The sequence below is a fragment of the Salmo trutta genome, chromosome 23, assembly GCF_901001165.1.
Source record: "Salmo trutta chromosome 23, fSalTru1.1, whole genome shotgun sequence".
NCBI lineage: Eukaryota > Metazoa > Chordata > Actinopteri > Salmoniformes > Salmonidae > Salmo > Salmo trutta.
The window spans coordinates 28082905-28211302 of record NC_042979.1 but is presented as its reverse complement, the minus strand read 5'-3'; the positions used below and the strand labels follow the sequence as shown (position 1 = coordinate 28211302).

Genomic DNA, 128398 nt, shown 5'->3' with positions numbered 1-128398 from the left:
GTACAGTATGAGTGATTATACTATACATGTTGATGAGAACTAGAACCCTCACAGTACTGTACAGTATGAGTGATTATACTATACATGTTGATGAGAACTAGAACCCTCACAGTACTGTACAGTATGAGTGATTATACTATACATGTTGATGAAAACTAGAACCCTCACAGTACTGTACAGTATGAGTGATTATACTAGACATGTTGATAATGTTTTGCTGTAATTATTATTGCAGCCCTGGAATTTCAGGAATTTGTTTTTGGTTTCAACTTTTTATTTTTCACAAGTAAATTACTATATGCAAAGATATATAATAAATAAAGGCTATAGAAGCAAATTGCTGCATTTTTATTCATTCTTGTTACATATACTTTAGTACAGTCAATAAAGTGAAAAGGTGTTATTCTTATTCTATGCGGGGGTTTGTGAAAAATCTATCGAACTTTAAAGAGAAGTTCCTCATTTATGTAATGCTTCCTGTTGTTAGTTTTTTTTAGGTCATTGTGTTATGAGTGACTGTATGCTTTCTGAGTGAGATTTGTTGCCAGTGTTATGGTCGAACAAGCTTATTTTGAAGCATGCATCAAGTGTTTTGGTGGTTTGAGTGAGTTTTGGAGGTGAGATTAACTGTTTGGCCAAGATGCATGTTGGTAATGCAGACTGTGTGAAGAGTTTTGAAAAAATGGCTTCAGTATTGACCGATGCTTGTTAGCATTTGAAAAAAAACTGTAATAGCTTCCTGTGTGGAGAGGAATTCACAGAAACACTGAACCATCTCTGTCAACCTCATTCTATAACCCACTGGGCACAGATGTCAATTCAACGTCTATCCCATGTTAGTTCAACGTAATTTAATTTCAACGTCATTCCAAAACACTGATTCAACCAGTGTGTGCCCAGTGGGAACATATTGTCTGTAGCTGTTTGTAATAAAGCAGGGAAGCCAGTGGAAGCCAATTCTTGACAAAGAATCAAGCTAGACCGGATTGCGTCTGCTGTTTATCAACCTCTATCTAATGACATGACATTGAATGAAACGGTATCAGAACAGAACTCTGAACTTTGACACACCTATTCACCACCTGGAATCTGGTTCACAGTGTCAAGTAACTCATACAGATGGCTTGTAATTGGGTTAGGTGGGATCTGCCTTCCAGTTTAACGATTCCCAAATCAGACATTTTCATGGTAACAGCCACGAACTGCCGGGAAAGGTTCATAGGAGACAGTTACAAAGACAAGACGTAAGAAAGATGTGTTTCTTTATGGAAGAGACTGGATAATCTAATTTTCACATAAAGCAGCACCAGAGTCCAGAGAGCTGCACATCCACCATGTGTTATCTGTTCATGTCTTTCCTGTCTAGACAGGCGCATTAAATATGATGCGATTGTATCCAGCCGGCTGTCTGTGTGTGTGTGCTTGTGTGTCTGTGCGTGCATGTGTATGTAGGGAGGTGTCTTTGTATCCTGTGATTGAGTTAACAGAGCTCTGTCCCTGTCTGGCTTTGGTCCCCTCTCTTTCCCGGAGATCACGTGACATTATTCAGCCAGTGCCAGAGCCAGTGAATGAGGTGGGAAGGCCAGTTCAACCAATCCTACATTACTGCTGAAATTACAGTGCTGGACATGCTACTGTCTGTCTACACTGCCTGGCTGCATCAGTAAACTCTCTTCTCATGATAGACAAAGTCAGACAGTCACAAATATTGCTATGTAGAATTTAGTTTGAGAGAGAAGCAATGTGTTCAGGAAAGCATTACTACATTGTACAATTTCACAATTTACAGTATAAAATATAGAAATATTAAAACTGTACAAACTCCTCAAAACACAAATAATACTGCACATGTACTTTGATGTTACAAGTAAATGGTCAGAGCATCCATCACTGTCATCTATTAGATTATGCTGAGCTGGGCTTGGCTGTATGGGGGACTCATCAGGGGCCCTCTGAAGACAGAGGGAAATGTTATTGCCGTGTGGGGACAATTGAGTAGGAGTGTGTGTGTGTGTGTGTGTGTGTGTGTGTGTGTGTGTGTGTGTGTATGTGTGTGTGTATGTGTGGAATTAGTGGGAGTGTTGGAGTGTGTGGGTGTGTGCGTGCATGCATGCGTGTGGAATTAGTGGGAGTGTGTGTGGGTGGGAGGGGAAGCATGACTCAGTGAGAAAAGACAGAACCAGACTCCCTGGGTTCAAACAACAAACTCTCTGTCTCTCGCTCTCTTAACTCAGTCATACTTCACTCATTAGGGAAACATTAGGATTTTCAATGTGATGAAACTGTCCCCAATATGCTTTGATCATTGATAATTTATTATGTAATGTTATGTATTCAGTTCCCATACTCTCCCATACGCAAGTGTGTGTGTGTTTTTAATGTGTATGTTTGTGTTTTAGTGTGTGTGTGTGTGTGTGGGTCTTTTAGCATGCATGTTGTGCTTGCATGTGTGTGTTATATATCACATCATATTCTGTCCTCTCCACTGTAGATGCAGCTGGACTTCAAAACAGCACCCTATGTTTGGGTCACGTTGCTCAGAAAACCACTAGCTGATCCAAAACTAACCTCAGCTCATTCCTGCTTAGGGAGGAGGCAGGATACTGACCATGATAACACAGAGCCCAGGGCTTAACTATGGCATCGGACCAGGGCTGCGTTCCCTACCTTCTGTTCTGTTCTTGCTCACTACCCTCTACAGATGTCAGACACTTGGACAGTAAGTGATATAAACAATGCTGCCACATATCCAGCGTGTTTAGCTCCCTGGCATACTTTAGTTGGCTAGGGATTATTCTAGGAGAGAACTTTCCTGGATTAAGATGCAGCCCAGTTCTAAACAAGTTTATATAACAGGCACAGGATGACCAGCCAGACCACCAGAATGGGCAGTACTGGGAAAACATCCAAATTGACAAATTAAGTGAGGAACATTAATTACACTGTAGCCCCCCATGTCCGTTCACCAACCAAAGTGAGAGTCTGTTACTATAATTGAAATGAAGTTAGAACAGCTTAATCATTTACATCTTGAATTAAGTATATTTCGGCTTTTGTGCCAAAAGGTCAGCGGTGCAAAGTTCATCCTGTAGGCTACACCCCCACAACCACCAGTGGAAACAACCACAGCCTGAACCTCAACCCCAAAACCGCACTGATCTAATCTAAACGCCTACTCACACACAGAGACAGTGCTACAGCCCATGGGACTGTATGAAATCATCAAATCAAATTTTATTTGTCACATGCACCGAATACAACAGGTGTAGACCTTACAGTGAAATGCTTACTTACAATCCCTTAACTAACAGTGCTATAAGAATTTAAGAAAAAAAATAACTTAGGGCTAGGCGTCCCGCTAGCGGGACAACTTCCGGTGAAACTGGAGAGCACGCAATTCAAATAAATAATCATAAAAATTATGGATATTAAAAATGTAGGTACATTATATCGGATGAAAGCTTAAATTCTTGTTAATATAACTGCACTGTCCGATTTACAGTAGCCATTACAGCGTAAGCATGCCATGCCATTATTTGAGGACGGTGCCCCAGATCAAAATATTTTTCCACAGGCACAGGTTTCATAAATTCACAAATAGCGATTAAATATTCACTTACTTTTTGAAAATCTTCCTCTGATTTGTCATTCAAAGGGTCCCAGCTAAAACATGTAGTGTCGTTTTGTTAGACAAAATACTTCTTTATATCCCAAAAAGCCATGTGAAGGGATGGCGTGATTAATGGGGAACCAATTATTTGTCTCCACAATATCTGTGCGCAAGTCACTCCCCTCAGTGAGCTTGTCCAGGAGTGGGGTCAAGAGGGGGTTTACTTGAGATGGGAGTATCTAGAGTTGACAATTGATATATGCTATTGGATGAAATGGTATTTTTGTTCTATGAAGTACCATGGACGAGATTAGAACCTCGTCATTAGGGAACAAACTGAACGATAATTTATAGCGAATGCTATCTGGCTGTGGATACTCCTTTCTAAAGTATAAGGTCCCTTTGTGAACTGTTCCTAAGATCTGTGGTTCGTCATGTATGTTGAAGGGGTGGTCCTTGGGTATAAAATATCTCAGTAGCCATTGTGTTGGCACCCTTTTTCAATGGTTCATTAGAGATAGTGCATTATTGAAGGTCAAAGTGCTTTTGCAAAAGTATCTTAAGTATTAAAGATGTAGTTTAACTCAGACTGGTGTGTTTGTAACTTTTCTCATTTGGTAATGCAGAAATTAGCCACCACACCTTCTACTAAAACTCTTATTTCTTATTTGTTTTAAACATAGACTGCTGACACCCTGTGGAAGCCATAGGAATTGCATCCTGGGAGCTAGAATTCATAATGCCCCTATACTTTCCATTATAAGAGCATGGGCTCTCCAAAAAAAAATTCTGGTTGGTTTTCTTTGGATTTTCTCCTACCATATCTATTGTGTTATAGTCTCCTACATTATTTTAACATTTCCACGTGTTTTCTTTCCAATGGTACCAATTATATGCATATCCTGGCTTCAGGGCCTGAGCAAAAGGCAATTTACTTTGGGCACGTCAGTCAGGCGGAAATTGTAGAAAAAAGGACCCTAGCCCTAACAAGATTTATTAAGTAAAAAATACAAAGTAGAAAATAAAAGTAATTAATTAAAAAACAGAAGTAAAATAGCAAGGGTACAGGCCAGTGCTGATGGAGGATGATAACACCCAGAAACAGTCTACAAAGAGCTATCTGAAAGGTTAATGCTTAAAACCAGAAAATCAAATTGTTTGGTGACAGACTTGGTGGAGACAACCGAGCACTGAATGTGATCCTTGGGTAAGATTGCCACTGCCCCACCATTGGAAGATCTGTCTTGACGAAAAAGGTTATAAACAGAAAGGTTAACATCAGTATTCAAAACATTCTTCCTTAACCACATCCCAGTAATGACCAACACATCTGGATTAGAGCTATGAACCCACACTTTCAATTGATCCATTTTAGGTATGTCATGACGTTGCCCTCTTTGGACACAGCGAGCACCATCCCCCTCTCTCTGTCTCCTACACCCGGGCTGCTGTGGTCAGAGAGGTCGTAAATTCCTAGAGGAGATTCTTCCTCATGGCCAGACGGTATAGAGAGAGAGTGAGTTTCATAGAGAGAACAAAGGAATTTCTTCCACCTCACAGAACTGGAGAACCGAACAATATTTATGTTCTGGAGAATGTATAAAAGATCGGTGAAGTAACGAGCTACAAACTGGTCCGTTTGGTACAATTTTGTGAATCTCATGAGAGACAATACAGCCACATTACCATAACCCTGTTTACACAAGAGTCTCAGTTATGAGGGTTACATCTAATTGTTGTATAAAATGAATGAGTAAAGATGAAACTATTTGTGAAATTATGCAATGTGATTTTAGACTGTTTAATGAAGGAAACTCCAATTCCCTTTGGAGTTTCACTAAATCAGAGGCCCGCCCATGAGCGCAGACATTGAGCTGGCGTCATGGGACCGGCCCTTTCTGCTCCTCCGAATAAAACCCCCACCATGGGAATTTATCTTCAGACCAGCTTACCTTGATAACCACAAGGAGGGCTAAGGTTTGAGGAGAGACCAGCTTACCTCGATAACCACGAGAGGGCTAAGGTTGCAGACCATGCATTTCTCTTGCTGAACTTTTAATCATACCACGTGGTTAAACTCTTAGACTATCAATACCAACAGAATAAGAACATAGCTTTGATACTAATTAATTACTAGTCTGCAGCTAGGAATTCGGTATCATTAAACGCGAAGACTGACAACCGCCGAAACATCTATGCTATAACGACATTGCTGAATGTCACTCTGAACTAACCATTCTAACCATGGCAGACAGAGAGGTTGGACAAACTCTCAAACAGAAATGACCTTTCCAACAGAGATCTCGACGACACACTGAGTGTAAATATATATATTGATTGCAACTATTCCCAAATGAGTGAGCGTTCATGTGCAAAGGATTAGCATTTCAAATGTTATAATTATCAACTTTGTGGTGTCTTATCTCAGTCGACCCCCACTTCCCTTTTGTCCACCAAGCCACGATGCCGGTTTAGCCCACTAGGGCACATTCCCCTATCATTTCCTTGTAACGATATCTACTGTTTGTTTATGCATTTCTGTGATTTATTTAGTTAGTAAATAAATGATTTAAGACAATTGATGTATTGATGACTCATAGTGAAGACTGGGTTCATGGAGATAACCAACAATTTACGACGTTTGGAATGAGACTAACGTGAGGTAAAGAATAATTCATTAATTCGAAGACTAATTGATCAGATATTAAAATATCTGAAAGTTATATTAGGAAAATGATAACTTTGTAATCTGAATATTTTCCTTGGTGCCCCGACTTCCTAGTTAATTACAGTTACATGATTAATTAGTTTAATCGCGTAATAATAATTAGAGTTATTTGTCGTCAACCTTCTTTTCAAAATGGTTGACGAAGTCATCCGCAGAGAGGGAGGAGGAGGATTCAAGAGGGAGGAGGTGGCGGCTGGCAAAGAACTTCCTAGGGTTAGAGGCAGACACTTGGAATTTAGAGTGGTAGAAAGTGGCTTTAGCAGCAGGAAGAAAATGTAGAGAGGAGGGAGTGAAAAGATGCCAGGTCCGCAGGGAGGCTAGTTTTCCTCCATTTCCGCTCGGCTGCCCGGAGCCCTGTTCTGTGAGCTCGCAATGAGTCGTCAAGCCACGGAGCAGGAGGGGAGGACCGAGCCGGCCGGGAGGATAGGGGACATAGAGAGTCAAAGGATGCAGAAAGGAAGGAGAGGAGGGTTGAGGAGGCAGAATCAGGAGATTGATTGGAGAAGGATTGAGCAGAGGGAAGAGATGATAGGATGGAAGAGGAGAGAGTAGCGGGAGAGAGAGAGCGAAGGTTGCGACGGCGCAATACCATCTGAGTAGGGGCAGAGTGAGTAGTGTTGGAGGAGTGCGAGAGGGAAAAGGATACAAGGTAGTGGTCGGAGACTTGGAGGGGAGTTGCAGTGAGATTAGTAGAAGAACAGCATCTAGTAAAGATGAGGTCAAGCGTATTGCCTACCTTGTGAGTAGGGGGGGACGGTGAGAGGGTGAGGTCAAAAGAGGAGAGGAGTAGAAAGATGGCGGCAGAGAGAAATGAGTCAAAGGTAGACTGTAGGGAGGTTAAAGTCACCCAGAACTATGAGGGGTGAGCCATCCTCAGGAAAGGAATTTATCAAGGCGTCAAGCTCATTGATGAACTCTCCAAGGGAACCTGGAGGGCGATAAATGATAAGGATGTTAAGCGTGAATGGGCTAGTGACTGTGACAGCATGGAATTCAAAGGAGGAGATAGACAGATGGGTCAGGGGAGAAAGAGAGAATGTCCACTTGGGAGAGATGAGGATTCCAGTGCCACCACCCCGCTGACCAGATGCTCTCAGGGTATGCGAGAACACGTGGTCAGACGAGGAGAGAGCAGTAGGAGTAGCAGTGTTTTCTGTGGTAATCCATGTTTCCGTCAGCGCCAAGAAGTCGAGGGACTGGAGGGTAGCATAGGCTGAGATGAACTCTGGTTTTGACATTTTGATCTTGTGTGACAGTGGACAATGCTAATGAATTCAGAGATGCTACTGTACTAGGTTGCCTTATAAGGTAACCTCAGCTTATTGATACACACATACATTGACGCAGGTGATCATACCACTAGGGAGTGATCGCACAAGTTCTGCGCCCTTAGGTGGGGTGCAGAACTTACTCTGAAACATACGTTTCCATTGTCAACTTCTGTCTGCAATTGCATTAATAAAGGTTTAATTGATTTACTTAAAGAAGATATTGTCTGATTGCTGATTTCACCAATAAGCCAATGATTGACAAGGAACAAGGAACCTACCCCGACACAGGCCAGGGCAGACGAGGAACAGATCGCCAGGTGGAATCCAAGCAGCAGTGCAGCAGGCAACAGGAGTAGGTGTCACACCTACTTGTAGAAAATGCCAGTGGATGGTCTCTGAACAGAGGGAGGGTGCTTCAAAGGCCTTTGGATTTAGGTGTGGAAGGCTGTGAGAGTCTCCTGCCGTTTGTTGGGCTCAAAGGCTTTGACACACCTCACTTCACACCTCAGTGCTAATTGAAGTTGTATCTGGTCTGTCTCAGTTCCAGGTTGGATGGTGTCCTCTGGTCTCTGCTGTTTGTTAGCTTGGGAAAATGAATCATTGGTAGTAGTAATCCTTCCAGGTAATTTTGTCCAAAAATTAGGTTATAGGTTTGTAGTTTTGAATCTGGATTGAAATGGAGGGTAGCATCCTGTATATGTCCCTGACAAAAAATCCAAGTTAATCTAACTCCAAATCTATCTTTTTGTAAAAAACATATTGAAAAATGTGAGAGCTCACATGCAGCTGTGTCTCTCTCTCTCTCTGAGGTGCCAACTCTCAATGTCTGTAAACATGTGAGAACCATACGTCCCAACTCAGAAATGCACAAACAATATCCCACATGATACACAAGATGAATCAGACTCATTAATAAAGTACTTGTTTGGGGTCCAGTGTACCATTCTCTAGAGCATGGGAAAGTACAGGTTATACATGAACTTATGTTTACATTACATCCTATTAACAGTCCTAAATCTGCAGTCCTACATTAAAAACAGACATCCGTAGATCGGGAGAGGATAGATAGTATCAACTTTATTTTCCCTAGAGGAACATTGTCTTGGACACTTTTTTATGTGCCACTGTATAGACAAACATATGTGACATGCTACTGTCCTTTCTCATACAGTCCCATGGGCTGTAGCACTGTCTCTGTGTGTGAGTAGGCATTTAGATTAGATCAGTGCAGTTTTGGGGTTGAGGTTCAGGCTGTGGTTGTTTCAGCTGGTGGTTGTGGGGGTGTCGCCTACAGGATGAACTTTGCACCGCTGAACTTTTGGCACAAAAGCTAAATATACTTAATTCAAGATGAAAATGATTAAGCTGTTCTAACTTCATTTCAATTATAGTAACAGATTCTCACCTTGGTTGATGAATGGACTGATTCCCTCAAACTGTTGTTGTTTATGCAATGCTTATACATTTTGATACAGCTGTTTATACTTATGTCTTGTAAAAGACTTTTATTTTCATGACAGTAGCTTCATGCCCATAGGGGCACAAAGGCACCTGCCCCCTCAGATTGTCCTGTTGTAAAAATGTCAATGTTAAATTAATTATTAAACCTGTTTTTTGCCCACGTTTATCATAATTATTTATAAAAAACATATCTTTCAGCGGTAGTTTACAGATGGGGCACACTGACTGGACATGGCAAAGAAATAGAAAAGACATACTAGAGTCTGTGTAAAAGAGGAAGTAACTGCACTGCATTGTCATCCTCAGACTGTTTGTGTTCGCCGCTCAGTGCGTGTACCCTCAGAGCGTATGGTCTAACAGTGTACCTAATCTCTGGATGAGTCACCAGTAATGGTGTTAGCGACCACATGACATCACAGATGCGACTCGCTGCTCCTCTATGGACGGACGGCGTGAGTCAAGTCGCTCTGGTTGGGTGGCTCTCTGTGAGGGTTCTCTGGTTTATTTATTTGGATCTCCGTTGGCAGATCAAAACACAAAACATGACAATTAACAAAACACTGATACACTGATAGACAAGGACAGTCAAACAAATTTAAACATACACTGATATACAAACAATACAACTAACAAATAATACAAACAATACAACAAAAAATTATGTGTGTGTTGGAGTGTCTGTGTGTGCGTGTGTGTCCCCTCACAGTCCCGCCATTCCATGAAATCTATTTTAAATCAGTTTTCTTAAGGTCATTTTACTGTTTGCTTGAGTAATTTGTGATCATGGCTCTATATAATACTGTGTGTTGCCGTGAATTAGTTCTGGACATAGTAACTGTGAAGAGAAACCTGATTGCATGTCTTGTCTGTCTGAGCTGAGTGTTATTTGATTATGCAGAGAATCTAGAATGTTCATTACAGTAATACTTCTCAAAAAAAGAGAAGCAGTTCATCTCTCGTTAACCCTCAACCAGGAAAGACTGGCATGCATGTTATTGATTGTAGTACTCTATTTGCAGTTAAAGGTGGTACACCTAGAAGTTCTCCACATTTCTTCTCCTTCTCCCCTAACTTTGTGAATAGGACTTGACCATGATTATTGACCATCCAATGTTATACTTAGGAGATCCTCAACTAGCTTCCTCAACTTGCTCAATGGTCACACCCTTTATACACAACTCCAGTTGAGGTTTAGGTCTTAGAGAATGTTTTGAACCAAATACAATGTTTTTAGTGAGAGGGATCCACATAGATGTTTAGATGAGACTCATCTCTCTGTTGTGTCCCAGCATCACGTGCGTCAGAGACACAGGAAGAACAAGATAGGCCACAGGGTCACACCTGGTAGCTGCTGGGGCCTGATGGGAACTCACAGTGAGATGATAAAAATACTGAAGACAAAAATAAATACAATGTTTTAGATAGAATTGATAAAACAAATGGGAGTTGAGGTTATCCGTTTTGTTTGGACATGAGGGGGAAGCTTGGGGGTAAAAAACGGCTTACATGCCATAGTTGTTGTTCTTTTGGACATGTAGCATTTATTATTTACCAGTAAATGAGGGACACAGCAGGCATAGTGTGTCTTTTTGAGCAGATGTTGTTTGTTTTCAGACATAAAGTATTTGATCCCCTGCTGATTTTGTATGTTTGCCCACTAACAAAGAAATTATCTGTCTATAATTTTAATGGTAGGTTTATTTGAACAGTGAGAGACAGAATAACAACAAAAAAATCCAGAAAAACGCATGTCAAAAATGTTATAAAATGATTTGCATTTTAATGAGGGAAATAAGTATTTGACATCTCTACAAAACATGACTTAGTACTTGGTGGCAAAACCTTTGTTGGCAATCACAGAGGTCAGACGTTTCTTGTAGTTGGCCACCAGGTTTACACACATCTCAGGAGGGATTTTGTCCCACTCCTCTTTGTAGATCTTCTCCAAGTCATTAAGGTTTTGAGGCTGACGTTTGGCAACTCGAACCTTCAGCTCCCTCTACAGATTTTCTATGGGATTAAGGTCTGGAGACTGGCTAGGCCACTCCAGGACCTTAATGTGCTTCTTCTTGAGCCACTCCTTTGTTGCCTTGGCCGTGTGTTTTGGGTCATTGTCATGCTGGAATACCCATCCACAACCTATTTTCAATGCCCTGGCTGAGGGAAGGAGGTTCTCACCCAAGATTTGACGGTACATGGCCCTGTCCATCATCCCTTTGATGCGGTGAAGTTGTCCTATCCCCTTAGCAGAAAAACACCCTCAAAGCATAATGTTTCCACCTCCATGTTTGACGGTGGGGATGGTGTTCTTGGGGTCATAGGCAGCATTCCTCCTCCTCCAAACACGGCGAGTTGAGTTGATGCCAAAGAGCTCCATTTTGGTCTCATCTGACCACAACACTTTCACCAGTTGTCCTCTGAATCATTCAGATGTTCATTGGCAAACTTCAGACGGGTTTGCGGGATTTCAGTCCTTCACGGCGTAGTGTGTTACCAATTGTTTTCTTGGTGACTATGGTCCCAGCTGCCTTGAGATCATTGACAAGATCCTCCCGTGTAGTTCTGGGCTGATTCCTCACCGTTCTCATGATCATTGCAACTCCACGAGGTGAGATCTTGCATGGAGCCCCAGGCCGAGGGAGATTGACAGTTCTTTTGGGTTTCTTCCATTTGCGAATAATCACACCAACTGTTATCACCTTCTCACCAAGCTGCTTGGCGATGGTCTTGTAGCCCATTCCAGCCTAGTGTAGGTCTACAATCTAGTCCCTGACATCCTTGGAGAGCTCTTTGGTCTTGGCCATGGTGGACAGTTTGGAATCTGATTGATTGATTGCTTCTGTGGACAGGTGTCTCTTTTACAGGTAACAAGCTGCGGTTAGGAGCACTCCCTTTAAGAGTGTGCTCCTAATCTCAGCCCGTTACCTGTATAAAAGATACCTGGGAGCCAGAAATCTTTCTGATTGAGAGGGGGCCAAATACTTATTTCCCTCATTAAAATGCAAATCAATTGATAACATTTTTGACATGCGTTTTTCTGGATTTTGTTGTTGTTATTCTGTGTCTCACTGTTCAAATCAACCTACCATTAAAATTATAGACTGATAATTTCTTTGTCAGTGGGCAAACGTACAAAATCAGCAGGGGATCAAATACTTTTTTCCCTCACTGTAAGTGGGGAGATTTCTTGTAAACCCGTGTTTGAGCTACAGGAAAGATGATGTGACTAGTGTTTTTATGAGAGAGTGCATCTGCACCATCGCCCACTTACACGATACATAGACGGAAAGACAGCGTTTTTATTTATAAATATGATTCATCTGTTGAACAGCTGACTCATTATAGACTTTTATTTGTGTGATCGGTAAAAACAGAATTATTTGTGCCAGTTTCCTCAGAAGATACAGTACCAGTCAAAAGTTTGGACACACCGACTCATTCAAGGGGATTTCTTTATTTTTACTAATGTGCTAATTTTGACGGCAGCCATTATTTTAAGAACCAGGAAGATAAGGCTGTCAAGGTCACACTCCCACACGTGATATCATTGAAAAGCCCATACTGTCCTCTCAAAGGGACAACAGGACTTAATACAGTGTGTTGTATGGCCTCAGAGATAAAGACCCAGAACTGATATCCACTAGAGAGGACAAAAATGAATTGCTGAGTCTCAGGAGGACTGATGATTCCGTGATAGGAAGTTTACTAGAGTTGTACCCTCTATTTGACTAAATAACCCAAGTGACTTGATCAGTAAACCAATACAGTAGTTCTCTTAACCCATAAAAAAAAATCTGATCTCTATTCAAAAAGAGTGGGGGTTCAATTCAGAGCCATAGTCCTCGTCCTTTAGCAGCTGTAAAATAAAACTTATCTGAGAGGTTGATGGAACTCCAGGCAAAGCAATATCTACAGTAATCACACAGTATTCAGACCCCTTCACTTTTCCCACATTTTGTTACATTACAGCCTTATTCTAAAATGGATAAAAAAGATTTACACACAATACCTTTTACATAAGTATTCAGACCTTTTACTCAGTACTTTGTTGAAGCACATTTGGCAGATACTGTGATAATGTGGTTGTCCCACCTAGCTACAGTATCTAAGATGAATGCACTAACTGTAAGTCACTCTGTATAAGACAGTCTGCTAAATTACTCAAATGTAAACATACATTTTGAGAAAGTAGTTACTCAGCAGCACAAAATTATGCTGGCAACACCAACTTGAAAACATTCCTTCAAAATAAGAGTACCAATAGAAAAGCTTTAATAATGTATCTCTTTGAAGCGTTCTACTGCAACAAATGTGTGTTAGAGATGCAATGTCTTCAAAAATGGCTCTTTTGTTTTGAAGGTTTAAACCGGAAGTGTGTTTTCTATTACTGCCTATTGCTCTGCCTTCCTCTCTGGTTTAACTCACTGAGAAAAACTTGACGGAACAAGAACAGACAGACTTTTTGACAGAGATGTGACCTCGCTGGACGTCTATAGAGATCTTCCTATATAGTTAATAGCTAGAGTTTATTATTTCATAGGACTGTTCAGATAAACTGTGGCAATGGGGAAACTGGTGTTTTTTTTACTTGTTTCATCTCTTTTGCTGGATGTGACCTTTCAATCCAAAGGTAAAGACAACTCCTTATTATTGATGACTGTTTATCAATAAGTAATAATTATTGAAATACTTCTAAACTGAAATTATTAAAAATGACCATTTAGTGATGGTTTCTAATAATATTTTATTTTGCCAACTGTGAGATTTATCCAGTTTGATCTATTGCAAGCTTTTTTGGGGGACTATAATAACATTTAACACAAAAAATATATATTAAAATGTCAATATGTTTTTTGCAATAACTTACCTATATTTATACAGTAGATATGTGAATCACTGAACCAAAGCCTTATATATGATTTGACTAATCGACAGGGCACAGATAGACCTCTCTCTCTTCTGATTCAGTCACTGGTCCTATGTTCCAGCATGTTACAGTGAAAGCCACGTGTTTGACTAACACCTGAGTCCTTTCCTTGTCAGCAGCTCTACTCATTACCATAGATAGGAAACTGAGTCATGCCATGTCAAATGACCTTACTTTACTTAATGTACTGTATGCTTTATTTTATTGGAAAACCAAATGCATATTGTCATTTTTACTTTTACTTCTTAATTGTCACTGCGCATGTCATACAGTGAGCTCCAAAAGTATTGGGATATTTTCAGTTGTTTTGGTTCAGTTCTCCATTATTTTGTGCCCAATAGAAATGAATGGTAAATAATATATTGTGTCATTTTGGAGTCACTTTATTGTAAATTAGAATAGAATATGTTTCGAAACATTCATGTGGATGCTACCATGACTACAGATAGTCCTGAATGAACCGTGAATAATGATGAGTGAGAAAGTTACAGATGCACAAATATCATTCCCCCATGAAAATGCTAACCTCCCCTGTTATTGTAATGGTGAGAGGTTAGCAGATCTTGGAGGTATGATATTTGTACATCTGTAACTGTGTCTCACTCATCATTATTCACAATTCATGAATCATGGTAGCATACAGAAACATATTCTATCTTATTTAGAATAAAAGTGTCTCCAAAATTACACTATACATTATTTACCATTAATTTCTACTGGGCAAAAAATTATCAAAACAAACAGCAAATGCATCCAACAAGTTTATAGAGTCACAAGATTGATGTAATCACTGCGTGCTAGGAATATGGGACCAAACACTAAACTTTTGACTACTTTAATAAACATAAGTATTTCTACCAGCACGTCGCATGTGCAACCAGAGGGGAAATTTTTTTTACTCTACACAAAGAGACACATACAAACCTTTCCCTCGCCATCCATTTGGCAAATCTGACCATCATTCTATTCTCCTGATTCCTGCTTACAAGCAAAAACTAAAGCAGGAAGTACCAGTGACTCGCTCTATATGGAACTGGTCAGATGATGCGGATGCTACGCTACAGGACTGTTTTGCTAGCACAGACTGGAATATGTTCCTGGATTCATCCAATGGCATTGAGGAGTATACCACGATGACGACATCATCCCCACAGTGACAGTATGTACATATCCCAACCAGAAGCCATGGATTACAAGCAACAACCGCACTGAGCTAAAGGCTAGAAGCTGCCGCTTTCAAGGAGCGGGACACTAACCCGGATGCTTATAAGAAATCCCGCTATGCCCTCAGACAAACCATCAAACAGGCAAAGCATCAATACAGGACTAAGATTGAATCCTACTACAACAACTCTGATGCTCGTCGGATGTGGCAGGGCTTGCAAACTAGTACGCACTACAAAGGGAAACCCAGCCGCGAGCTGCCAAGTGACGCAAGCTTAACAGATGGGCTAAAATACATTTATGCTCGCTTCGAGGCAAGCAACATTGAAGCATGCATGAGAGCACCAGCTGTTCTGGATGACTGTGTGATCATGCTCTCTGTAGCCAATATGAGCAAGACCTTTAAACAGGTCAACATTCACAAGAAGATTACCAGGACGCGTACTCAAAGCATGCGCAGACCAACTGGCAAGTGTCTTCACTGACATTTTCAACCTCTCCCTGACTGAGTCTGTAATACCTACATGTTTCAAGCAGACCACCATAGTCCCTGTGCCCAAGAACGCTAAGCTAACCTGCCTAAATGACTACCGCACCATAGCACTCACGTCAGTAGCCATGAAGTGCTTTGAAAGGCTGGGCATGGCTCACAACCCCATCATCCCGGTAACCCTAGACCCACTTCAATTCGCATACCGCCCCAACAGATCCACAGATGACCCAATCTCAATCTCACTCCACATTGCTCTTTCCCACCTGGACAAAAGGAGCACATATGTGAGAATGCTGTTCATTGACTACAGTTTAGCGTTCAACACCATAGTGCTGATGATGATGAGACGGCCTATAGGGAGGAGGTCAGAGATGTGATGCCAGGACAACAACCTCAACGTGAGCAAGACAAAGGAGCTGATCGTGGACTACAGGAAAAGGAGGGCCGAACACTGCCCCATTCACATCGACGGGGCTGTAGTGGAGCGGGTCGAGAGTTTCAAGTTCCTTGGTGTCCACATCACCAACAAACTATCAGGGTCCAAACGCACCAAGAAAGTTGTGAAGAGGGCACGACAATGCCTTTACCCCCTCAGTAGACTGAAAAGATTTGGCATGGGTCCCAATATCCTCAAAAAGTTCCACAGCTGCACCATCAACAGCATCCTGACAGATTGCATCACCGCCTGTTATGGCAACTGCTCGGCGTCCGACCATAAGGCGCTAAAGAAGGTAGTGTGTGCAGCCCAGTACATCACTGGGGCCAAGCTTCCTGCCATCTAGGACCTATATACTAGGCGGTGTCAGACGAAGGCCCCAAAAATTGTCAAAGACTCCAGTCACCCAAGTCATAGACGGTTCTCTCTGCTACGTCACGGCAAGCGGTACCGAAGTGCCAAGTCTAGGTCCAAAAGGGTCCTTAACAGATTCTTCCCCCAAGCCATAAGACTGCTGAACAATTAATCAAATGGCCACTTGGACTATTTACATTGACCCCCCCCCCCTCCCCCTCCCCCTTTTGTTTTTACGCTGCTGCTACTCACTGTTTCTTATCTATTCATAGTCACTTTATCCCTACCTACAAATTACCTCGACTAACCTGTACCCCCACACATTGTCGGTACCAGTACCCCCTGTATATAGCCTCGTTATTGTTATTTTATTGTGTTACTTTTTATTAAATGTTTTACTATAGTTTATTTTGTAAATATTTTCTCAACTCTATTTCTTGAACTGCATTGTTGGTTAAGGGCTTGCAAGTAAGCATTTCACAGTAAGGTCTACACCTGTTGTATTTGGCGCATGTGACAAATAATAATTTATTTGATTTGATAAGTGAATTTGTCCAAATACTTTTGGTCCCCTAAAATGGGGGAACTATGTACAAAAAGTGCTGTCATTTCTAAATGGTTCACCTGATATGGATGAAAATACCCTCAAATTAAAGCTGACAGTCTGCACTATCATTTCAAATCTAAAGTGCTAGAGCACAGAGCTAAAACAACATCTCACTGTCCCAATTCTTTTGGAGCTCACTGTATATTCCTATGTAAATAAAAATTGCTAACCAAATGAATGATGAATACACATGAAAAACAAAGACAAAAGCTGTTTTGAATAGCCTTCAGTGTACTTTCATTATGAGTTATAGTACCAAACCCTAATGTCTCCCTCCCTTCATGTCCTCTTCCAGGAAAAAAAGCCAGGAAATCCAAGAGGAACATCACTGAAGTGGTAAATCCCAGAACATTTAGAGGAGAAATCATCCAGTCAAAGTCTGTCTCTCTCCCTAATGCCACCCAACAGACACAGACACAACAAGCACCCCATTCTACTCCCCTCCTCAGCCCCTCTGCCCTTACCCCTCCGGCGCTGCGGTTGCGAAGCAATGACACAGCGGCGTATCTTGCCGGCCCGCTGAGCACACGGGTCATACCCTGCGTTTACGTACTGGCCGTTGTCGTGGGAATCCCAGCCAACGTTGCCATCTTGTCTGCCGTGGCCACTAAAGTCAGGACAGTGTCGTCAACCATCCTCTACTGCAGCCTGGCCGTCTCCGACCTCTTCCTCCTCCTCTCCCTCGTCTTCAAGGCCCACTACCATCTCCACGGCAACCACTGGATGTTCGGCGAGGCTGCCTGCCGCATTGTCACGGCCTGTTTCTACGGCAACCTCTACTGCTCGGCCCACACGCTAGCCTGCCTTAGCATCAAGCGCTACCTGGCTGTGGTGCACCCCTTCCTCTACAAGAGCCTTCCCAAGAGGGCGTGCACCGTTTGGGCCAGTCTGGCTGTGTGGGGGGTGTTTGGGGCTGCCGTTGTACCTAAACTCCTGGTCCGTCAGAGCTACCACCTACCCCAGCTCGGCCTCACCACCTGCCATGATGTACTCCCCCGGGACTACAGCTCCCATGCTCCTCTGCTCTACTACAATCTGGGCCTGACAATCCTGGGTCTATTAGTCCCCCTGGTGGTCACGGCTGTGTGTTACACATGGATCATCCGAGAACTCAACCGCTCGCACCACGACTGGACACTGTATGTCAAGGCCAGCTCACTGGTGTTTGTGATCTTTGTGGCATGTTTCGGCCCCGCCGCGACCCTCCACTTCCTGCATTACGTACACCTGTTGGAGGGCGGAGAGGAGAGCTTCTATGGCTACTTCAAAGTAGCGGTGTGTCTGTGCTGCCTGCATGCCTGCCTGGACCCGTTCCTCTTCCTCCTCATGTCAAAATCAGCCGGATCCAAACTCTACTTCATGACCCTCAAGGGGAAGACACTGAACATCTCCACCTGAATCTTAATCTGGATTAGAATCTGGATTAAAAGTGTCCCCAGATGATCAGAATAATCAGAATAAATCCCTGAGCATCCCCAACTGAATTTTACATAATCTGGATTAGAACCTGGATCACAGGCCTAAATTTGTGTCAGAGATCTCAATCTGTAGCTAAACTGTGAATGTACATGTATGTGACTGACTATCAGAGCATCCTCTCTATGACTGAGTATTCTATCCACTTATTCTGAATTAAGATTTGGATCTTAAACAGGCCACAAACAGGATCAGGGTTGGGACAGTTATGGATCTCAGTGTAAATGGGACAACATCTGGTTTAGGATCTAGTTCCATATGTGATATCTTTTTGGATTTGTATGTGACTCTTTGCTGTTTTTTTTATGTTTGAGCTGGAAACCAAACGGCAGAAACAGGACCTTTCTGACAACAAACAGATAGTAATGTCAACTACTGTATCAATAATTGTACACTGTATTCCGAGTAGACTGGACTGGAATTATATTGTGTGTGTGTGTGCGTGGATGGGCTTGTATAGGTGTATTATTATTTTCATACAAAACAAGCTTTGTTGATCAATGCTTGGCTCTTTCAGTGCATGTTATTAAAGAGAATGTTTTAAATGTACCATGTAGTTACACTAAGTGTACAAGAACATTAGGAACACCTGCTCTTTCCACAACAGACTGACCAGATGAATCCAGGTGAAAGCTATTATCCCTTATTGATGTCACTTGTTAAATCCACTTCAGTCAGTGTAGATGAAGGGGAGGAGACAGGTTAAAGAAGGATTTTTAAGCCTTGAGACATGGATTGTGTACAGTTGAAGTCGGAAGTTTAAATACACCTTAGCCAAATACATTTAAACTCAGTTTTTCACAATTCCTGACATTTAATCCAAGTAAAAATTCCCTGTTTTAGGTCAGTTAGGATCACCACTTTATTTTAAGAATGTGAAATGTCAGAATAATAGTAGAGAGTGAATTATTTCAGCTTTTATTTCATTCCCAGTGGGTCAGAAGTTTACATACACTCAATTAGTATTTGGTAGCATTGCCTTTAAATTGTTTAACTTGGGTCAAACGTTTCAGGAAGCCTTCCACAAGCTTCCCACTATAAGTTGGGTGAATTTTGGCCCATTCCTCCTGACAGAGCTGGTATAACTGAGTCAGGTTATACTATATACATAGTCTTATAAAGCTATTACTTTGAACAAAATAAAAAAAATCTGCATTTTTTTTGCCTTGATGATAGTAATATATGACATTTTGAGTAAATGTGTGTGTGTTTGTGTAGCGTGGTTCGTTCTGCGTTGTGTACTTTTAATCAGGACACTGCCACAACTGGAATTATGATGGTTGAATCATGTTTATTGGTCCTGCACACGAAGAGACAACACACAATAGGTTAGCCCTCGGTGCAGTCACAGCTCTCGGGCACCTTGCTAGCTGAAGGTCCGGCAAAAGAGCGGGAACTGCATACATACATTTAGTGCCCATCAGCACACTATACAATACAGTTAAAATTATATACAACATATTCGGAACAAAATAAAAGACATACCTGCACACGAAGAGACAACACACAATAGGTTAGCCCTCGGTGCAGTCACAGCTCTCGGGCACCTGCGTGACCACATAGCAACTCACTCAAACACGGTCCCAAATACTCCCGAGTTACAATAGGTACCCTAATTAGCGAGCTTGGTGAAAGTTAACATAAATCTTTATAATTGTTCACATTGTAACAAACCCTATAATTGCGTAACAGCACTTTATGTAACTTTACCACAGTTTTATATTGCCAAATTACGGCGCCAAGGACAACATACCTTGCTAGCTGAAGGTCCGGCAAAAGAGAACGATAACAGGGTCCGTAAGTACGGATAACCCGCGATGGACCAAACCAAAATATACAAACTTTTACAATTAGGTGTATTTACAATATAGATATCAAAAAATGTTTGTACACTGAAAAATAACATTAACTATGCTGCTGTAATTAAATAAAGAAAACACATTGAATTATTATTATTGTTATTAACTTATTAACATCCCCTCTTGACCTGGCCTACTTGAACTGTCCTTGCGTGCAACTTGGTGCATAATCTAGGGGAACAACATCACTCTACTACATTCACCCCCACTGTTTTACACTAGATTATAAACACAAAACAAAACACATTACCTCGAAGGTAACAAAGCAAAGAAAGAAAGAAGAAAAAAAAATTCACACCCACAGAGCGACGGAGTAACCCAGTGTAGTCCCTTAAGTCTAGACCCACAAATGGTCGATCAGCTGGAAAGCTATCCCGCGAAGGATTAGGAAAAATAAGAGGTAGCTAATCCCTTATTCAACCGTATACAAAAAATGCCAAATACATTTTATGCTGATGAACTACACACAAAGTTACATGAATTGTCAAAAATATTAGACCAACCCACCAATCACTCTAAGACCCAGTTAGATTACCATATACACACAAAAAAAATGAAAAGGTAGGCAATATCCTACCGTCACTGAGAAACCAAGAACGGTTTCATTTCCTGTGTAGACATAGTTTGGATTAACCTATCCACTGGCTTAATAAATCTACCTAGTCTAGTCCGAACACCCTCACCCAAAAACCTAGCAGGAATGTCACGGACAGCCCTAACCGTGCTCAGAGGCCTAACCTCAGGTTTGGGAATACTACAACTCGGCCTATCCGGAGCCAGCACACTTTCAGTTACAGACTCAACACTAGTAGTGTCAGACGACTGATCAGAATCCTGGTAGATTGCCACAGACCACACTGACAAAGCATCTTCAACCAAGTTAACAACATCTGTCACAGCACCATCCCCACTGAATGGAGTTTCGCCATCAGAACTCTTGTATGCTTTGGGGATCTCTCTCTGGTCCACTTCTACTGAGCACACCTCACTCAAGGGGACGTCATATGGCCGTTCCACTTCACTTCCATCAACTGGGACTACACCATCTTCTTGGAATATCCTCCCAGAAGACTCAGGAAGGCTTGCTACCCAGTGGACAGTCCTTGCGTCACTCCCATCCATTTTGCTGGACGCTGCAGACATCTCAGAGAACACGTCACCACTCGATAGATATCCGTGACTCTCAGGTTCCTCCCATGAAGGCAAAGGCAGAAAGTTGACTGGCATAATCAGGTTCCTATGCACCGTCTTGATGCGTCCAGTGGTAGGGTGCTGTATACGATATGTGTTCAGTGAGCTGTTCTTCGCAACAACTATGTACACCGCACTGTCCCAGCGATCAGCCAGTTTCTTCTTGCCCCTCTCTCCCTTGTTAGCAAGTAGAACTCTGTCTCCCTTCTCTACCGAATGACCCTTCGACCGTCTGTTGTAGACCTCGGCTTGTCTCTTTTGTTGCTTACTTGCATGCTGCTGAGCCAATGTCATGGCTTCTCTCAGATCCTCACCCAAAGACTGGACATACTTATCCACATCGACCGTGTCCCCATCCAACAGCACACTTTCAAACATAACATCTACTGGCAACCTAGGGGTGCGTCCAAACATCAAGAAGAAGGGCGGAAACCCAGTAGTCTCGTGAACAGTGCAGTTATAGGAGAATGTCAATGTGTTCAACATCTGAGGCCATTTAGCCTTGGACCTAGCTGGCAGAGCTCTAATCATCCCCCCCAGCGTGCGATTAACTCTACTTAACTCACTCCCAGGAGCCATAGACGTTCCACAGCCAGCCTCGGGCTGTTCACAGGAGAGGCGGAACATGTCTTGAACATCATCCACTCGAAGACCTCTGGCTTCCTCCAGCAGGACATCATATGGAATTCTTGTCAGTCGGTGCAGAACTGTGGAGCGGACAAATGGCTCTCTGCTCAAAACATCAGCAACGACATTCTTGGGACCTGGTATGTACTGGATATCAAAGTCAAAGGGTGCCAGCTTTGCAACCCATCTCTGCTCGCATGCATCAAGTCTCGGCTTTGTAAGAATATATTTGAGTGGATTGTTGTCGGTCCACACAGTAAACTTATGCCCTCGCAGCCAATGGCTGAATTTATCATGAATGGCCCATTTCATGGCTAGAAATTCCAGCCGGTGAGCAGGATACTTGGATTGTGCATGATTAAGAGATTTACTAGCAAAAGCTATTGGCCTGGCTATTGCCGTTCCATCTTGCACTTGGGATAGTACAGCTCCCAAACCACTAGTAGATGCATCCACAGAAAGTAAAAATGGCTGAGAAAAATCTGGATGAGCCAGCAGGGCCTGATCAACTAGTGCTGATTTCAAAGCTTCAAAAGCGAGTTGACATTCGGCAGTCCAGTCTGCAGCAGTGAGCCTGCGAGAGGGACCAGGCCTTCTCCTACCCTTGCCTCCCCTAGACTTCTTCTGACCTGTAGTTAGCTGAAACAATGGCCTAGCAACCATGGAACAATTCTCAATGTAGTGCTGATAGTATACTACCATACCAAGAAAAGAACGGATTTTGCTAGGAGACGGAGTGACACCATCAGCCTCCATCATCTCGCTTTCAGTCACGTTCAAAATAGTTTGAACTTTAGCAGGGTCAGTGGCTACGCCCTCCTGAGAAATGATGTGACCCAAAAACTTAACAGACCTCCTCAAAAACTTGCACTTAGACGGAGACAGTTTAAGATTGTGCTCCTGCAACCGCTGAAAAACCATCTCAAGTCTCTGCAGACTCTCTTCCTCAGTCTTAGCAAAAACCATCAGAACATCCAAATAAAAAAGGAGACTTAGAAAGTTTTGGTCACCAAAAATGGTCAGCATCATTCTCATAAATGTAGCCGGGCTGTTGCAGAGGCCCTGAGGCAACCGATTGTACTCGTGCAGGCCTAAAGGAGAGGAAAAGGCCGTGTATTTCTTATCCTCTTCATGCAGTGGCACGTTATAATACCCTGACGTCAAGTCCATTGTGCTGAAGAAGGCATTACCTCCCAGCGCGGCCAGTACATCAGCCTGATGAGGCAGGGGATGAGCGTCCTTTACAGTGCGGGCATTTAACCACCTAAAGTCAGTACATAGGCGCAAGTCCCCATTCTTTTTCCATACCAGCACCAATGGTGAGGCATACTCACTGCTTGATTTTCTGACGATTTCCTTTTCCTCCATATCATCCAGTGTTTCCCTGAGTTTTTGGTAATGAGCTGGAGAAAGCCTACGATAAGGTAATCGAAATGGGCGGTCATCAGTCAGCCGTATGCGATGGCAGAACCCCTTTGCCTCACCACAATCTAGGCTATGTCTAGAGAACACTGTGTCATACTTCCCAATTAAATTGACAAGTTTATCCTTCCAGAACTGTGAAACTGGACACTCCTCAACAGACAGGCCTTGAAGTCCAAGATTGCTCAGTGTACTGTTGCCATGAACTACACTGCCACCAACTGAACTCTTAGCTGTCAGACTGCCGTGTGAGCTGTCACATTGAACTTTAGCCACGTTCTGGTAAGCTGCTTGCTGCTTGACATCATCAAAATCCTCCAATGCAATGCAAGGATACACATCCGCCACTTTAGCATTTCGTCTCAGGGTAACTGGTGATGTTGTTGGATTCACTATCTTCACAGGTAGCCATCCATCCCCCCACAGAGGCGTAACTACTCTCCCCACTAGTATGTGTCGATTCACACAACGAGACGTGCTGGGCTCGACAACAACAGTACTGACCACAGAGAGTTTTGTCTTTGGGGGTAGGCGGCCCCACACTAGATGCTCACTCATGGGTTGGAGTGTTACTGCTCTCTTCAACTTAATGGTGCTTACTTTATCTGGGATAGAGTCTCCTCTCCATCTCTCCAGATTTGACAGGAGACGCAGGAAGTGGCTGTCATCGCACTGGCTAGAGGAACCTGGTGTACCCACCACCCGCCAGTAGCTGTCATTTGATTTGAACTGTCTAATCAAAGACTTCAACACATTAGTGCCCACAATGAGTTCATCAACCTGCCCATCTACAATAAGCACTGGGACTACATAGCTGAAACCATAAAGCTGAATTTTTAAATCACACATGCCCACTGGGCTAGTTTGCTTCCCACCACAACCCACCAGGATAATATCTGAAGGAGCTAGAAAGTTCCCCTCTACCACTCCTGCCTCCCTCAACCGAGGTACAATATCTGCGGTCAGAGTAGTAGCCATGGAGCCACTATCTAACATCCCCTTCAACTCAACTTTATCCTGTACTAGCACGGAGGTGTAAAACAAACTGTCATTCTGCGAAATTCTCATTGTGTTCTGAAAAATTACTGTGTTGTTCTTGGGTACTGACTCACAAATGTAAGAATAAACAGATTGGATATCATCATCAGTGGAGGAAAAATAAGACTGCCCCACATTGCCCTCCTCAGAATGGAGGCATTCTAGTTTTCCTGAGACCTGCCAGTCTGTCCACATCCAGGGCTCTGTCGCTGCCCAGCCTCACTACAGTCAAAGCTAATGTGGCCCGGAGAGAAGCACTTGAAGCACAGCTGGTGCATCTGACAGTGAGCTTTGGTCCAGTGATTAGTGCTTCCACAGACGGCGCACTCACGCTGACGTTTGTGGAACTGTTTACGGGGCCCTCTGTTCACAGACTGAGTATTGCTGACCAGAGCCTTCTCTAACAAAGTCAAAACCTTCTCTAATGTCTCACCCTCAGATATAGATGGTGCCTGGTCTGGTTCACGGCCACATTGAGAAAAGGATGACACCTTAGGTCTGTTCACAGGACCCACTCCCTCCTGGGGGGAGTCAAAGACGGCAGCCACCTGCTGTGAAAGTTGTGTTCTACATGCTTTACGTTCCCTTAACAGTTCATCCAACTGATCCTGTACCTCACTGGCTGTCCAGTCACGAATGGGTTTGCTCTTGAACACTTGGGCCAACTCTCTATCAGGACAGTTGCGTACAAACATGACTGCCAACTCTGAGCACTCATTGGGTAGGGTCCTGCCCTCACTCACAAGGTACTGTTTGGCTGCCTCTGCAGCTTTGTTAAGCCTAATCCAGAAATCTATTGGACCCTCATTAGCATATGGTTTGATTGAATAGAAATCAGCTAATGGCGTACCTGAGCAGACAGTATCCCCAAAGTGTTGCTTGAGAACACTGAACACCGCCTTAACATCTGTAACAGGGTTGTTACGCATCCAGACTTTGGTCACATCCCGTGCCCTCCCCATGAGCCTAGACATCACCTCCCCAACATTCTCAGACCCAGTGTAACCCCTCTTCTCTAAGTAGACTCCCATTAACTCCTCCCACTCCAGGACAGAGTACTTATCTGAGCCATCACCCCTAAAGAAAGGTGGAGGACTAACATCGGACTTCACAACCAGATTCAGCTTGGACGCATCAATAAAGGTTGACCCACCCTGCTCAGGCAGGGGAACCTGCTGGGGTTGGTGAGGGGGACAGGCAGGAGAAAGACTTGAAACCCCAGACTGCAGTAAACTTGCTCTGATAGATTCACCTATCTCTGAACCAATCTGCTTAATAATGTCACTAAGCTGACTCGGAGGCGTCCCATTATCACTGAGGATTGTGGATGATGGTACATCAAAAGACAGAGGTGGGATACCCTGGTCAGGTGGAACAAACAGCCTACCCCTCCCAGCGCTTGAAAACTCAGGACTAGCAAACGCTCTACTCCCAGGAGCTGACTGTACACTTGGCGTAAATGCAAGGACACCCCTCCCTCTACCCACACTAAAATCCCCAGCATAACTCAATCTGTGGACTTGAGAATCTACCATGGCTCAACAGAGCACTAAAATACAATGTAATTTACTGCATTCAAATACAAAAAAAATTGCAATAAACAAATTCATCAAAAACATACAAATAATCACAAATACCTGTATCTAATGAATATGCTACACTCACATTCACTGTTTACAGTATATATTAGCTTACAGCAAACCATCAACAAATGCGCATGCGCAGGTCGAGCGCCTCAGCCACATGCACAGCTCCCGGGGGTCGGCTCACGGCACCAGTTTGTAGCGTGGTTCGTTCTGCGTTGTGTACTTTTAATCAGGACACTGCCACAACTGGAATTATGATGGTTGAATCATGTTTATTGGTCCTGCACACGAAGAGACAACACACAATAGGTTAGCCCTCGGTGCAGTCACAGCTCTCGGGCACCTTGCTAGCTGAAGGTCCGGCAAAAGAGCGGGAATTGCATACATACATTCAGTGCCCATCAGCACACTATACAATACAGTTAAAATTATATACAACATATTCGGAACAAAATAAAAGACATACCTGCACACGAAGAGACAACACACAATAGGTTAGCCCTCAGTGCAGTCACAGCTCTCGGGCACCTGCGTGACCACATAGCAACTCACTCAAACACGGTCCCAAATACTCCCGAGTTACAATAGGTACCCTAATTAGCGAGCTTGGTGAAAGTTAACATAAATCTTTATAATTGTTCACATTGTAACAAACCCTATAATTGCGTAACAGCACTTTATGTAACTTTACCACAGTTTTATATTGCCAAATTACGGCGCCAAGGACAACATACCTTGCTAGCTGAAGGTCCGGCAAAAGAGAACGATAACAGGGTCCGTAAGTACGGATAACCCGCGATGGACCAAACCAAAATATACAAACTTTTACAATTAGGTGTATTTACAATATAGATATCAAAAAATGTTTGTACACTGAAAAATAACATTAACTATGCTGCTGTAATTAAATAAAGAAAACACATTGAATTATTATTATTGTTATTAACTTATTAACATCCCCTCTTGACCTGGCCTACTTGAACTGTCCTTGCGTGCAACTTGGTGCATAATCTAGGGGAACAACATCACTCTACTACATTTGCATGTTTTCCCATGCGTGTGTGGGTGTGACACAAAAAATACAGTGCCTTAAAAAAGTATTCATACCCCTTTGATTTCTTCACATTTTATTGTGTTACAAAGTGGGATTACAATGGATTTCATTGTAAGTTTTTGACAACAATCTACACAAAATGATGTGTATGGCCTCCCGAGTGGTGCAGTGCTCTAAGGCACTGCATTTGCAATGTTGCGGTATCACTACAGCCTGGGGTTCGATCCCAAGCTGTGTCATTACTGGCTGTGACCGGGAGTCCCATTGGGCAGTGCACAATTGGCCCAGCGTTGTCTGGGTTAGGGGAGGGGTTAGGGGAGGCTTTGGCTGGGGGGCTTTACTTGGCACGTCGCTCTCTTGTGGCGGGCCGGGCGCCTGTAGGCTGACAACGGTCATCAGTTGAACAGTGTTTCCTCCAACACATTGGTGCAGCGGGCTTCCGGGTTAAGCGAGCGGGTGTTAAGTTTGGCGAGCCATGAGGACGCATGACTCGACTTCGCCTCTCCCGAGCACGTTGGGGAGTTGCAGCGATGAGACAAGATCGTGATCTCGAAATTGGGGAGAAAAAGTGGGTAAAAAAAAAAAAAGATGAGGAAGAGTTGCATAAATATTCAGCTCCATGAGTCAATACATGTTAGAAACACCTTTAGCAGCGATTACAGCTGTGAGTCTTCTTGGGTAAGTCTAAGAGCATTACACACCTGGAATGTGCAATATTAGCTCTTAATTTGTTTCATAATTCTTCAAGCTCTGTCAAGATGTCGGGGATCATGGCCGGACAGCAATTTTCAAGTCTTGCCAATGATTTTCAAACAGTTTTAAGTCAAAACTGTAACTTGGCCACGCAGGAACATTCACTGTCTTCTTGGTAAGCAGCTCCAGTGTAGATTTGGGCTTTTATCCACTTTGACAATACAGAGTACTTTGAGTAGATCGTTGCCAAAAAAGGACAATTAAATACATTTTAATCTCACTTTGTAACACAATAATATGTGAAGAAATCCAAAGGGTCTGAATACTTTTGCAAGGCACTGTAAAGTATGTGTGTGAGAGGGAGGCAACAAAGGGAGCTCTTTATAGTAACAGCACAAAAGAGCTTGGGATTTATTGTATATTGGTAGTGACAATGTCCCCGAACAATATGGTTACAATGGGTTGGATTATGGCAAGGGCATTTTCACGTAAAAGGCCCCATAGGAGCATAGGAGCACATCACATTTGGTGTAAAATGAAAGCTAAGAGTCTAGGTTATATATATATTTTTAATTACATTTTAATCCCACTTTCAAGCTTAACATCCTTATCATTTATCGCCCTCCAGGTTCCCTTGGAGAGTTCATCAATGAGCTTGACGCCTTGATAAGTTCCTTTCCTGAGGATGGCTCACCTCTCACAGTTCTGGGTGACTTTAACCTCCCCACGTCTACCTTTGACTCATTCCTCTCTGCCTCCTTCTTTCCACTCCTCTCCTCTTTTGACCTCACCCTCTCACCTTCCCCCCTACTCACAAGGCAGGCAATACGCCTCTCCAGATGAAATATCGCGTCTTGTGACGGCCGGCCGCCCAACAACCTGCCCGCTTGACCCTATCCCCTCCTCTCTTCTCCAGACCATTTCCGGAGACCTTCTCCCCTACCTCACCTCGCTCATCAACTCATCCTTGACCGCTGGCTACGTCCCTTCCGTCTTCAAGAGAGCGAGAGTTGCACCCCTTCTGAAAAAACCTACACTCGATCCCTCCGATGTCAACAACTACAGACCAGTATCCCTTCTTTCTTTTCTCTCCAAAACTCTTGAACGTGCCGTCCTTGGCCAGCTCTCCTGCTATCTCTCTCAGAATGACCTTCTTGATCCTAATCAGTCAGGTTTCAAGACTGGGCATTCAACTGAGACTGCTCTTCTCTGTGTCACGGAGGCTCCCCGCACTGCTAAAGCTAACTCTCTCTCCTCTGCTCTCATCCTTCTAGACCTATCTGCTGCCTTTGATACTGTGAACCATCAGATCCTCCTCTCCACCCTCTCCGAGCTGGGCATCTCCGGCGTGGCCCACGCTTGGATTGCGTCCTACCTGACAGGTCGCTCCTACCAGGTGGCGTGGCGAGAATCTGTCTCCGCACCACGTGCTCTCACCACTGGTGTCCCCCAGGGCTCTGTTCTAGGCCCTCTCCTATTCTCGCTTTACACCAAGTCACTTGGCTCTGTCATATCCTCACATGGTCTCTCCTATCATTGCTATGCAGACGACACACAATTAATCTTCTCCTTTCCCCCTTCTGATAACCAGGTGGCAAATCGCATCTCTGCATGTCTGGCAGACATATCAGTGTGGATGACGGATCACCACCTCAAGCTGAACTTCGGCAAGACGGAGCTGCTCTTCCTCCCGGGGAAGGACTGCCCGTTCCATGATCTCGCCATCACGGTTGACAACTACCTTGTGTCCTCCTCCCAGAGTGCTAAGAACCTTGGCGTGACCCTGGACAACACCCTGTCGTTCTCCACTAACATCAAGGCGGTGACCCGATCCTGTAGGTTCATGCTCTACAACATTCGCAGAGTACGACCCTGCCTCACACAGGAAGCGGCGCAGGACCTAATCCAGGCGCTTGTCATCTCCCGTCTGGATTACTGCAACTCGCTGTTGGCTGGGCTCCCTGCCTGTGCCATTAAACCCCTACAACTCATCCAGAACGCCGCAGCCCGTCTGGTGTTCAACCTTCCCAAGTTCTCTCACGTCACCCCGCTCCTCCGCTCTCTCCACTGGCTTCCAGTTGAAGCTCGCATCCGCTACAAGACCATGGTGCTTGCCTACGGAGCTGTGAGGGGAACGGCACCTCCGTACCTTCAGGCTCTGATCAGGCCCTACACCCAAACAAGGGCACTGCGTTCATCCACCTCTGGCCTGCTCGCCTCCCTACCTCTGAGGAAGCACAGTTCCCGCTCAGCCCAGTCAAAACTGTTCGCTGCTCTGGCACCCCAATGGTGGAACAAGCTCCCTCACGACGCCAGGACAGCGGAGTCAATCACCACCTTCCGGAGACACCTGAAACCCCACCTCTTTAAGGAATACCTGGGATAGGATAAAGTAATCCTTCTAACCCCCCCCCCTTAAAAGATTCAGATGCACTATTGTAAAGTGGTTGTTCCACTGGATATCATAAGGTGAATGCACCAATTTGTAAGTCGCTCTGGATAAGAGCGTCTGCTAAATCACTTAAATGTAAATGTAATGTAATTAAGTCATATAAACATTTTTCAAACATTTTCCATCCTTAAAATTAGGAATAAGCCAAGACTTTGATTTCTGGTCAAACAGATGGAAAAAGGGTCTTAGAAAACAGTAGATTATAGTTAGGTACAGTAGACTACAGTTCAGTAGAGCTCAGTACAGAACAGTATAGCACACTAGAGTGGAGTATAATTTACAGTACTGTACTGAACTCTACTCTACTGTGCTGTGTTGTACTCTTGATGTCCAAATCTGTGAAACCTAGACGTCTATAATTGGTAAAGATTTGGTCCGGTCGGGACCAGCCAAATTTGGTCCTGTTTGTGGACGGAGCTCATTCTAATAATCGCCAGTTTGTAGAATAATACCCAAATATGCAAAGGATTCTACATTTTTCTATATTGTGTACCAAAAGTTTGGACACACCTACTAATTCGAGGCTTTTTCTTTATTTTGACTATTTTCTACATTGTAGAATAATAGTGAAGATATCAAAACTATGAAATAACACATTTGGAATCATGTAGATTCTTCAAAGTAGCCACCCTTTGCCTTGATGACAGCTTTGCACGCCGGCTATCACCTGGTACTCAACCCTGCACCTATGTACAGTGTCGTGTCTTTGGCATCAATAAAGGTGAAGAGTGTTATTTTACCAAATCAATTCTCTGTAATTATTATTACGTGATTAAACTAATCATGTAAATTTAATTAACTAGGATGTCGGGGCACCAAGGAAAATCTTCAGATTACAAAGTTATAATTTTCCGAATATAACTCTTCAGATATTTTAATATCTGATCAACTAGTCTTCTATTAATGAATTATTCTTTGCCTCAAGTCAGTCTCATCTGAACGTCGTAAATTGTTGGTTATCTGCACGAACCCAGCCTTTACTATGAATCATCCATACACCAATTGGCTTAATCATTTATTTAGTAACTAACTAATCACTTAAATGCATAAAACACAGTAGATATGGTTACAAGGAAATGATAGGGGAGATTCCCTAGTGGGCTAAGCCGATATGACGGCTTGGTAGAAAAAGGGAAGCGAGTGTGGACTGAGAACATGCGGGGAAGACAAAAGGGATCACTACACAGTTGATAATTATATTAATTGAAATGCTAATCCTTTGCACATGAATGCTCACTCATTCGGGAATAATTGCAATCAATATACACTGCTCAAAAAAATAAAGGGAACACTTAAACAACACAATGTAACTCCAAGTCAATCACATTTCTGTGAAATCAAACTGTCCACTTAGGAAGCAACACTGATTGACAATAAATTTCACATGCTCTTGTGCAAATGGAATAGACAACAGGTGGAAATTATAGGCAATTAGCAAGACACCCCCAATAAAGGAGTGGTTCTGCAGGTGGGGACCACAGACGACTTCTCAGTTCCTATGCTTCCTGGCTGATGTTTTGGTCACTTTTGAATGCTGGCGGTGCTTTCACTTTAGTGGTAGCATGAGACGGAGTCTACAACCCACACAAGTGGCTCAGGTAGTGCAGCTCATCCAGGATGGCACATCAATGCGAGCTGTGGCAAGAAGGTTTGCTGTGTCTGTCAGCGTAGTGTCCAGAGCATGGAGGCGCTACCAGGAGACAGGCCAGTACATCAGGAGACGTGGAGGAGGCCGTAGGAGGGCAACAACCCAGCAGCAGGACCGCTACCTCTGCCTTTGTGCAAGGAGGAGCAGGAGAAGCACTGCCAGAGCCCTGCAAAATGACTTCCAGCAGGCCACAAATGTGCATGTGTCTGCTCAAACGGTCAGAAGCAGACTCCATGAGGGTGGTATGAGGGCCCGACGTCCACAGGTGGGGGTTGTGCTTACAGCCCAACACCGTGCAGGACGTTTGGCATTTGCCAGAGAACACCAAGATTGGCAAATTCGCCACTGGCGCCCTGTGCTCTTCACAGATGAAAGCAGGTTCACACTGAGCACGTGACAGACATGACAGAGTCTGGAGACGCCGGGGAGAACGTTCTGCTGCCTGCAACATCCTCCAGCATGACCGGTTTGGCGGTGGGTCAGTCATGGTGTGGGGTGGCATTTCTTTGGGGGGCCGCACAGCCCTCCATGTGCTCGCCAGAGGTAGCCTGACTGCCATTAGGTACCGAGATGAGATCCTCAGACCCCTTGTGAGACCATAAGCTGGTGCGGTTGGCCCTGGGTTCCTCCTAATGCAAGACAATGCTAGACCTCATGTGGCTGGAGTGTGTCAGCAGTTCCTGCAAGAGGAAGGCATTGATGCTATGGACTGGCCCGCCCGTTCCCCAGACCTGAATCCAATTGAGCACATCTGGGACATCATGTCTCGCTCCATCCACCAACGTCACGTTGCACCACAGACTGTCCAGGAGTTGGTGGATGCTTTAGTCCAGGTCTGGGAGGAGATCCCTCAGGAGACCATCCGCCACCTCATCAGGAGCATGCCCAGGCGTTGTAGGGAGGTCATACAGGCACATGGAGGCCACACACACTACTGAGCCTCATTTTGACTTGTTTTAAGGACATTACATCAAAGTTGGATCAGCCTGTAGTGTGGTTTTCCAATTTAATTTTGAGTGTGACTCCAAATCCAGACCTCCATGGGTTGATAAATTGGATTTCCATTGATTATTTTTGTGTGATTTTGTTGTCAGCACATTCAACTATGTAAAGAAAAACGTATTTAATAAGATTATTTCTTTCATTCAGATCTAGGATGTGTTGTTTAAGTGTTCCCTTTATTTTTTTGAGCAGTATATATTACGCTGTAGGTTTGCTCAATCTTGGTAATCAAACCTGTGCCACCTCAGCTTACACCGGGGTATGCGTGGTCTAAACTATTCGCAAACACAGCTCACGCTGTGGGTTTGCTTAGTCTGAAGACGATTTTCCTAAGAGGGGCTTTTATTCGTAACAATAGGATAGGGCTGTTCCATGGGAATACAATTATCTCACATTAAAGTTTTAACATCACATTACATAATTTCACAAATAGTTTAATCTTTACTCATTCATTATATACAAGAATTTGATCCAAACCTCATAACGGAGGCACCTGTATAAACAGAGTTAGGGTAATGTGGCTGTATTGTCTTTCATGAGGTCACAAACATGAAACAAAACAGACCGGGTCATAGCTGGCTTCTCCACCGACCGTTTACACATTCTCCAAAATATGGATATTGTTCAGTTCTCAAGTTCTGTGATGTAGTAGAAGTTCCTTTGTTCTACTGTGAAACTCTCTCCATACTGCATGGCCAGGGAGTCTCTTTACGGAATTTATGACGTGGGGGTTGTAAAACTGCCCCCCCCCCTCCCAACAGGAGAGGGGGTTGTTCACATCTCTGCTAGCCAATTCACAGAAAGTGCTAACATCATGACAACAGTATATAGTCATTGAACACGGATCACTTTATCAATGTTTATATACTGTTTTACCCACTTCATACTGTATGTATAAACTGTAATCTAGTCAAGGCTTTTTATTCAGATGTCCATGTCTAGACACACACCATCATATACCTACATATTTATGTTCCAGACTCTGACATAACTCGTTATAATATTTCTATATTTCCTTTCTTACATTTTTTGGGGGATCTGTGTGTATTGTTTTGTATTGTTCGGTATTACTGCACTGTTGGAGCTAGGAACATAAGCATTTCACTACACCTGCAGTAACATCTGCTAAATACATGTACATGAGCAATACAATTTGAATTTGATTTATGATCCTATTAAAGCTCAGTAGAGTTATAGTCATTAGATTGTGAGCGAGGGGGTTTGAAGCAGGGCCTCCTGCGCAACAGAAGAGCCCATTAGCCCACTTAACCAAAGCAACTCCTCAGGTCTCATGCAAGGTTGCTCATCACCTGAACACGCTCGCTGCATGCACGCCCACACACTGAATCAACAGTTCCCTCTTCTGGCCATCTTGACAAATGACACAAATTGTAAAGTCTGTAATCAAAGAACCATGGAATGTAACTCTTTATTGAATACAGTACGTGTAGATCCCAGTGGAACCTCTATATACTTTACATTGCACCTGGTAACCTTCCCTAGTCAAAGTAAATCAGATCAAGGACAGGTATTTGACAAATGGTTTAACACACACCTCCTATTCAAACCTGGGCCTCAAGATCTACTAACTACAGAACTGCTGGTTTTCATCCTTCCCTCTAATCAGGGACTGATTCAGACCTGGTCAGTGGATTATCTGGCCAATTAATGACATGCTTGTTCTTTCTGTGTCTAGATCAGGTTACGGTTAAGCACTTTGTGACAAATGTTTTTGTAAAAAGCACTATACTTTGATATATTGATCAGTGAGAAGAGGGACAGAAGGGGAAAAGAGGAAACCAGCAGTACTGTGGAGGGACCTGGAGGGGCTGGAGTTGAATAGTCCTGGTCTATAGCATGTCTGTAGCTCCGTACAGTACAGTCATTTCACCACTGCATGCCCCGTCAAAATTACCCAGAAGAACGGAAGGACACCTGCCCACAGAACAAGGAACTCACCAGAATGATACAGTCATCTTTGACCAAGATTAACATGGCTGCTCATCCACAGAACAGCAGCAGGGATGTAGTGGAGTGAAAACACACCTAAACACAGACTACACCACTGGTTTATTTTGTGAATAGTGTTGATAACACACCTGGCTGTTACCCCAAATTAGCATTGTTACCTGTAGTGTTTATGTTACTCTCTCTGTTATCTCAGCCAGCTACAGTGTTTAGCCACCTTCATGTTTTTCTACAACTACATCCCTGTAGCAGAGACACAAAAACAGAACACACAACAGAAAGACTTTAGTAACATACATGCAAAGTTTCCTATTTTAACAGAAGTGTAGTTAAGAGTTTGTTTCATACAGAGAGTGATGTGATGAGGGATGGATGGCTGCAAGTGATGCAGTTGGACAAGCTGAAAGACAAAGTCATTAACACACCATTAACTCTTCTTGAGCTGCACTGTTGGTTAAGGGCTTGTAAGTAAGCATTTCACGGTAAGGTCTACACTTATTGTATTCGCCGCATGTGACAAATAAAGTTTGATTTGATTTGAAACCAGTCAGACACTTCAGTGAGTGAAGTCAACTCATTAACATCGCCCCCAACCCATGGTTGGGAAATTAACAACATTTGAATATATACAATATATTATACACACACACACACACACACACACACACACACACACACACACACACACACACACACACACACACACACAATATCATACATACACACACACATACTGTACATTTACACAAATGATCCATACCTGGTCAAATGCAAAAGCAGGTACTGCAATGATGCCATTATGATATGAATATGTTAAAGGCATAGTTCACCCCAAACTATACATTTAGCTTTCAGTGAAATAGGTTAAATATCCCTTAACATGCCAACAGAGTTGTGTGCTCACAAGAGCTTCAGCCTAAAACCTAAATGGACGCTTCTCTAGTCTAGTCTGCCCTTAGAGTATGGTTATGTTGTAACATATAGTAACTATGGTACCCAGGCTGACTAAAGAACGTATCTTATCACATAACTTGTATTCATGTCAGACCCGTAGCACTCGAGGACAGCAGCAATAGGTACCTTTGATTAAACTTAGGCTAGGTTTAGAATGGCTTTTTCATATCTCATCAAGTTAAAACCCTATAGCCTTCCCTGTGGCTCAGTTGGTAGAGCATGGTGTGTGCAACGCCAGGGTTGTGGGTTCGATTCCCACGGGGGGCCAGTACAAAAAAATGTATGAAATGTATGCATTCATTACTGTAAGTCGCTCTGGATAAGAGCATCTGCTAAATGACTAAAATGTAAGTGTCTTTCTGCTTAAACAGAGCTGAATTTTGATCAACTCCCCAAACGAAACACCTGGATATTCAACAACAAATAACCTAAAACAAACAGCTGTTTGGGAATATCAAGGTTGAAAAATAGGTTAGGCAAGATAGTCTGGTCTTGGGGCAGAAACAGCAATCACCTGGGCAGAGCCCTCCAGAAGGTGAATAAAATAGCGTTCAACTCTTCCCACGCACTCCACCCCGAATTCCAGCTCCACCCCTCTGGGCGCAGGTTAAAAAAAATATGGCCAAGGGCTCTTTTATTCCGAATGCAACTTAACAAAATGTTGGACTAATTGCACTTTAGCACTTGCACTTCAACATGTAGCCCTTTACTTGAACACGCTATCATAAGGCCTACATACCACTATCTTAAAACAATGTTACATATGTAGTCCTTTACTTGAACACGCTATCATAAGGCCTACATACCACTATCTTAAAACAATGTTACATATGTAGTCCTTTACTTGAACACGCTATCATAAGGCCTACATACCACTATCTTAAAACAATGTTACATATGTAGTCCTTTACATGAACACGCTATCATAAGGCCTACATACCACTATCTTAAAACAATGTTACATATGTAGTCCTTTACTTGAACACGCTATCATAAGGCCTACATACCACTATCTTAAAACAATGTTACATATGTAGTCCTTTACTTGAACACGCTATCATAAGGCCTACATACCACTATCTTAAAACAATGTTACATATGTAGTCCTTTACTTGAACACGCTATCATAAGGCCTACATACCACTATCTTAAAACAATGTTACATATGTAGTCCTTTACTTGAACACGCTATCATAAGGCCTACATACCACTATCTTAAAACAATGTTACATATGTAGCCCTTTACTTGAACACGCTATCATAAGGCCTACATACCACTATCTTAAAACAATGTTACATATGTAGTCCTTTACTTGAACACGCTATCATAAGGCCTACATACCACTATCTTAAAACAATGTTACATATGTAGTCCTTTACTTGAACACGCTATCATAAGGCCTACAAACCACTATCTTAAAACAATGTTACATATGTAGTCCTTTACTTGAACACGCTATCATAAGGCCTAAATACCACTATCTTAAAACAATGTTACATATGTAGTCCTTTACTTGAACACGCTATCATAAGGCCTACATACCACTATCTTAAAACAATGTTACATATGTAGCCCTTTACTTGAACACGCTATCATAAGGCCTACATACCACTATCTTAAAACAATGTTACATATGTAGCCCTTTACTTGAACACGCTATCATAAGGCCTACATACCACTATCTTAAAACAATGTTACATATGTAGTCCTTTACTTGAACACGCTATCATAAGGCCTACATACCACTATCTTAAAACAATGTTACATATGTAGTCCTTTACTTGAACACGCTATCATAAGGCCTACATACCACTATCTTAAAACAATGTTACATATGTAGTCCTTTACTTGAACACGCTATCATAAGGCCTACATACCACTATCTTAAAACAATGTTACATATGTAGTCCTTTACTTGAACACGCTATCATAAGGCCTACATACCACTATCTTAAAACAATGTTACATATGTAGTCCTTTACATGAACACGCTATCATAAGGCCTACATACCACTATCTTAAAACAATGTTACATATGTAGTCCTTTACTTGAACACGCTATCATAAGGCCTACATACCACTATCTTAAAACAATGTTACATATGTAGTCCTTTACTTGAACACGCTATCATAAGGCCTACATACCACTATCTTAAAACAATGTTACATATGTAGTCCTTTACTTGAACACGCTATCATAAGGCCTACATACCACTATCTTAAAACAATGTTACATATGTAGTCCTTTACTTGAACACGCTATCATAAGGCCTACATACCACTATCTTAAAACAATGTTACATATGTAGCCCTTTACTTGAACACGCTATCATAAGGCCTACATACCACTATCTTAAAACAATGTTACATATGTAGTCCTTTACTTGAACACGCTATCATAAGGCCTACATACCACTATCTTAAAACAATGTTACATATGTAGCCCTTTACTTGAACACGCTATCATAAGGCCTACATACCACTATCTTAAAACAATGTTACATATGTAGTCCTTATGACAGTGTTCAACTAAAGCCTAATGGGTACATGAGTGAAGACTGCTGGGTAGTGGAGTTCTACATCAAGACGTTGCCGCGAGTGTCAGGCAGTCGTAGTCCCACCAGGCCTCCTCCCACCAGTACAGCCGACGCCAGCAGGATGGGGATGGTCTTTGTGATGCCAACCAGAGAGCCGAAGATCAGGTTCCCCAACACCGCTGCCAGCTTACACATGGCATTACAGAACCCAAAACCTGTACCCCTGGAGAAGAAAAGGAGGGCAGAGGAGAGAGTCAAGGATGGAGGGTGTGTGTTTGTGTGTGTTTGTGTGTGTGTTTGTGTGTGTGTGTCGTGCCTGCCTGCGTGTTGTACCCACCTCCTGTCAGTCGGGTAGAGCTCAGCCGTAACAACGTCCAGGGAGTTCCAGGCTGATATACTGAGGCCGTTATAGAGACACAGCATGAAGATCATCATAGACTCACTTGTCCCAAACCACAGGAAGAAACAACTGATGCCTGACAGCACCATGGAGCCCCCTGGAGGAGAAAACATGCTATTACACATCAGATCACAACACAAGACATGATAACAGATTACAAATACATTCTCTTTTTGGTGATACATTTTTTATTTCATTTCATAGGTACCAATACGTAAAACCCCAGGAGGGACTGTCACACAATTGAACATTTGTCTGAATATGAAATACATACTCTGTATGAAGTAGAATTTCAAAAACTTACCCAGCATGCTCAGGCGTCCTATCTTGTCCATGAGAAGGGCGGAGACTATGTTGCCGGGCAACACGGCGAGCGTCCCCAGGAAGTTGACAAAGTAGACCCAGTAGGCGCTGTAGTCATCATCAAAAGTCATCTGACAGCCGGTCTTGTTGTGGTGGAACGAACTGTTGATCACCCTCGACCCCACCAGCTTAGAATCGTCAATATCTGGAGAGAAAGACAAAGGGAGAAATAGAGAATCAGACAAGTGTACCAATTTGACTCCTTTATGTTCTGTTTGTCTGGCAGGTGAACTTTCTGAATGGACACTGTGCTGGGTTTATACTTATTATCTAATGCTGCTTCCATGGGCCTTTAACTCTCTTTATTAACTCATGTTTGTCCCCTATCATTCAGACATGGTCTCAGCCTGCCTCTTGTGATTGTCTCTTCTCTTGATGAAGGGAAGGTAGAACAGGGCCGGGGGGTCAGAAATGTGGTCCGTCCCAGTTCTTTTAGGGATAACTACGTAACTCTCCCCTGATGGAAAAGCTATTAATACGCGACATCACAGAGAAAGAGCAGCAAACACTATGCCCTTTTCATACCTCTCTCTCTCGCTATCCCTCCCTTCCACCCTCCCTCTCTGTGTCGCTGCTTGAGGCAATGAGACTACGTCTCCCATGAGGCTTTGCCACCAAGCTCACACGCCCACATTGTTTTCATGTTCAGCTGTTTCCTAAATGCTGAGATGGAACCATTTCTAAACCTGTGGCCCCTCATGGTCTGTGTCAGCTGAACCACACTGTGGCTGTTAGCGGTCCCCTAATTCACTACTCCCTCAGAGACCCTGCCTTTCCTGGTTCAACTATTAGTCAGCTCCTCTTATAATGAGATTGTACTCCACATGAACCCTCCTTCATAAGGGCTACATAACACAGTCGTAACAATGATATAACAGATGTCATAAACAGTATTGAAAGATAACGTTAACCAAGAACTGTGCTCAAGTGTACAATGAGATGATATTACAGCGTGCATTGGTCTGTGTAATGTCAAGCCAAAATAGAAAGGATATCTTTCCTTCCCTCCACCTCCCTTTAGAGCAGCGTATTTCCATCCCTAATCTTCTATCAGATAGAATTGAACTGCTGCAGGAGTGTGCAACGATCATTGCAATGCTATTACAGGTGGTACGTATGGACGTACGCACGGCTCGGTTTCTCAAGCACAGTGAACAAGGAACATAGAGGCCATTTCTGCAGGGGAAGAGAGGTTGAGCTGTAATTCACTGGTGTAAAGGAAAGCTAGGGGGAGAGAGAGGGAGAAGAGGAGAGAGAGAGAGGGATAGGAGAGAGAGGGGGAGAGAGAGGGAGAGGAGAGAGAAAGAGAAGGAGAGGGACAGGAGAGAGAGGGGAGAAAAGGAGAGGGACAGGAGAGAGAGGGGAGAGAGAGGAAGATGAGAGAGAGAGCAGAGAGAGAGACAGAGTAGAGAGAGAGAGAGGGAGACAGAGAGGGCGCGGGGGGAGAGAGAGGCAGTACAGAGAGTGGGAGACAGAGAGAGAACAGAGAGAGAGCAGAAAGAGACAGAGAGACAGAAAGGGTGAGGGGGAGAGAGAGAGAGACAGAGCAGAGAGAGAGAGAACAGAGAGAGAGCAGAGAGATAGAGGGAGCAGAGAGAGAGAGATAGAGAGGAAAAAGGAGAGAGAGGAGAGGAAGAGAGTTATGTCTGAAGGGTTTTGTGAGAGGCAGGGGGACACCTCATCTATAACATGGTTGCTGTGAGGAAGAGATGTGCTCAGAATGAATAGAATGAGCAACATTTCAAGTAAACAACCAAGTGTGTGTGTGTGTGTGTGTGTGTGTTTGTGTGCGAGCACGCGCGCATACCAGGGATTCTGTTAGGAAAATGTGGCGCAAGACATTTGAACGGCAACATTGTAATTTAAGGGACATTTGAGAAATGTGCCCATATGCATTTAGTGTATAACCTGATTAGGGTGTCCACCCACGGTGCTCAGAATGACAGAAATCCCATTTAGATGATGGTAATTCATCTTAACAGAACAGGCATGCTGAGGATGCAATGATGTGCGGTCATTCTTATCCAATTCTGATGTGCACTTTGAACATTTTAAAACCTCTTCGGGATAGGGGGCAGTATTTTCACGGCCGGATGAAAAACGTACCCAAATTAAAGTGCCTGCTTCTCGGGCCCAGAAACTAAGATATGCATATTATTAGTAGATTTGGATAGAAAACACTGAAGTTTCTAAAACTGTTTGAATGACGTCTGTGAGTATAACATAACTCATATGGCAGGCAATAACCTGAGAACAATCCAACCAGGAAGTGGGAAATCTGAGGATTGTAGTTTTTCAAACCATTGTCTTTTGAATTTGTAGTCTTTACGGGGTCATGTTGCACTTCCTAAGGCTTCCACTAGATGTCAACAGTCTTTAGAACCTTGTTTGAGGATTCTATTGTGAATTTGAAGGGAATAACAGCCCAAGGAAGTAGGTGTCCCATTATAAGGCATGGGCTCAGTCACGCGCAAGGACTTGGGAGCAAGCTGAGTTCATATTCACTCCCAAAGAGAACGGATAGGTCCGGTTGGAATTGTATTGAAGATATATGTTAAAAACAACCTAAAGATTGATTCTATACATCGTTTGACATGTTTCTACAAACTGTAGTATAACTTTTTTGACTGTTCATCTGGACTAAGTAAGCACGCGTGTTATGGATTTGGATAGTGAACCTAACGCGTGAACAAAATTGATGTATTTGGACAACATTTATTGTGGAGCTGGGGTTCCTGGGAGTGCCTTCTGATGAAGATAATCAAAGGTAAGTGAATATTTATAATGTAATTTCTTAGTTTTATTGACTCCAAGATGGCAGGGTTTTGTTTGCTAGTTATTGGTGTCTTCTGGGCTGTACTCAGATTATTGCAAATTGTGCTTTCGCCGTGAACCTTTTTTGAAATCTGACAAAGGGGATAGCATTTAGGAGAAGTCTATCTATAATTCTGTGCATAACACTTGTATATTGATCAAAGTTTATGATGAGTATTTCTGTAATATGTGTGCTCATTGCTCATTCACCGTGAGGTTTGGAGGGAAAACATTTCTGAACATTATGCGCCAATGTAAAATGGGGTTTTTGGATATAAATATGAACTTTATCAAGCAAAACATACATGTATTGTGTAACATGAAGTCCTATGAGTGCCATCTGATGAAGATCATCAAAGGTTAGTGAATATTTTAGCTGTACTTTTGGTTTTTGTGATGCATCTAGTTGCTTAGAAAATGGCTGTGTGGTTTTTCTTGTGGAGTTTATGTCCTAACATAATCTAATTTTATGCTTTCTCCATAAAGCCTTTTTGAAATCAGACAATGTGGTTGGATTAACGAGAGTCTTATCTTTAAAATGGTGTAAAATAGTTAATTGTTTGAGAAAATTGAATTCTGAGATTTTAGCTGTTTTGAATTTGGCGCTCTGATTTTCCACTGGCTGTTGTCAAAATCAATCCCGTTAACGGGATCCTATCTCGAAGGGGTCCTCAACAGGTTAACCTGTTAGGGCTAGGGGGCAGTATTTACACGGCCGGATAAAAAACGTACCCGATTTAATCTGGCTACTACTCCTGCCCAGTAACTAGAATATGCATATAATTATTGGCTTTGGATAGAAAACACCCTAAAGTTTCTAAAACTGTTTGAATGGTGTCTGTGAGTATAACAGAACTCATATGGCAGGCAAAAACCTGAGAAGATTTCATGCAGGAAGTGGCCTTTCTGACAAGGTGTTGTTGTTCTTGCCTCTGTTTATTGAAGACTAAGGATCTTAACTGTAACGTGACACTTCCTACGGCTCCCATAGGCTCTCAGAGCCCGGGAAAAAGCTGAACGATATCGAGGCAGCCTCTGGCTGAAACACATTATCGCCTTTGACAAGTGGCCGATCAGAGGACAAAGGGCTTAGGCGCGTGCCCGAGTCGAGCCCATGCTTTATTTTCTTTCGTCTGTTTACCTAATTGCAGATTCCCGGTCGGAATATTATCGCTTTTTTACGAGAAAAATGGCATAAAAATTGATTTTAAACAGCGGTTGACATGCTTCGAAGTACGGTAATGAAATATTTAGAAATCTTTTGTCACGAAATGGGCCGTGCGCGTGACCCTTATTTACCATTCGGATAGTGTCTTGAACGCACGAACAAAACGCCGCTGTTGGAACATAACTATGGATTATTTGGGACCAAACCAACATTTGTTATTGAAGTAGAAGTCCTGGGAGTGCATTCTGACGAAGAACACCAAAGGTAATCAAACTTTTCTAATAGTAAATCGGAGTTTGGTGAAGGCTAAACTTGCTGGGTGTCTAAATAGTTAGCCCTGTGATGCCGGGCTATCTACTTAGAATATTGCAAAATGTGCTTTCACCGAAAAGCTATTTTAAAATCGGACATATCGAGTGCATAGAGGAGTTCTGTATCTATAATTCTTAAAATAATTGTTATGCTTTTTGTGAACGTTTATCGTGAGTAATTTAGTAAATTGTTAGTAAATTCGCCGGAAGTTTGCGGGGGGTATGCTAGTTCTGAACGTCACATGCTAATGTGAAAAGCTGGTTTTTGATATAAATATGAACTTGATTGAACAAAACATGCATGTATTGTATAACATAATGTCCTAGGTGTGTCATCTGATGAAGATCATCAAAGGTTAGTGCTGCATTTAGCTGTCTTCTGGGTTTTTGTGACATTATATGCTAGCTTGAAAAATGGGTGTCTGATTATTTCTGGCTGGGTACTCTGCTGACATAATCTAATGTTTTGCTTTCATTGTAAAGCCTTTTTGAAATCGGACAGTGTGGTTAGATTAACGAGAGTCTTTAAAATGCTGTAAAATAGTCATATGTTTGAGAAATTGAAGTAATAGCATTTCTAAGGTATTTGAATATCGCGCCACAGGATTCAACTGGCTGTTACTGAGGGGGGACGATTTGGTGCCACCAACCCTAGAGAGGTTAAAGGCTCTGTATCTGTATGCTGTACGAGTGTGATAAAAAAGATACATAACAAATATACTGTACACGCGCCAATTTAATTCCACAAAATTATGCAAATTAACCAATAGACCGATAAGCATGACCAGTCAAATGTATTTCTATCGACTGGTATTTCCATCAAAGAACAGGCTAAAAATCATTATTTCACAATGGGATTTTTTCTTCTTCTCCCAGACAATTGGCCGGCTTCAATTTTATCGGCTATGACAAAAGTCATTACTGGCTAATGGAAACCCTGGAGCATACATGCATGTGTGTGTGAGTGTGTGTGTGGACTCACCTGTGTTATAAAAGAAGGCTTCTACGAAGGTGCAGTTTTTGAATAATGAGCCCACTGTTGACACGTCGTCAAAGTAACAGTTCTGAAACGTAGAGTCTATAAAGGTGACGGACTTCAACTTCATACTTATGAACCTAGAGAGGAGAGGAGAGGAGAGGAGAGGAGAGGAGAGGAGAGGAGAGGAGAGGAGGAAAATAAGAATAAAGAAGATGAATACAGTAAAGAAAAATCAATTGTACCATCAACACTTATTTTTGGTCTACCCAAAGCAGAGGAGTTGAGGTAGTGATCGAGCAAATAAAAGATTGATGATATCCCCTCCAGTACCCAGCGGTGTGAGACCACTAGCTGGGAGAACAGCCTAGCCTGTACGCTGACTCAGCCCTTTCTATCCAATAGAGATAAGGATACATGTTATACTGTTGTCATGACGTTGCCCTCTTTGAGTACAGGGAGGACAGTTGACCCCCTCCCCCTTGCACCATCCCCCAACCTACCTCCCCCCACCCAGGCCCTGTGTGAAGGGGTGGTAAAATTCTAGAGGAGAATCTCCTACCACATGGCCCAGCTGAGACACAGAGGGGTTTCATAGAGAGACACAGGAAATTCTTCCAACTCACAGAATTGGGGAACCGAACGACATTTATGTTCTGGAGAAGGTATAAAAGATTGGTGAAGAATCCAGCTACGAACTGGTCCGCTTGGTACAATTTTGTGATACTCAGAAGAGACAATATAGCCATATTACCATAATACTGTTTATATAATAGCCTCAGCTATGGGACTTGCATCTAAATGGTTGTTTAAAATGTATTAATAAGGATAAAGCTATTTGTAATACATTGAGATGCTATGTACTGATGTTAATGTGATAGAATGTATTTATGTTCAAAGATTAAATCAGTCATCGGCACGCCCCCAGGGACACAGACAGGACCAGGCGTCATGTGACAAGCCTGTTCTATGTTCAAGTATAAAACCCCACCCTGATTTACTTTCTTCAGACCAAGCCTCCACTCCATGACGAGTTGGCCAATAGGTTTGACCACCCAATTCCTCTACTGAAAGTTAACTTTTAGACTACTGATACCGACAGAATAAGAACAAGTCTTTGATATTAATTATTAGTCTGCAGCTAAGTAAATTATATCATTGAACGCAAAGACCAACTAAACATCCATTCTATAACGACATTAATGAATGTCGCTTTGAAAGATCCATTCTAACCGAGAGAGAGAGAGAGAACAGGACAAAAACTCTCCAACAGGACAAAAACTCTCCAACAAGGATCCCGACGACACACTGAGCGTAAATATATATTGATTGCAATTGTTCCCGAATGAGTGAGCGTTCATGTGCAAAGGATTAGCATTTCAATTGTTAATATTAATGAACTCTGTGTGCCTCCTCAGCTGCCCTTTATGACCCTTTGTTTAACAGGCCGCCATGCCTGTTTAGCCCACTAGGGCACATTACTCTACCAATTCTTTGTGACGATAATTACTGTTTGTATGCTTTCTGTGAATTACTTAGTTTAGTAAATAAATGATTTTAAGACAATTGATGTATGGATGACTTTAGTAAAGACTGGGTTCATGCAGATACAACAATTTACGACGTTTGGAATGAGACTGGACGCGAGGTAAAATACACCATTTAAACCAGAAGATAATCGGCCTATACTATAATATAATATAATATATAATGTTATAATATAGGAAAGTTATATTAGGAAAATTATAACTTTGTAATCTGAATATTTTCCTTGGTGCCCCGATCTCCTAGTTAATTACAATTAAACGATTAATCAGTTTAATCGCGTGATAATAATTACAGGGAGTTAATTGATAAACATGTCTTCAGTTTAATGTTGCTCTAAAGACACGGCACTGTACTGGACTTGACTGATTAATCTGCTCAGACCCCAACCAAGGAAGATTAAAAGTCGTGCTATAAATTCTCAGACAACCCAAAGATTCCTTGATGCCCTTCCAGACTCCCTCTGCCTACCCAAGGACGTCAGAGGACAAGAATCAGTTAACCACCTAACCGAGGAACTCAATTCAACCTTGCGCAATACCCTAGATGCAGTTGCACCCCTAAAAATTAAAAACATCTGTCATAAGAAACTAGCTCCCTGGTATACAGAAAATACACGAGCTCTGAAGCAAGCTTCCAGAAAATTGGAACGGAAATGGCGCCACACTAAACTGGAAGTCTTCCGACTAGCTTGGAAAGACAGTACCGTGCAGTATCGAAGAGCCCTCACTGCTGCACGATCATCCTATTTTTCCAACTTAATTGAGGAAAATAAGAACAATCCGAAATTTCTTTTTGACACTGTCGCAAAGCTAACTAAAAAGCAGCATTCGCAAATGGAGGATGGCTTTCACTTCAGCAGTAATAAATTTATGAACTTTTTTGAGGAAAAGATCATGATCATTAGAAAGCAAATTACGGACTCCTCTTTAAATCTGGGTATTCCTCCAGGGCTTCATTGTCCAGAGTCTGCACAACTCTGCCAGGACCTTGGCTCAAGGGAGATACTAAAGTGTTTTAGTACTATATCTCTTGACACAATGATGAAAATAATCATGGCCTCCAAACCCTCAAGCTGCATACTGGACCCTATTCCAACTAAACTACTGAAAGAGCTGCTTCCTGTGCTTGGCCCTCCTATGTTGAACATAATAAACGGCTCTCTATCCACCGGATGTGTACCAAGCTCACTAAAAGTGGCAGTAATAAAGCCTCTCTTGAAAAAGCCGAATCTTGACCCAGAAATTATAAAAAACTATCGGCCTATATCGAATCTTCCATTCCTCTCAAAAATTTTAGAAAAAGTTGTTGCGCAGCAACTCACTGCCTTCCTGAAGACAAACAATGTATACGAAACGCTTCAGTCTGGTTTTAGACCCCATCATAGCACTGAGACTGCACTTGTGAAGGTGGTAAATGACCTTTTAATGACGTCAGACCGAGGCTCTGCATCTGTCCTCATGCTCCTAGATCTTAGTGCCGCTTTTGATACCATCGATCACCACATTCTTTTGGAGAGATTGGAAACCCAAATTGGTCTACATGGACAAGTTCTGGCCTGGTTTAGATCTTATCTGTCGGAAAGATATCAGTTTGTCTCTGTGAATGGTTCGTCCTCTGACAAATCAATTGTAAATTTCGGTGTTCCTCAAGGTTCCGTTCTAGGACCACTATTGTTTTCACTATATATTTTACCTCTTGGGGATGTCATTCGAAAACATAATGTTAAATTTCACTGCTATGCGGACGACACACAGCTGTACATTTCAATGAAACATGGTGAAGCCCCAAAATTGCTCTCGCTAGAAGCCTGTGTTTCAGACATAAGGAAGTGGATGGCTGCAAATTTTCTACTTTTAAACTCGGACAAAACAGAGATGCTTGTCCTAGGTCCCAAGAAACAAAGAGATCTTCTGTTGAATCTGACAATTAATCTGGATGGTTGTACAGTCGTCTCAAATAAAACTGTGAAGGACCTCGGCGTTACTCTGGACCCTGATCTCTCTTTTGAAGAACATATCAAGACTGCTTCAAGGACAGCTTTTTTCCATCTACGTAACATTGCAAAAATCAGAAACTTTCTGTCCAAAAATGACGCAGAAAAATTAATCCATGCTTTTGTTACTTCTAGGCTCGACTACTGCAATGCTCTACTTTCCGGCTACCCGGATAAAGCACTAAACAAACTTCAGTTAGTGCTAAATACGGCTGCTAGAATCCTGACTAGAACCAAAAAATTTGATCATATTACTCCAGTGCTAGCTTCCCTACACTGGCTTCCTGTTAAGGCAAGGGCTGATTTCAAGGTTTTACTGCTAACCTACAAAGCATTACATGGGCTTGCTCCTACCTATCTTTCCGATTTGGTCCTGCCGTACATACCTACACGTACGCTACGGTCACAAGACGCAGGCCTCCTAATTGTCCCTAGAATTTCTAAGCAAACGGCTGGAGGTAGGGCTTTCTCCTATAGAGCTCCATTTTTATGGAATGGTCTGCCTACCCATGTGAGAGACGCAGACTCAGTCTCAACCTTTAAGTCTTTACTGAAGACTTATCTCTTCAGTAGGTCCTATGATTAAGTATAGTCTGGCCCAGGAGTGTGAAGGTGAACGGAAAGGCTGGAGCAACGAACCGCCCTTGCTGTCTCTGCCTTGTCGGTTCCCCTCTTCCCACTGGGATTCTCTGCCTCTAACCCTTTTACAGGGGCTGAGTCACTGACTTACTGGTGTTCTTCCATGCCGTCCATGGGAGGGGTGCGTCACTTGAGTAGGTTGAGCCACTGACGTGGTCTTCCTGTCTGGGTTGGCGCCCCCCCCTTGGGTTGTGCCGTGGCGGACATCTTTGTGGGCTATACTCGGCCTTGTCTTCGGACGGTAAGTTGGTGGTTGTAGATATCCCTCTAGTGGTGTGGGGGCTGTGCTTTGGCAAAGTGGGTGGGGTTATATCCTGCCTGTTTGGCCCTGTCCGGGGGTATCATCGGATGGGGCCACAGTGTCTTCTGATCCCTCCTGTCTCAGCCTCCAGTATTTATGCTGCAGTAGTTTATGTGTCGGGGGGCTAGGGTCAGTCTGTTACATCTGGAGTATTCTCTTGTCTTATCCGGTGTCCTGTGTGAATGTAAATATGCTCTCTCTAATTCTCTCTTTCTTTCTTTCTTTCTTTCTCTCGGAGGACCTGAGCCCTAGGACTACCTGGCATGATGACTCCTTGCTGTCCCCAGTCCACCTGGCCATGCTGCTGCTCCAGTTTCAACTGTTCTGCCTGCGGCTACGGAACCCTGACCTGTTCACCGGACGTGCTTGTTGCACCCTCGACAATTACTATGATTATTATTATTTGACCATGCTGGTCATTTACGAACATTTTAACATCTTGACCATGTTCTGTTATAATATCCACCCGGCACAGCCAGAAGAGGACTGGCCACCCCTCATAGCCTGGTTCCTCTCTAGGTTTCTTCCTAGGTTTTTGGCCTTTCTCAGGAGTTTTTCCTAGGGAGTTTTTCCCAGCCACCGTGCTTCTTTCACATGCATTGCTTGCTGTTTGGGGTTTTAGGCTGGGTTTCTGTACAGCACTTTGAGATTTCAGCTGATGTACGAAGGGCTATATAAATAAATTTGATTTGATTAAACACTTCACAAAACAAAGACGAAACGCAAGTCCACAGGCCAGTATTGTTGTATACAAACACACACACATTTAACCAGGGGTTTCTAGTGGAAGGGGTGGAGTACGTCAACTTGTTCCTGTGATATTGTGTGTCTGATATGTCCCAGTTTGTTTCTCTTATCCACCCCTACAGCTCCTGTTTTAGCTCCTGCCTCTGATCTAATCTAATATACCTGGATGTACAGTTGAAGTCGGAAGTTTACATAGGCTACTTTAACTGGATAAACTGGGTTTTGATAGAGCCTGTTTAACTCATTAAAGTCTCTTTAAGTGAGTTTGTTGGTTACAATAACCATCATTGATGAAGACTACATTGGTGTGTTTGTGTGTGCGTTTTGACACAGTACCTGTCGTTGACAAATACTCCGTTGGTGTGTATCTGGTTCTCCAGGGTGAAGTTAAAGGTGAAGTCTTCTGTATGTTCGTTGTTGTGAGTCTTCACTCTAGAGGCATACTCATCAGACTGCAGGTGATGGATGACATCAGGGAACCACACTGATAGGCCATAGTACCTGCAAAGGATATGGCGTCACTGACAGACTAGTAACCGCACACAGGAGGAATATTCTTAACATTCTCTAGTTAGGATGTACAGCGCATTCAGAAAGTTTTCAGGCCCCTTGACTTTTTCCACATTATGTGACATTACAGCCTTATTCTAAAATGTATGACATAGTTTTTTCCAATCTTCAATCTACACACAATACCCCATTATGACAAAGTAAAAAAGATTTGAAAAAAAGATTTACATAAGTATTCAGACCCTTTACTTAGTACTTTGTTGAAGCATCGTTGGCAGCAATTACAGCCTTGAGTCTTCTTGGGTATGACGCTACAAGCTTGGCACATCTATATTTGGGGAGCTTCTCCCATTCTTCTCTGTAGATCCTCTCAAGCTCTGTCAGGTTGGATGGGAAGCGTCGCTGCACAGCTATTTTCAGGTCTTTCCAGAGATGTTCGATCAGGTTCAAGTCCGGGCTCTGGCTGGGCCACTCAAGGACATTCAGAGACTTGTCCCGAAGCCACTCCTGTGTTGTCTTGGCTGTGTGCTTAGGGTCACTGTCCTGTTGGAAGGTGAACCTTTGCCCCAGTCTGAGGTCCTGAGCGCTCTGGAGCAGGTTTTCATCAAGGATCTCTCTGTACTTTGCTCTGTTCATCTTTGCCTCGATCCTGACTAGTCTCCCAGTCCCTGCCGGTGAAAAACATCCCCACAGCATGATGCTGCCACCACCATGCTTCACCATAGGGATGGTGCCAGGTTTCCTCCAGACGTGACGCTTGACATTCAGGCCAAAGAGTTCAATCTTGATTTCATCAGACCAGAGAATCTGACATGCACTGTTAACTGTGGGAGCTTATATAGACAGATGTGTGCTTTTCCAAATAATGTCCAATCAACTGAATTGACCACAGGTGGACTCCAATCAAGTTGTAGAAACATCTCAAGGATGACCAATGGAAACAGGGTGCACCTGATCTCAATTTCAAGTCTCATAGAAAAGGGTCTGAATACTTATTAAATAAGTGAGTTTTTTATTTTTAATACATTTGCAACAATTTCTAAAAACCAGTTTTTTCTTTGTCATTATGGTATCTTTGTCATTATGGGGTATTGTGTGTAGATTGATGAAAAACATTAATTGAATCCATTTTAGAATAAGGTTGTAACGTAACAAAATGTGAAAAAGTCAAGGGTTCTGAATGCTGTACTGTAGCTAACATTCCAGGGATCTGACTCTAGCTGTGGTGTGTGATTTGTTATGTTGTGGATACATTCCAGAAGTATTGGGATTTAGCGTTGATGTTCCTAATGATGCTTTATTTAGATGGGTGGTCTCTTTCCCAGTTAGCTTGTTAGCATTCATCATCATAATGCTATTTGAGAGACACTGGCTCTACCTTAGAGTCAGTTGGCTCATTATGAACACACAGACTCAGGAGAAACTGATAACTGGGAGAGGTACTGCTTACCCAAAAGACAGTGTGAACCACACGAAGGCCAGTTTGATGGTGTTGTCCTTCACTGGGTAGCTGAAACAGCTCATGAATGTTAACCAGATCTAGAGAAAGAGAGAGACAGAGACAGATAAATACCTAAAAAAGTCATTATTCATAATGATTTCACATAATATTTTTTGCTGCAACCCATCACACCCACAGTCCTACCCCTCTGAGTTCAGTCCTGATCCTGAAGAGGACTTTGCCAACAGGGTTGGATGAGTCTGACTGCATCTCTACCAACTCATCCAGATGCTTAGGGAGCTTTATTCTGTTCACCTACGGGGGAGGCTCAGAGTCAATACACTATGTGTGTGTGTTTGTGTGAAGGAGAGAGAGAGAGAAAGAAAGAAAAAGAGAGAGTGACAAAGAGAGAGGTACTGTATACTCACGGTGAAGACTTTCTCTGGTTCTCCGCGGGCCCTCATGTTGGTGTCGTGGATCTGTTTCAGCACCATCCATGCCTCGTCATGTTTACCCATCTAAACACAGAGAAGAGGGTTACACACACAAATCAAATTGTATTTGTCACATGCGCCGAATACAACAGGTGTAGACTTTACTGTGAAATGCTTGCTTACGAGCCCTTCCCAACGATGCAGAGTTTAAAAATAATAAAATATTTTAGAAATAGTAACACAAGAGGAATAAAGAATGGAGATAAAGTACAGGGAGTACCAGTACCAGATCAATGTGCAGGGGTACAAGGTATTTGAGGTAGATACTGTATGTACATGCATCAGGATAGATAATAAGAGTAAAATAAAAAACAGAATAGCAGCAGCATATGATGAGTGTAAAAGTGTGTGTACTGTTTATGAAACACATTGAGACATTATTTTACTCTAAGAGAGGATACCCTTTTTATGTTTCAACTCCTCAAATTGAGCCAAGACAGACCCTGCTAAAACGTGAGTATCAATGAACATTGATTCTGGAAAATGAATGTTTCGTTTCTGTACTGCTAGCCACACTGTTAAACTAGCTGTCTAGTCTGTGTTGAATAAATGTGCAATGAGCATAAAAAACAATTATATAAGGAATTTGCAACTTGTGTTTATTTTGAGTAATAAGGTAGGCTACTTGATTTCAACATCTGAACAAAGTGGACTGGCTAGCATGCTGTTCAAACAGTTGGAGACAGACAGAAGGTTGTGTTCATAACAATTCAACGTTTCTACCTTATTAGCTAGCAAATACATCCAAATTGGATAAACTAAATATAAAGATTAGCTGGCTACTCACTAGCACGTGGGCTGGAGCCTAATTAATGGCTTCTTTAAGAAGTTAGTCATTATTAGTGAATGTGCATTATGCATGGTTCTGGTTACATTTGCAACAAAAAGGGGCAATTTCATAAACAGACTTGAAAGCCAGATCAGTGATTATTGCAAAAAAAAGCAGGTTAAACTATTTAGATTATATCATTACATTATTAGTGTGTCTTATGGTTGTGGAAGACTTATATTCAGCCTAGGTTTAATTACACAAGCCCTGAATTCATTAGATTATTGCTGACTGTTTGAAATGCTGTGCTTTTGACCTTTAATTGTAAAGAAAAGCTTATTTAGAGAGAACATTTAAAAACTTGCGATATATATTGTGAATCGGCAATTAAGTTTGAAAAAAATCCAGATATGATTTTTATGCCATATCGCCTGGACATAGTGTCTATAGGTGTGTGTGTGTTTATGAATGTGTATATGTATGTATGTGTGTTTGTGTGGTGTCATTATGCATGTGTGTGCGTTATGTGTGTGTGTAAGTACAGTACGTAGTGTATAATAATATGAGTGGGTTTTGTGTGAGTGTGTCAGTGTAGAGTGTGTGAGTGACTGTGTACATAGTGTGAATATATAGTCCTGTGTGTGTGAGTGACTGTGTACATAGTGTGAATATATAGTCCTGTGTGTGTGTGTGTGTGTGTGTGTGTGTGTGTGTGTGTGTGTGTGTGTGTGTGTGTGTGTGTGTGTGTGTGTGTGTATATAGATTCCGTGCAAGATAGGGTCAATGCAGATAGTCCAGGTAACCATTAGTTAACTATTTAGCACTCTTATGGCTATGTCACATGTGCAGCCAGAGGAAAAAACTCTAGACCACCTTTACTCCACACATAGTGATGCATACAAAGCTCTCCCTCGCCCTTCATTTGACAAATCTGACCATAATTCTATCCTCCTGATTCCTGCTTACAAGCAAAAACTAAAGCAGGAAGTACCAGTGACTCGCTTAATACGGAAGTGGTCAGATGACGCGAATGCTACGCTACAGGACTGTTTTGCTAGCACAGACTGGAATATGTTCTGGGATTCATCCAATGGCATTGAGGAGTATACCACCTCAGTCACCGGCTTCATCAATAAGTGCATCGACGATGTCATCCCCACAGTGACAGTACGTACATATCCCAACCAGAAGCCATGGATTACAGGCAACATCGTCATCGAGCTAAAGACTAGAGCTGCCGCTTTCAAGGAGCGGGACACTAATCCGGACACTTATAATAAATCCCGCTATGCCCTCAGATGAACCATCAAACAAGCAAAGCGTCAATACAAGATTAAGATTGAATCCTACTACACTGGCTCTGACGCTCGTTGGATGTGGCAGGACTTGAAAACTATTACGGATTACAAAGGGAAACCCAGACGCGAGCTGCCCAGTGACACGAGCATACCAGACGTGCTAAATGCCTTTTATGCTCGCTTCGCCTTGTTGGATTCAACGTTTTGAACATTGAGATATTAAATAAATGATAGGAAAGAAGCGTAGAATCAAAGGAGAAAAAGACTGGGACTCTGTAGAAAGACAGATAGCTGTGGAATGTGTTGGAATGTGTTGGGGGACGGGAGCAGAGGACCGTGTTGATACAGGAAAGACAGATGGACATCTGTGGATTAGATGAAGGAGGGGTTGAGGTCAGGAGGTGAAGACAGGTCACCTGAAGGGAGTAATAAGGGTTTGGTATCTTGTTACTCTTTTCCTGTTAAACCATAAGATATAAGGATTGTAGAGAAGGGGGAATGTTTTAAGTGGGATATATATATCTGAGTGGGACAAATGTTGGAGTGTCTGAATACAGCTATACAGAACCTTTGGGAAGAATTAAACTTGGTTAAAGCTTCTCTAGTGTCTGTGAGTTATTTACTCTGAAAAATAAGAACCTAACAGAGGCAAGCAACACTAAAGCATGCACGAGAGCACAAGTTGTTCTGGACGACTGTGCGATAACGCTCTCGGTAGCCGATGTGAGTAAGACCTTTAAACAGGTCAACAAAGGTCAACAAAGCCGCGGGGCCAGACAGATTACCAGGACGTGTACTCAAAGCATGCGCGGACCACCTGGCAAGTGTCTTCACTAACCTTTTCAACTTCTCCAACCTCTTTCACGCAGACCACCATAGTCCCTGTGCCAAAGGAAGCGAAGGTAATCTGCCTAAATGATTGCCGCCCCGTAGCACTCACATCGGTAGCCATGAAGTGCTTTGAAAGGCAGGTCATGGCTCACATTAACAGCATCCTCCCGGACACCCTAGACCCACTCCAATTCACATACCGCCCCAACAGATCCACAGATGACGCAATCTCAATCGCACTCCACACTGCCCTTTCCCACCTGGACAAAAGCAACACCTATGTGAGAATGCTGTTCATTGACTACAGCTCAGCGTTCAACACCATAGTGCCCACGAAGCTCATCACTAAGCTAAGGACCCTGGGACTAAACACCTCCCTCTGCAACTGGATCCTGGACTTCCTGACGGGCCACCCCCAGGTGATAAGGGTAGGCAACAACACGTCTGCCACGCTGATCCTCAACACTGGGGCCCCTCAGGGATGTGTACTTAGTCCCCTCCTGTACTCCCTGTTCACATACGACTGCGTGGCCAAACACAACTCCAACACCATCATTAAGTTTGCTGACGACACAACAGTGGTAGGCCTTATCACCGACAATGATGAGACAGCCTATAGGGAGGAAGTCAGAGACCTGGCAGTGTGGTGCCAGGACAACAACCTCTCCCTCAACGTGAGCAAGACAAAAGATCTTGTCGTGGACTACAGAAAAAGGCGGGCCGAACAGAACCCCATTAACATTTACGGGGCTGTAGTGGAGCGGGTCGAGAGTTTCAAGTTCCTTGGTGTCCACATCACCAACAAACTATCATGGTCCAAACACACCAAGACAGTTGTGAAGAGGGCAACACAACACCTTTCCCCCTCAGGAGACTGAAAAGATTTGGCATGGGTCCCCAGATCCTGAAAAAGTTCCACAGCTGCACCATCGAGAGCATCCTGACCGGTTGCATCACCACCTGGTATGGCAACTGCTCTGCATCGGACTTTAAGGCGCTACAGAGAGTAGTGCGTACAGCCCAGTACATCACTGGGGCCAAGCTTCCTGCCAATCAGGACCTATATACTAGGAGTTGTCAGAGGAGGAAGACCCTAAAAATTGTCAGAGACTCCAGTCACGCAAGTCATAGACGTGTCTCTCTGCAACCGCACGGCAAGCGGTACCGGAGCACCAAGTCTAGGATCAAAAGGCTCCTTATCAGACTCTACCCTCAAGCCATAAGACTTCTGAACAATTAATCAAATGGCCACATAACTATTTACATTTACACCCCCCCTCCATTCATTTTGTACACTGCTGCTACTCACTGTTTATTATCTATGCATAGTCACTTCACCCCTACCCACATGTACAAATTACCTCGACTAACCTGTACCCCCGCACATTGACTCGGTACCGGTACCCCCTGTATATAGCCTCGTTATTGTTATTTTATTGTGTTACTTTTTATTATTTTTTACTTCAGTTTATTTGGTAAATCTTTTCTTAACTCTTCTTGAGCTGCACTGTTGGTTAAGGGCTTGTAAGTAAGCATTTCATGGTAAGGTCTACACTTGTTGTATTCGGAACATGTGACAAATAAAGTTTGATTTGATTCAGCAGTCTTATGGCTTGGGGGTAGAAGCTGTCTCGAAGCCTGTTGGTCCGAGTGCCGATGCTCCGGTACCGTTTGCCGGATGGTAGCAGAGTAAACAGTCTATGACCAGGGTGGCTGGAGACTGGTGATTTTTCGGGCCTTCCTCTGACACCACCTGATATAGAGGTCCTGGATGGCAGGGCTCTTGGCCCCAGTGATGTACTGGTCTGTCCACACAACCCCCTGTAGCACTTTGTGATCTCTTCATGACTGTGTGGGTGTGCGTGGACCATGTTAAGTCTTTAGTGATGTGGATGCCAAGGAACGTGAAGCTCTCGACCCTCTCCACTAAAGTCCTGTCGATGTGGATGGGGGCGTGCTCTCCCCTCTTTCTCCTGTGGTCCATGATCAGCTCCTTGTTGTTGTCCTGGCACCACACTTCTAAGTCTATGGGGGCTGTCCCATCAGGAAGTCCAGGATCCAGTTGCAGAGGGAGGGATTCAGTCCCACAGTCTCCAGCTTGGTGACACACACACACACACACACACTCCTTACCTCTAGGAAGAATCGTGGGCTCTCGGGCATGAATGTGAGTGCTACGACAGCACACACACAGGGCAGAGCACACACCACCACAAACACTCTCCAACTGTGGAACTGGTAGGCGGAGCCCATACTGAAACTCCATCCTGCACACACACCAATCAGAAACAAGAGAAATGAGCAAAACAATACATATTCCATGTCTAATATTATGTGTTTTTTTGTATAAAAGTAAAAGTATGAAGGCCTGGAATCTTAAAGTGCCTCCAAGTACCTTTAAATCATCAACCCATTTCATTATAGTCTCTCTTATGAGGAATTATCCAAAAACACACTTCTATTTTCCACATGAGATGCAGCGTGATGATGGTAATGAGAATCTAGAGACTGAAGAACACCACATGGTGAAGGAAATGAGCGAGGGAGAGAAAGTAAGAGAGAAAAAGAGAGGGGGAGAGAGAGACAAAGTGTGTTGTTCAATTCTTATTGGAAGCATTTAGTGAGACTAACTGATACAGCAATCTCTGAGGATAGCAACGGAAGAGCTAACTCTCGCTCTCTCCTCTGTATATATAGGCCTACATACACAGCAGCGTCTGAATAAAGACATCCAGACAGTTGGTCTGTTTAGAGTCATGGTGTGGGTGGTGTTCAGGATGGCCCATGGGGCGGAGGGAGAAAGCCAGGGAGATCTGTTAGAGGTGTGAGGGGGAGTTCATGTGATGTCACAGTACTGTAAACCAAATCATGTATGTTGGGGGTTGTTGGTGTGTTTGTGTGTATGTGATGCCCATGGGGCTGCGTTAGACTCCACCAGTACAAATCTCATTAGGGAGATTACAGCTATAATGGACTGGAGTGTATGGCTGACTGATTGACACACACCTAGACTTATGGAGCTGCGCTACGTAGAACAAGGCGGTGTCACACTTCAGTCACACACACCAGCAATGTCCTTGGTCACAGCACAATGCCCACGACATTACCACCTACACATACACACACAGAGGCATAAAAACACTCACAAACACACATGGGTGTTTACACAAATGCATGGGTACACACAAATAGGAGTGTACAATATACAGTAACCACACACACAGCAATATACACACGCACTTCACACGCACTTTACGACCCGCCCCTCCACTTAATTCCTCGAACACACACACACACACACACACACACACACTTTCAGCCTCTGGCCAGCAGCAGTCAATGAAGAGCCTACTGCGGCGGAACCTGTTACACAAACGTTCTCTCAGACGTGTGTGTGTGTGTGTGTGTGCGTGCGTGCGTGTGTGAAGATATGCCTTGTGTTTTATGATGAGTGCTTTTATATCTTCTGCACTCAACTGTCTTTTATGGAAAATCTATTATTTTACGGATAATTAAACACCTGCCCGCACAGACTACATGCATATTGTCCCTGTCCAGACATTGGTCTGTTGGACATACAGGGCTACAGGGGTAACCAGGACTATACCTGGTGATCAGGATGATAGCAACAAGCAGACAGACACACAGTACACAGTAGCAGACAGACACACAGTACACAGTAGCAGACAGACACACAGTACACAGTAGCAGACAGACAAACAAACAGACAGACAGTACACAGTAGCAGACAGACAGACACGCAGACAGACAGTACACAGTAGCAGACAGACAGACAAACAGACAGACAGTACACAGTAGCAGACAGACAGACAAACAGACAGACAGTACACAGTAGCAGACAGACAGACAAACAGACATACAGTACACAGTAGCAGACAGACAGACAAACAGACAGACAGTACACAGTAGCAGACAGACAGACAAACAGACAGACATACAGTAGACAGTAGCAGACAGACAGACAAACAGACAGACATACAGTAGACAGTAGCAGACAGACAGACAGTACACAGTAGCAGACAGACAGACAAACAGACGGACAGACAGTAGACAGTAGCAGACAGACAGACAGTACACAGTAGCAGACAGACAGACAAACAGACAGACAGACAGTAGACAGTAGCAGACACACAGACAAACAGACAGACAGTAGACAGTAGTAGACAGACAGACAGCAGCAGACAGACAGTAGCAGACAGACAGACAGTAGACAGTAGCAGACAGACAGAGTAGAGAGTAGTAGACAGACAGACAACAGACAGTATTAGACAGACAGACAGTAGCAGACAGACAGACAGACAGACAGACAGACAGACAGACAGACAGACAGACAGACAGACAGACAGACAAAGACAGTAGCAGATAGCCAGACAGTAGACAGTAGCAGACAAATAGTAGAGTAGCAGACAGACAGACAGACAGACAGACAGACAGACAGACAGACAGACAGACAGACAGACAGACAGACAGACAGACAGTAGCAGACAGACAGTAGACAGTAGCAGACAGACAAATAGACAGTAGACAGCAACAGACAGACAGTAGACAGTAGCAGACAGACAGACAGTAGTAGACAGTAGCAGACAGTAGCAGACATACAGACAGTAGAAAACAGACAGCCAGTAGACAGTAGCAGAAAGACAGTAGACAGTAGCAGACAGACAGACAGTAGTAGACAGTAGCAGACAGACAGACAGTAGCAGACAGACAGACAGTAGAAGACAGACAGCCAGTAGACAGTAGCAGAAAGACAGACAGAGACAGAGACAGACAGACAGACAGACAGACAGACAGTAGCAGAAAGACATAACTTTTGATAGTAGATAGTAGACAGTAGCAGACAGTAGCGGATAGACAGACAGTAAACTGTAGCAGACAGAAAGCCAGTAGACAGCAGCAGACAGACAGACAGACAGTAGCAGACAGACAAACAGACAGTAGCAGACAGACAGACAGACAGACAGTAGACAGTAGCAGACAGACAGTAGACAGTAGCAGACAGACAGCCAGTAGACAGTAGCAGAAAGACAGACAGAGACAGAGACAGAGACAGAGACAGACAGACAGACAGACAGACAGACAGACAGACAGACAGACAGTAGCAGAAAGACATAACTTTTGATAGTAGACAGTAGACAGTAGCAGATAGACAGACAGACAACCAGTAGACAGTAGCAGAAAGACATAACTTTTGATAGTAGACAGTAGACAGTAGCAGATAGACAGACAGACAGCCAGTAGACAGTAGCAGAAAGACATAACTTTTGATAGTAGACAGTAGACAGTAGCAGATAGACAGACAGACAGCCAGTAGACAGTAGCAGAAAGACAGTAGACAGTAGCAGACAGACAGACAGTAGTAGACAGTAGCAGACAGACAGACAGTAGCAGACAGACAGACAGTAGAAGACAGACAGCCAGTAGACAGTAGCAGAAAGACAGACAGAGACAGAGACAGACAGACAGACAGACAGACAGACAGACAGACAGACAGTAGCAGAAAGACGTAACTTTTGATAGTAGATAGTAGACAGTAGCAGACAGTAGCGGATAGACAGACAGTAAACTGTAGCAGACAGACAGCCAGTAGACAGCAGCAGACAGACAGACAGACAGACAGTAGCAGACAGACAAACAGACAGTAGCAGACAGACAGACAGACAGTAGACAGTAGCAGACAGACAGTAGACAGTAGCAGACAGACAGCCAGTAGACAGTAGCAGAAAGACAGACAGAGACAGAGACAGACAGACAGACAGACAGACAGACAGTAGCAGAAAGACATAACTTTTGATAGTAGACAGTAGACAGTAGCAGATAGACAGACAGACAACCAGTAGACAGTAGCAGAAAGACATAACTTTTGATAGTAGACAGTAGACAGTAGCAGATAGACAGACAGACAGCCAGTAGACAGTAGCAGAAAGACATAACTTTTGATAGTAGACAGTAGACAGTAGCAGATAGACAGACAGACAGCCAGTAGACAGTAGCAGAAAGACATAACTTTTGATAGTAGACAGTAGACAGTAGCAGATAGACAGACAGACAGCCAGTAGACAGTAGCAGAAAGACATAACTTTTGATAGTAGATAGTAGACAGTAGACAGTAGCAGACAGTAGCGGATAGACAGACAGTAAACTGTAGCAGACAGACAGCCAGTAGACAGCAGCAAACATTAGACAGTAGCAGACAGACAGACAGTAGACAGACAGACAGTAAACACGGGTAATCCCTGGTTGAGGGTTCAGGCCTAGGCTGCTGATATCAATCACTATGATTGGTGACCTAGGTGTGATAGGACAGGTCCCTCACCGTAGTGTGGTATGATGAGCCAGGCCATGGCCGAGGCATAGATCCCTCCTATCATCCAGAACATGCAGAGCCAGCTCAGGTGCTCTCCTCTCTTCTCCCTCGCCAGGAACTCCACAAAGTAGGGGAACACGATGGGGACCGCCCCACCAATCCTGCATGGGGACATGGGAAATGTCAGAAATACATGTATATGGACAAATTAACTGACAAACAGGGTAAAGTTCTTGAATGCCCTGTTTGTCCTTTTTGTCAGGTCACTTTCAAAACATCACTGTTTGTGTGGTCTTTAGGCAGCTGGAAAACAACATGGCAGCTCTGACCTGGCGTAATCAGTCTGGAGAGAGAAACAGAAAGAGAGAGGAAAGGAGAGACTTTTGACATTTTGTCTTACTTAAATGAGACATCCATTACACTAAAACCACTAGAACCCCCCCCAATAAAAATGCACTGCATGCCACCGCGACTTCCACACAATCACATTACACAAGAACACAGTACAATACAATACACCCTCCAGCACCACATTACAACTGTACAACCAACCCCTCCTCTCCAGCCGTACAGACAGCTCCCCCTAAGCCCCCATACCTCCAGAGAGAGAGAGAGAGAGGGAGAGAGAGAGAGAGGTCCATCTTGGTCTGATCTGGTGGATGATAAAAATCAATAGCCCACCAGAGGAACCAGCAGTCAGTAGCCTAAAAGCCTTTCTTCTGGTCCCACTGGCAACACAGTAGGACAGACATCAAACTATTAATAGATGATTATCTGTCTATTTCTGCTGCTTTTGTTGTTAGGATCTCTGCTGATGGGTTTGTTTGGGAAGGGAACAAAATAGTGACGGTTTGCTACAGCAGGAAAATAATCCTGCAGCAACAGGAAATGTGAATTATTATGTGGATTATAATTAATGGGATTTTTTTGTAGGGGCTAATACATTTTATGTTAGGGCAAATCAAGTCTAACATTTTTAAGTAGAAATTACAAACTTTAGAAGCCTTGAAAACACTACAGGTTAGCATTTCCTGCTGTGCAAGAAAAGTATTGTCAGGAACTCAAAGCAGCAGAGGGGTGAAGTCAGGCGCAGGAGACCAAGGTCCATGAACACACGTTTTAATAGGCAACAGTCCAAAACTGCCAACAACATGTAAGGCAGGGTGAAAATACAATAACAGTAAGAGCCCGAAAACAGAGTAGGGGCGCAGCCCAGAAAAACTTGTATGCCTAAACACACAAAAATGCAGAGGGAATGCCTAACCTAACCTAACCTAACCTAACCTAACCTAACCTAACCTAACCTAACCTAACCTAACCTAACCTAACCTAACCTAACCTAACCTAACCTAACCTAACCTAACCTAACCTAACCTAACCTAACCTAACCTAACCTAACCTAACCTAACCTAACCTAACCTAACCTAACCTAACCAAAACAATCCCACACAATACCCAAACCTAAACAGAGAGACTAAATACCCCCCCCACTAACGATCTAACACAATACAGGTGCACACATAAACCAGACCTAACCAAAAGAAATTGAAAAGAGGATCGGTGGCAGCTAGTAGGCCGACGACCGCCGAGCGCCGCCCGAACGAGGAGAGGCGCCACCTTCAGTCGACGTTGTGACAAGTATTATCAACAAAACAGTGATTAAATTAGATCCTACATCTGTAGGAAGCCTTTTCTTTATTTTTCTGTCTCATTGAGAAGTGAATGTATGCTAAGTGTAGCAATTCAATCCAAATTATATCATTTGTCTGACAGCCAGTGGAAACCCCCAGCTAGCTGATGGCTATCAAAGAGACGAGGAGAGAAGAGTCTTTAAATCGACATGGAAATAAAAGAAAGACAGGCATTGTATTAGATAAAGTGTGCTGGCAATATGTAGGACTGGTAGAGTGGAACTGCAATAAGGTTTAGTCTATGAGTCACACACACACACAACACACTCCTACACGACACACACTTACTAATACCCCAGCTGAGTTTAAATCCATTGTGTTGTTGCAGATTGATTTTGACAGCTCTGTCCAACTGAAACCTTGCTTTAGAAACAGTCCTGTGATTTATGAATCCCCTCGGGCCAAAACAGGCTGTCTCAGATTAAATTACATTTACTTCTTAATGCAAACGCACCAGAGAGCCAGGTCATGCTATGAATAACAATCATGGTCAACAATCACCAGGTAATCAATTGTGCAGAGAGTGTATTATCTAAGAGTCTCATCTGCTTATTCTTCTTTTAGCATACCGTTTTATTCTATTTTGCCAAAGCTTGTATCAATGTTTCTACCTATTGTTTAGTCTTTTATTCATGACAAAAAAAATGTTTTCTTTCCACTGTCAAAGTCAGTGACATCTTGTGATTATACAAGCAGACTTTAAATCAGTCATTAAACAGAACAATAAGGACATTTAGTTTGCTGTGAATGTTTAGCTAAGGTTTGTGTTTCTCTCTGTTCTTTCTCTCCCCCACTGAGGGGAAGGGCTGTTGCCAGACAGCTTGAATAACCTCCTGTACGGTTCTCTGACTGTGGAGTGGAGACTAGAGGGAGAGAGAGAGAGAAACAGCAACCTTGGGGAAATCCTCTGCATTATCAATAACAGCAGACTCCTACATTTCCTCAGTGAAAACAATGTACTGAGCAAATGTCAAATTGGCTTTTTACCAAATTACCATACGACAGACTGTGTTCACCCAGCACACCCTAATTGACAAACAAACAAACCAAAACAAAGGGAAAGTCTTCTCATGCTTTGTTGATTTCAAAACAGTCTTTGACTCAATTTGGCATTTTGATGGAAAGTGGTGTTGGGGGAGAAAACATACGACATTATAAAATCCATGTACACAAACAACAAGTGTGTGGTTAAAATTTGCAAAAACACACACACATTACTTTCCACAGGGCCGTGGGGTGAGACAGGGATGCAGCTTAAGCCCCACACTCTTTAACATATATAGCAATGAATTGGCGAGGGCACTAGAACATTCTGCAGCACCCGGCTCACTCTACTAGGATCTGAAGTCAAATGTCTACTATTTGCTGTTGATCTGGTGCTTCTGTCACCAACTAAGGAGGGCCTACAGCAGCATCCAGATCTTCTGCACAGATTCTGTCAGACCTGGGCCTGTCAGTAAATCCCAGTAAGACAAAAATAACGGTGTTCCAAAAAAGGTCCAGTTTCCAGGACCATAAATACAAATTCCATCTAGACACCATTACCCTAGAGCACACAGAAAACTACACATACCTCGGCTTAAACATCAGCACCACAGGTAACTTCCACAAAGCTGTGAACGAGCTGAGACAAGGCAAGAGGGCCTTCTATGCCATCAAAAGGAACATAAAATTCAACATGCCAATTAGGATCTGGCTAAAAATACTTGAATCAGTTATAGAACCCATTGCCCTTTATGGTTGTGAGATCTGGGGTCCTCTCACCAACCAAGAATTCACAAAATGGGACAAACACCAAATTGAGACTCTACATGCAGAATCCTGCAAAAATATCCTCTGTGTACAACGTAAAACACCAAATAATGCATGCAGAGCAGAATTAGGCCGATACCCACTAATTATCAAAATCCAGAAAAGAGACGTTAAATTCTACAACCACCTAAAAGGAAGCAATTCCCAAACCTTACATAACAAAGCCATCACCTACAGAGAGATGAACCTGGAGAAGAGTCCCCTAAGCAAGCTCATCCTGGGGCTCTGTTCACAAATACACCCCACAGGACAGCAACACAATTAGACCCAACCAAATCACGAGAAAACAAAAGATAATTACTTGACACATTGGAAAGATTTAACAAAAAATCTGAGCAAACTAGAATGTTATTTGGCCCTAAACAGAGAGTACACAGTGGAAGAATACCTGACCACTGTGACTGACCCAAACTTGAGGAAAACGTTGACTATGTACAGACTTAGTGAGCATAGCCTTGCTATTGAGAAAGGCCGCCGTACTTTAACTATTTGCACATCATTACAACACTGTATATAGACATAATATGACATTTGAAATGTCTTTATTCTTTTGGAACTTCTGTGAGTGTAATGTTTACTGTCAATTTTTATAGTTTATTTCACTTTTGTTTATTATCTAGTTCACTTGCTTTGGCAATGTTAACATATGTTTCCCATGCCAATAAAGCCCTTAAATTGAATTGAGAGACAGCTGTGGAGGAGTGAAGACGGGAGAGAGCGAGCCTTGGCGGAGTATATATATATATAAATAAGAGAGAGAGAGAGAGAGAGAGAGAGAGAGAGAGAGAGAGAGAGAGAGAGAGAGAGAGAGAGAGAGAGAGAGAGAGAGAGAGAGAGAGAGAGAGAGAGAGAGAGAGATTTCTTTGACCATGCAGTACTCTTCCAGACAAAGCTCTACTCCCACGGCTCTCTCTCTCCTCAACCAAGGAGAACACAATGTCGTCATGGAAGACTTTTAGTGGAAGAGAACTTAATGGAACTGTCACGGATCCCTCCGGAACTTTCATCACGCACACCTGGCCCCTATTCCCACTGATTAGTATTTGTATATATGTGCCCTTTGGTTTCCATTGCCCTTTGGGTTTTTGTGCCCTTGTGGATTGCGCAGATGATTACGGGTCTCGTCCCGTGTGTTAATCATTGTGCACATGTGTTATTTATTCGAGGTACTCCTCGCTTTTTTGTTTGGGTTTCAACCCTGTGTTTTGTATGGTGTTTATTTGGTCTTTGTCCCTGTGCCTTTACACGGCACATCGTCATTTGGGGTATAATAAAAAAATAACTATTACGCATTCCTGCGCCTGTCTCCCAAATCTCTTCATGCCAGCGTGACAGGAACTTATGAAGTATTCTAGGAGAGGTTCAGAGGAAGAGAACTTCATGGAACTTATGAAGTGTTCTAGGAGAGGTTTAGAGGAAGAGAACTTAATGGAACTTATGAAGTGTTCTTGGAGAGATTTAGTGGAAGAGAACTTAATGGAACTTATGAAGTGTTCTAGGAGAGGTTTAGTGGAAGAGAACTTAATGGAACTTATGAAGTGTTCTAGGAGAGGTTTAGTGGAAGAGAACTTAATGGAACTTATGAAGTGTTCTAGGAGAGGTTTAGTGGAAGAGAACTTAATGGAACTTATGAAGTGTTCTAGGAGAGGTTTAGTGGAAGAGAACTTAATGGAACTTATGAAGTGTTCTAGGAGAGGTTTAGTGGAAGAGAACTTAATGGAACTTATGAAGTGTTCTTGGAGAGGTTTAGAGGAAGAGAACTTAACCTGTTGGGGCTAGGGGGCAGTATTTACACGGAGGGATAAAAAACATACCCGATTTAATCTGGTTACTAATCCTACCCAGTAACTAGAATATGCATATACTTATTATATATGGATAGAAAACACCCTAAAGTTTCTAAAACTGTTTGAATGGTGTCTGTGAGTATAACAGAACTCATTTGGCAGGCAAAAACCTGAGAGATTCCTTTACAGGAAGTGGCTTGTTTGACCATTTATTTGCTTCCAAAAACTCAGGATCTCTGCTGTTACGTGACACTTCCCACGTCTCCAATGGGGTCTCAGAGCCCGGGAAAAACCTGAATGACGTAATTCAAAGCCCTGGCTGAAACACACGAGAGCTTTTGCTAAGTGGTCTATCAGAGGACAAAGGCTTAGGCGCGTGACCTGCCCCGCCCCCGGCTTTCGGTTTTTCCCTCTGTTTACAGACAGGCAGATTCCCGGTTGGAATATTATCGGTTTTCTACGAGATAAATTGCATAAAAATTGATTTTAAACAGCGGTTGACATGCTTCGAAGTACAGTAATGGAATATTTAGAATTTTTTTGTCACGTTATGCGCTATGCGCACGACCGTGATTTACCATTCTGATAGTGTCTAGAACGCACGAACAAAACGTCGCTGATGGAACATAACAATGGATTATTTGGGACCAAACCTACATTTGTTATTGAAGTAGAAGTCCTGGGAGTGCATTCTGACGAAGAACAGGAAAGGTAAGACCATTTTTCTTATAGGAAATATGATTTTGATGAAGGCTAAACTTGCCGGGTGTCTAAATAGCTAGCCCGTGATGGCTGGGCTATGTACTTAGAATATTGCAAAATGTGCTTCATCCGAAAAGCTATTTTAAAATCGGACATATCGAGTGCATAGAGGAGTTCTGTATCTATAATTCTTAAAATAATTGTTATGCTTTTTGTGAACGTTTATTGTGAGTAATTTAGTAAATTGTTAGTAAATTCCCCGGAAGTTTGCGGGGGGTATGCTTTTTCTGAACGTCACATGCTAATGTAAAAAGCTGTTTTTTGATATAAATATGAACTTGATTGAACAGACATGCATGTATTGTATAACATAATGTCCTAGGTGTGTCATCTGATGAAGATCATCAAAGGTTAGTGCTGCATTTAGCTGTGGTTTGGGTTTTTGTGACATTATATGCTACCTTGAAAAATGGGTGTCTGATTATTTCTGGCTGGGTACTCTGCTGACATAATCTAATGTTTTGCTTTCGTTGTAAAGCCTTTTTGAAATCGGACAATGTGGTTAGATTAACGAGAGTCTTGTCTTTAAAATGGTGTAAAATAGTCATATGTTTGAGAAATTGAAGTTATAGCATTTTTGAGGTATTTCTATTTCGCGCCACGCGATTCCACTGGCTGTTGACTAGGTGGGACGCAAACGTCCCACCTTGCCCAGGGAGGTTAATGGAATTTATTAAGTGTTCTAGGAGAGGTTTAGTGGAAGGAAATGTTCTACAAGACATGACACATTATAAAGTACTATAATAGAGTAGAATACAATAACAGAATAGTGCAAAGTATAGTACAGTATAGTATAGAAGAGTAAATTAGAGTTGAGAAGACTAGAATAAAGTAGAATAGAACAGAACGGACACCACTCACCCGAAGCCGGAAAACATGCGGCAGAAGAGGAACATGCCGTACCCCTGGACAAAGGAGGAGAGGAAGGAGAAGAAGCCGTTGACAGACATAGCGATGAGTAGGCACTGTTTACGGCCCACCTTGTCTGACAGACCCCCCCAGAAGAACGCCCCCACCATCATCCCCAGGTACACTATGCTACCTGCAGAGAGAGAGGGGGGGGAGGGAGAGAAAGAGAAGGGGGTCGAGACAGACAAAGAAAAAGAGAGTGGGAGAGAAGGAGAGAGGGGAGAGAGAGAGTAAGACAGAAAGACAAAAATAGAGAGTGGGAGGGTGGGAGGGAGGGAGAGGGGGAGGGAGGGAGAGGGGGAGGGAAAGAAGAATGGATTTTATTTATTTATTTATTTTACCGTTATTTTACCAGGTAAGTTGACTGAGAACACATTCTCATTTACAGCAACGACCTGGGGAATAGTTTCAGGGGAGAGGAGGGGGATGAATGAGCCAATTGTAAGCTGGGGATGATTAGACAGCCGTGATGGTATGAGTGCCAGATTGGGAATTTAGATAAGAGAGGGAGTGAGAAAATATTCATTTACACAGTGTTGCCTTTTTAAGTGGCCCTTTTATATTTTGCAGCACTTGAGAATGATCTGAACCATCTGGACCAAACATGTTTATTTTTTAAGGCAAACTGCTGATTAGGGAGAAGACACACACACACACACACACACACACACACACACACAAAAGCAGGTGTGTCACATGCATAAACGGTGTCAGAACTGCTGCATGTCTGACTATTAGTACAGTCCAGAGCAGACAAGGTCACGTGGTGTGATTTAACCAGGCCTGTCAATTCACACTCATTGATAAACCACTGAGGGGTCACAGAGATCTGGTCAATCTGATTGGACAGTGCCTGGGGACCTGCAGACAGACAGACCTACAATAATAAAGAACACACAGGCAGCCATGAAGCCACAACACTAACTGAACCTCACCATGGAGTATCACTTCATATCACAACACTAACTGAACCCCACCATGGAGTATCACTTCATATCACAACACTAACTGAACCTCACCATGGAGTATCGCTTCATATCACAACACTAACTGAACCTCACCATGGAGTATCGCTTCATATCACAACACTAACTGAACCCCACCATGGAGTATCGCTTCATATCACAACACTAACTGAACCTCACCATGGAGTATCACTTCATATCACAACACTAACTGAACCTCACCATGGAGTATCGCTTCATATCACAACACTAACTGAACCTCACCATGGAGTATCGCTTCATATCACAACACTAACTGAACCTCACCATGGAGTATCACTTCATATCACAACACTAACTGAACCTCACCATGGAGTATCACTTCATATCACAACACTAACTGAACCTCACCATGGAGTATCGCTTCATATCACAACACTAACTGAACCTCACCATGGAGTATCGCTTCATATCACAACACTAACTGAACCTCACCATGGAGTATCACTTCATATCACAACACTAACTGAACCTCACCATGGAGTATCACTTCATATCACAACACTAACTGAACCTCACCATGGAGTATCGCTTCATATCACAACACTAACTGAACCTCACCATGGAGTATCGCTTCATATCACAACACTAACTGAACCTCACCATGGAGTATCACTTCATATCACAACACTAACTGAACCTCACCATGGAGTATCACTTCATATCACAACACTAACTGAACCTCACCATGGAGTATCGCTTCATATCACAACACTAACTGAACCTCACCATGGAGTATCGCTTCATATCACAACACTAACTGAACCTCACCATGGAGTATCACTTCATATCACAACACTAACTGAATCTCACCATGGAGTATCGCTTCATATCACAACACTAACTGAACCTCACCATGGAGTATCACTTCATATCACAACACTAACTGAACCTCACCATGGAGTATCGCTTCATATCACAACACTAACTGAACCTCACCATGGAGTATCACTTCATATCACAACACTAACTGAACCTCACCATGGAGTATCGCTTCATATCACAACACTAACTGAACCTCACCATGGAGTATCACTTCATATCACAACACTAACTGAACCTCACCATGGAGTATCACTTCATATCACAACACTAACTGAACCTCACCATGGAGTATCACTTCATATCACAACACTAACTGAACCTCACCATGGAGTATCGCTTCATATCACAACACTAACTGAACCTCACCATGGAGTATCACTTCATATCACAATACTGACTGAACCTCACCATGGAGTATCGCTTCATATCACAACACTAACTCAACTTCACCATGGAGTATCACTTCATATCACAACACTAACTGAACCTCACCATGGAGTATCGCTTCATATCACAACACTAACTGAACCTCACCATGGAGTATCGCTTCATATCACAACACTAACTGAACCTCACCATGGAGTATCACTTCATATCACAACACTAACTGAACCTCACCATGGAGTATCGCTTCATATCACAACACTAACTGAACCTCACCATGGAGTATCACTTCATATCACAACACTAACTAAACCTCACCATGGAGTATCGCTTCATATCACAACACTAACTGAACCTCACCATGGAGTATCGCTTCATATCACAACACTAACTGAACCTCACCATGGAGTATCACTTCATATCACAACACTAACTGAACCTCACCATGGAGTATCACTTCATATCACAACACTAACTGAACCTCACCATGGAGTATCGCTTCATATCACAACACTAACTAAACCTCACCATGGAGTATCGCTTCATATCACAACACTAACTAAACCTCACCATGGAGTATCGCTTCATATCACAACACTAACTGAACCTCACCATGGAGTATCGCTTCATATCACAACACTAACTAAACCTCACCATGGAGTATCGCTTCATATCACAACACTAACTGAACCCCACCATGGAGTATCGCTTCATATCACAACACTAACTAAACCTCACCATGGAGTATCGCTTCATATCACAACACTAACTAAACCTCACCATGGAGTATCGCTTCATATCACAACACTAACTAAACCTCACCATGGAGTATCGCTTCATATCACAACACTAACTAAACCTCACCATGGAGTATCACTTCATATCACAACACTAACTGAACCTCACCATGGAGTATCGCTTCATATCACAACACTAACTGAACCTCACCATGGAGTATCACTTCATATCACAACACTAACTGAACCTCAAAAATATTGTGTTCTGACATCAGGAATTGATAGGGGAGAGTTTCATACCACAACACTGACCTGAAAACAACTGTCTGAGTGAGGTAACAGAAATCGGCAAGTCTTGTTTTTTCCGCAGGAAGGGAGTGTGATCTCTTTTCAAGTCCCAAGAGACACTGGGAAGTGGAGGAGGGGAAAGGGGGCAGTAAATAATCCACTTCACTCCAGAGTCCAGATATGTTAATATAAATTCTAATCAGTGTTCGAGGGGAGAGGTGATCGTTTACCGACACTGTGCCTCATCACTGCCGGGAAGGCCAGAGCCCACAACCCAGACCCTCCCTGTTTTCTTCACTTCTGTTTTCCCTTCTTGGAATGTTGGTGATGCGACTGATAGGCTGAAGGTAGAGGGCTTTATTGAGACGTACAAACGGGACGATGAGAGACACTTATTCATTATTAGTGACAACAGACACTGGACTCTATAGCAGAAACTACAGGACGGTTCTACATGGAAACCAAAAGGGTTCTAACTGGAACCAAAAAGGGTTCTTCAATTCCCAGTCATTGATGATTGGGACCTACAAAGGGTGCAATTCAGTCTTTACTTCTTACCACAACACCTGCTATGAAATAATGGGATTCACACACATTTTTCTGAGAATTGCTGGAAGGGACGTTCACTTCCACAACAAATGACTGCGTAATAAGCATTATTCAAATAAAGCTGCATTTAGTCTAATTGAATGTAAAGAAAATCCTACGCTTTAGAGATATTTCTGCAGACTGTCTATCTGCTCTCTCATCTCCAACGGTACGGTACAGCGGGCAGCTCTGCCTTAAGCCCAGAGGGACTACTTAACTAACTCAATGCTAGCTGCTGCTGTTATCTCCACCAGACAAGATGAGCAAACAGCTAAATCACTAGCCTGTCAATCTACTATCCCCCAAAAGTGAACCTATTCTATTGGTTAGATAGTCGTTCTGTACAATAGTGGGACGATACATTCCAAATTCATAGAACCAGTAAGACTAGGCTACATCCAAAGACGATAAAAAGGGGGCGGCTAATGCAACAGATCAAAACATTTAGCTTAAAATGTTGATCAACTATTATTTCTTCAAATTCTAACACAGCAATGAGCACAAGGCAGTAGGCAACACGCAAATGTTCGTTCCATAACGCAATAAGCATAAAACATGGCAAGCATTTGATTAAAAAAAATATATAATTATACAGGGACAGTGCACATTAATCAACGTTTCAGTAAAAGTGCCGGTTTTAGCCAGCCGGCTAATTTTCAACCGCAGTCCCCTCATGAGGCCGAGATTAAAATATCCGTTCGATAGCTTGAAAAAGTGGAGATCTACATATGCAACAACTAGCATGGGTTGCTAATATGACTAGGACTGTGCCTTTGGCTACTGGACAATGAAATAAAGTTTATTTGAAAATGAGAGAAATAGGCTACTGGTTTCAGTGGCATATGAAATAATACATAAATTGCCTGGACGTTTGGTTGGATTATGGCTAAGATACTTTGAAGCAAGGTAAGACATGCCTCATAATATGTAGTAAAAGGTTCAGGTTTCAAACAATTAAGTATATGTTTTCAAAATGTTAATGCCTCCAGCTCATTGCAAAGTGGTGTGTGAGTGTCACGTCCTGACCATAGAAAGCTTTTATTTTCTATGGTAGAGTAGGTCAGGGCGTGACAGGGGGTTTTGTCTAGTTAAAATGTTCTATGTTGTGTGGTTCTGGTTTCTGTATTTCTATGTTGGTTTTTTGGGGGATGATCTCCAATTAGAGGCAGCTGGTCATTGTTGTCTCTAACTGGGGATCATATTTAAGTTGTTGTTTTTCCCACTAGGGTTTGTGGGAGATTATTTTGAGTTAGTGTATGTTGCACCTCTTCATCACGGTTGTTTTTGTTTATTAGTTTATTGTATGTTTTGCTTAGTTTGGTCTTACCTGTGGCTCAGTTGGTAGAGCATGGTGTGTGCAACGCTAGGGTTGTGAGTTCGATTCCCACGGGGGGCCAGTACAAAAAAAAAAGAAGAAATAATGCATGAAATGAAATGTATGCATTCACTACTGTAAGTCGCTCTCGATAAGAGCGTCTGCTAAAATGTAAAAAAAAAAGTAGTTTCACTGTTATAATAAAATGTGGAACGATATACACGCTGTGCCTTGGTCTCCTTCATTGTACGACAACCGTGACAGTGAGGTGCTGAAGCCTGCCTAGTTCCCTATACACTTGAATGGTGAATGGGAAGCGCGCTTCAATTACCAGTTGAGAAAAAAAAATTGTAGCTCTTTTTAATTGTGTCTTTTAAAACTGTTTTTAACATGTCCTTATAAAAGCTCTTGTTTCACTCCATCCAGCAGCAACGAACAAGCTACGTCGATGTAAAGGGGTGTGTAACTGGTGGTAGGGAAGTCAGACGCAGGAGAGCAGAACTAGGTCGTAGCCAGAACAGTTTAATCCAAAAACCAACGGCATAAAAATACTACAGAATATGGGTACAAAAAACCCGACGCGCACCAGTAAACATATGCACAAGCACTTCACACAAACAATTCCACACAAAGACATGGGGGGAACAGAGGGTTAAATACACAACACTTAATGAGGGAAATGGAAACCAGGTGTGTAGGAAAACAAGAGAAAACAAATGGAAAATGAAAAGTGGATCGACGATGGCTAGAAGACCGGTGACGCCGACCGCCGAATGGAGAGGAAACGACTTCGGTGGAAGTCGTGACAGTCGACTGGTATTTCAATCAATGAATAGGCTAAAATGCATTATTTCACAATGGGATTTTTTTTCTTCTCCCAGACAACTGGCCAGTGCCAATTTAAATGATCAGCTTTTCATGGCCAAAAGCCCCCGACCCGGTGCCAGGATAAAGTGACTAAGGGGGCAGTTGAAATCGGCGAGGGGGCAAACATTTTTGGCTTTCTTGCATTGGAATTACAGTGTATTCGGAAAGTATTCAGACCCCTTGGATTATTATAAAATAGATTTATTTCCTCATCAATCTACACACGATCCCTCCGGTCATAATCAATTCACTGTCAGTCAATAACGGGATGAAAACCTCACACACCCCATCATAGGGCAGACACTCCTGCAGGCCCCCCTCGCATTATTCACCTAGCCTAAGACACAGATGAGAAGCATTTTTTCCCCCTTTTTATGGAAACCCAAAGGAGTCAACTGCCCCAGTGGCTTTCCATACCCCCTTTCACACACCCTGCTGTGGGTGTCCTGAGACAGCTTAGCATGGTTAAACTGCAGAGAGGCATAATACTGCACAGATTATACTACCTCACAATCATAACTCACCATCACCCCACAACAATGAAAAACAGAGGGGGATGTAATAAAGAGGTAATGGGATAAAAAGAGGAAGAGGAAGAGAGAGGGAGGTAACAAAGAGAGAGGGATGGGAATGTATAGAAAGAATGAAGAAAAGCAGGTAAAAGAAAAGTGTTTTCCTGCTGGTGTCAGTCATAATGCCTCTCTTTGTCTCAAGCCATTTCAGAACTATATAAACCTGTTTTCTCTTTCTTTCTCTCCCTCTCTCACTCTATCAGTCCCTCTCTCTTTCTCTCTCTGACTCTATCGTTGCCTCTCTTTCTCTCTCTGACTCTCTCTATCGTTCCCTCTCTTTCCCTCTCTGACTCTCTCTATCGTTCCCTCTCTCTCATTCCCCCTCTCTCTCTCTCGCTCTCTCTCTCTCTCTCTCCGACTCTCTCTATCGTTCCCTCGCTCTTTCTCTCGCTCTGACTCTCTATCATTCCCTCTCTCTTTCTCTGACTGTCTCCATTTCTCTCTCTTCTTAACCAGACAGTCAATTAGGAGCTCTTCTCCACTAATAGTGTGGATGACCTTCATACAGAGCCATGATGAGGCGAGACAATCAGACCTACACTGCACCAGAAGGCTATTTCAGGGTCCCAAAGACTGCAAACGGTTTCTCTGTTTCTTTAGGGTGAGTCACCACTACCTCAGAATGATGATGGTGACAGACAGTAAAAGTGAGCAAGAAAACATGTTAACTGCATATGGGTTTGTGTGGCCTTGGAATTTCTGGTTCTCTAGAATTTCTGGTTCTGCACACACAGCTCTCTACTCAGGCATCCAAATATCTGGTGCCATGACAACCCAACCTGTTCTAACGTAATGAGAGTACATTTGTAAATGTCATCCAACGTCCTCACTGCCCCTATTTCTACCAACACACACACACACACACACACACACACACACACACACACACACACACACACACACACACACACACACACACACACACACATACACACTCTTCCTTACCTAGCCACCCAGCTCCAGAGTTGGGAACACACATGTCAGTCTCGGCGCTGGGCAGGACAAACCCCACCACAAACACCTCAACACCGTCTGACATCAGCGCCATGCCCAGCACGAAGAACAACTGCCACTGGAACCTGCCGTGGCCACACTCCTGCATGATCAGCTCATACTGCTGGGCCAGCTCCTCCTCGTCCGCCTGCCTCTCCTGCTCCAGCTCCTTACGGTCCTTCAGGCTGTCTGAGACAGGTTGACCCAGAGAAACCTGCCCATCCCTGGGCTTCCTGTCAGTGTAAGCAGGCACCCCCTGGTACTCCCCCTCGTAGATCTCATCTTCATCATCGTGACCCTCCGTGGCGTCACTGGCGTAGTGTTCGCCATCTTCGTCGTTGGCGGTGCGGCTGCAGGGAAAGTGTCCGTTGCTGTCGGGCTGTGTGTAGCACGTGTCGTCATTGTCTTTGTCCTCGTTCTGGAACTGGCTGTAGTTGCGTTGGGAGGAGTACTCTTCCGTGGCGCGGTTCACAATCTTGCTGACCTTCTTGGCAGCGTGGCGTTTGGCCTCTTTGGCGATGTCCTTGGCGCCCTTCACCAGCGACATCCTGTTGTTGTACGACTCATCCATCTCACTAACTCAGATAGATAGATAACCAATCTGTCTTTATTTGTCCTTTATCTAACCAACTAGGTCAGTTGGGAACCAATTCTCATTGGCAAAGATTTCTCCCAAAGAACTGCAGTGGAGGACAACTTAACTGTCAGAAACTTAACTTACGTTAGCCTACTTGCTTACTTTCTTCTGAAGTATCAGAGTGTAAGTTATTGAATGGCAATTCAGTTGCAGCAAACCACAGTGAGTTTGGAGGTGGGCCAAATGGTGCTAGCGTTGGCTAGGATCACTAGCTGTTGCTGCTGTGGTGAGGGAGAGCAGATCTCTACGGCAGTGGGATGGGAGCAGTCACAAGGTTGAGCGGTGAAGACAGCTGGGTTCCAGTAATAGAGATCACTATGCAGACTGTGGTTAGATCTGGTCACAGCTCATCTGTCTGTGGAGAGAGAGAAATACATTTAAGACTTAACTTAATACCCCAAACTGAACCCATATCACCCTCTTTGAACTGGACAGTGATTTGGATACAGCAGTGTTCAGGTTCCCTTTGTCAATATAAGTTCCCACAATCGGGCTTTCTGCAGAGTGGACTATTTCTGCCGGTAGTTAGTGAGGAACCCTTGAGGCCTTCAGTGTACGCTATAAATCTTCCTAAACATTATCAGGGGATATGTCTGTCAGCCTGTGAGGTCAATGGAAGGAAATGAATGTAAAAGGCGGAAACAGGCCAAAAAAAGAGAGAGAAGGGGATAAATAAAAGTGGATAGATTCCATGCACCCTCTGACTGAAATGGGCCTCTGAGACACCCGTGTTTTCTGTTTGGGGTCTATGACTTCCATCTAGGTCTGTGTGATCCGTCAAGTTATATTATCTATTTTCTGTGTTCGGTCTAGACTGGTCTAGAATCTGTATATTCTGTGTGAGCCAATGTGTTCCATTCCATCTAGCTCAATGTATTCTGCTGTTTTCTTCCAGGAATCTATGTACTGCTCCCAGGCCAGGCTACAGTACACTACAGTCCAGTACATGTCATGTGGTGTGGGACTGGCGTCCTCCTCTGTGACTACTTGACACTGTGACTGAGGATCTCAGAGGGCCTGTCAAAACATCAGACCTCACCATCACCACCCTGCCCCCAACACCACAGCCTGCTGACAGACAGCATCTCAACCTCTCACACTGAAGCCTGTGAAGCATGGGGCACATCTCAGACATCATATAACAAATCAAATGTTATTTTAACAGAGCCTACATACCGTATAGGATACATATCCTTAACATTATTTCAAGTGGAGTTATTTTAGATAGTACACAGTATTATCTATCTTGGATAAATTCTCCAAAACCTGTTTTAGCATGATATCTGTTTATGTCCCAGGACTCGAGTGGAGTAGAGTGTAGAGTACTGAGGCTGGGCTGAGGGATGAGTCTGGGCTGAGGGGTGAGGCTGGGCTGAGGGGTGAGGCTGGGCTGAGGGGTGAGGCTGGGCTGGGCTGAGGGGTGAGGCTGGGCTGAGGGGTGAGGCTGGGCTGAGGGGTGAGGCTGGGCTGAGGGATGAGGCTGGGCTGAGGGACGAGGCTGGGCTGAAGGGTGAGGCTGGGCTGAGGGGTGAGGCTGGGCTGAGGGGCAAGACTGGGCTGAGGGGCGAGACTGGGCTGAGGGACGAGGCTGGACTGAGAGGTAAGTCTGGGGTGAGGCTGGGCTGAGGGGTGAGGATGAAAGGTGAGTGTGGGGTGAGGCCCATGTATATTTATAGGCAGATGACAGGTTAATTAATGTATGGTGTTTGTGCTAACCTCTGGCCCCAGGGCTGAGATAAGACATCAGGATGAATCTGTCATGCAAGCAGGTGCATTGAAGCTGGGGTCTAGACCAACCTCAACCAGCCCTGGGATCTAGAACAAACTCACCCAGCCCTGGAGTCTAGAGCAAACTCACCCAGCCCTGGGGTCTCGACCAAACTCAACCAGCCCTGATGTCTCGATCAACCTCAACCAGCCCTGGGTTCTAGAACAAACTCAACCAGCCCCGAGGTCTAGAACAAACTCAACCAGCCCTGAGGTCTAGAAGAAACTCAACCAGCCCTGAGGTCTAGACCAAACTCAACCAGCCCTGATGTCTCGATCAAACTCAACCAGCCCTGATGTCTCGATCAAACTCAACCAGCCCTGATGTCTCGATCAAACTCAACCAGCCCTGATGTCTCGATCAAACTCAACCAGCCCTGAGGTCTAGACCAAACTCAACCAGCCCTGGGGTCTCGACCAAACTCAACCAGCCCTGAGGTCTAGACCAAACTCAACCAGCCCTGATGTCTCGATCAAACTCAACCAGCCATGAGGTCTCGATCAAACTCAACCAGCCCTGATGTCTAGAACAAACTCAACCAGCCCTGGGGTCTAGAACAAACTCAACCAGCCCCGGGGTCTAGAACAAACTCAACCAGCCCTGGGGTCTAGACCAAACTCAACCAGCCCTGGGGTCTAGAACAAACTCAACCAGCCCTGATGTCTCGATCAAACTCAACCAGCCCTGATGTCTCGATCAAACTCAACCAGCCCTGATGTCTCGATCAAACTCAACCAGCCCTGAGGTCTAGACCAAACTCAACCAGCCCTGGGGTCTCGATCAAACTCAACCAGCCCTGAGGTCTAGAACAAACTCAACCAGCCCTGGGGTCTAGAACAAACTCAACCAGCTCTGGGGTCTAGAACAAACTCAACCAGCCCTGATGTCTAGAACAAACTCAACCAGCCCTGATGTCTAGACCAAACTCAACCAGCCCTGATGTCTAGAACAAACTCAACCAGCCCTGGAGATTTTGCTGCAGTCAAATAGAGTGGAAAGCAGCGTTGTTCTGAGGGGGGATGTTTGTAGTCGTGTGTGTGATGTAAAACGCAACTTTATATATCCGTGAGTGTGTGTGCCCATATGCATGTGTACAGTATGTGTACAGTATGTGTACAGTAGGTGTACAGTATGTGCCGTGTGTGCACCACAAGTATGTTATACCTATGTTCTCTTCCTATTTCATTCCACCAAATCAACTCAGTCCGATAAAACAGGTAAACCAAGGTAAAACCACACTGTAACAACAAACAAAGAGACAACAATAATCCACCACCAAGACAACAAACAAACCCCCAGCTATCTCTACTTCCTGTTCACCTGGCCCATCTAGAGAGGAGAGAGCCGTCTCAGAGGCTGCGTACCAAATGGACCCCCAGCTATCTTTACTTCCTGTTCATCTGGCCCATCTAGAGAGGAGAGAGCCGTCTCAGAGGCTGTGTACCAAATGGCACCCTATTCCCTACATATTGCTATGGACCCTGGTCAAAAATAGTTCACTATATAGGGAATGGGGTGCCATTTGGGACACGGCCGGTGTTCTATTCCCGTTAGACAAGTCCCCTAAACTCTATGACAGTAATGTAGCTTCTCTAACACAGTGTCTGACGGCTCGGTGGAGTCCTGCAGGACATCAAACTCATCATCACACTGGATACTGAGGCTCTGCACCCAGGGGGGAAGGAGGGAATACCTGATCAACTCCATAACTAACTTAGACTGAACTTTTACAAAGGGGGGTATGAATTCTGGTGGGGATGGGATACCAAGCAGCCAAGATAGGGGTGGGATATAGACTGTGGAATAGGAATGCCTGTGTTTTAGTAGAGTTTGATTGAAAGACTCTTCTCTTTATCGCTGTCTCCTAACTTCTCTCTCCCCCGCTCTCCTCCTCCCTCCAACCCTCTCTTTCTCTGTTGCCACAGTTTAAACGGCTGGCCAGATCGGCTCTCCATTTTTCAATTGTATTTTTTTATTTCACCTTTATTTAACCAGGTAGGCCAGTTGAGAACAAGTTCTCATTTACAACTGCAACCTGGCCAAGATAAAGCAAAGCAGTGTGACACAAACAACAACACAGAGTTACACATGGAATAAACAAACGTACAGTCAATAACACAATTGAAAAAACAAAGTCTATATACAGTGTGTGCAAATGACGTGAGGAGGTAAGGCAATAAATAGGCCATAGTAGCGATGAAATTACAATTTAGAAAATTAACACTGGAGTGATAGATGTGCAGATGATGATGTGCAAGTAGAGATACTGGTGTGCAAAAGAGCAAAAAAGTAAATAAAAACAATATGGGAATGAGGTAGGTAGATTGGATGGGCTATTTACAGATGGACTGTGTACAGCTGCAGCGATCGGTTAGCTGCTCAGAAGGCGATCCGCAACTTAAAAGGCCTTGTCGGTCTGTTGACATTTCATTATGTACTGTATGACGGTGGATCCATCCCTTCCTACACATAGTTAATATGCTAATGGCCCTTAATGTTGACAGAAGTCGCCGCTGTGCACCATGAGATTCACAGATAACCCTGTAAATGTATATGGTACATCAGCATAAACACACACACTGACAAAGTTGTGGTCACAAAATCACACTTATGTAGAATTCACACACACATCCACCCACAAATCCAGTCAAATGCCTTTCCACATTTCTGTCCCTGCGTAGTGTAGGTTACTATAGGCTCACGGTGTGTTTTAGGCAATATGCACACTTCCTGCTGGCTGGAATCAGGAGCCTGCTAAGAGGGACAAATTATTTCCTCCTAGTGGGGCTGTCATGACCCGCTGACGCCACACAGCCACCTTCATTAATCACACACACACACACACACATGCATGCACAAACGCACACGCACCCACACACACAAACAGTGAATCACAGAGAAGGGGAGATTTGTCCCATTTATAAAGCTGAATAAAAATAAAAAGGCCTTCATCTGCACTGTGATAGAACAGACAACAGTTCAGGACAGGTGGTACGGGCATGACATATTTCCAGATCCAACCAGGGTTGTGATCAGTAAACAGGAACACATAGCATGATCAGTAAACAGGAAAACATAGCCATGATAAAAAAAAACGTTTTTTAAATTAAATAAAAAAATGAGGACTGGAGATGTATTACCTCCTCCATTTAAAAACATCTTGGTTCCAGTCCAGTGGTCAGCTGGCAGGTTGTGACATCATAAGGTCGTGATCCTGGAGCTGTGACATGCTGTGGGTTGGTGGAGGCTCCAAGATGGCAGCTTGAACGCACGCTTCCTACCGAGCTCTGCATACCAACTTTAGAAAGATAAAGGTTGTGCGCTACTGGTAAGAAGTCAGGTGCAGGAGAGCAGAGAGTTGTGATCAGGCGCACTTTATTTGGCAGAAGCACAACAGACGCAACTGCGTCAAAAAACCTCCAGCCAATGGCAAAAGTGAATGAGCGCAAAAACACTCACAACAATGTAAATGTATGACAATAAATATACTACGGGTCAAAACACGATACCCGGGTCAAAACACGATACCCGGGGAAAAACCAGTCTGGCGCGTAACACTAACCACGTAACAAAACAATTCCACACAAAGACATGCGGGGAAACAACAACAAATGGAACAATGAAAAATGGAGTGGCGATGGCTAGGGAAGTCGTGACACTCCGACTGTGACCCTTTAGAAAAGCGTATTCTCCATTGGCTAACCAAGTTCCCGAATGATTTACTTACAGTAGGTGGGGATTTTAATATTTCTCCGAATAATATAATTGATAGATGGTCTCCGGGACAGTCCACTTCTATGAATACAAGTTTGAGGCAGTTTATGGAAAGGTTTGATAGATATTTGGAGAGTAAAGTTTCCTAATGACAAGTCTTTCACATGTAGTAATAAGGCATGATCCAGACAGTCATGCATAGATTTCTGGCTGGTGTCTCAATGTTTTGATAAACAGGGTATTTCGGGTTAACATCCTTGCCACTCCCCTTAGAGCTATTTATATTGACATTAAACTTTTTATCTCTGATAATGGCCTTGGCAGAGCATCCTACTGGAAGCTTAATAGCTCTATATTAAAACATGAGTTGGTCAAGATGGAGATAAACAATTTAATTACACACTTTTGGAACAAAACTATAAATGACAATTCATACAGTAATAACTGGGAGCTTTTTAAATATGAGGTAGGAAAATATGGGAGTATTCTTGCCAAGATCACCACTTTTTTACCTTCATTTAACTAGGCAAGTCAGTTAAGATCAAATTCTTATTTTCAATGACAGCATAGGAACAGTGGGTTACCTGCCTTGTCTGCAGTAAGACAGATTTTTACCTTGTCAGCTCAGCAAATCAATCTTGCAACCTTTCAGTTAGAACATTTACATTTTAGTCATTTAGCAGACGCTCTTATCTAGAGCGACTTACAGTAGTGAATGCATACATTTCATTGCATGCATTTTTTGTACTGGCCCCCCGTGGGTATCGAACCCACAACCCTGGCATTGTACACACCATGCTGGTCGTTGCAAACACCATGCCCTACCAACTGAGCCACAGGGAAAGTCCAACACTCTAACCACTAGGCTACCTGCTGCCTGTTGAAAGTCTCTCAGAGGAGGACAAATCTGTTCTGTTTGAGCTACAAAACAAGTTGGATGACATGTAGAAATTGAAAGCAGAGGGAGCCTTTGTCAGATCCTGGAAGAAGTGGCTAGAGGAGGGTGAACAAAATTAATCTTGTTTTTTAAGGTTAGAAAAATACCACACTAAAAATAATACAATTCAACAATGAAATATTAATGGTCTCATGACAGATGATCCCAAATGAATCTCTAACTTTAGTTGCAACTTCTACAGGAATTTATATAGTTCTAAGTATTGTGAGGTTTTCTCAACTCTTTTTTTGACTCTGGGGGATGAGAAATCAATTGGGGAGGCTCCTGGGACTGATGGTATATCTGCTGAGTTTTACAAAACTTTTTCTCAACAGTTGGCCCCATTTCTGTTGGATGTCTTTTCTGAAAGCATTGTAAATAATGCTCTCCCTCCCAGTTTGACTCAGTCTGATTACATTAATACCTAAACCCAAGAAAGACTTCTTCTACTCGATAATTGGCGTCCATCTGTCTGCTCAATAATGACTGCAAAAAGAATGAAGGTAGTATTGGACTCAATTATAGAAGAGACCCAATCTGGCTTCATGAGGAATAGAGATATATCTAATAATATCCGACTGGTGTTAGACCTTATTGACTATTCTGATCTAATCTTCGAATATAGTTTTATTGTCTTCTTAGACTTTTATAAAGCCTTCGATACAGTGGAACATGAGTTTCTATTTCTCTCCCTTGAGAAATTTGGCTTTGGGGAATTATTTTGTAGTACTATTAAAACTCTTTATATGAATGGGAACAGTTAAATTAAGTAAAAGCATGGCACTTCTAGATTTGATTTGAAAAGAGGAATTAGGCAAGGTTGCCCAATTTTGCATGACCTCTTCCTGCTTGCAACCCAACTTCTTACAAGTTCTGTTAAATCCAGCGATATAAAAGGATCTCTATTGCTGACAGAGATATTATCATAAGTCAGCATGCAGATGACACAACCCTCTTTTTGAAAGATGCTGACCAGATTCCTAGAGCAGTTGATGTGATAAATATATTTTCCAAAGCATCTGGTCTTTGCCTAAACCTTAATAAGTGTGAATTGTTTGCTGTTAAAGACTGTGTGATACCCTCTATATGCAATATTCCAGTCAAGGAAAAAGTAACATCCCTTGGAATTACCTTGGGATACATTGGGATCTAAGGATCAACAGGAAAGATGCTCATAAAATGTTATACCTATTATTGAAAAAAACAAAAAGTTGAACCATTGGTTGCAGAGGGATTTATCCTTGAAAGGTCGAGTATTGCTTTCTAAAGCTGAAGGTATCTCCAGACTTACTTATGCAGCCCAGTCTGTCATGGCTGTCTGAATGATCGGACCAAAATGCAGCGTCTGTTTCGTTCCACATATTTATTAAACTGTGAAACTTAATGCAATACAAAAAATAAACTGAAGGAAAAAACAACAAACCGTGACGCAGGAGGAACAAACACTACTCACAAAATATAATCACCCACAAAAAACAAGTGGGACAAACATCAACTTAAATATGACCTCCAATTAGAGACAACGACAACCGGCTGCTTCTAATTGGAGGTCATGCCAAACAAAAACCAACCTAGAAATACAAAACTAGAAACTCAACTTAGAAATACAAAAAACAGACAAACACCCCCTGTCACGCCCTGACCTACTCTACCATAGAAAATAGCAACTTACTATGGTCAGGACGTGACACAGTCCCTATATCTTGACAACAAAATAGGTAAAGCGGTTGACCAGGCTCTTTAACTTCATCTGGAAAAATCGTACACATTTTATTAGGAAATCTGTCGTTATGAACTCCTATGAATATGGTGGTCTCAATTTTTTTGATTTTCCTACTTTGAATAATACTTTTAAGATAAATTGGGCTAAACATTTCTTAAAGAATCCAACTCCATCCCTCATATCTTCTCCCGTTTTGTGGACACAATTTTATGTTACTTTGTAACTATAACATTGATAAAATTCCTGCAAAATGATCTGCTTTTCATAGACAAGTATTCTTAGCGTGGTCATTAATATATAAACATAATTTTTCCGCACATAGGTATTTCATTTGGAACAATAAGGACATTTTGTATAGAAACAAGTCTTTATTTTTTAAGAACTGGTTCAATAATCATATCCTGCTGGTGAGTCCATTTTTTTATGCAGAAGGATTGTTACTCAATTATGAGGAATTTTTATCTCGTTACAATATCCCTGTAACACCTAGAGAGTTCACCATAGTCTCTGATGCTATTCCATCTGGAACTCTCATGTTATTTAGAGGTGTAACCAGACCTCACCTTCTTGACCTACCCTAACTTAATCTAGTTGACTCTCCAATAGGGAAAATGTGTTTCTCCTTGCTCCCTCAGAACAACAGATCTATACGTGCTTTATTTCAAAGGGATATTGTATCCATTCCTTATGTCACAATTTACTGGAATACATTGGTCGCTAATATCTGTTGGAAAAAAGTCTAGTTATTGCCACACAAATACCTGCTTGTTAACAAGGTCAAAGAGGTCTCTTTCAGAATGATCCTTAAGTATTACCCTGTGAATCATTACCTGAAGAAACTCAAAAAAGACATTAACATTAACTGTACTTTTTGTGTTGAGCATCCAGAAACAGTTTTGCATTTATTTTGGCATTGTCTACATGTAAAACAATTATGGAAAGATATTCACAGTTTTATAATTGTTAATATTCTTGATGACTTTTGTTTGTTATGGGAGAATGTTCTGCTCGGTTTCCTTAACCATAATAAAAAAACATGTTGTGGGCTGGATGACATGAATTTGGGAGAACTCCCAATGCCTGAAACATTTTATTCATTTTTGATTTTTTAAGGCTTGTAGTTCTGTCATGTAATCAGTATACTGACATAAGGACCATGACGTACGGTCTTTATATCAGTTTGCAAAAGTAATTACATTAAATGTGACTATATCAATGGAACAATCTACTCATGAGTTGATAAATTACAGATTTTTCAAACCAATAAATTGTAGGCTGCTACATCAAGCTACTGATAGGCTATTGATCGTTTACTGCTATTAAGGCTTTGCTGAAATAAAACAAATGAGCTGGATAAGATTTCCTTTTACGATGCATGAACTCCAAAGATAAGCAGGTGAAAATACACACTCCCTTTATCCCAACCTGAAGTCAACATTGAGTAGGTTCTGTCCCAAAGCACCCTGATCCCTATGTACTGTAGTGTACTACTTTTGACCAGAGAACATAGAGCTCTGGTCAAAAGTAGGGTGCTATATAGGGAATAGGGTGTCATTTGGGACAGAGACTCTGCCTGTATAGCTGAGCCAGGGAAATGTCAATATGCCATGTCCAGTCCTGCTCAAGCTCCCATAATGAATTGTTTAAACTGTTTAGAATTGGTCTCCATCAAACTGTCACACAGACAATGTTACAGTAAAAAAGAAAGAGAGACATTAGGCGATGGATAGTTGTGTATGTTCAGCCACTGACAATGGAGGCAGAGATAGTAGTACTGGGCACTGTCTTCAGTGTCTTTCTCCTCTCTCTCTCTTTCTCCCTCTTCACGCACAGCAGATTCACCCTTTACTACCGCGGCTCCGTGGAGTCGTGCGGAGGCTGCACTGCATGGCCACAGTAAACCCGGTCTGGAAGGACATTCATCACCGGCCGGACTTTTGTAGCAAACTGCATCCTGTGATGTGATTTTCTGTCTTGTCCTGACATTGTGGTCGGTAATCAATTCTCCATCCTCCTCTATCCTCGGACTGCTCCTCTCTCCGCAGATTACTCAGTAAACCAGCACTATTTGTAGCAGCATCGAACTCTCTCTGCCTCTGTCTCTCGCTCCCTCATTCTCTCTGCTGTAATTGATGGATCTGTTCCCTTTCTGCATAATGTGCGCGTGCGTGTGCGTGTGCGTGTGTGTGTGTGTGTGTGTGTGTGAGTGAGTGAGCTCGAGGCGGAGCCGGATAAGGGTAATACAAAGTCAGTGTAATATCCTATGGCGATTGATTGATGAGTCCCACGAGACGCTCTCGGGGATTTATAAGGCATAAACATAATTGTGTTGTGTTTTTTAACTCATTATCTTTCAGTCAAAAAGTGTATTTATTTGAAAGGGATGTGCGCATTCGTTAATTGATCGACTACACTTTTGTAGAATCGTTAGTCTAATCAGCATAACTATAAGCTTACTGAATAAATTCAATTAAGCATCCCATGTAGCCCAGAGTAATCTACATGAGTACAGCTAAATATCTAATTCATTCATACATTTACATTTTAGTAGACGCTCTTATCCAGAGCGACTTACAGTAGTGAATGCATACATTTCATACATTTTTTTTTTTGTGCTGGCCCCCCGTGGGAATCGAACCCACAACCCTGGTGTTGCAAACACCATGCTCTACCAACTGAGCTACAGGGAAGGCTTGAGCTACATGCGCGGTGCTGTGATCTCAGCGGGATGAAACGTGTTGATCAGGTGTCCCACTCCAACAGCGACAGCAGTTACATCGAGGCCACAGCATGCGCAAATACCTACAACGTTTGAAGTTCACAAACGTGACACCTTTTAAGTTTCCCTCAAATATGCAAACGTGAAGCCTGTTTATTCATGATCTCGTATTCTATTCATGTCGTAGCATACATAGCAAATATTTATAGTTATTGGTGAGCTAATCTAATGTGAGTACGGTTCGATACACATTTCAAATCTACATGTATCCTACTGTAAACCGAGCAAAGATCACGGGGATAGCCCACTCACAATACACTGGGTTTGCGTCAAAGAGATTAAGTCAAATTAAAGTATAAAGACGGGGGAAAAAATACTCACCGACTACAGAAAATGGGCAGTTCGTTTTTGCATCGCAGGGAGCCAGCTGTGTGCTATTTCCAGTCGATATTCCCAAATTTCCCTCGCGACGCAGGAATGTAGGTAGTTAGGGTTCTTTCTCTTTCCTCCCGCTCTCCTCTCCTCTCCTCACCTCTCCTCTCCTCCGCGATGCACGATGCAACCGTGCCTCTGCAGTACTCAAAGAAAGAGGAGAGGACCCTGAGAGAGAAAGAGCGAGGGAGAAAGAGAGAGGGGATGGGGGGTGTGTTGTATATGAGGGACTAGGAAGAATGAAATCAATAATCGTATACAAGTGAAGTGGGTAATCCCGTGTAATGGAACAATCTGTATGGCATCTGATGCTGGGGAGGGTTGAGTGTTGGAGGGAACACTGTCTGTTACGTTGCGAGTATATTCAAAAAGAAAGAAAGAAAATGAGGCAGATAAGAGAATAGGCTGCAACATCGAACAGCTGGCCTTGAGGTCAAAAGATAACAACTACATAAACTATCAGACTGGTTGTGCATTCTTTTTACAATTTGTTTAAGTAGACCTATTCAAGTTGCCTGAAACTCAATCTGAATCATACAACTTGCGAATGAGTCTTATTTAAAGTGTATTCGTCATACACCGTAATGATGTATAACAATGATGTATACAAATATATTTTGAGAGAAGTCACTCCAGCAGGTTGGCCACTACTATGCTGATGGAGTCTCCATGCTGCCTACATAATATAGTAGTAAGCTGCAGCTCAGTTCTAGGAGTAGGAGCTATCCATGGGGCTGAAACCCCTTCAGAAGGCTATGCTGTTCAGTCAACAACACATCTATTACACTGACAAAAATATAAATGCAACATGCAACAATTTCATAGATTTTACTGAGTTACAGTTCATATAAGGAAATCAGTCAATTGAAATGAATTCTTTAGGCCCTAATATATGGATTTCATATGAATGGGAGTACAGATTTGCATTTGTTGGTCACAGATACCTTAAAAAATGGGCTCGGACGAGAAAAACAGGCAGTATCTGGTGTGAGCACCATTTGCCTCATGCAGCACAACACATCTCCTTTGCATAGAGTTGATCAGGCTGTTGATTGTAGCCTGTGGAATGTTGTCCCACTCCTCTTCAATGGCTGTGTGAAGTTGCTGGATATTGGCAGGAACTGGAACACGCTGTCGTACACGGCGATCTAGAGCATCCAAAACATGTTCAATGGGTGACATGTCTGGTGCGTATGCACTGGGACATTTTCATCTTCCAGGAATTGTGTACAGATCCTTGCTACATGGGGGGGGGGGTGCGGCACAACACCACAACAATGTTTTATTGAACCTTTATTTAACTAGGCAAGTCAGTTAAGAACAAATTCTTATTAACAATGACGGCCTACTGGGGAACAGTGCCTTGTTCAAGGGCAGAACGGAAGATTTTTACCTTCTCAGCTCAGGGATTCGATCCAGCAACCTTTCGGTTACTGCCCAACACTAACCACTAGTCTACCTGCCCTCCCATACTTAATAGGTTTATCCTTCATCATAGGGCAAATGAGAATGTGTGTGTGTGTGTGTGTGTGTGTGTGTGTGTGTGTGTGTGTGTGTGTGTGTGTGTGTGTGTGTGTGTGTGTGTGTGTGTGTGTGTGTGTGTGTGTGTGTGTGTGTGTGTGTGTGCGCGCGCGTTTCTTTTTTCTTTCTTTTTTAGGGCCCCAGAAGAGGTCCCCAGAGACTTGTGGGTAAAAAAATCCCATCATCCCCAAAAAGCACCATACTATTGTGTGCTTGGCTGAACAACAGCCATTATCAACTCCGCTGAATGGATCCCCTTCTCCTCTTTTATCATATTTTTTTCACTGTTTTTCTCCTCTCAGAAATAACCATCGGAGAGAGAAATCTCAAGTAGAGGAAGGAAGCCCGGAAGGTCCTCCCTTTTTTTCAAACTCAAATGAAAATGCTAATACATTTGCATTTATATTCACCAGCTGCTGTTTCATCCACGGTTTAAAATTAACCCACACACTATCCACAGATGCGCACACACACACACACACACACACACACACACACACACACACACACACACCGTGTGTACACACACAAACTCTATCACACACGCACGCCATGCACAAACACACACACAGACACACACTCATGTCTCTCCTGCCACTAATTGCTCCAGCATCATTAAAATAATATGAGCTGTGTAACGTGTCCATGTTAGAAGTCAGGCTCTGGGCAGCTGGTGTGTTTCACAGCATCTTTATTAGACATCCTGCTCCTTTTGATTTGATCAACCCACCCACTGTCCTACCTCATCCACCACCACCCCCCTTCCTATGGCACATGGCCATAAACACGTACAATACATGCCACGCAGCAATATTGCCAGCTATAGCCCATCAATCTAGATTATACAGAGATACAGATAAAGAGAGTTGTAGTCCATAGAGATACAAATAGAGATAGAAAGAGAGAAAGACAGAGAGAAAGACAGAGAGAGCGAAAGACAGAGAGAGAGAAAGACAGAAAGACAGAGACATTTCTTGTGCGTCCAGAATAACATGGGGCCTGAGGCCATCAAGTTCAGCTCCTCTATTACTGTCTGAATAGTCTCTCTCTCTCTCTCTCTCTCTCTCTCTCTCTCTCTCTCTCTCTCTCTCTCTCTCTCTCTCTCTCTCTCTCTCTCTCTCTCTCTCTCTCTCTCTCTCTCTCTCTCTCTCTGTGTGTGTGTGTGGCAGCATTCTAGCACACCACGGTACACACATGCACACATTGACTGGAGCATTAACCACATTCAATAATAACTTTTTACACAGCCGTTCCTGACACGCAGAGGTATGACTGCTGCACTATCCCCACACACACACACACACACACACACACACACACACACACACAAACAGCCACGCCCACAAACAGCCACGCCCACACACAGCCACGCCCACACACAGCAACGCCCACAGACAAACTATACTGCTCAAAAAAATAAAGGGAACACTAAAATAACACATCCTAGATCTGAATGAAAGAAATAATCTTATTAAATACTTTTTTCTTTACATAGTTGAATGTGCTGACAACAAAATCACACAAAAATAATCAATGGAAATCCAATTTATCAACCCATGGAGGTCTGGATTTGGAGTCACACTCAAAATTAAAGTGGAAAACCACACTACAGGCTGATCCAACTTTGATGTAATGTCCTTAAAACAAGTCAAAATGAGGCTCAGTAGTGTGTGTGGCCTCCACGTGCCTGTATGACCTCCCTACAATGCCTGGGCATGCTCCTGATGAGGTGGCGGATGGTCTCCTGAGGGATCTCCTCCCAGACCTGGACTAAAGCATCCGCCAACTCCTGGACAGTCTGTGGTGCAATGTGGCGTTGGTGGATGGAGCGAGACATGATGTCCCAGATGTGCTCAATTGGATTCAGGTCTGGGGAACGGGCGGGCCAGTCCATAGCATCAATGCCTTCCTCTTGCAGGAACTGCCGACACACTCCAGCCACATGAGGTCTAGCATTGTCTTGCATTAGGAGGAACCCAGGGCCAACCGCACCAGCATATGGTGTCACAAGGGGTCTGAGGATCTCATCTCGGTACCTAATGGCAGTCAGGCTACCTCTGGCGAGCACATGGAGGGCTGTGCGGCCCCCCAAAGAAATGCCACCCCACACCATGACTGACCCACCGCCAAACCGGTCATGCTGCAGGATGGTGCAGGCAGCAGAACGTTCTCCACGGCGTCTCCAGACTCTGTCACGTCCGTCACGTGCTTAGTGTGAACCTGCTTTCATCTGTGAGGAGCACAGGGCGCCAGTGGCGATTTTGCCAATCTTGGTGTTCTCTGGCAAATGCCAAACGTCCTGCACGGTGTTGGGCTGTAAGCACAACCCCCACCTGTGGACGTCGGGCCCTCATACCACCCTCATGGAGTCTGTTTCTGACCGTTTGAGCAGACACATGCACATTTATGGCCTGCTGGAGGTCATTTTGCAGGGCTCTGGCAGTGCTTCTCCTGCTCCTCCTTGCACAAAGGCGGAGGTAGCGATCCTGCTGCTGGGTTGTTGCCCTCCTACGGCCTCCTCCACGTCTCCTGATGTACTGGCCTGTCTCCTGGTAGCACCTCCATGCTCTGGACACTACGCTGACAGACACAGCAAACCTTGCCACAGCTCGCATTGATGTGCCATCCTGGATGAGCTGCACTACCTGAGCCACTTGTGTGGGTTGTAGACTCCGTCTCATGCTACCACTAGAGTGAAAGCACCGCCAGCATTCAAAAGTGACCAAAACATCAGCCAGGAAGCATAGGAACTGAGAAGTGGTCTGTGGTCCCCACCTGCAGAACCACTCCTTTATTGGGGGTGTCTTGCTAATTGCCTATAATTTCCACCTGTTGTCTATTCCATTTGCACAACAGCATGTGAAATGTATTGTCAATCAGTGTTGCTTCCTAAATGGACAGTTTGATTTCACAGAAGTGTGATTGACTTGGAGTTACATTTGTGTTGTTTAAGTGTTCCCTTTATTTTTTTGAGCAGTGTACTTTCACACTTCATTCATAGCCCTAATAAATGTTTATAGCACTTTCTAATGAAGTGGATGATATTAACAAAAGCATTTTCTTTCCAACAACTCACTTTTATTTTCCAGTAGTTCAAATTCCATTACTTCAATAGAACATTGACATTTCCAAAATGGTTCCTGGAGGCCCTGAGGCCAGCATGTGTAGGTGATAGTCTTAAAGCTGCTTCATCAGTGCCAAAATGGTTCCTGGAGGCCCTGAGGCCAGCATGTGTAGGTGATAGTCTTAAAGCTGCTTCATCAGTGCCAAAATGGTTCCTGGAGGCCCTGAGGCCAGCATGTGTAGGTGATAGTCTTCAAGCTGCTTCATCACTGCTATGGAATTTAATTGATGACTAATTACATGGTTTAGTGGGCAAATCATTCCATTCAGATAAGTCTGAAAACAAAAGGTTGTTTAACAAGGTCAGCTTTAGCATGCATCTCTTTATTCTTCACTATAATTACACACTCCAATCATCTCTCTTCTCCCCTCCCGATAAGGCCGTGTGTGTGTGTGTGTGTGTGTGTGTGTGTGTGTGTGTGTGTGTGTGTGTGTGTGTGTGTGTGTGTGTGTGTGTGTGTGTGTGTGTGTGTGTGTGTGTGAGAGAGAGAGAGAGAGAGAGTAGGCTTGAAATGCTGCGTAGGAGGCCATTTTTTAAAAGGGATGCTGACACACACACAACACACACACAACACCTGTGGGTGTAAAGAGAGTGGGCAATAATTACACATTGTTGGTCCTCGTTTGCCAAAAACTCTCTTCATGTCTCTCTTTACTTCCAACCCACCACACTCACATAGTCACTGCACATAATAAACAAATAACAATGGAAAACTTACACAACTCTCAATCCATCAAACTAAAGAGTTCCAGGTCATCACTACCATTAGCTTCATCATAACTGCAGCCTTCAGAAATCCTATATCCTTTATGAAAACCAGTTCATGTATATAAAGCTCTCCATTCTTTAATACGTCCATATATGAGCTCTCCATATGTTGATATTGCCAGTGTGTTTGATCTCTGTTCATCTGTGAATGGGGTTTTCCTTCCACTTAATGTGAAGAGGAACTTCCAGCAGGTCACCTCTGACTCTGTGATACTGTAATGTGTGCACTAAACTGACAGACACAGGTCTCTTGGGATGAGACAACCATCTGATGTTGCAAGAGCGTTCCGAACACATTTTGATGGTTATTTAACGTTGTGGGAACGTTAGGAGAAGATTCCTGTAATGTTTTCTCTCAGAACCATTTCTGTTGCTCCCACATTTTGTTGCGCCAGTATGTTCTAAAAACATTCCTGGGACATTGTGTTATAACATTAATCGGAAACCTAGGAAAATGTTCTACGGTGATTGTTACAGATGTTTTATTGAATGTTAGAACATTCTAAAGATATTTCATTTAAATCATAAACAAAACATTGTTTGAATGATCTATCATTCCCTATCCTCCTTCAACAGTTCCCAGAACAGGGCCTAAAAAAAAAGAGCCTCTGAAGGTTGAGTGATGCATACGCCACATTAAGTAGCGGATACTCACTGGGGGGGGTTACAGCAAGGTTAATTACATCTGTTAACACACAGAGGTCCAGAGTCACTGAGGAGGAGGAGGGGAGAGGAGTGGGAGGAAGGGGGAGTAGGGAGAGAAGAAAAGGAGGGGTGAGGGTCATGGGTGAGAAGTGAGGAGAGGAGGAGGAGTGAGGAAGGGGAAAGTAAGGAGGGCTGTGGAGGAGGGAGGAAGATCTGCAGAATCTCTTTCTCACTCTTTCTCTCCCACAGAGAACACAGCTCTTTTGAACAACAGATTTAAGGAGCAGCCTCACTACACAACACAAAGTAGCTCTGCTCTTTATATAGTCAAAGTGTGTGTGTGCGCGTGTGTGTGTTTGTGTGTGTTTGTAATCTCTCTAATCCTTTACATTTGAGGACCACAGGAGGCTGCTGAGGGAAGAACGGGTCATAATAATAGCCGGAACAGAGCAAAAGGAATGGCATCAAACACCTGGAAACCATGTATTTGATACTGTGACGAACCGGTCATCACAATGCCATTCCACTAACTACACTCCATTCATTACCACAAGCCCGTTCTCCCCAATTAAGGTGTCACCAACCTCCTATGTTGAGGACATGCTATGAATTAAGACACAGAGAACTTACACGGACTTACAGACACAGAAAAACATTACAAAGCTTCAAATACACAGTCTCCCCGCATATACTTGTCATTGAACGCCTGTGAGGCTGGATAAAATTTGAATTTGAATGTGCATCTTGAAGAAAAACGCTTATTCAAGCTCCTTCAGGAAAGTTCCATGACAACAAATGATTCACTCCGATTCATATCCAACCCTGTGATCTTTAGCATCACTGCATTTTCTAAACGTGGACGAGAGAAGATACTTTTGCCCAAGAGCCTCCTGGCTCTTCAAATGCCAAAATGTCACGCCGCTCCCAGAGGTTGTCCTCCAGACAGAGAGAGATTGACGTCAGCAGCTACTAGTCCAGAAATAAAAACAAATATACTTTAACAGATGCAAGGATAAACCTGCCTAATTGTATGTGTTGCTTAGAATAATTGGCTAATCTTATGGCCACTATACTGTACGTAAACATCAGTGGAGGCTGGGGACTTGAAAAATTGAGGAGGATGGGAGACCCACGGTATCGGCGCAGAATGCACAGAGACATCAAAGTGTGTTTCAAAATTCGTCAAAGAGTAATTATTTTAACCTAAAGCATTTAATAAAGTTACTTATAGTACAATATTATGAGGAATGGGAATGAGAGGGCTACTTACACCGTTTTGGGAAGGGATCACAGCACTGATTGAATGAGGGTATGAGGCATGAGCTGAGGTGTTCAGAGGCTTGACTGAACACCTCAAAAGAGGCTTAACTCTGAACACCACAAACCTGTCAAACTGCAGCATCCTTATACTTGTTCATATCAATTATATTTAGACTAGATTAGGAGGGGGATTTCCTCTACCCAGACACATAGAAAACAACTGATAGACAATAGAACTCAAAATATTTACTCACATCTGTCATCACTATTATGTTGATTGATTAATTCCAGTTAATCATTTTGGATTGAAAACATATAGGCAGCCTAGCCAGCCCAATTTTGAATATAAAACAAATTTGATCACATTCACAAATGTACTGCGTCAACCTCTCTCTTTAATATTTTAATGGATGATGCGATGGAAGCTATCAAATCATTCTGAATTGATTTCGACATCCCAGAAAAGACAGTAGAAAGTTCCATATGTTCAGCAAGTAAAGCATTGTAACGTGCAATTACCGCTGCAAGCTCCTTGTAGATTCCCTTGTTAGAGGAACTTTCCCTCTCGCAGTGGTGTTGATAAGCAGCTTGAGAACATCCCTGTTTCTTCTTACTTCCGTTGTCGTGATCAATGCAGCTTTTACTCAGAAACTCGAATCTAATCAAAATGGAACGATTTGATTAGTTTAATGTTAGCTAGCTACATAGTTGTCTTTGTATCATAGTTGTCTTTGTCTTTGTATCAAAGATAGAGGTGTAGTACAGAGAAACTATCGAGGTTAGCTAGCCAGCTACATTTTCAAACAAAGTCAACAACGCAGCCACTGCTAGCTGGCCAACTTTACCAGCTAGCAGTACTGTATCATTTTAGTCTCCTCTTCCATCCTATCATCTCTTCCCTCTGCTCAATCCTTCTCCAACCAATCTCCTGATTCTGCCTCCTCAACCCTCCTCTCCTTCCTTTCTGCATCCTTTGACTCTCTATGTCCCCTATCCTCCCGGCCGGCTCGGTCCTCCCCGTGGCTTGACGACTCATTGCGAGCTCACAGAACAGGGCTCCGGGCAGCCGAGCGGAAATGGAGGAAAACTAGCCTCCCTGCGGACCTGGCATCTTTTCACTCCCTCCTCTCTACATTTTCTTCCTCTGTTTCTGCTGCTAAAGCCACTTTCTACCACTCTAAATTCCAAGCATCTGCCTCTAACCCTAGGAAGCTCTTTGCCACCTTCTCCTCCCTCCTGAATCCTCCTCCCCCTCCCCCCCTCCTCCCTCTCTGCGGATGACTTCGTCAACCATTTTGAAAAGAAGGTTGACGACATCCGATCCTCGTTTGTGAAGTCAAACGACACCGCTGGTCCTGCTCACATTGCCCTACCCTATGCTATGACCTCTTTCTCCCCTCTCTCTCCAGATGAAATCTTGCGACTTGTGACGGACGCCCGCCCAACAACCTGCCCGCTTGACCCAGCGAACAGTCAAAACTGTTCGCTGCTCTGGCACCCCAATGGTGGAACAAGCTTCCTCACGACGCCAGGACAGCGGAGTCAATCACCACCTTCCGGAGACACCTGAAACCCCACCTCTTTAAGGAATACCTGGGATAGGATAAAGTAATCCTTCTAACTGAACATGTCAGTTCATACTGAAAAGCTTTGATTCTTTGGAGGTCATCCTCTTGAAGTGGTCATAATTACCATGTAGGTCTATGGAAGGGGGTGAAGCCTACGAGCCTCCTAGGTTTTGTATTGAAGTAAATGTACCCAGAGGAGGACAGAAGCTAGCTGTCCTCTGGCTAGACCATGGTGCTACCCCAGAGAGTGCTGTTGAAGTTACTATAGATCTTCTTTGCAAAACAGTGTTATTTAATAAATTATTTGGTGACATATGAATATATCTAGCATAGTTTTATCTGAAAAGGATAACTTAGTGTTTCACAATTTTTATTTTTATGAAATTTCACTGAGGACTATGGTCCTCCCCTTCCTCCTCTACTGGTAGATATACTGTATGTCTGGTTTATAGCTGGATTTTTGATACAAAGCCTATTACAAGTATTTTTATCCATACAGTGAAACATAACAACTTGTAGAAAATAAATGGCTATGGTGAGTCATGTTTTCTGATTGTCTCTGTCTCTCTGTCCCTCTCCCTATTCCCCTCACCCCCTCTCTCTCTCCCCCTTCCCTCTCTCTCAGAATGGTTGTCATCTTGTGCTCTGTCTCTTTAATGAATTATTCACAAGATTTGTAACCATGATCTCACTCTGTGTCTGAGCTCTGAGTAACAGTGTGTGTGTGTGTGTGTGTGTATATATATATATATATATATGTGTGCGTGTGTGAGCTGCAGTAAGTTAAGGTCAAGGTGGCAGGTTCGTTGTCTTCGTTTATTTTACTCACCAAAGAGAGAACTGAACATCTTCCTCTATTAATTATCCATCATTGCCTAAAATAGCAGGATATACACAAAAACATCACACCCAAAAGTGTGTTGGTCGATAACCATACTCTGTTAAACACATTTACATACAGATGTCAGATCTTAAAATTACCCATTTCATTGCAGGAGGAAAATAGCAGGGCCAGGGCCGCAGGGCCGCAGGGCCAGACGGATTACCAGGACGTGTACTCAGAGCATGCCCAGACCAACTGGCAAGTGTCTTCACTGACATTTTCAACCTCTCCCTGTAATACCTACATGTTTCATGCAGACCATAGTCCCTGTGCCCAAGAAAGCGAAGGTAACCTGCCTAAATGACTACCGCCCCATAACACTCACGTCGGCAGCAATGAAGTGCTTTGAAAGGCTGATCATGGCTCACATCTACAACATCATCCTGAAAACCCTAGACCCACTCCAACTCGCATACCACACCAACAGATCCACAGATGAGACAATCTCAATCGCACTCCACACTGCCCTTTCCCACCTGGACAAAAGGAACACCTTTTTTATTTATTAATTTTTTTATTTCACCTTTATTTAACCAGGTAGGCTAGTTGAGAAGAAGTTCTCATTTGCAACTGCGACCTGGCCAAGATAAAGCAAAGCAGTTTGACACATACAACAACACAGAGTTACACATGGAATAAACAAACATATAGTCAATAATACAGTAGAAAAGTCTATATACAGCATGTGCAAATGAGGTAGGATAAGGAAGATAAGGCAATAAATAGGCCATGATGGCGAAGTAATGACAATATAGCAAATAAACACTGGAATGGTAGATGTGCAGAAGATGAATGTGCAAGTAGAGATACTGGGGTGCAAAGGAGCAAGATAAATAAATAAATACAGTATGGGGATGAGGTAGTTGGATGGGCTATTTACAGATGGGCTATGTACAGGTGCAGTGATCTGTGAGCTGCTCTGACAGCTGGTGCTTAAAGCTAGTGAGGGAGATATGAGTCTCCAGCTTCAGTGATTTTTGCAGTTCGTTCCAGTCATTGGCAGCAGGGAACTGGAAGGAAAGGCGGCCAAAGAAGAATTGGCTTTGGGGGTGGCCAGTGAAATATACCTGCTGGAGCGCGTGCTACGGGTTGGTGCTGCTATGGTGACCAGTGAGCTGAGATAAGGTGGGGCTTTACCTAGCAAAGACTTGTAGATGACCTGGAGCCAGTGGGTTTGGAGACGAGTATGAAGCGAGGGCCATCCAACGAGAGCATACAGGTCGCAGTGGTGGGTAGTATATGGGCTTTAGTGACAAAACGGATGGCACTGTGATAGACTGCATACAATTTGTTGAGTAGAGTGTTGGAGGCTATTTTGTAAATGACATCGTCGAAGTCGAGGATCGGTAGGATGGTCAGTTTTACGAGGGTATGTTTGGCAGCATGAGTGAAGGTGTCACGCCCTGACCAGGGGAACTCTGCTATTTTTGGTCAGGGTGTGGTATTTCTATGGTTTATTTTCTATGTTTTGTTATAGCCTTTCTTTGTGGTTTATTTCTATGTTGGGCTCGGGGGTGATTTCCAATCAGACAGCTGTCGCTAGTTATGTCTGATTGGGAATCACATTTAAGTTCCTTTCCCCCCACGATGTTTGTGGGTTGTTGTCTCTTTGATTTTGAGCAGCTAACGTATCGGTATTTTCTTGATTTTGTGTACGTGTTTAATTCAGTGTAAGAATAAACATGTGTTCGCTCCCAGCTGCGTTTTGGTCCGCTTCCTCATCACCCGACGCCAATCGTTACAGAACAACCCACCAAACCAGGACCAAGCAGCAGAGGAACGAAGAGGAAGGATGGACATGGGCCGAGTTAAGGAGGAGCATTTCCAGGGCAATGGAAGAGTTTAGGGAGACCGAGAGGCATCCCCAAGAATTTTTTAGGGGGGGGGCACAAGGGCTGTTTGACGGGGCAGGAGCTGCCCGCCAGTCAACAGTCACCAGAGCTGCCCGCCAGTCAACAGTCGTCGGAGCTGCCCGCCAGTCAACAGTCGTCGGAGCTGCCCGCCAGTCAACAGTCGTCGGAGCTGCCCGCCAGTCAAGAGTCGTCGGAGCTGCCCGCCAGTCAACAGTCGTCGGAGCTGCCCGCCAGTCAACAGTCGTCGGAGCTGCCCGTCAGTCAACAGTCGTCGGAGCTGCCCGTCAGTCAACAGTCGTCGGAGCTGCCCGTCAGTCAATAGTTGTCGGAGCTGCCCGCCAGTCAACAGTCGCCGGAGTGGCCAGACTGCGCTGAACTGCCGGAGTGGCCAGACTGCACTGAACCGCCGGAGTGGCCAGACTGCGCTGAACCGCCGGAGTGGCCAGACTGCGCTGAACCGCCGGAGTGGCCAGACTGCGCTGAACTGCCGGAGTGGCCAGACTGCGCTGAACTGCCGGAGTGGCCAGACTGCCCTGAACTGCCGGAGTGGCCAGACTGCCCTGAACTGCCGGAGTGGCCAGACTGCGCTGAACTGCCGGAGTGGCCAGACTGCCCAGACTGTCCCGAGCTGCCAGACGTCCCCAGTCCAGTCCGGCCCGTCCCTGCTCCCCGCACCAAGCCAGTGGTGCGTGTCCCCAGTCCAGTCCGGCCCGTCCCTGCTCCCCGCACCAGGTTAGTGGTGCGTGTCCCCAGTCCTGTCCGCCCATTCCTACTCCCCGCACCAAGCCAGTGGTGCGTGTCCCCAGTCCAGTCCGGCCCGTCCCTGCTCCCCGCACCAAGCCAGTGGTGCGTGTCCCCAGTCCAGTCCGGCCCGTCCCTGCTCCCCGCACCAGGTTAGTGGTGCGTGTCCCCAGCCCTGTCCGGCCCATTCCTGCTCCCCGCACCAGGTTAGTGGTGCGTGTCCCCAGTCCTGTCCGGCCCATCCCGGCTCCCCGCACCAAGCCGGTGGTGCGTGTCCCCAGTCCAGTCCGGCCCGTCCCTGCTCCCCGCACCAGGTTGGTGGTGCGTGTCCCCAGGCCAGTCCGGCCCGTCCCTGCTCCCCGCACCAGGTTGGTGGTGCGTGTCCCCGGTCCTGTCCGGCCCGTCCCTGTTCCCCGCACCAGGCCCACGGCGCGTGTCCACAGTCCGGCACGGCCTGTGTCCGGTCCACCGGTGACCAGTCCTGTTCCGGTCGGCGGCTCCGCTCCGGAGCCTGAGCATGCCGCTCCACCGTGGTCCAGTCCGGGCCAGAGGGGTAGGGCTAGGGTGGAGGCAGGGGGAGAAACACGCCCGGGGCCAGAGCCTCCACCGAGGGTGAGGCGCCCACCCGGGTCCCCCCCCTAATAGACTTTAGGTTGGTGCGCCGGGAGTACGCACCGTTGGAGGGGGGGGTACTGTCACGCCCTGACCAGGGGAACTCTGCTATTTTTGGTCAGGGTGTGGTATTTCTATGGTTTATTTTCTATGTTTTGTTATAGCCTTTCTTTGTGGTTTATTTCTATGTTGGGCTCGGGGGTGATTTCCAATCAGACAGCTGTCGCTAGTTATGTCTGATTGGGAATCACATTTAAGTTCCTTTCCCCCCACGATGTTTGTGGGTTGTTGTCTCTTTGATTTTGAGCAGCTAACGTATCGGTATTTTCTTGATTTTGTGTACGTGTTTAATTCAGTGTAAGAATAAACATGTGTTCGCTCCCAGCTGCGTTTTGGTCCGCTTCCTCATCACCCGACGCCAATCGTTACAGAACAACCCACCAAACCAGGACCAAGCAGCAGAGGAACGAAGAGGAAGGATGGACATGGGCCGAGTTAAGGAGGAGCATTTCCAGGGCAATGGAAGAGTTTAGGGAGACCGAGAGGCATCCCCAAGAATTTTTTAGGGGGGGGGCACAAGGGCTGTTTGACGGGGCAGGAGCTGCCCGCCAGTCAACAGTCACCAGAGCTGCCCGCCAGTCAACAGTCGTCGGAGCTGCCCGCCAGTCAACAGTCGTCGGAGCTGCCCGCCAGTCAACAGTCGTCGGAGCTGCCCGCCAGTCAAGAGTCGTCGGAGCTGCCCGCCAGTCAACAGTCGTCGGAGCTGCCCGCCAGTCAACAGTCGTCGGAGCTGCCCGTCAGTCAACAGTCGTCGGAGCTGCCCGTCAGTCAACAGTCGTCGGAGCTGCCCGTCAGTCAATAGTTGTCGGAGCTGCCCGCCAGTCAACAGTCGCCGGAGTGGCCAGACTGCGCTGAACTGCCGGAGTGGCCAGACTGCACTGAACCGCCGGAGTGGCCAGACTGCGCTGAACCGCCGGAGTGGCCAGACTGCGCTGAACCGCCGGAGTGGCCAGACTGCGCTGAACTGCCGGAGTGGCCAGACTGCGCTGAACTGCCGGAGTGGCCAGACTGCCCTGAACTGCCGGAGTGGCCAGACTGCCCTGAACTGCCGGAGTGGCCAGACTGCGCTGAACTGCCGGAGTGGCCAGACTGCCCAGACTGTCCCGAGCTGCCAGACGTCCCCAGTCCAGTCCGGCCCGTCCCTGCTCCCCGCACCAAGCCAGTGGTGCGTGTCCCCAGTCCAGTCCGGCCCGTCCCTGCTCCCCGCACCAGGTTAGTGGTGCGTGTCCCCAGTCCTGTCCGCCCATTCCTACTCCCCGCACCAAGCCAGTGGTGCGTGTCCCCAGTCCAGTCCGGCCCGTCCCTGCTCCCCGCACCAAGCCAGTGGTGCGTGTCCCCAGTCCAGTCCGGCCCGTCCCTGCTCCCCGCACCAGGTTAGTGGTGCGTGTCCCCAGCCCTGTCCGGCCCATTCCTGCTCCCCGCACCAGGTTAGTGGTGCGTGTCCCCAGTCCTGTCCGGCCCATCCCGGCTCCCCGCACCAAGCCGGTGGTGCGTGTCCCCAGTCCAGTCCGGCCCGTCCCTGCTCCCCGCACCAGGTTGGTGGTGCGTGTCCCCAGGCCAGTCCGGCCCGTCCCTGCTCCCCGCACCAGGTTGGTGGTGCGTGTCCCCGGTCCTGTCCGGCCCGTCCCTGTTCCCCGCACCAGGCCCACGGCGCGTGTCCACAGTCCGGCACGGCCTGTGTCCGGTCCACCGGTGACCAGTCCTGTTCCGGTCGGCGGCTCCGCTCCGGAGCCTGAGCATGCCGCTCCACCGTGGTCCAGTCCGGGCCAGAGGGGTAGGGCTAGGGTGGAGGCAGGGGGAGAAACACGCCCGGGGCCAGAGCCTCCACCGAGGGTGAGGCGCCCACCCGGGTCCCCCCCCTAATAGACTTTAGGTTGGTGCGCCGGGAGTACGCACCGTTGGAGGGGGGGGTACTGTCACGCCCTGACCAGGGGAACTCTGCTATTTTTGGTCAGGGTGTGGTATTTCTATGGTTTATTTTCTATGTTTTGTTATAGCCTTTCTTTGTGGTTTATTTCTATGTTGGGCTCGGGGGTGATTTCCAATCAGACAGCTGTCGCTAGTTATGTCTGATTGGGAATCACATTTAAGTTCCTTTCCCCCCACGATGTTTGTGGGTTGTTGTCTCTTTGATTTTGAGCAGCTAACGTATCGGTATTTTCTTGATTTTGTGTACGTGTTTAATTCAGTGTAAGAATAAACATGTGTTCGCTCCCAGCTGCGTTTTGGTCCGCTTCCTCATCACCCGACGCCAATCGTTACAGAAGGATGCTTTGTTTCGAAAAATGAAGCCGATTCTAGATTTAATTTTGGATTGGAGATGCTTAATGTGAGTCTGGAAGGAGAGTTCACAGTCTAGCCAGACACCTAGGTATTTGTAGTTGTCCACATATTCTAAGTCAGAACCGTCCAGAGTAGTGATGCTGGACGGGCAGACAGGTGCAGACAGCGATCGGTTGAAGAGCATGCATTTAGTTTTACTTGCATTAAGAGCAGTTGGAGGCCACGGAAGGAGAGTTGTATGGCATTGAAGCTCATCTGGAGGTTAGTTAACACAGTGTCCAAAGAACCTACAGTACAAGTCAAAAGTTTGGACACACCTACTCATTTAAGGGTTTTCCTTTATTTTTACTATGTTCTACATTGTACAATAATAGTGAAGACATCAAAATGATGAAGTAACACATGTAGTAACTAACAAAGTGTTAAACAAATCAAAATATATTTTAGATTCTTCAAAGTAGCCACCCTTTGCCTTGATGACAAAAGTATGTGGACACCTGCTCGCCAAGCACCTCATTCCAAAAATCTACTGCCAATGTTTCTCTATGGAGATTGCATGGCTGTGTGCTCAATTGTATACACCTGTCAGCAACAGGTGTGGCTGAAATAGCCGAATCCACTCATTTGAAGGGGTGTCCACATACTTTTGTTTATATAAATAAAAGTATATATATGTATATATAGTGTATTTCTATAGTCATAGCCTACATATGATATAACTACTACTATCTACATTACAGCAGTAAGTTAAGAACATGTTGAGTGCTGGCTTGTCATTCTTGTTTAATAGCTACAGTATGATGTATCTCAACTAATGTTGCCTATAACGTGCTTGTCCTTCCTAATGCGATCCCAATGGAAGACTATTAGGGATTGTACTGTGATCTGTGAAAGGACCATCTCTCACTGCGACACAAACCTGATGATGCGCAAACATCTCCCCAGGGGATAACATCTCTCTCTCTCCCTCTTGTCTCCCCTCTTTTCTTGCTCTATTCCACATCATCCCATCACCCTCTCTTCTTCTCTCATCCCCTATTTCACTGTCTTCCCCTCTCATCCTTTCTCTTCTTCCCTTCCCCCTCTTCCGCTTGCTTCCTTTCTCCGTCTTTTCACCATTGAGAGGAGGTTGGAGGAGAGGGTATAAAAAGAGAGGAGGTGAGATGAGAGGAAGGGAGTAGAGGCAACATGGAGAGAGAGGGGGGGTGGAGGGATGGGGGGGGTGTAGGAGGGATGGAAAAGAGGATGGAAGAGGAAACGAGAAGAGGAATCTACCTCAGGCTGTCCAGTCTGCCTTTACAAACTCCAAGAACCACGGGAAGCTCTTATCTTAATGTATGACCTACAGGTAGAAAACTACTGCTGCAGTGTATGTGTGTGCACATGTATATGCTTTTGTTTGTGTGTGTGTGTGTGTGTGTGTGTGTGTGTGTGTGTGTGTGTGTGTGTGTGTGTGTGTGTGTGTGTGTGTGTGTGTGTGTGTGTGTATACACGTGTGTGTGCCCATCCATGCCAGTATGTGTGTGTGATTCCCCCAGGGTTTCCCAGTCAACACCACAATATAATCTGTGTGGGTGTAGAATAGTTAGTGTTGTCATGTGAAATGTAATACACTGAGGCAGGAGTGGGCGGGACACATCAGTCATCACATTAGATCTCTTCACTTGACCTTAAGGTGCGATGCTTCCTGTGTCAGGGAGCTAGACAGAAAGGGGGGAGACCATGGTTGCATCCCATATGGCACCCTAATATCTATGTAGTGCACTACTTTTGGTCAAAAGTAATGCACTACATAGGGAATAGGGTGCTATTTGGGACAGTCAATGGGAGGACTGTAGAGTCACTAAAACACATACAATTCCTACACAATTCCTGATGTAGATTCAGGTCATGATTTGTGCAACTACCAAAAGGTGGTGGTTGATGTGACAGTTTTACTTGTTTCTAAAAGCACATCAAACATGCTTCCAAGAGTGTCTACTTGACTTATGACAACACAACTATGATGTGGTTAGATCCTGTCACTCAACCTTACACTGAAGCCAACATAATCACATGCACGCATGCTCCTCCAACTATGTGTTTTGACATTTGTCCATGTCAATTCCACCTCAAAAGATGATTTGTACAACCCAAAGATGAGTTGACATGTACTGTTCATGCTATGTCATGTGGCCAACTTATCACTCACACAGATGTAGTGTTTTGAATCACTATTCCCTCAGTCACTCTAGTCCTCTTCGGTTTATTTTGAAGTAGTTTTGGAGCACATAGCCAAGGCTTCAGGTTTACTGCATGTAACATCTGTTGGCTGGATCAAACATGCAGAACTCCACAGTCATTTTACATTTACATTTTAGTCATTTAGCAGACGCTCTTATCCAGAGCGACTTACATTTCATACATTTTTTTTCTGGCCTGGCCCCCCGTGGGAATCGAACCCACAACCCTGGCATTGCAAACACCATGCTCTACCAAGTGAGCTACAGGGAAGGCCACTCCGACAGTCCACACCCAGGGAAATGTCTTCAGAAGTACTGCTGAGTAGCTACAGTTTAAGTCAGAAGTTTACATTCACCTTAGCCAAATACATTTAAAAACCTCTTAGTGCGGAGATCCCGCTAGCGGGATCAAATTTGACAACATCCTGTGAAATCGGAGCGCGCCAAATTCAAAATACAAAATCGTAATATTAAACATTCATGAAAATACAAGTGTCATACATTATTCTTTAGCTTAGAATCTTGGTAATCGAACTGCGTTGTCAGATTTCAAAAAGGCTTTACGGCGAAACCAGCACAGGCGTCACAAAATAACAAATAGCGATAAAATAAATCACTTACTTTTGAAGATCTTCCTCTGTTTGCAATCCCAAGGGTCCCAGCTACACAATGAATGGTCGTTTTGTTCGATAAAGTCCTTCTTTATATCCCAAAAATGCTGTTTAGTTGGCGCCATTGAATTCAATAATCCAGTCCTTCAACAAGGATTCCAAAAAGCTACCAGCAAAGTTCGTCCAAACGAGTCAAAAAATGTTTTTAAGTAATCCTCAGATTGTCTAATATCTAAATAAACTATAATATTTCAGACGGAGATTACTATGTTCAATAGCAAAGGAAAAGAACAAAGAGCGCGCCCACGTTCTCACGCGCAAAAAGACTACTTTTGCCCTGGCGCTCAACTTGGAAAGACTACAAATACTTCTTCATTTTTCTCCTGACAGAGCTGGTGTAACTGAGTCAGGTTCGTAGGCCTTCTTGCTCGCACATCCTTTTTCAGTTCTGCCCACAAATTTTCAATGGGATTGAGGTCAGGGCTTTGTGATGGCCACTCCAATACCTTGACTTTGTTGTCCTTAAGCCATTTTTCCACAACTTTGTAAGTATGCTTGGGGTCATTGTCCATTTGGAAGAACCATTTGCGACCAAGCTTTTAACTTCCTGACTGATGTCTGGAGATGTTGCTTCAATATATCCACATAATTTTCCCTCCTGATGATGCCATCTATTTTGTGAAATGCACCAGTCCCTCCTGCAGCAAAGAACCACCACAACATGATGCTGCCACCCCCATGCTTCACGGTTGGGATGGTGTTCTTCGGCTTGCAAGCATCCCCCTTTTTCCTCCAAACATAATGATGGTCATTATGGCCAAACAGTTCTATTTTTGTTTCATCAGAACCGAGGACATTTCTCCAAAAACTACGATCTTTGTCCCCATGTGCAGTTCCAAACTGTAGTCTGGCTTTTTTTAATGGTGTTTTTGGAGCAGTGGCTTCTTCCTTGCTGAGCGGCCTTTCATGTTATGTCAATATAGGACTCGTTTTACTGTGGATATAGATACTTTTGCACCTGTTTCCTCCAGCATCTTCACAAGGTCCTATGCTGTTGTTCTGGGATTGATTTGCACTTTTCACACCAAAGTATGTTCATCTCTAGGAGACAGAACGCATCTCCTTTCTGAGCAGTATGACGGCTGCATGGTCCCATGGTGTTTATACTTGGGTACTATTGTTTGTACAGATGAACGTGTGTCACGGTTGTCGTCAGTGAAGGAGGACCAAAACGCAGCAGGTAGGCTCATCTTGACGTTTATTTATTTTCAAAATGAACATACAAAAAATAACAAAATGAAATACGATCGACAAAAACAGTCTGGCTAGGCATAAGGCTAAGCACAGAACAATCTCCCACAAAATACAAGACAAACACACCCAACTAATATAGGACTTCCAATCAAAGGCAACACCAAACAGCTGCCTTCAATTGGAAGTCCAACCCCAATTAACTCAACATAGAAACACAGACTCACTAGACTAAACATAGAAATACATGAAAACCAAACAGTGCCCAAAAACCCCGGAATACTTATTCAAACATCCTTTTAACAAACACACCACCCTGAACCACATAAAACAAATACCCTCTGCCACGTCCTGACCAAACTACAATACTAATTAACCCTTATACTGGCCAGGACGTGACAGTACCCCCCTTAAAAGGTGCTAACCCCAGAAGCACCTCAAACAAAAAACAAAAAAACAACAACCCCAAACAACAAAACAAATTTCCCCTCTACTAAAAGGGAGGGAAGGGAGGGTGGCTGCCGTCAACGACGGCACTGTGCTACACCCCCCCTCCCCAACCCACCTATATCAGGAGGTGGCTCCGGTTCTGGCCGTTCCGGGCAGTCGGGCCACTCTGGCAGTTCGGGGCAGTCTGGCCAGTCTGGCAGCTCGGGGCAGTCTGGGCAGTCTGGCAGCTCGGGGCAGTCTGGGCAGTCTGGCAGCTCGGGGCATTCTGGCAGTTCGGGACAGTCTGGGCAGTCTGGCAGTTCGGGACAGTCTGGCCACTCCGGCAGTTCGGGACAGTCTGGCCACTCCGGCAGTTCGGGGCAGTCTGGCCACTCCGGCAGTTCGGGGCAGTCTGGCCACTCCGGCAGTTCGGGGCAGTCTGGCCACTCCGGCAGTTCGGGGCAGTCTGGCCACTCCGGCAGTTCGGGGCAGTCTGGCCACTCCGGCAGTTCGGGGCAGTCTGGCCACTCCGGCAGTTCAGCGCAGTCTGGCCACTCCGGCAGTTCAGCGCAGTCTGGCCACTCCGGCAGTTCAGCGCAGTCTGGCCACTCCGGCAGTTCAGCGCAGTCTGGCCACTCCGGCGACTGTTGACTGGCGGGCAGCTCTGACGACTGTTGACTGGCGGGCAGCTCTGACGACTGTTGACTGGCGGGCAGCTCTGACGACTGCTGACTGGCGGGCAGCTCCGACAACTGTTGACTGGCGGGCAGCTCTGAAGACTGTTGACTGGCGGGCAGCTCTGGTGACTGTTGACTGGCGGGCAGCTCTGGTGACTGTTGACTGGCGGGCAGCTCCTGCCCCGTCAAACAGCCCTTGTGCCCCCCCCCTAAAAAATTATTGGGGATGCCTCTCGGTCTCCCTAAACTCCTCCATCGCCCTGGAAATGCTCCTCCTGAGCTCTGCCCACGTCCATCCTTCCTCCTCGTTCCTCTGCTGCTTGGTCCTGGTGAGGTGGGAGATTCTGTCACGGTTGTCATCGGTGAAGGAGGACCAAAACGCAGCAGGTACGTGTAGGCTCATCTTGACGTTTATTTATTTTCAAAATGAACATACAAAAAATAACAAAATGAAATACGATCGACAAAAACAGTCTGGCTAGGCATAAGGCTAAGCACAGAACAATCTCCCACAAAATACAAGACAAACACACTCAACTAATATAGGACTTCCAATCAAAGGCAACACCAAGCAGCTGCCTTCAATTGGAAGCCCAACCCCAATTAACTCAACATAGAAACACACACACTAGACTAAACATAGAAATACATGAAAACCAAACAGTGCCCAAAAACCCCGGAATACTTATTCAAACACCCTTTTAACAAACACACCACCCTGAACCACATAAAACAAATACCCTCTGCCACGTCCTGACCAAACTACAATAACAATTAACCCTTATACTGGCCAGGACGTGACAACGTGGTACCTTCAGGCGTTTGGAAATTGCTCCCAAGGATGAACCAGAAATGTGGAGGTCTACAATTTCTTTCTGAGGTCTTGGTTGATTTCTTTTGATTTTCCCATGATGTCAATCAAAGAGGCACTGAGTTTGAAGGTAGGCCTTGAAATACATCCACAGGTACACCTCCAATTGACTCAAATTATATCAATTAGCCTATCAGAAGCTGCTAAAGCCATGACATCATTTTCTGGAATTTTCCAAGCTGTTTGAAAGCACAGTCAACTTAGTGTATGTAAACTTCTGACCCACTGGAATTGTGATACAGTGAATTATAAGTGAAATAATCTGTCTGTAAACAATTGTTGGAAAAATGACTTGTGTCATGCACAAAGTAGATCCTAACAACTTGCTAAAATTATAGTTTGATAACAAGAAATGTGTGGAGTGGTTGAAAAACGAGTTTTAATGACTCCAACCTAAGTGTATGTAAACTTCCGACTTCAACTGTATTTGCCCAGAAAGGAAAACTAAAGGAAGCAATGAGTGGAGATGTTACAGTTTTCCTACAGCCTTGATGGCTTTCATAAAGGCTTCATGTAGAATCCATGGGTTGAGTTGAAGGTTCATATTCTGTATAACAATAGCATTGGCTGTTCCATTGTGGTTCCAAAACTACTGTATATTAGGGAAGTCTATTGTTTCAACTCCTACAGTACTCCTTTGTAATTGTGTATTTTCAGTGTCTTAGTTGTTGTTATCCAGAAGGAGACACAGGTCACCTTGGTGGAGGGCTGTGGTGTCCCTTGCACTCCGTAATTTGTCATCTTCCATTATGGTGTTGGGTAATAGATGGATAGTGACTGATGATAATTGCCTTTTCTGTGAGCCCAAGGTGGGAGAGAAAGAGAGATAGAGAGTGTGGAGAGAGGGGGGTGAGAAAACAATGAGAGAAGAATGAGAGAGAGAGAGAGAGAGAGAGAGAGAATAAGAGAGGGAGAGAATGAGAGAGAGAATAAGAGAGGGAGAGAATGAGAGAGAGAATAAGAGAGGGAGAGAATGAGAGAGAGAATAAGAGGGGCTAGATAACAGAAGCCAGTGTTCTCTCTCTGTGCAGCTGGAGAGTGAAACACTTTACAGATCCCAAATCTGCTTCTCTCCTGTCTCATCTTTCCTTCTCATCCCTCTCGATATGAGCCTCTTCAGTCTATCAGTTGTTTGTCACCCTCTTTCTCCTTCTGTCACTTTTCTAAGTTATGTTCTTTCCCTTTCCACCTCCCTTTACCGCCCCCCCTCTTCCTCTCCCTCTGTGTGTCCATGTGTAACCAGTTGAATCATGTAATATGTGTTCCTGCATCTCTCTAATCAAATTTTTCTTATTAAAGGGATACTTCGGGATTTTCCCCAGAGTCAGATGATCAAGTATGAAGGGAAGAGGTAGTTTCGCGAGCCAATGGCAACTAGCGTTTGCGCAATGACTCAAAGTCCATAGACTTCCACTCATTATGCTAACTTGAGTTAGCAACTTCCTTCAAACTGCACGCAGAGACGTAATAATGGTATCCACGAGTTCATCTGACTCTGGAGAAGTAGATAAAATCCTGAAGTATCCCTTTAAGTCTGTGAATGGCTGTATGCGTGTGTGTGAGTGCTCATGCGCCTTAGGCACAGATCTAAAATCAGTTACATTACGTGTAGCCGCTGTCTGGATGTCGGGTTGCTATGCCAATGGTATGATTCTCCATCGTTGTCTTGGGAGAGAGTTTAGCGTGGTTGGCTGTAGAAGGTGAGGTACAGCAGTGGTGGCTTCAGAGCACCTCCCCTCTCTGTCTGGGGCCTGTTGAGAAATATAATGAGGCCTGTTATTGGGTATGTCAGCTCTAAACAGCACCCAACATGACACTGCACCCGTTTGAGCCGAAATGGACCCAGCCACGGTCACATGGATTTCTCAGTTGCTCCCCTATTCCTTGAAGTAGATAAAATCCTGAAGTATCCCTTTAAGTCTGTGAATGGCTGTATGCGTGTGTGTGAGTGCTCATGCGCCTTAGGCACAGATCTAAAATCAGTTACATTACGTGTAGCCGCTGTCTGGATGTCGGGTTGCTATGCCAATGGTATGATTCTCCATCGTTGTCTTGGGAGAGAGTTTAGCGTGGTTGGCTGTAGAAGGTGAGGTACAGCAGTGGTGGCTTCAGAGCACCTCCCCTCTCTGTCTGGGGCCTGTTGAGAAATATAATGAGGCCTGTTATTGGGTATGTCAGCTCTAAACAGCACCCAACATGACACTGCACCCGTTTGAGCCGAAATGGACCCAGCCACGGTCACATGGATTTCTCAGTTGCTCCCCTATTCCTTACAGTTCTAAGGGCTGTCAATGTAACTGCTTGGCAACATGACAGAGCACAGGGAATCTCCCCGCTGTTGTCATTTATAGGACATGGCTCCAAATCCAATGGTGCACTGCAGCCTTTTTGAGCCATAATGGACCAAGTGGTGGCTGTGCCCATCTTTCAGTAGCTCTGCCTGCCTTTCTGACTGAGCTGTGGGTAATGAAACCAGACAGCCATGGGGAGACTGGAGTGAATTGGGAATTATCAGATACAGGATGTATGACAGAAACAGACCATTAATCAAAGGCTTTTTTCCTTTAAGATCCAATGCAAATGTTCTCAATAGCAAAACATTTCTGGGTAACAATGAAGTACCTTACTGCAGTGTCTCCCAACCCTGGTCCTCCAGTACCCCCAACAGTACACATTTTTATAGTAACCCTGGAAAAAAACACCTGATTCAACTTGTTAACTAATCATCCAACCCTCAATGAGTTGAATGAGGTGTGTTTGTCCAGGACTACAAAGCAAATGTGTACTGTTGGGGGCAGACAAGGACCAGGGTTGGGAAACACTGCCTTACTGTGATTGTTTTAAATTAAAATGGTCAAAAATACACAAAAATAACTTCTTAGCAAAGAGCAATTTCTCAAGTCAGAATTTTGCTGGGACTGTCTGGGAGGCTGGCCAAAACTCCACCTATTTTCAAACAACTCTTACTCGAAAAACGCATAATCATAATTTTCACAGTATTATTCCAAACATGACCAAAAATATGTGGATACCTGCTCGTCGAAAATCTCATTCGAAAATCATGGAGTCGGTCCCCTCTTTGCTGCTATAACAGCCTCCACTCTTCTAGGAAGGTTTTCCGCTAGATGTTGGAACATTGCTTCAGGGACTTCCATTCAGCCACAAGAGCGTCACTGATGTTGGGCGATTAGGCCTGGCTCGCAGTCAGCGTTCCAATTCATCCAAAGGTGTTCGATGGGGTTGAGGTCAGGCTTCTGTACAGGCCAGTCGAGTTCTTATACACCGATCTCGACAAACCATTTCTGTATGGACCACGCTTTATGCATGGGGGCATTGTAATGCTGAAACAGGAAAGGGCCTTCCCCAAACTATTGCCACAAAGTTGGAAGCACAGAATCGTCTAGAATGTCATTGTACGTTGTGGCATTAAGATTAGCTGGAACCATAAAAAACAGCCCGAGACCATTATTTATCCTCCACCAAACTTTACAGTTGGCACTATGCATTGGGGCAGTTAGCGTTCTCTGGGCATCCACCAAACCCAGATTAGTCCTTCGGACTGCCAGATGGTGAAGCGTGATTCATCTCTCCAGAGAACACGTTTCCACTGCTCCAGAGTCCATGGCGGCGAGCTTTACACCACTCCAGCCGACGCTTGGCATTGCGCATGGTGACCTTAGGCTTGTGTGCGGCGGCTCGGCCATGGAAACCCATTTCATGAAGCTCCCGGTGAGAAGTTATTGTGCTGACGTTGCTTCCAGAGGCAGTTTGAAACTCGGTAGTGAATGCGTTTCAATTGAGGTCAGACCATTTTTACCCGCTCTGCTGTCCCGTTCTATGTGCTTTTGTGGCCTACCACTTCACGGTTGAGCCGTTGTTGCTCTTAGCAGTTTCCCCTTCACAATAACAGCACTTACAGTTGACTGGGGCAGCTCTAGCTGGGCAGAAATTTGACGAACTGACTTGATGGAAAGGTGGCATCCTATGACGGTGCCACGTTGATTGTCACTGAGCTCTTCAGTAAGGCCATTCTACTGCCAATGTTTGTCTATGGAGATTGCATCGATGTGTGCTCAATTTTACACACCTGTCAGCAACGGGTGTGGCTGAAATAGCCGAATCCAGTAACACACACACACACACACACTTATATATATATATACATATATATATATATATATATATATATATACACGTTTAGGAGCTCCACTTGTTGATAGTGGTGTGTAAATTCTCGATCCATAGAATATTACATTTTAGGGTAGTAAACTTGAAAACAGCATACTCACATCAAATAGGCCCAGGAACAACACAATATGATTTACTGTAGGCTGGAATTTCCAACATTTTGTATACAGACAGCAATACATTAGCTGGGTGTTAGGTCTATTTAGAGAACATGCAGTAGTACATTGCCAAAAAGAGGCAGAGAGAGAGAGATTAAGAACACTGGAAGCCCAGGGTTGATACTGTATATGGCTAGCAGCAGGATGTCAGCAGCTGTATGAGGTATTGACCACTCCTCAGTCCTCACTGAGACTCACACCTGATTTCCACACTGAGACAGATGGGTGGCGGTGGAGGGGGGAGACATGGTGGGGGAGGAGCGTGGTGGTGGTGGGGGGACTGAGGAGAAGGTGCATGAGGAGACAGAGCAGCTGCAGGGGTGATGATAGATAGGGTGTAAACAGTGCCGTAGTGATGTACAATATTAATCTTCAGAGAGAAATGAAGGCGAGAGAGAGAGGTGAAAGAAGGAGAGGGAAGAGGAGAGAGCTGTTGTCATCAATTAGCTCCATTTCCTGCTCAGGAAGTGAGTCAGAGTGTGTGTATCTTATCAGATTGAAGAGCAGAGAGCAGTCAGTGTGTGTTCGTGTGAGCATACATGCATGGGTGTGCAACCTGTAGAGAGCTCTCTGGAAAGGTGCAGTCATCCTGACGTGACTAATCTGATTACGTTGCTAATCCAGCTCTTCTAACACAGCCCAATCGCCACACGCACGCACGCACGCACACACACACACACACACACGCACACACACACACACCATGCCACTCCCGCTCTTCATAACAGCCTCCTTGACCTGGCATTGCTAAATTGTCATAAGGCAGACAGACAGAAAGAAAAGGTATGAGACAAACAGACAGACAGAGAGGAGAGAGATAGGAAAAAGAGTCTACTGTCATATTTAGCTCCTGGCATTGATCAATCGCTACCGACGAGTATCGAGGTGACTTTAACCTCAATGTTGTCATGGCGACTGTGTGTGTGTGTGTGCATGTGTGCTTCCGTGTGTTTTTGGTTGAGTCATCTCCCAAGGTGCTCTAATAAGAATAATGGCGGTCGTTATGATCATCAACATCTTATTCGTCATAGTCAGTGAAATAATGCCTTGTAAAGAGCATTAGGGACAGGTGTCATGTCAGATAAATGTTATATGTGAGGATGGGAGGTGAGTCTTCAGGTCAGAGCAGGTGAACTAGAGGAGATCAGAAGAGGAAGCCACATTAAAATAGTGAGATTTTCCAATGGAATTCCCTCTGTAGGGTCAAGTTGTGTGTCTATCTCCTGTGGTGAGACGTGACCCAACATGGTCCCTGTGCGTCGTGAGTGGAGTGGGTGGGAGGATCCACCCTGCAGGAATCACAAGATGGGAATTGCAGAGCGTGTTTAATTTTCCGCCATGTGTGCCATTATGCGTCACGCCTCCACTCCCTCTCATTTCCTCTCCTCACCCTTTCTCCGTATTGCTCGGAGGAAAAATCCTCAGTGATATGCAAATCAGCTCTGATCACCACGTCGCTGTGTAATAACGGCCCGGAGAGAGAGAGGGGAGGAGAGAAAGAGGGAGTCCCCTCTCACAGAGAATTTCCCTCTCCCTATTTCCCTCTCTCTCCTGCTCTGACATCCTTTCACAGAGAATCCTCTCTAACACCTTATCAAACTCATTCTCTTTCCACAGGGAAATGGACTGTTCATTATCACAGTGCAATGAAAGAATATCCCTCTTTCTGTCAATTCCCTATCCCCTATCCCCCGCTCTCCTTCTCCGAGATCCTGTTTATCTTTCTCACTGTGCTATTCATAAATCATTAGGATTTCCCGCATTTATCTACTACCATGTGTGACTGAATTATGAATACTCTGTATCCCAGTGTAACCGATGTGAAATGGCTAGTAGTTAGCGGTGGTGCGCGCTAATAGAGTTTCAATCAGTGACGTCACTCTCTGAGACTTGAAGTAGGGTTTCCCCTTGCGTTGCAAGGGCCGCGGCTTTTGTGGCGCGATGGGTAACGATGCTTCGTGGGTGTCAGTTGTTGATGTGTGCAAGGGTCCCTGGTTCGAGCCTGGGTTGGGGCGAAGAGAGGGACGGAACCTACACTGTTACACCAGTCTATACTACTGACAGAATGAAAGACATTCATAGTATAACAGATTCTAACTACTACTGTGTATGAGTAAAGCTTTCTACGCTGTTACCACACCACAAGTCTACTAACTAACAGATCATTAGTCAATTAGCAAACCAAGTGAACATAATCAAACAGGGTTGTAGAGGGGCTTATTTTACCATGTCTGTCTCGAGGAAGGCAGAAGTAAACAGTCACCTCTTACAGCAGGTCTGGTTTCAAGGCCTCCCTAATCTAGTTTCAAGGCCTCCTTATAGCCTGCCACAGTCACCACTGGTCCATCATTGTCACACACAATTACTGCACATCAAGACAGAAAAACACACACTGTCAGACACTGCTGTCAGGAACAATAGGAGACGCAGAAAAACACTCAGAAAAAGTGTCAGACCAACTTGTTTGGCTGCTCAAATTGGAAGTTAAGCACTTTGTTGAAGTGATGTGAGCTTGAATGAAAGTGTGCAATTGAAGATAATTAAAGGCACCCAAATTACAAAATGACACATTGGTTTCCTTACCCTGTAAGCAGTCTATGGACAAGATATAACAACAATCCATGCTATGGTTTAGTTTTTCTGGCACTGTTTCCACATGCTAAATGTTTGCATTTTTTGCACAAATCCCATTCAAATCATGGGACCGATATTAGCACTTTTTGTGCATCATGTCCTTCCTTGTCCATAGACTGCTTACATGGTAAGGTAACCAATATGTCAGTTCATAATTTGGGTGAACTATTGCTGTAAGGAGAAAAACAAAACATCTAAATTAGTTACATCGGTCAGGATGTCAGCTAAGGATGAGTGAGGGAAAGAAAGCGATTGTATTGTGCATGCGTCTGTGCACACTGTGTCACGTCCTGACCCTAGTAAGATGTCATTTTCTATAGTAGAGTAGGTCAGGGTGTGACGGGGGTCTTTTGGGTTGTTCTATGTTTTCTATTTCTATGTTTAAGTTGTAGTTTTTCTATTTCTATGTTGAGGTTGATCTCTAATTGGAGGCAGCTGATCCTTGTTGCCTCTGATTGGAGATCATATTTAAGTAGGGGTTTTTCTTCCTGGGTTTTGTGGGTAGTTGTTTTCTGTTTAGTGTATGTCACCTGACGGAACTGTTGTCGGTCGTTTTGTTGTTTTGTTAGAAAGTATATTCATTAAAAGTAAATATGAGCACTCTACACACTGCGCCTTGGTCTCCTTTAGACGACCCACGTTACAGAACTACCCACCACAACTGGAACAAGCAACATGCTGGGGAGAAAATGGATACCTGGTCTCTGAAGGAGAGGCTAGAGAGGGTAAACTGGACTTGGGGCCAAGTAATAGACAGATATAGAAGCCTGCCAGGGAGGCACGAGATGCTACAGAAACCAAATACTTTTTTTTGGGGGGGGGGGCACATGGAGCAGTCGGCGGAGCCAAGGAGTAAACCAGAGACAATCCGGGAGAAGAAAGAAAATTTGGAGAAGGGAGAAATGGGAGAGTTATTGAGTTGGTGGAGGACGCACGTGTTTTTCCCAAAGGAACGTGTCATCAGTTTGGTGCCACCTGAGTCAGCTCCCCGTACTCATCCTGAGAAGTGTGTGGAAGTTCCGGAACAAGTGTTACCGGCGATACACACCAGGTCTCCAGTAAGTCTCAACAGCCCAGTATGTCCTGTGCCTGCTCCTCGCACTCGACCTGAGGTGCGTGTCATCAGCCCGGTGCCACCTGTACCGGTCGCACGCATCAGACCTCCGGTGCGCCTCCACAGCCCAGTACGTCCTGTGCCTGCTCCTCACACTCTCCCTCCAGTGCGCTTCCACAGCCCAATACGTCCTGTGCCTCCTCCCCGCACTCGACCTGAGGTGCGTGTTACCAGTCTGGCGCCACATATGCCAGTCCCATGAATCAGACCTCCAGTGCACATCCCCAGTCCGGAGCCTCCGGCGACGCTCCGCAGCCCGGAGCCTTCAACGGCGGCCTGCAGCCCAGAACCTCCAGCAATGATCTACTGTCCGGTTCCTTCGACGACTATCCACAGTCAGGTGGTAATAAAGTAGAAGGATCAGCGGGTGGAGCGGGGAGTACGCCCAGAACAGGAGCCACCTCCTATGCTGGAGGTTAAGGTTATGTGGACTGCATTTGAGCCGCAATAGTCAAGTATCACCCTCCCTTTTGTTTTGTGGTTTCTTTTGTTTTGTTGCATTCGGGGTCTGCACCTTTGGGGGGGGGGGGGGGGGGGTACTGTCACGTCCTGACCCTAGTAATATGTCATTTTCTATAGTAGAGTAGGTCTGGGCGTGACAGGGGGTGTTTTGGGTTGTTCTATGTTTTATATTTCTATGTTGGGGTTGTTTGGGTTGATCTCTAATTGGAGGCAGCTGATCCTCATTGCCTCTGATTGGAGATCATATTTAAGTAGGTGTTTTTCTTCCTGGGTTTTGTGGGTAGTTGTTTTCTGTTTAGTGTATGTTACCTGACGGAACTGTTGTCGGTTGTTTTGTTAGAAAATATATTCATTAAAAGTAAATATGAGCACTCTACACGCTGCGCCTTGGTCTCCTTTAGACGACCCACGTTACACACTGTGTGTGTGTATATATTGTGTGTCATACTGTGTGTATCAGGGCCTCTCTCTTCTCTCTGTCTGAGACACTGTTAGTTAACCAGTTATTTTAGTAATCCAACCACTATACATCCATGTTAGTCTACGAAGTCAGAAAGCAGGTAGGGGAGAGTGGGGTAAGTTCAAGCAAAAGGTTAGTTGAGCCACCCCTTGCTTCTAGGAAACCATACATAAAATGAATCATGTGACTAAATATTTAGGACGAGGTCATTTCATGGAGTCTGTGAAGGAAGAAACCACATGGAAAAAGTGGTAAGCAAAAAACAGATTTTCACAAAGTAAAATTATATACACCAGGAACGCACAATCCCTCCATCAGTGCTCAGACTGTCCACAATAGGCTAAGAGAGGCTGGACTGAGGGCTTGTAGGTCTGTTGTAAGGCAGGTCCTCACCAGACGTCACTGGCAACAACGTTGCCTATGGGCACAAACCCACCGTCGCTGGACCAGACAGGACTGGCAAAAAGTGCTCTTCACTGACGAGTCACGGTGTTGTCTCACCAGGGATGATGGTCGGATTCGCACTTATTGTCAAAGGAATTAGCGTTACACCGAGGCCTGTACTCTGAAGCAGGATCAATTTGGAGGCGGAGGGTCCGTCATGGTCTGGGGCGGTGTGTCACAACATCAACAGACTGCCTGCAAAGACAACAAACTCAATCTCAATGCTGTGCATTACAGGGAAGACATCCTCCTCCCTCATGTGGCACCCTTCTTGCAGGCTCATCCTGACATTACCCTCCAGCGTGACAATGCCACCAGCCATACTGCTCGTTCTGTGCATGATTTCCCGCAAGACAGGAATGTCAGTGTTCTGCCATGGCCAGTGAAGAGCCTGGATCTCACTCCCATTGAGCACACCTAGGACCTGTTGAATCGGAGGGTGGGAGCTAGGGCAATTGCCCCCCCAAAAATGTCCGGGAACTTGCAGGTGCTTTGGTGGAAGAGTGGGGTAACATCTCACAGCAAGAACTGGCAAATCTGGTGCAGTCCATGAGGAGGAGATGCACTGCAGTATTTAATGCAGCTGGTGGCCACACCAGATACTGCCTGTTACTTTTGATTTTGACCCCCCTTTGTTCAGGGACACATTATTCCATTTCTGTTAGTCACATGTCTGTGGAACTTGTTCAGTTTATGCCTCAGTTGTTGAGTCTTATTTTCATACAAATATTTACACATGTTAAGTTTTCTGAAAATAAATGCAGTTGACAGTGAGAGGACGTTTTTTTGTTGTTTCTGAGTGTAGGTCCTGGATGGCAGGAAGCTTGGCCCCAGTGATGTATTGGGCCATATGCACTACCCTCTGTAGCGCCTTACGGTTGGATGGGAAGCAGTTGCCATACCAGGCGGTGATGCAACCGGTCAGGATGCTCTCGGTGGTGCAGCTGTAAAACTTTTTGAGGATCTGGGGACCCATGCCAAATCTTTCAGTCTCCTGAGGGGGTTAAGATTTTGTCATGCCCTCTTCACGACTGTCTTGGTGTGTTTGGACCATGGTAGTTTGTTGGTGATGTGGACACCAAGGAACTTGAAACTCTCGACCCGCTCCACTACAGCCCCATCAATGTTAATGTTCATCCCTCCTTAATGTTCAGCCCTCCTTTTCCTGTAGTCCACGACCATCTCCTTTGTCTTGCTCACATTGAGGGAGAGGTTGTTGTCCTCCTCCCTATAGGTTGCCTCATCGTTGTCGGTGATTAAGCCTACCACTGTTGTGTCATCACCAAACTTAATGGTGTTGGAGTCGTGCCTAGCCACGCAGTTGTGGGTGAACAGGGAGTACAGGAGGGGACTTAGCATGAACCCCTGAGGGGCCCTGGTGTTAAGGATCAGCGTGGCAGATGTGTTGTTGCCTACACTTACTACCTAAGGGGGGCAGCTCGTCAGGAAGTCCAGGATCCAGTTGCAGAGGATGAGGTTTACTCCCAGGGGCCTTAGCTTAGTGATGAACTTTGTGGGCACTATGGTGTTGAACACTGAGCTGTAATCAATGAACAGCATTCACACATAGGTGTTCCTTTTGTCCAGGTGGGAAAGGGCAGTGTGGAATGCGATTGATATTGCGTCATCTGTGGATCTGTTGGGGCAGTATGCGAATTGGAGTGGGTCTAGGGTTTCCGGGATGATGGTGTTGATGTGACCAATGACCAGCCTTTCAAAGCACTTCATGGCTACCGACGTTAGTCCTACGGGGCGCTAATCATTTAGGCAGGTTACCTTCACTTTTTTGGGCACTATTGTGGTCTGCTTGAAACATGGGTGAAAATGTCCTCGAAGACACTTGCCAGTTGGTCCGGGCATGCTCGGATTACACGCCCTGGTAATCCATCTGGTCCCATGGCCTTGTGAATGGTTTTTTTATTTTTTTATTATTATATATATATATATTTATTTATTTTTTATTTTAGGTGTGGATCAGCTTAATATTGCGGAAAGAATATTGCTTCCATGAATGTAATTGTCTGCATCATTTCCAATCCCCCATTTATTTTTTTGGTAAATATATATATCCATACACGCATGCATACTTTTTAATTCCATGCTGTCACAGTCACTAGCCCATTCAAGCTTAACATCCTTATCATTTATCGCCCTCCAGGTTCCCTTGGAGAGTTCATCAATGAGCTTGACGCCTTGATAAGTTCCTTTCCTGAAGATGGCTTACCCCTCACAGTTCTGGGTGACTTTAACCTCCCTACGTCTACCTTTGACTCATTTCTCTCTGCTTCCTTCTTTCCACTCCTCTCCTCTTTTAACCTCACCCTCTCACCGTCCCCCCTACTCACAAGGCAGGCAATACGCTTGCCCTCATCTTTACTAGATGCTGTTCTTCTACTAATCTCACTGCAACTCCCCTCCAAGTCTCCGACCACTACCTTGTATCCTTTTCCCTCTCGCTCTCCTCCAACACTACTTACTCTGGCCCGACTCAGATGGTATTGCGCCGTCACAACCTTCGCTCTCTCTCTCCCGCTACTCTCTCCTCTTCCATCCTATCATCTCTTCCCTCTGCTCAATCCTTTGACTCTCTATGTCCCCTATTCTCCCGGCCAGCTCGGTCCTCCCATCCTGCTCCGTGGCTTGACGACTCATTGCAAGCTCACAGAACAGGGCTCTGGGCAGCCGAGCGGAAATGGAGGAAAACTAGCCTCCCTGCGGACCTGGCATCTTTTCACTCCCTCCTCTCTACATTTTCTTCCTCTATTTCTGCTGCTAAAGCCACTTTCTACCACTCTAAATTCCAAGCATCTGCCTCTAACCCTAGGAAGCTCTTTGCCACCTTCTCCTCCCTCCTGAATCCTCCCCCCCTCTCTGCGGATGACTTCATCAACCATTTTGAAAAGAAGGTTGACAACATCCGATCCTCGTTTGTGAAGTCAAACGACACCGCTGGTCCTGCTCACATTGCCCTACCCTATGCTTTGACCTTTTTCTCCCCTCTCTCTCCAGATGAAATCTTGCGACTTGTGACGGCCGGCCGCCCAACAACCTGCCCGCTTGACTCTATCCCCTCCTCTCTTTTCCAGACCATTTCCGGAGACCTTCTCCCTTACCTCACCTCACCTCGCTCATCAACTCATCCTTGACCGCTGGCTACGTCCCTTCCGTCTTCAAGAGAGCGAGAGTTGCACCCCTTCTCAAAAAACCTATACTCCTCCGATGTCAACAACTACAGACCGGTATCCCTTCTTTCTTTTCTCTCCAAAACTCTTGAGCGTGCCATCCTTGGCCAGCTCTCTTGCTATCTCTCTCAGAATGACCTTCTTCATCCAAATCAGTCAGGTTTCAAGACTGGTTATTCAACTGAGACTACTCTTCTCTGTGTCATGGAGGCTCTCCGCACTGCTAAAGCTAACTCTCTCTCCTCTGCTCTCATCCTTCTAGACCTATCTGCTGCCTTTGATACTGTGAACCATCAGATCCTCCTCTCCACCCTCTCTGAGTTGGGCATCTCCGGCGCGGCTCACTCTTGGATTGCGTCCTACCTGACAGGTCGCTCCTACCAGGTGGCGTGGCGAGAATCTGTCTCCTCACCACGTGCTCTCACCACTGGTGTCCCCCAGGGCTCAGTTCTAGGCCCTCTCCCATTCTCACTATACACCAAGTCACTTGGCTCTGTCATATCCTCACATGGTCTCTCCTATCATTGCTACACAGACGACACACAATTAATATTCTCCTTTCCCCCTTCTGATAACCAGGTGGCGAATCGCATCTCTGCATGTCTGGCAGACATATCAGTGTGGATGACGGATCACCACCTCAAGCTGAACCTCGGCAAGACGGAGCTGCTCTTCCTCCCAGGGAAGGACTGCCCGTTCCATGATCTCGCCATCATGGTTGACAACTCCATTGTGTCCTCCTCCCAGAGTGCTAAGAGCCTTGGCGTGACCCTGGACAACACCCTGTTGTTCTCCGCTGACATCAAGGCGGTGACCCGATCCTGTAGGTTCATGCTCTACAACATTCGCAGAGTACAACCCTGCCTTACACAGGAAGCGGCGCAGGTCCTAATCCAGGCACTTGTCATCTCCCGTCTGGATTACTGCAACTCGCTGTTGGCTGGGCTCCCTGCCTGTGTCATTAAACCCCTACAACTCATCCAGAATGCTGCAGCCCGTCTGGTGTTCAACCTTCCGAAGTTCTCTCACGTCACCCCGCTCCTCCGCACACTCCACTGGCTTCCAGTTGAAGCTCACATATGCTACAAGACCATGATGCTTGTGCCTACGGAGCTGTGAGGGGAACGGCACCTCCGTACCTTCAGGCTCTGATCAGTCCCTACACCCAAACAAGGGCACTGCATTCATCCACCTCTGGCCTGCTGGCCCCCCTACCTCTGCAGAAGCACAGTTCCCACTCAGCCCAGTCAAAACTGTTCGCTGCTCTGGCACCCCAATGGTGGAACAAGCTCCCTCACGATGCCAGGACAGCGGAGTCTATCACCACCTTACGGAGAGACCTGAAACCCCACCTCTTTAAGGAATACCTGGGATAGGATAAAGTAATCCTTCTATATTCACATGGAAAAGTAATCCTTTAATATTCACATGGAAAAGTCCACAGGCCCACTCTAAAAGGCTTTCGGAGCCATCATCGACTCAGTGGGTTTTGTCCAACATGGCTCCGGACCTACTCACTGCCACAGTGATACTCTGGACCTAGTTTTGTCCCGTGGAATAAATGTTGTGGATCTTAATGTTTTTCCTCATAATCCTGGACTATTGGACCACCATTTTATTACGCTTGCAATCACAACAAATAATCGGCTCAGACCCCAACCAAGGATCATCAAAAGCCGTGCTATAAATCTTTCGGACAACCCAAAGATTCCTAGATGCCCTTCCAGACTCCCTCCACCTACCCAAGGATGTCAGAGTACAAAATCAGTTAACACCTAACTAAGGAACTCAATTTAACCTTGCATAATACCCTAGATGTAGACGCACCCCTAAAAACAAAAAACATTTGTCATAAGAAACTAGCTCACTCGTATACAGAAAATACCCGAGCTCTGAAGCAAGCTTCCAGAAAATTGGAACGGAAATGGCGCTACACCAATCTGTAAGTCTTCCGACTAGCTTGGAAGACAGTATCGAAGAGTCCTCACTGCTGCTCCATCATCCTATTTTTTCAAACTTAATTGAGGAAAATAAGAACAATCCAAAATGTATTTTTGATACTGTCACAAAGCTAACTAAAAAGCAGCATTCCCCAAGAGAGGATAGCTTTCACTTCAGCAGTGATAAATTCATGAACTTCTTTGACGAAAAGATCATGATCATTAGAAAGCAAATTACAGACTCCTCTTTAAATCTGCGTATTACTCCAAAGCTCAGTTGTCCTGAGTCTGCACAACTCTGCCAGGACCTAGGATCAAGGGAGATACTCAAGTTTTTTAATACTATATCTCTTGACACATTGATGAAAATAATCATGGCCTCTAAACCTTCAAGCTTGTGGTTCGAGTCCCATACAGAAATAGTTTGTTTCGAGATCGGTGTGGAAGAACTTGACTAGCCTGCAGAGAACCCGGACCTCCAGCCTATCAAACACCTTTGGGATGAATTGGAACCTGACTGCGAGCCAGGCCTAATTGCCCAACATCTGTGTCCGACCTCACTAATGCTCTTGTGGCTGAATGGAAGCAAGTCCCCGCAGCAATCCAGTGGAAAGCCTTCCCAGAAGAGATCAGGCCGTTATAGCAGCAAAGGGGGACCCACTTCATATTAATGGCGACGATTTTGGAATGAGATGTTTGACAAGCAGGTGTCCTCATTCTTTTGGTATTGTAGTGTATCTCCTCCCCTGTATGTGTTGCCATATTATATCATCAACCACTGCAGTCTCTCTTACATCCACTCTGTAGTCACATCATACACACAGGTATTGCTTCCCTTACCGCAGGTCACATGTCCCCATCAGTGTTATATCAGACACCGCAGTCTCTCCCTTACGTTAACGCAGCACCTCCTAAGTCATTACTACAGCAGCTCTCTCTCTGCCTGTCAGCTCCTCCATTAAGCATAATAGTCATCTACTGGGTTATGGTTTATGCTAATCATACGACTCTGCAGATAGCTCTAAATATGGATAAGTATAGCTACTAGAGGAGGAATGGCCACGCTTCATGTACAAGCCGTTTTACAGGCTAGAGATGTGATATCTGTGATCAGTTACCCGGCCCAGTATTTGTTGTTTCCATGAATTCATCAGAATAATACCATTTCTTCTTTCCCCCTGTAAAGTCAACTGACTTTCTTCTTTAAGTATACAATTAAATATGTTATCTTATAAAATATCTATTTTTAAACAATAAGGCCAGAAGGGGTGTAGTATATGGCCAATATGTCACGGCTAAGGGCTGTTTCTTAGACATGACTCAACGCAGAGAGCCCCAGAATACAGCCCTTAGACGTGGTATATTGACAATATACCACAAACCCAGAGGTGCCTTATTGCTATTATAAACTGGTTACCAACGTAATTAGAGCAGTAAAAATGAATGTTTAGTCATAACCGTGGCATACGGTCTGATATACCAGGGCTGTCAGCCAATCAGCATTCAGGGCTCAAACTACCCAGTTTATAAAGTAGAATAATTGACTATTCAACTTTGACTATACAACTGTTTAGGTCCTGAATCTTGGCTGTGTCTCTGTGTCCTGGTCTGTGTGTGTCCTCCTGCCCCAGGCCCAGGGTGGCAGGTTGGCTGAGCACCACTACAGGCTAGAGAGGAGTGTGTGGGCCGGATGGCAGGGCACGGTGGAGGCAGAGGGTGGAAAGGGAGAACCATAACAAGGCAGAACAGATCTGTCTACAGCTGGCTGAGGTTTTTACATCATGTGTGTACAGTAAGTGTGTGTGTGTGTGTGTGTGTGTGTGTGTGTGTGTGTGTGTGTGTGTGTGTGTGTGTGTGTGTGTGTGTGTGTGTGTGTGTGTGTGTGTGTGTGTGTGTGTGTGTGTGTGTGTGTTAGACACGAACGCGTTAACCGAGTGAGTGAATCCCCAGAACATGGCAATCATCTGTGTGAGTCGTCTTTGCTGGATAGCTTAAAGGTCCAGAGAAAAGAGACAAAAACGGATGCGTTGTAGACAGGTGCATCAGCAAGCCTCGTAAATATAAAACACATTTTTTTATTTTGTCAATTAGTGGTTCAAAACCAAGAGGGGAACGTGCAAGTGCCTGCAGTGCTTTTGCAAAAAGAGAGGGAGAGATAAATAAAGTGAGAAAGTGATTGGGGGGATGGGGCAGAGAGAGGACAGCGCAGCAGTGTAGCCTAGTGGTTGTTCATTAATGTACACCACTACTGTTACTAGGAAAACCTGTCACTCTACAACAGCCTTACTCAATATATGTACCGCGGGCAGGATCCAGAACGGGCTCAATACGGGCCGCGGGTCCCGACTAAATTCGTCCGAGATTTGATTACTGGTATCATATGAACACACATAAGCAGGGACGGACTGGGACAAGAAATCCGACCTGGCATTTCTAACACACTGGCCAATTTCTTCCCTTGAGGACCCTATTATTGGCTAGATCATCATTACACCAAAAACCCAAGCTAGACAGACCCACTAGGCTAAAAATGGACTAACCCATCTAACATTTCCCAAAATTCCAGATGACAAGTCCGCCCCTGCAAATAGAAAATGTGTAGAATTGGAATAAATTTGCTTTAAAAACTGCTAAAATGTTCCCTTCACGCCATGGCATACTGTGTAGAACTGCAGGAAATTGCACATTTTTCTCTCTGCCAACAAGAGGGGTGTGAACAGTTTGGGGTCGCATGGTGGGGGTTTGTTACAACGCCGATAAATGACAACATCCATCTGGACCTTTGTCACTTAGGAAATTTGTGTGACCGGACCTTCTCAAATAGTGTTTGAGTACCGCTGCTCTATATGATACAAAAGAAGAAACGAGAAAAGTCCCTGCAACCACTCTGTCCCTGTTCTCATGGTGTAATATTTTTTCTAGGCTCATATACTCACCTCTGTATTGTGTACATATACTAGTCTTATTGTGATGCTGTCACTAATAGAGACATATTCAGTGGAAGACTATTGGCTTTAATATCCACCATTCACAATGGACGTATGCTGCATGAGCGTAATATACACACTTCAGTCAGCACAGACATTAGATTATAACTAACACATAACATTTGCACAACAAATTCAAACACATACATTCTAAACAGCAGGTCACAGTACACACAGCCTAGCCCTAGACACTTGCAGTATATATGTACATGTAAGAATACACATGTTATACAAAATATCTATGTACTGACATTTTTTATACAGTACGGTTTCTGCAAATGTAACTGCCACTGAGTTATTTGAATTCTGTGATAACAGCATCCAAATCCAAACGTTTACAAACACAAATGTTTATAGCTCACTTAGAAGTGAGGCTTTAAAAATCAGAGCCTGACAATAGAAAACTCAGAGACTGACAAGAGAGATGATCAGAGGGGCAGAGTTTTTACCATCATTATTTTTGTAAGGTTCGGAAGTATGGATAGAGTTTCTCAGTGAAGGTGCAACCAGTGAAAGAGTAGATACGAGACCTGGCCTCTACATCATAAAAGGAGACTTGACTCTCCTCATAATCCACAAATACCCCCACCTTCTGAGGCTTCTCTCTCAGGGAGAGGCAGACAGGAGAAGAGGTATTGGCCTGGTACTGATACCTATTCCTCAGCCACACACACCAGTATCCATTCTGAGGGCTCAGTGTAATGTAACCCTTCCTGTTGCTAGACTCTCTGGTCACTCCTAAATCCCAATCAGTCTTCCCCTTGACCTGCACCTCATAGTAGAATTCCCCTGAGGAGAAGCCCTTCTTTCCAAGGATACCGGTACATAAGGAAAATCTATTTGGGTTGTCAGGGAGATTCTGTCTTCTGTCTACATGTCTCACTTGTTTCCTATCCTCAGACAGGCTGAGACCGGGATGTGCTGTATCAGGGTCCAGAGTCACATCCACTGCATACTGCTGAATTCTCTTCATTTCAGTATCATACATCAACTTCTTCACTTCTGTCGTGTCTTTGGGCACCATTAACTGAAGACATGTTTATCAAAATAACTCCCTGTAATTATTATTACGCGATTAAACTGATTAATCATTTAACTGTAATTAACTAGGAGATCGGGGCACCAAGGAAATATTCAGATTACAAAGTTATAATTTTCCTAATATAACTTTCCTATATTATAACATTATATATTATATTATATTATAGTATAGACCGAATCTCTTCTGGTTTAAATGTTGTATTTTACCTCGCGTCAGTCTCATTCCAAACGTTGTAAATTGTTGTATCTGCACGAACCCAGTCTTTACTCAAAGTCATCCATACATCAGTTGTCTTAAAATCATGTATTTACTAAACTAAGTAATTCACAGAAAGCATACAAACAGTAGGTATCATTACAAAGAAATGGTAGAGGAATGTGCCTAATGGGCTAAACCGGCATGGCGGCTTGTTAAACAAAGGGTGGTGGGGGTCAGCTGAGAAGACACTACAGAG

At 44.3% G+C, this 128398-nt stretch overlaps 2 protein-coding genes and 1 long non-coding RNA gene across 4 annotated transcripts; 1 reads left to right on the top strand and 2 right to left on the bottom strand.

Moving 5' to 3' along the window:
- The first annotated feature begins 13199 nt into the window (after positions 1-13199).
- On the top strand, positions 13200-18926 carry LOC115159722 (proteinase-activated receptor 3). Its single transcript, XM_029709729.1, has 2 exons — positions 13200-13700; positions 17347-18926. The coding sequence occupies exons 1-2, from the start codon at positions 13634-13636 to the stop codon at positions 18447-18449; spliced, it is 1170 nt and encodes a 389-aa protein (XP_029565589.1). The 5' UTR covers positions 13200-13633; the 3' UTR covers positions 18450-18926.
- Positions 18927-34503: 15577 nt separating this feature from the next.
- On the bottom strand, positions 34504-88345 carry LOC115159721 (synaptic vesicle glycoprotein 2C-like). Of its 2 annotated transcripts, XM_029709727.1 has the most exons (13): positions 87904-88345; positions 75977-77016; positions 68404-68584; positions 61500-61651; positions 57296-57429; positions 52199-52288; positions 51975-52085; positions 51780-51868; positions 50156-50320; positions 44598-44731; positions 39264-39467; positions 38897-39056; positions 38599-38782 (listed from the first exon to the last, which is right to left on the bottom strand). In XM_029709727.1, exons 2-13 carry the CDS (start codon positions 76593-76595, stop codon positions 38599-38601), a joined length of 2223 nt encoding a protein of 740 aa, XP_029565587.1. In that variant the 5' UTR covers positions 76596-77016; positions 87904-88345. The 2 variants fall into 2 exon arrangements, with proteins under 2 accessions (XP_029565588.1, XP_029565587.1); XM_029709728.1 differs by lacking the exon at positions 87904-88345 and having other exon boundaries at positions 34504-38782; positions 75977-76595.
- A 22529-nt stretch (positions 88346-110874) lies between these two features.
- On the bottom strand, positions 110875-111466 carry LOC115160230 (uncharacterized). Its single transcript, XR_003869043.1, has 2 exons — positions 111326-111466; positions 110875-111084 (listed from the first exon to the last, which is right to left on the bottom strand). It is a non-coding gene; the product is annotated as an uncharacterized LOC115160230 (long non-coding RNA).
- Positions 111467-128398: the final 16932 nt, after the last annotated feature.

Excerpts from the sequence above, each read along its gene's own strand:
- LOC115159721 (XM_029709727.1), bottom strand. The coding sequence starts at position 76,595 with ATGGATGAGTCGTACAACAACAGGATGTCGCTGGTGAAGGGCGCCAAG. Across the intron at positions 68,585-75,976 it reads CTCTGGAGCTGGGTGGCTAG|GTAGCATAGTGTACCTGGGG; the intron begins GTAAGGAAGAGT and ends CTCTCTCTGCAG. Across the intron at positions 38,783-38,896 it reads CTCTACCCGACTGACAGGAG|GGGTACAGGTTTTGGGTTCT; the intron begins GTGGGTACAACA and ends TTTCTTCTCCAG.
- LOC115159722 (XM_029709729.1), top strand. The coding sequence starts at position 13,634 with ATGGGGAAACTGGTGTTTTTTTTACTTGTTTCATCTCTTTTGCTGGAT. Across the intron at positions 13,701-17,346 it reads TGTGACCTTTCAATCCAAAG|GAAAAAAAGCCAGGAAATCC; the intron begins GTAAAGACAACT and ends GTCCTCTTCCAG.